A 144,179-nucleotide genomic window follows, 5' to 3' on the forward strand; every position below is an offset into this window, starting at 1 on the left:
ATATAACGCAGAAATCCTTATCACATTTATATCAATTCCATTTATAAGTTGGGCTTTGTGATATACGGTCTATACGGATAATTATATAAGCTGGACACTTCAAGCTCACGCCTAATGGCTTTGTTATTACTGAGTCACTTGGCATTGCAAAATAAGGGGAACATGATTATAGACTGGTAAAGATAATTTGCTTCTCTTTTTCGATATTTTGGTCTGAATAGCATATTCTTCTCTGCTATTACATATGATTAATTATTTGGACCTGTTAAATGATTTTCTGTTATAAAAATATATAACAAACCTCTTAACTTTTGTAGGCTTATGTTGAAATATTTGAATGTCATTGAAATTCTCAAACTTCTCTAAACAGCCAAAGTACTTATCACCATATTGGAATATTACTCTTGCAAAGATCTAGGATATCAACACGAATAAATAAATTATTAAATTTTTCTATTAAATACTGAGTTTAGGCAGCTTTTATTTTATGGTTAGATTTAAAAAATTGAAATACAGTAGGTTGTTTTAGTAAAAACAATAGTTAAAATTTAACAATACAATAATCGTATTTTTTTAGTATTGATTGAAAAAATAATCAAGTGGCAATGATATTCTTCAAAATTTAAATTCCCTATTTATGAGTTCTCAGTTATTATCTTATTGATTAATTTGGTTTTATTTCGGATATACAAATGCTATTTTGTTATTGTGATTATTGTCAGGTGAGTAGAAATTTCAAAATTCATCCAAGTATTACTTGTAGAAATATTATTGGTCTGTATTACAAACTACAAACCTACAAGGGTATAGTATGAAAATAAAATGTAATTCCCCCTTTATATAGTGCCAGGCCCAGTTTGCAAGTAGAAAATCTTACATTTTGAGTTAGATTCCTTGTAATCTTAGAGCAAATTACAAGTATGGGGTAGCGTTTTCCATACATATATGACGTCATCAAAATGGCATGCTTACTTCTGTCAAATTATAAAAGTTGAGAGCGACACACTTTTATAATACAGTACCTTGTCAAAAACACACGATTTTCATCACTATTAGTATCATTAGTGGTAGTACTCGTAAGGGTGTAAGAGTTATCAGACGTCGACGAACAGACAAATCCTAGAAAATAACTCAACTTGTTGCTAAACTTAATCTAAAATCCCATGCTTTATTTCTTATCTTATATAATTTACATCCCTTTTCTATTCTTTTTTAATATGACCTTTAGTTACACACGCTCTTTGTTAAAAATGAGTCCTTATCTCAAACTTCATAGTTTAGTGTTTTATTAAATATGAGTTGACCTAAAGACCTTCGATATTTCATTCATTTTTATGTAATATACCGTTGTTATACAACTCTCTAGACAGTCTTGTTTGAAACCCCGAGATCTCTTGCATTGTCCCACATGGACTTGAGGGAATTGGCATGGGTCATTTTCTTTAAGAGCGAACGGCGTAGACAATGGTCCTGGAGACGGCCAACTGCTTGGAGTGTGAGAATGAAAATTCTTCAATGACGTTCTAATGTCATTTTCTCGACTTGTACGTAAGCTATAGAGCTCAGGTTGTTTCATTTTGAAACTATTTTTTTAAGCCAAGTTTTGTACTTCATGCTTTAAATATTGAACTCTGAATTCATTTCAATCACTCAACCATCATTAATTATTGAAATAGTAATTGTTCAGATTTCAATGGAATATCTGGTAGAATAAGGAGTTCTTACTTAATTATTTTAAGTTTTCAGACTTGGAAATATGATCTAGTTTTTATGAACGTTTATTCTTATGAAGTTACATAAAGTATAAATTACTAATAGGTCAATTATTAAATAATGTATAAACTTATCTATATTAGCAAATAGTGTTGTATCAGTCCTTATTTATTCCAGTCTTAAGATCGGTTCAATCAGCTGTTCGATTTTCAACTTTTTGGAAGTTCGTTTACAGTTATTGTGGAAAAGTTGTCGTATTGTATGAAAATTAACTATGCAAAACTGCATTGTCCTACTAGGTCATCTTAAGGTCACACATCTCAATCAAATTTTGAAAAAAAGGGCAAAATCTCTTTGTAAAGTAAATATAGTTACTATAAAGACATTTTTAGCTATTTTGTATAAAATAATATTGATTGGCATTTTTTAACCTATAAAAAGTGTAAATAAGTTTTTTCCCTAAAATTGTTCTATGCAACAAAGAAAGACGAAAAAGTAAGGAAAATTTGATGATCTGCGTATAGTACGCATCCTCTTTTTACTTTTTCATAAAGGAAATGTCCAAATTATTTTATGTTATTCTCTCTTTTGATCCATAGCCCATTGGTTAGCTTTATAGGTTTGAATAATGTTTATCAAAATTAATAAATGCAAAATAATGATTTTTAATCCTTATTGGCGAAATAATTGTTATTTGTCTCCTTTCAATGTTTAATCGAGATGTTCAGCGATTTTTTTCCAAAAAATTCTCAAAACCAAGCCCCTCCCCTCCCCCTCCAAATATAATTCTACGGACGTCCCTGTCTTCAGTCCTAAATATCGACCGACACAACACAACACAAGTTGCAAATATCTTGTTTGTCTACATCGTTTTTATTCTTCTTAAATATTAAAAGATAATATTTGGTTTATAGACAGTACCTTACACCCACACGGTACTGTCTATAATATGTAACCTTTAAATGGATGATACAATTACGTCTTGTAGATAAGTCCAGTTATTCAATCAGTTTTTGAATATAATTGAATATATTTAGGAAAGGTTGTTCACTACTTAGGAATTAAATAATAATGACAACTGCTAAGGAAAAGAAAATTACTTCTTTATAATGCCGATTAAAAATTAACGGACCAGCTAAGAAACACAACAGATTCACATAATTTAGTATTATTGTATTGAGTAGTTTCGTGTGAGTGTGTATTTACTCTATAAATCCCTTAGAACTTTTCTGTAATCTGTAAAATTTCGCATACCCAAAGCCAGCTTGCATTTAGCATCTTTCCAGATAAGGCTAGTTTATTTATCCCGTCCCAGGTCCAAGATCCATACTATTTCTAATATCATACTCCTAATAGTAACAAGGAACTTAATTCAGGTGTACCATATATTTTGCTCTCGCCTTCTCCTTGTGCTCGTTTTTTCATTACAAAATACTCAACCCTGTTCATATAAAACTAAATTATCAAACTTTCAATTATTATTCATTCATTTTTTTAAAGGAGAGAACACGTTATATGAATTATTGAAAGCAGGCTTGTAAGCATTCCACTATTTTGTTGTACCATTCAGTGTTCTGTTCAATATATATTTTTTTCGTTCAGCGTTCAACAATCATTTCTGTTCCGTTCTTTGTTCCGATTATAATGTAGTACCATAAACATTGCAAGTTCCACTGTGATAGTGTCAGGGAGGCCTCATTTGAGAACTATGTTTCAAGATTTTTAAACACAATTATCCAGCGAATATTGGCATTCACATGAGCTACAACTGACTAGCATCCGTTCATTCATTGTCGAAATGGAAGGAAAAATATAGTGGATTTGATTGGCGCCCAGTACAGCAATAAGACAAGAAAAACTGGACCGTTGACTAGTCGATAAATTATACGAAACGACCACTACCTCGCCTGGCGGTCAATGAGGTTTCCCCAGTCAACCAGACTAAGTTCCCAGCCTCAGTAATGATGCTTGGAATCGTTGCAATGGCTCGACGAGAATTTTTCCGATTTCTGGCCTCTCTCCTTTGCTTTATCAGCCCTTTAAATTATATTTAAAAAAAAAAAATTATATAAACTTTAATTTTTTTAAACACTATTGGAAGGAAACACTGAAATTCAAGGTTGTGCCCTATACAGGAGCGGGGATCAAATTGTCGCCAAAATATTTTTCTACAAAAAACAACACAAAATATACATTTTTTAACTTTTTTATTGAAAATCAAAATTATGACGAGCATATAGGTATAGAGTAGCCATTCATTCGGTATAATCACCGTTGGCATCAATAACGGCCTCAATACGGCCTCTGAACCGGCCGCAGGCTCTTCTGACCATCTCATTGTCCATGTTGCCGAATACCTCCTTGATGTCCTTGGTGCCTATGGGGATGTCTGTTGGTATGTCTCTCGACATAGCCCCAGACAAAATAGTCCAAAGGATTAAGGTCGGGAGAGTTAGGAGGCCACAAATCCTTGGTTACGACGTCATAACAGTTCTCTGTTAACCACTGCATGGAGATTTTGGACACATGGCAGGGTGCTGAGTCCTGTTGCCACACCCAGGGCCTGTCTCCAGCCACCCCTTGGATCCAGGACAGAACCACCTTCTCCATAAAATCCAGGTAGACCTCTGTATTGACCTTTAGACCCGTTTCAAACATGTGGGGAGGCATAATATGACCTTCACTGCTGACCACCCCGAACACCATGACCATTGCAGGGAACTTGGTCTTCATTACCTTCCTCACATGGCTGGTGCAGGTGGCTATCCACCTGTTGTTCTGCTTGTTGACCTTCTGATCTTGACAGAAATTCTTTTCATCAGAGAAAAACCACAGCATCCCGGGCTGCTTTGGGCGTTTGAGCTTGTTGAGCAATTTTGTTGACTTCTTCAGCCTGTTGTCCTTTGCCTTCTGGGTCAAGATCTGGCCCACCTGCATCTTGTAGCTCCTGCACCTTAAATCCTAAGATACACAGTCCCTTATTGTTTTCTCATGGCAGCCCAGATCCCTCGCTATGGCCTTCATGGACCTGGTAGGGTCATCCTCAACCATCTTCTTCACCTTGTCGACAAAGTCGGTGTCCCTGACCTATCTGTCGGCACACTCCTCCTTGAGTACCCTCTTTATGGTGGCATCAACATCCCAGGTGTCCTCTAGCTTCTTATGGATACGCTGAAGAGTCCGTGAATTTACTCCTAAGGTTGAAGCAATCGTTGAATTGGAGATTTCACCTTCATTATTAACCAATGCCATGGCTACGGCTGACCTCGAAAGCTCCTCGTTCCACTTATAGCTCTTTATCTCCTCATATGATGACGGCATGATGCTAACTGAACTACGTATCGTCAGCTGACGAGAATAGCTTTCCTATTTGGTAACCGGTTTTTTATTTGATAATGTCGTTAAACTTTTATCAAGGTTTAAAGTAGGCGGCAATTTGATCCCCGCTCCCTGTAGTTCTACCATTTGAATCGGCTCCGGTTCTTGAACTGCTCGAATCGGAACCGACAACCGAAATCGCCTATATAGAATATATAATGAAATATAATTATATTATTAAAGATAAATTAGTTTTACTCAATAAGTCAATTTTCTGAGTTTTTTTTTTTGCAATTGTAGCATTTTCCAATGATTTTATTTACATGCCAGGGTAATACAGTTGTATCTGAGTTCCAAATAGCTAAGGGCCTCTTGTGGATCTAGGAAAGTGGTGTTAGGTACCAGACGGTGTAAATAACAGAGATTATGGAATCAAGTCCGTTACTTAGCTTGTCGGGGCCTGTAATATAATAACCATAATATTTCTTAAGCCAAGGTTTCCAAAACTTTACTATGCCAAAACCACCCTACACTAATACATTTTATACAAAAAATATGTACTATGTATATAGACTGAAAGCAATCCTCAATTCTGCATTTTCCTGCAGTCCCCCTAGCCTCCTTCACTCCCTACCATTGGAAAAACATTGTCTTAAGTAACCTTAGTTTTTGGGTCCTTGCTGGAACTTGGAACTCTGCGGGCCTGTTTGTATCTAATATAATTTCCTGGGCACAAATTTTCTAGGGACACCATTTGTTTTAAGTGCCTATTACCAAACAGAACCTGTATAAAGAAGAACCGATACCAATAAAGCTCAACACAGATCGGGACCGATAAAACTGCCGAACTTGAACAGGGTACAACTTTGATAAAATTTCATTTGAAGCGTTCATCATTAAAAAAAAAAAAATCTGCTCTATTCAGTACTCCATTCATTGAACGTACGTTCCCAAGCCTAGATAAAAGTATTCAGTAGTTACGCGCAAGGCCAGCCAGTCGCAAAAAAAGAGGGTGAGAAGGTGCATCTGGAAGTTTTGATACCAAATATTTTCCTTAAGGCTATTCAATATATTTTCTCCCTCACAGACTATTTGTCCTCAATCCCCACTTTACATAGAGTAATGGAAATTTCGAGCTTTCTGGAATACATGCAGATGAATAAAATAGCACGCCGGTTTCAAGACATGGCTTGTTTAAAAAAATGTTTATACACTGTTTTCAGTAGTGAAAGAGACTATACTTATAGCCTCAGGATTCCGATCGTGACTCTTAAGCTTAAGGCGATGGGATGGAAGTGCTGTGCTCCCAGATGCTGTCGAGGTTATGACGGCACCCCCAAGAATCCTAAGATCCTATACCATAGTTTTTCTGGTTTCAATGCGTCTCCAAATCTGGAACTTGAATCCAAATGGAACAGGCTGTTCCAAGATAGAAAGTGGATCTCAAAATAAATTAAAAAATTACTAAGAATTCAAGACTGCACAGCCATCATTTCACGAAATCGGATTATATTACCCATTCCGTTGGCCGAAGACAGAGCAGTGTTAGTCAACTTAATCGGCAACATGAACTAAGGTAGGGGTGTGATGGGCACAAGCACAAACACAGGTTCTAGCTTTGGGCAAAAGGTTAAAGGAGATTGAAAAAGGATGTTATTCCTTCAGTAAGGGTAAACCTTTCGCTCTACCTCTCTTCTCCTCCGACTCTTCATAAACCCACCCGAGCATCCACTAGTGGCCCACGACTCCACTTCGAAAATGAGTGTCAACAAGCCTTGCAGCTCAATATGTTTGGTGGAAGAATATACACTAACCGTTAACGAGCTTTATGATAAGTTGTTACTTGAAACATTACCGTCGGGAATTATACTAATTAAATCCCCCAAATTGGCCCTTGTTAAGCTGGACGCGACTGAAGGTAGGGGTCTTGATAATAAGGCTAGTCTCGAAATCCAAGAAAACCTTACATTTCGAATTTTTCATGGGGATGATACGTTAAGCAATAGTTCAGTTTCCCATGGCCTTGCCATAAAGGCTAATTTCATCAAATCAGTAACTGAATGAATCAACATTGCTGCGTATTTAGGATCAAAAGAGTTCTTGAATAATGAAGAGAATTATGAAATCATCATGACCTTATTGAACAAACTACTTGCATCCCCACACTTGGAGCCAATTCATCTTCAAAATTATCTTCCATCATAGAACAGATGACATTATTCTTCAAGAAACCCAACAATGGGGATTTTCACATTGTCTTCTCTCTGTTTGTCTTCTATGGCAAAATTTTAGTACGGCCTTCTATGATAAAATCTTCAAATCGAATTGCCTTACAGTACCATGTCCTAAGCATCTTACAACTATGTCCACTGCAGTTACCGTATAGATTGGACTACCGTCATCTATAGTTAAATATCTTGGAACGAGGGTCAAACACATTAACAACAGAGAGCTTATTGTCAATTTTATAATCGATTAGGTCTACCCCAAAGAAAGAGTAGATTTTTGTAGAAGTAAGTTCATGGGCTGCGAGAACAACCAAACAACTAAAACGGTCCTTACATGTATGATCAAATCCGTTGTTGGAAACTACATGAATGTGGTACCACTTTTACCGGTTCCCAAATTAAACAATGAATTCCTCTACAGCAAATATACACCAATTATGATAACCCTCTATCAAATTGGATTTATTGTTGTGGCCGTATTAGCTTATGACCAACCAGTCAATAGGAAGTTCTTCACTCATTTGTTTGTGGTGGTGAGTTCCAAACTTCAATTACTCTTCCTCACAACATCAATAGAGAAGTTCATCTCATCCCTGACTCTGTATACAATTTAAAAAAAATACATAATTGCTTCTAAAGGAAAGAACAATTCAGTCTTCCCTTGAACCGTCTAGGATTTAAATCATCACTACACTTTACCTTTTTTCATATCATAGAAATCCACCACAAAGAATCAAGAAAGAGCTCAGAAACTACAATCGAAGCAATAGTTGATACAGTGTGTGATCAAGGTCACAAATTTGCAAGCATTATTTGCAAAATTTCACAAATCCTCTTCAGCGTGATGGGCAAAAATTTGTATTTCAACAATTTATAGATTTTAGCTATTGAAAACCCGTATTAATATATATTTATTTAAAAAAATAAAATATTAGTGGACATCTTCTAAGCTGCGTTTTCTAGTCTGTTGTTCAAGTGCTCAAGACGTCCATGATAGAGTACATAAACAGACACACTGACAATATTAATACATAAATCATGGTGTAAACTAAAGACGAAAAGAGGGGGTGGGGTGAAGCAAGCCGTTGGAAACAAGAGTTGAAATAATAGCTTGAGATAAAGTAATTATTAGTTTACAGGACCTAGGGACATCTGGTTATTTGAGGGGAACCCCGAATCTTCCAAAGTCTTTACTTTGTCTATCTCCTGGGGCACAAGAATTTCTAGGCATGATGGAGTTTTTATTTCACAAACCTTCATTATATACAGACTTTTGTGATCAGTAACTCAATTTTAAAAGCTTCGTGATTCCTGAGGGATGTTGCAATAAGTCAGTCAGAGGGACTCAGGACCCCGTAATAAACGCTACAAAAATCAGACCCTCCACCATTCCAAAGAGGGGAATTATTTTGGGTCTGTAAAATAGAATATGGAAAGACGTCTCCAGCACTGATTTACACCAATAACATAAGCGCACCTCTACACTAACATTTGGTTTATTTGAATAAAAAGAGAGAATGTGGCAATTCAATACCGCAATCATTTTTGCTGTGAGTCACTGAACAGACTCCTTATAACTTTTAATGGGTCCAGTTGTACCAACTTCATATTGAGTCCAAGTCTTCTCTTTACGATTTGTCTTGGACACCTGTGATCAGGCCCTTCATCAAGACTACACGGATTGTCTTATTTCGTAAGCTCTCTAATGCTATGTACATTTGTCAGGTGTCATTTTGTTGCAAAGAATATCCTAGTGTCTCTTAACAGCAATATATGATTGATTTTTAATCTTTACTTCCCTCTGGATCTGAAATTAACCAACGGAGTTAATATTATATTCTTTGAGGAACTTTAGTTAATTAAAGTTGACTAATTCGTTGGTTCCTAGTACAGGTAGGACCATGTATAATGCCAAATCCCAAGACGAACCCGTTCCTTTCCAATAGTGTCTAGATTTTTTTTTTTAATAGTTCCAACGGACCCATGGCAATCCTCTCAGAAAACCCCCGTATCCTTCAAGAATCTGTTTTTAATATTCATCGGCTAAAAGTCTTTATTGGGAATTATTTTTTTAATCCAAGAGAAGTTCAAGGACTTGCACACTGATTTAATACTGAAGCTTCTACTCTGGGTCGTGAAGAATATGGTTTTGAGTTACCCCATACTAGAACATCTCTTATCTTGGTTATTTCATGGTCTATTTGACTGGAAAAGGGTGTATATCTTAGTAGATGGAAGATCCTTTGGAGTATATCTATATCCCATTCTTTCAAACGTTTCGTATAGAGGTAAAGGGTTGATACTATAAATTATAACACTTTTTTTTTAGTGAATCGATTATTTCAAATTTTATTTATTTTCGTAGCTTCCAAAGAATCTACAGAAACCCCAATGCAAAGTAGAGTAGCAGAGCGAGTGATGTTTAGTTCACCAAACGAAACCCTCAACTCACGATAACAATTCGAAAGAATTTGTGTCTTTTTAAGATTGATTGAGAGATCCTTTATATATCTTTTATTATTAAAGCAAAATGAGTCTTTGGCCCTGACAATTCCGGTTACTACCGCTAGTAATTAATAAAGAGTCCCTCAAGTGGAAAGAAGTACAATCAAAGTATAAAGGTGTTTTCATGTACGCAACAATTAATGGAACAGCGAAAGTTGTTATGTCTTTAAACTACGTGTTGCTTTTACGTTGTGTGATTTTTTTTGGGTAAATCCAATAACATAATAGTGAATTTTGTTACACAAAGTACAAATTACTAATAGGTTAAATGTTATGTAATGTAGGAACTTATCTATTTTTGCAAATAGTGTTGTATTAGTCCATGTTTATTCGGTTTATTTCAGTCTTCGGACCGGTCCAATCAGGGGTTCGATTTTCAACTTTTAAAAAAGGGTTTACAGCTATTGTAGAAAATTTTTCATATGGTATGAAATTTAACGATGCAAAATTCTATTGTCCTACTAGGTTATCTTAAGGTTGCACATCTCAATGAAATTTTGAAAAAGACAAAATCTCTTCGCTTAGTAAATATATATACTAAATAAACATTTTTATTTATTTTGTATGAAATAATACTGATTGGCATTTTGTTAACCTATAAAAAGTATAATTTTGTTTTTTCCCTGAAATTGTCCTATGCAACAGAAAAAGAAAAAAAAAGTAAGGAAAATTTGATGCTCCGCGTATAGCGCGCATCCCTTTTTTACATTTTCATAGTGTAAAGATCCAAATTATTTTATTTTATTCTCTCTTTTTGATCCATAAGGTAGCATTAGAAGGAAAAAACTTAACAAATGTTTTTATAAGTCAGAATAAAGTCTGTCAAAGTTAATAAATGCAAAATAATGCAGAATTTTAATCTTTATTAATTAAATAAATTACATTTGTATCCTTTGGATCGCTAATCGAGATGTGCAACCTAAAGATGACGTCATAGAACTACTCAATTTTGCATAAATTATTTTTTTACCATATGAAAACTTTTTCGAACTAGTTGGAATTGAAATTCGGAAAAAATAGAAAAACAAAACACGCTAATGTCGGTAGTACGTACTGTCTCATAAGAACGGATTAAAGAAATGGAGAAAATAAAGTTGCGTGACATCATCAAGGGCCAAACTTTATAAGTTTTAGGACTGATCTGCAGGAGTGAACGGGACCGGATCGAAACTTAACTACGCGGGAATCCAGTCTTCAGTTCTAAATTTTGACCGATGCAAAACAAGTTTCAAATATTCCGATTCTCTACGTCGTTTTTATTCTTCTTAAATTATGAAATATAATATTTGGTTCTTGACGTGTGTGTGTAATGATACTCTCAGTAATGTACGTCTTATAGATGGATGATATAATGACATCTTGTAGATAAGCCCAAATATAAATGTAGATTTCGCTAAGAGTTATTGAGAAGCATTTTAAATATTCAGTATTTGATCATTACATCATCAAAACGTTTATCAATGCGTCAAGTGGTTTATATATATATATTTATTGACACTGATTAAGATAATTTAATATCATGTGTTTATTTTTTTGCTACACGGACCCATTTCCTTCTCCTGGACGATTCAAATTAATACTCATCATGAATCGAGATGAATACTTTGATCGAACCACTAGTCCCGCAGAATGGGAGGATGGGATTCTTTGTGGTCGAGATACATTTTGTGAAATCCATGGAGGAGGAACTTGGTGCGGGATGAATAAGAAAGGACGAATTGGGATTTTGACGAATATTTTTGAAGGACAAGGGGCTAAACATCTCGCAAGTCGAGGGAGTCTCGTTACAGACTATTTGAAGGTGATAACTTTTTTTACTTCTTCCTTATATTTAATTTTCAGTTCCAGGGGTTTAAATCACCCATGGACTATATGAAAGATATTACCTCCAGTGGGACTCTCTACAAGCCGTACAATCTGATCCTCATGGAGCAAAATGCCAAAACCGGTTCCTATGAATTGTTTTATTGTGCACAAGGACTCAATGGTAAAAATATAGTTGATATTGTTATGCTTTTACAGAGATGGGGATTCGGACTCAAGACTTGCGATTCGACTTGAGTTCATATTTTGAAGACTTGTGAGTCGACAGTTTTTAAAAATTTGGTCATCAATACATTAAGTACTCTTTTTAACATATTTTTTTTTCTGTGGACTGGGACTAAAAGGTAGAAATAATCAGGATAAGCTTCTTTCGATATACATAATATCTGTTTTTAAATCTAGGATTAATTATTCAATAATGCTTTAAACTTTTTAAGATTAAGAAAATCCCTTGGACCCTTTTATTGTCTGGAAAATTTCGATTACCCGAAGCCGGTTCAGGTCTCAGATCTTTTTGGATATTAAATAATTTACTTACACTATACCTGGATCCAAGGCCCGTCCTTTCTCTACCTGGACTTGTGAGCAAAGACTTGAGACTGGACTTAAATTAGGTGGTCATACATTTATGAAGTCCGGAAAAAAGTACAATTTTTGACCCTTGTTCCCCCTTGTCTCTGTTTGTCCAAAACTTGATACCTCCAGCCCTCCACAAATTGGACGTCCTAAATTTTTACTCTAAGTGGTCAGTTCTCACTGTAGTGGACCCTGAAATATCACATGCAATCCAAAAAAATCTTTAAATTGCTACCCCCTGTCAACTGGACGTCATAATTGTATGACCCCTTGGAGGACTTTTCCCCATTTCTGTAATTTAAAATATATAATATGCAATGAACTAAATATCTACTTATTTAGTACAGATAGATTGCTAGCAACTAGAGACGGTCCTAGAAAGCTTACGAATAATCACTCTTGCCTCGGTAATCATTTTCTACGACGTCCTTTCCTAAAAACAATGGCCATGGATGAAGAAATAATGGAATTCATCGAGGAGCACAATACCGTACAGAACAAGGAGAATATTATAAGAAATTTATATGATATTTTCGGAACTAGATACTCATATTTTCCAGACCCTGAAATTGAGAAATTGAAATATAGCGATGACTTCCTCATGAAGAACGATAAATATATCGCGTGCCCCTATATTACTCATTCTAATTATAAGGGTAGAAGCTATGGAACTCGTTCTCAAACCATTATATTGATTGATTATTACGATGAAGTGAGCTATTATGAAACAACAAGACATTTTAATCCTCAAACAAAGGAAGAACATTATTCTAAAGTCATTGAAGAATTTAAACTATTGTAAATTAATTATAAAACCATTTATGATAAGAAATATATCCGTAGTTATTTGAGTGTTGACCACAAGACCATCATTTTTAAGGACAAATAGTATGGAAGATTGTGGGCAGTTGTAACACTTTTTTGTGTGGTGGAAGTCAAACATTAGTCGTACAAGTGTTATTGTATAACTTTGTTATGTAGGATATGTGTGACTGGTGATGAAAATCCCGTGGATTTTAAGCATGCTAAAAAAACAAAAACAATAATCAACAAGGTAACTCTAATAATTTAGATAATATTTTGAGGAAAACAACTTGGCTGTCATGACGTTTCATTAGATCAGCCACAAAAATTAATTTAAGGTAATATAATAACTATATTAATAAAGCAAAGTTTGTCGTTCGGTATCTATGAATGTATGAAAACGAGTTACCGGGATCATTGTATAAAGTGCTCCATGGTGTATATCATAAACATGGTTTGATCTAAGACATAATAATAGTCTTCAAGCGTACATTGTATAAGTTTACCCACAGTCTGCACTTCATACTTTCTCTGTCTATCTCGAAATCGGAGAATTCGACGGTGGATAGTTAACACCCTAGTATACGCTTTAATATTCATTCTAGAGTTTATTATTTTTCACATGTGAGAAGAAATGACGTCATCTTACAATCATACTAAATTCCTCCTAATTGTTGAACCTATTAGAAGATGGTATATATATATGGTTTTCTCTCTCGTCATTTTATTGCACTTGATAATGTATTAAATTGGTTGTGCAAATCCAGATTAAATAGTAATTATAAAATACAATGTAGAGAAATATGTGGTAATACGCATTAGTTACTAAACTGATAAATGTTTTGTAACATAATAAATATATCTCTTTGCCGAAATTTGTGACGCACAAAATAACGATGGGAGAGGATGAGATGCAGGTAACCTTTTTTTTTTAATGAAAATGGGTAGAAAACTACCAGTCATCTAAACAAGAAGACGTAAGCTCAATGGACGTCTCTGAAATTTCCAAATCCCCAATTTGTAGGAGGTGCAGCCAGAGTGTGCAAAATTTTGAATTTTTGCAATGATTTCAGGGGTGTCCTGAGGAGAAGGTGTAGGAATTTATTAATAATATTATCCCTTTAATGCACTATTACGTAATAAGCAGCTAAATAAAAACAATAAACCTATTTAGTTTCATTTATACTAATGCAAATTTGGTAGTCCATATCACCAAGAGCATGGGCCCTCATGGACTTCAGGGGATTGGCTAGGATTGTTTTGTTTCAATCTTCCAGGTCCAGTATGGCCTTTTTGACAGAGCCCTTCTTCCTCTCCAATGTTTCAGACTTGCTGACGGCATCTTGGAGACAACAACTGCTTGAATTGTGCGAAAGGAAATTTGTCAATCACGTTCAAGTGTCATTTTCTTGACTTGTACTTAAGCCAGAGAGCTCGGGTTATTTCGTTTTATAAATAATTGTTTATGTTCTAATTTACCGAAATATGAACTAATTTCAATCACTCAACAATTATTAATTATTGAATTAGTAAGTGTTCAGAGTTCAATGGACCACCTGGTACCGTACACGTTCAAATGATTGTCTATTCCTACGTGGAAACTTATTCCAGCAATTGTGATCGGTTGAGTCCAGATTTATCTCCTCTTAATCAAATAATATATTCTTTGCTTAGTAAAGTTATTTCCTTATTATTAAAGGGTTGCGATAATATAATTTCAACTATCACGTGTCCCTTTCTTGGCTTTCGAAAAAGTACAAGCTGCTGACAATCTTCTACAATGTATCCTTCTTCAGTTCTAAATAATGGCCGACACAACACTACGCTCGTTAGTACCTTCAAAGTAACATTACTTCAAAGGACCAAGGGATTTACATATATTTATAATTAATAGACTCTTTTACTTCTGAAACCGACTTAAGTTACTTACTTTTCATTTTTTTATATTTTAGGTAAGTTAAATGTAAGATACCACTTTTCCAAGCCAAAGCATTGGGCAAAACAGAGTGTTCTATCTAGTAAGGTAATAAAAAATAGATCAATAACTTCATAATACGTATTATCTCAACTTAGGAGTTGAAGGATGTGGAAGGGTGGAAAATAGGATCTACCATGGGGATCCAGTGGAGCGTAGAAATTTTTCCTGGATGGTGAACATACATACCAGAATATCCCAGTTGATCACATGTTCTGGATCCCTCATAACTTTAAATTGGGTCATAACATCAGGGCATTGTGTTTGCCATTCGAAGCCCAGTGCCATCTCAGGTGGGGTTAAAATTACAGAACTATTTCTATTTTAAGTATTGTGTGGACTCCAACAATTATCGACTCAGTTCGAAACGAGTTGTCTCCATGATTTTTCAACTCCACTCAAAGAGGGGTGACAGATTATAATTATTTATAACTAGAGAGGTTTAAAACATATCCAAGAAGGGGGAGTGGCTTTTTCTAGTGAGTAGTTTGAGCATAATTTTTTATTATTTTAGGCCCAAAATGCCCAAAGTACAAATGGAAAGTATTTCATTGAATATCCATAATAATAAAGCAAACTTGGGTTGTGTGTATTTTGGCGTCATTTTTGAGTGTGGGCTTAACATATGGAAATTTGTGACTACCAGAAAAATAACAATGTAGCAACGAGCGTGTGTAGCTCAGTACGTCACATAAAGAAATAAAATAAAAGGGGAGTACTATATTACGTTCAAAACTCAGACTGTAGACCGAAATTTAATTGCCTTCAAATCGTTGACATTTCCTAATTTATAAGTTGTACATATAGGCCTTATAAACCACATTTGACTCCATTTGGAGTTATTTTAGATCAATGTTCACAGTTTTCAAACACACTCTGGATCAACAATTACTCTATAGAATCCGTCTAGTCCGAATTTTAAATGAGGCTTATCCGGACTGATTTTTTTGTTAGACCAATTTTTTATTGAGGACCAATCTAGACTGAATTTTTCTATAAAACCGGTCCGGACCGAATAGTTCAATCTACTAAAAATCATAACTATCTAAGACTGGCTTATGTTTTTCAAACGGAAATCTAACAATAGTTTTTATTAAGGCAAGTTTGTCAGTATTTTTGTCTGTTTGTCGATGTTTAATAACTTCGAGCAATTGATACATCTTCAATATATATCATCAAACTGTTCTTATTAAGCCTTTGAGTGTGACGCATATTACACTTTAAGTACACACAATTGATCATCACAATAAAATAATGAGAAATTGATAAATTATATGTATTTGAAAGGAGCAATATAAGGCTCTTAAATCAAATTAAGCTTCTAAAATATATGATACCATTCTTTGGTATCTCATCATATCATAGAAATTTGAATACAAAGGATATACTTGACTCAAATATATCTATGAAATTTGAGCTGTAGGAAGAAAAAAGTATATTGGAATTTTCTTGTTATTTAATCAGATTTTTTTAATATGTTGACACACAAAGTAGGTATAAAAATTACTTTTTTTCTTTTTTAAAAAACAAAAAAAATAAAAACTCCATTATTATGCAAGAATTGATAAATTTTTAACAACTAACAGATTTTGGGCCTTCCCCCCTTTCTTTTCGGATGAGAGGTTTTGGAGATTCAATAAAAATAATGAACTATTTTTTACGTAACTCTAAGCTTATTTTGAATATCTATATTTCAATTTCAGTTTATGCATCAGACATTGACTTGTGTAAAGAAGATATCTTCGAGGATGTGAGTAGGTACAGGGTGAGGACCCAAAACTTGCAGTATCATGACTAAATTACAAAAAAAAACCAAAAAATCTTTTATGGAATCAAGAAAAGACAACTCAAAATCTATTTGTGATATGTTCAAACCCTACGGGGCAAACTTTTATTATTTACTTATATTTATTATGCAAATTTTAAGAGGTCCAGAGTCATTTTTTTACAATTTTCCTATGAGCCATGTTGTAGAACACATAATTTGCTGTCGATTGCTAAGAACTCAATCGACAGCTAGGAATATGCTCTACAACATCCCTCATATGCAAATTGTAAAAAAAAACATCACTCATAACCTCTCAAAATTTGCGTAATAGATATAAGTAAATTATAACTGTGTGCCGGCTTTTTGCCTGTATTTATTCTGCATATTCTCCTTCAAGAAGCAATAACAGCCTCACCAGATTGGCAGCTCTTGACGATGAAAGTCATGTCTATGGCGTACCACGCTGTCATTATAACAGCTCCAAATTTGGATGAGTAATGCGGCATACATTTTTCACCAAGAGAGCCTAAACTTCAAAGTCTAGGTGGTTTACAGATGCAGGTCAGAAATCCACCATATTGTTGCTGGACATGTTTGGGTTCTCATAAGCTTAATGGAGGTATAACGGTAACTTCTTGATGCTTTAGATAGTCTGGATGGAGATGCCAACGGTCTCTGCACCCTTTTTGGCATTGATATCGGACCCGTGAAGATCAGACACTCGTTGCCTTTTTTAGTTGATGCTTCGACATTTTTACACTTAGAGACATGGGATAAAAACAAAACATACTTATTTTTGATCCAGCTGTCGTTTTGTGGCGTAATGTTACCTTGTAATTATATGCTACTGCAAGATTTGGGTCCCCACTCTACATGTTAAAAATTATATTTGCAACCACAAATATAAAACTTATACATATAAACACAGAAGGATACCTCAATACAGGTCACTGATGTGCATTGCCACTACAACTTTAAGGAAGTACTTGACAAAGTCTTTAAGCATGATATTGCTCTTTTGAAATTGGAGCGAAGAGTGAACAGTAGGGCCAAATCCTCGTTGAATACAGGGCTCTCAAGTTTTGAAATCAATTTGCTGTCAGATTTTTTAATCTTACTTTGTGAAGGGATTCAGCCTGACTCTCATGTTCTTAAATAAGTTTTAAAAATACCAGAGATCTGAAATAATCACGTAGAAAATTTATGCCCACATGTGGGGAATATGAAAGGAGTACGGGACAGATTTTTTAATTTTGAAAAGTTTAATCGGCCGGCCAGAAATGGACTAAATGACCTCTTTAAAAGAAAAAATAATAATTTCGACCCCTTATCCCATTTACCACATTCTTGCAAAGTGATAATTTTCTGGTTAATAACAAAAAAAAATTTTGCCTGGAGGGGGGTACTCAAGTCCCTTCAGCCCACTGATTGGCAAGAGGAGAAATAAAGAAAAACAAACTTAATTTAATCTATGATCATTCCATAGGCTTAGAATTCTATGGTTCTGACATTATAATACTTATTATAATAAAATTAAAGGCTTAAGCGGGCCTGCTATAAATGGGTTGTAAGAACTGAGAAATTACTACAATGAGATAAAATAAGTTTATAAGCCCATTTTATCTACTATTTGTCATATTTTTATGAAAAAAAACCCCACAGTTATTATATTTAAATAGTCGAATGCATAACTTTCAATATAAAAGAGGACCATCATAGGCTTGATATTAGAATGACAGAATTAAAAAAAAAAATGTGATTTATGAATCTCATAGGGCTGATTTTTTATATAGGTATATGTTTGACTATTTAAATATAATGAATAGTTCTTTTTTTCATAAAAATATCACAAATTTGTTGACAATTTGTCATACTTTTTTGTTGAAAAGGTTGTTTTTTTTTGACAATTTTGACAAAAAAGTTTTTTTTTTCTAAATACCAAATTTGACAAATAATTATTTTTGAAAAAGACAAAAATTCCCTTAAATGTAAGAGTTTATTTATTTTAAAAGAAATTAAATATGAACGAATAACCCTTTTTTTAAGTAAAAGCATATTGATTTTTTTTCTGGGGAATGATGACATTTAAAATTTCACAGATAGGAGAATAATTCTGCAAAAATTTGGGGAGGAGCAATGCTTGACTTCACGCTAATTACATAAGACTTGAGAGCCTTGGACTAAATTTATACTAATTGGTTTTCCAATCTATTAGGCCCTGGAATTAAGCTTCCTTGTATAAGTAATGAGGTAAAGTTCCAAAATTATTGATCGATAAAATATGTATCTTAAACAGGGGTCTCCACAGAGGGTTGGTTAGGGGGCTGTAGCTCCCTCCCAAATTAAGGAATATTTGTTTATTATATTAATTTTTTTCTCAAAAAATGTAATATTTGAAATTTAATTTAATTTTTAAAATTTTTTTCACAAAAATTAATTTTGTGTGAATTATTATAGACTTTTGAATTTTTTTTGCAAAAAGTGGAATATTTGGAAAATATTTTTCCTAAAAATTGAAACTTTTTTCAAAATAATATTTAATTATTTTTTTTCCCAAATTATTTAATATTTGAAATTGAAAAAAAAGTAAAATCAGTTGATTTTTTTTACAAAAAATTCCAAAACCCAAAAACCTGCGGACGCCCCTGTTAAAACAACACGACTTTCTTTTCACCTGAAAATAAGATGATTCATAATGACCCATCCAGAAAAAGTAAGTTGATATATTAATTGTTACTTCATAAAAAATTATTACTACTTTTCATGAATAGTTGAAATTCTTGGATTTGGAATCACGGAGTCGGATGAATTCAGTATGTAATTATTATATTTAATTCTAATAAAAAAAGATTACTATCCATGTGTACAAGACCATGCCTTAACTGAGACCAAGACTGAGAGTTAGATCATGAACAAGTCGGAAAAAAGAACCTTTTTTCTTTTCTTTTTTTAAAGAAAAGGACAAATTTTAATCTTTAATTATTTCATTCCCAGTAAATTCATTCACTGTCCAGCTTTGTGGTTTTAGTTTTTTAGATTAAAATTACAAAATTCATAATTATTTACAGCAAATTAAATTTTTTGAAAAAAAAACTTTCAAAAATTAAATTTCAAATATTATATATTTTGGGAAAAAAAATTGTAAAAAATTCATAGTTATTCACAAAAAAATCAAAAACTAATTCTTAACAAAAATTACATTTTAGGTAAAAAAAAAATTATAATATAAACTGTTTGGGAAAAAAATTTAAACTTTTTGGAACTAAAATTCGCAAAATAAAATTTCAAATATTATATTTTTTTCCCTGCTGCATAATTTATTTGAATGAAATTTGTGGGGGGGCTAAAGACTCACCAACTGTCTTTTCATTCCTAGTAATTTCATTTTCTGTAAAATTCATCCTTGGACTTTTCATTCCCACTTTGAAGAGGGATATTTAGTGACGTCATACGGCTTATGTTTCTACACCCTCCATCTACACACCTACAGAAAAACTACTACTTAGTTTAGAAACATAAATCTATGACATTACTTAATATCCCTCTTCAAAGTGGGATTAAATGTCAGGGAACAATATTATTTAGTACCATTGTAGCCACAAATAGTGTTGTCGAAAAAGAGGGTAACCTACAATCTCTTAGTACTTTTTTAAGCAGACACAGTGTTGTCTCAACATTAGAAGGCTCTGACGTAATCAGAGGTGATGCTGCTCAGCATAGTTCTCTTACCATTTTTTGACATCAAAAACCCAACGAAAAGTATGCGATACTAAATAATATCTTTGTCTGGAGCTGGGATTAAAACAACAAATTAATATTAGTGTTGGATCCGTCCTACAACTGTGTTCTGATAAGTCAGTCATACAGTCCTAGTTATCTTTATAATTTCTTCACTCCTACTTAGGAATTAAGAAAATAAAAACGAATAAATTAATTAGGGATAGCTAGAACTTAGCCCTAGCTACAAAACCTCCTACTTTAGGCTAAAAAAATGTCTTTTTGAATCATAAGTTATGATTAAATAAGGGATCTGTGTTAAGAAAAAAATTAGTTTAGCGAATAGAAAAAGAAAAGAGATTGTTGCGTGTATTTTTCTTCTTGTTTGTTGATTTGTTAACTTTTCCCTCTGAAGTAAGCATTCACGTCTATCCTTGATGTAAAGGGTAAAATATAGATAGATGAATTTAAATATAATTATTATATTTTCGCTGCCCTAATGTTACTTTAAATGTAGAAGATTCCTATTTTTATAGCAGTTATTGATTTTCTTCATCAAAATCATCAAGAGACATCTTATAGTAATATGTTTCTAGATTCATTAATACCATATGCCTTGCTCCCGCCTTTTCATTACGCTCCTACAACAATCCAATCTCAAGTTATCATAGAACTCCAATAGCTGAAATGACGTTGTTAGTAACTACGTAATTTCAGTCGATGTAGTTATAATAAAAGACCTAGAAGGACTGTTCCTAGAACTGACAAAATTAATCAGGGCCAGACTGATAGGACTGAAGTATTTTCAGTTTTTTTAGACTGAAAAAAACAACAAAAAACTACTCAATACAGATGTACATACGTAAAATAAAAATAACAATTTCAGTTGGCAATCTGGATAACACTTTGAACATGACTTTTTTTTCTTTTATCGTTTCCTCATTTGTTGTAAATTGACCAATGATATGATAAGTAGGGCTCCGATAAATGTTGAGATAAAGTTGGCTTTAAGGAAATAAAGAAGAAGAACAGTGGTTGGTCTTTGTAATTTTAAACAGAAACAGGGGAACCAGATAGCAATTGTGTTCAACTCACCTAACCAGACTAACAACAGTAATGTACAAAAACAGCACAACCCTCAGGTTACTAAATGAAATTTTTATCATTATTTTACACACACTGTTATTCAGTTTGTTTCTAATACTATTCGAAATACCAGGTATGCGCCTATGAAATGAAACTTTTTTAATAGTTTTTGAACGTTTATTACGAAAAATGGTTAAAAATTTAATTTTCAAAGTATGCACCTTCGCTAGCCACACATTTTCCCATCTTTCTAGCAATTTAGGTATGTCTTTAAATTGAGTGCGGGATCCATCAATGCAAACAAGTAATAATCAGAAGGCACCAAGTCTGGTGAGTAAGCCGCATGATCAATAGGTTTCCACGATTCAACAAGCTGGTGGGTGGCTATAAAACGATGCGGTGGTGCGTTGTCATCAAGGAAAATTACCTTGTGTTATCTGGCTTCATATTTAGGGGTTTTTTGGCGTATAGCATGGTTCAAATCGGCCGATTGTTGTTGGTAGCGATCACCATGAACGGTTTGATTGGGTTGTAGAAGGTCAGACCATCTTCAAACTTTTTTGGTGGCTGGCCGCACTCTTCATTTCTCACGTCAAAATCACCACTTTGGAATTTTTCAAACCACCTGAAGCACTGTGCTCTGCTTAGAACATCTCCACGGTAACCTTCCACAAGTATTTTATGGGCTTGATATGCGTTTTTCTTCAATTGGTAACAGAAAATTAATGATGTCCACATATTGCGGTTTGTAGGTAGAAAACTGTTGACTGAAACTATACAAACAATGAATCTAATATTGTTGACACATGCCAAAATAAGCATTTAGATTTTTGTACCGGTTTATAATGTCTAACTGGCGACACCTGGGTACCAATTGCCGGAAGTCTCATTTCATAGGCGCATACCTAGTATATAAAAGTTTTGGAGGAATCGGGGCTTACTCGGAATATTTTTTTTTGCGACAACTGTAGACTGAGTACAATTATAGACGGCTAGTTCAGGATTTTGAAGAGTCTATATTCTTCTATGCTGTCTTTTACAAGAATATCCTTTCTTTTTCCAGATTGTAGATTGAATCGAGCAACGCTGAGTCATATTAAGAATGGAACAGAGTGCTTTAGTTCTATACAAGAGACAGTGAGTTTACAAATATGTAATATTTGTCTAAAGAGTATCGGTCCCAAAATTTAAAAAACAACCTTCCCAAATTCTAAGGATACATCTGCATGGGACGTTAAAGCAGCCCATAAAACAACCTTTGGGAAATGACGTAATCAGATATCATTATGACAAAGCTATTTAATTTACGTGTTTTAAAGATAGTCAAAGTTTTACTTTATTAAATTGATGTACTTTACTATAATATGAGTGTAGAGGGCGCTTCCAAGTTCTGGACGTTTTAAAGGCCTGATAACCCTAAGCGATTTTAAATATTCTTTTACATTTGTTTTTAGCCTCATCTGAACCATTATTCGATTCGTTAGAATCTTCCAAAAACCTTCACGACATCAACAAGTGTTCAGAGACAATTATTATCTGAGCACACACTTTGTTACCCAAATCGGGCAAGTGATCAAAATGAGTCACTCATCGTGCACTCGTTCATTTTTCAATGCCGGATTTCTACAATTTCATAGCCTCATTTATAAATAGTGATGGGATATATATATAATAATAGAAATCAGAGAATCGGGTATTTTTTTGGAGTCCGGATCACGAAAATAATATTAAATTTTCAATTTCAATTCTTATTTGTTACTGGTATCTAACTATTTATTGCTTTTCTATGTATTGAAAAATAAATGGCCCTTCCCTCCAAATTAAGCAGTTGTTTGGGTTGTTTTTTTTACTAGAAAATTGAATATGTGAATTGTTTTTTTTGAAATTGAATATTTGAAATTTTATTTAATTTTTCAATTTAATTTTTTCGCCAATTGTTTTTTTGATTTTTTGGGAATAACTATGTTTTTTGAAATTTTTGTCGAAAAAATTTAATATTTGAATTTTTTTTACAAAAAAACTTTATGTTAGAAATTTAATTTTTGAAATTCCCCACCCCCATTTTTTTTTGTAAAGACCTATGGATTTTTCATATTTTTCCACAAAAATTACATTTTTTTAAATATCCATGGGGTTTTCTAGAAAATTAGATAAAAGTTTTTCTTTACATTTGTAGATTTTTGAAGTTTTTTAAATATCGAATGGTATATTTGAGTTTTTTTAAAACATCATTCTGTATATTTGAAATTTCTTTTTTTAAATTCTATAAACCATGATAAATATTATCTTGTGGACGCCCTTAATAGCAAAATGTTATTTTTAATAATTTTTTAAAATATTAAGGAATCAGTATCAGGAATTTTTTTGAATTGTTCCATCACTAATTATAAACAAACTGGAATGACCACTAAGTAGACCACAAAACCTTCAGCCTCAATATAATTGATTTATGAATCTCAATATCTTCCAAAGTTATGGTCAATTATGCATTTATTTGCTTTTTTGTGTTACATTGAATTGCTCTCTCAAAATTTAATGACCGTTTACTGTGACCATATATAATACTCTTAAACTTCGTTGGGGGGGGGGAACATGCAAAATCTCTATAAAAAACTATTTAGCCATCAAATGACACAATTTTATTCAATTTACCATAACTTAATCAAAAGAAATGGAACAAATTCTATATAAAACACCACCAAAAAATTAAAAGTTTCTTGATTATGGATTTAGTATTAAGAAGTTTGGTTAGAATCTCGTATGAGAAATGTTCCCACATCTATAGTCTAAAAACATTCTGTCAAAAAAGTACTGGAAATTATTAATTTAAATTGCCCACGCTGAAGGGATTTATAAATATTTTTAAATCTACGTCGACAATACTGTTTTTCATTATGATGCCAAATTTGAGTGTGATCTGTACACCAATTTGCTTGAAAAAGTCGTCAGTCACTTGTGCTCCACGATTTTTTACAATGAACTAAATTATTGGACAAAAAATCGTCTTACCAGTTTAAGGGATTTATTACAATGCTTTCACATCTCTCACGAGCCATTTGACGGAAAATTTGGGTATGAGACGCGTCGTTCTACCAAAATAGTTACATTTTCTACAAAAACAGTACCATAAACAACACAACGTTTATTGAACGTCTCATAACTGGTGATGAGACGTGGGTCTATGAGTATGTCGTACAAACAAACCAACAATCATTAGAATGAAGGTAGAAAAAACTCCTTTTTAAAGTAACACACGGCGTAAAAATGCATAATCAACCATAAATTTGGAACAAATTGAGATGCATAACCCAATTTGATTTTAGGGGGAGTTTTTGCACTCTACTAATTGCCCTGTCTAGTTCACTCTGTTATCATTGCATCTGTGCTTTTTGAGCTAAAATAATAGAAAAATATTAAAATCAAAGTTTTAGTGACTTATTAACATGTCTTCTGATTGACTAAATTTAGGTATTATTTGGTTTTTTAAGTTCGTTATGTTGATATTATGAAGGGATCTTTTAAGTGTCTTTAAGTTAACAAAAATAGTTACTTGAGTAATTATGGGATAAATTTATTCAACAATAACAAGGACAAGGCCGGATGGGACTCGATCAATTTTAAGTACAGGGGCGGCTGCAGGGCTGTGGGCTTTTGGGGCTGTAGCTCCCTTCCAAATGAAGAAATTTTTTGATTTTCCTCGAAAATTTAATATTATAAATTTAATTTTATTTCTCAATTTTTTTCCCAAAAAATGTAATATTTGAAATATAACAAAAAATTTCAAATTTTTTTTCCAGAAAATTTGATTTAATTTTTCAATTTTTCCCAAAAGTTTAATATTTGAAATATAACAAAAATTTTCATATTTTTTTTCCATAAAATTTATATTTCTGTGAATAACTATGAATTTTTACTCCAAAAAATTTATTTTTGAAATTTTTGTTGCTCAAAAAATTTATGTTTCGTTGAAAAAGCTATGAATTTTTGAAATTTTTTCAAAAAATTTAATTTTTTGTAAACAGCTGTAGATTTTTGAATTTTTTTTAGAATAACTATGAATTTAAAAAAAAAGTTATATCTGAAAGTGAATTATTAAAAAAATTAGTTTGTGGATATCTCTTTTTAAATCATCCAAAAAACAAGCTCCACCATACCTAAAAAATATAATACGGTGGACGTCCTTGAAATCCCGTATTAGTCCCGATACAGTCCTAATATTTAGTATACACGTCCTTTAATTAATTTTTTTATAGGTTTTTAAGACCCTTGGTAACACAACCTACTGCTCAGTCTCAGCCTTTAATGAAGGATATCCATGTGTGGTGAGTATTTAGAATCCTTAGACTCCATATGATGTACCAATAAACATATTTTAAATGTAGGGGGATTCCGGAGGTGGACTTTTCGTGGATCAAAATCTCGTGGGTCTCATCAGCTTTGGGACATACCTGGAAACATACCCTCATTGTATGGGCAAGTTTCCAACTTTCTACACTAAAGTCTATTTGTATGCCCAATGGATCGACTCCATCCTTGCTTCAAACTCGGATTGAAGGAGCTGTTATACAATGAACAGGGATTAATCATTTAAATTATAAGAATTTTTTATTGCTAATATTTAAATTATATATTGTTCTAACAATGGCTTACCTGGCGTTGTTCGGGCGGGTGTAGAAGTATCCCTACATACGTTATAATATAGCACCTGTATATTATATGAAATAAATTATTATTAGATTAAAAAAAAAATTATACACTTTAAATAACATATGAAGATATATGGATGAGAAGTCCATTTATTAATTCTGTCAAAAAATTGTCAATTCGAAATTTGCGAATAAAGTTGCAAAAAAATGTTTTGCAAAAAAATATAGTATATATTGGCATTGTAAAAAGGAAGACAAAAATACCAAGATTTTTTTCGCACTTGCTAAAACAAACAAAAAATACGGAGAATAATCTACAACGAAAAAATAATCGTAGATATTTGCTTTATTTTTGCAGATATTACAAAAAAATTATTATAAAAAGATCTTGTAATTGGAAATACTTTTTTTGAAATGCTTAGGTTTTTAATTTTATATCCAAAATAACATCTTTTTAAGTCATTTTTCTTAAAATTGAAAATTGACGTTTGATGAAAAAATGAATGAAAATTTGAAAAATTATTCAGAAAATGACAGATATTTAATTTAAAAACAATTGGTATGTGTCAAATTTCTACAAACTTTATTTTATATACAAATCCAATTTTTAGCACATGAAAAAAATCGAAACTGTCATTTTCCCAAATTTCTTTCTTTTGCTCCTATATTTTTTTATTTTGACTACATTTAGCAACGTTTTTTTTTGTATAGTTGTCTTTTTGTGACCCAAGCCACTTTTTTGTTTATAACACACCCCATGATCTAGTCTTTTTGATCTCCAAAAAACAGTTTTTGTGGTGTCATAGGATAAGCTCATAATATACCCCTTGCCAGAAAATCGACATCCCATTTTAACCTTACCAGGTTGAAAAGAGGCACCCAAGCCAAGTTTCAGCCTCCTATGCCCAACAGTGTGGGCACCCTTTAAAGACACAAACTCTATTATGTATACAGGGTGAAACAGCAAAATGTGTACTCGAGAGTTGGCTATAAAAATCCGTTTATAATTTTTTTTAATATTATTTGTGGTCTCATACATGAGAACAATCCCAAATCCCCCTTCATGACCCTCCTGATGGTCCTAACAGCTACAAAGAAGTTGTTGGCGAGGCAATTTATCGATTTGGTGGGATCCTTCTTGATCTTCTTCTCCAAACTGGACAATAACTTCTGATCCCTCTTGAAATTGTGCCCTTCACTTTCTGCTCTCCTGTAGAAGTCTTCTACATCATTCTTCATCTTGGCCACCTATAAAATCAGGCTCCTGGAGCACTTAATAATGTCCATAATCCTCACCACCTCAACCTCTAAGAAATCTGAGATGCTCAGTATTTTGGCTTTTTCCTCACTCATGATGACGAAATGTTTATTATAGGATACTTGCTTATGCACAAAGGATGGCTGAACCAGAATGTCAAAAAATCATAAGTAAATCTTCCTTCATTAATAAGAAACGTAACAATTATTGGAAGTCCGTGTTTTGCTGCCCATGTCTGTATTTACCGAGGATTGTCTCCGAATTGTTTCTGGCTATTTTTTTATCCAATTTTTGAGATAGTTGATTAGTAGTACGCTGAAAAAGAGAATGCTCTCGGGTTCAAAATGGTATTGAATACGCAGTAATAATATGATCTGGGATTACTCATTTGAAATATAAAAAAATATTTTATTCGTTATATTTCAATTGCCTTTTTAATCATTGTCATCAAATCGTTGCTGAGTATATTTTACCACAACTTTAAATTGTTGATTATTAGAGTGGAAATGAAAAGGTTCCTTGGAACGTTGTCAACTAGAGGCTATGTTAAACGGGGATAATTAGGTCCAACACAAAATATAACGGCCTCAGACCAGTTTAAGATTTCAAGAGTGACAACCAACACTAGTAAAAATAATTGAAGTATGGTATATCCTGATAATTTGACGAATTTTTGGGAGTAAAGCAACTTTGTTGTGACGAATTATTAGATTAGACAGAAGCAGCTATTAGAGAATGAATAAAAGTAAAAATTCTACTCCGTATATAACAAGGCCATGGGTGGAACTGCATAGATTGATTTGGTATAGTGCCGAGCCCCAAAATCTGGCGTCCAAACCTCATTTTTCGAATACTGAAAAACCCATGTCCCGAACCTTCGAGCCCAAAATTTTATTTCATATGTTAAATAATCACTTTACAACTAATCCATGACGTCATTTTCGATTTGAGATATTTTTTTAATTCGGAAGACATTTGAAAAAAAAGCACCCCCAAAAAAAAAAAAAAAAATAAAATAAAATTATATATGATCCTGCGGACTCCTCCATTGAGTGATATTTGACTTAATCAATTAGCTATAACATGCTATTGTTTTAAGTATATGTAGCTCTCATAAGTGTATATATTGGAATACTTTCATTAAATTGATTCGTGTATTTTGGCCTGCTGGCTTCCCCAAAACCCGATACCTCCTTGCCCAATTTAGCACGAAGCACGATATTTTACATTCCGATCCGTTTTTACTCTGATGTCAATCCTCAATTCTACCTTTGAGCAGTGCAATTTTAACTTCCTATTCAAATAATATGAAGCACAATAGTAGTTCCCTTACAAACCCTCAAGCTTTTATTTTAAATATAATTGAATGTACTAGAAAATCCACTCGTCTGTTTGCCAAGTCCAAAACAACGGGCAAGCTAAAATATGCACCCAATTTTTATTAGTATTGCATAGTCCCCCGTAATAGCTAAGGCCAGTCTTTGGATTAGCTAAATTATCAGTTTTGTTTTTCGATCTTTTAAACCGTTGTGATTATTAGTAGACCGAACAAATTTTTGTTCTTTAAAGAAGTTTGGACTAGAACCATCTCAACAAAAATTTGTTGCTCTGAATCGGTCCCGAAAACAAATTAGGTTTAAATCCGTTTTATTTAAAATTGGGTCTAGAACCATACTATAGTTGAATGGTTCTTTGACGTGTCTTTCAAAATGGTGCACATTAAAATGACAATTAAAAAGAAACATAGACGAAATTATCGGAGCCTTTTGTAGTAAAATTCTAACTTCTGCGTAAAAGTGGTTTATTTATCGTAAATTATCTGGTACCTTGGAAGTTGGAAGTACATTTTATGAAGACAAGCGTGGAGAATGGCCTTTTTGCTGTTTAACGGAGACTACGTCAAGGTCAAGGAAAGAGAAAGACACAGGAGGAGTTTTAAAAATTATAAGACTGAAGACGAGTCTTTTAAAATATTTATAATATTTAGTATTTTTTCATATTGTTGTCATTATTATATAGGGTATAGAGTGTCTGTTTATTATTTATTTGTATGTTAAAATTTGTCTGTGTCTCTAATGTTTTAAAATCTGAAAATATATTAATGCTAAGTGAAGGCCAAGAGAGAGAGAAAAAAATGGTGCACATAGTTCTACAATAACGTATATGAAGTTAAATATGTTGCGTAAATCATATTTGTACAACTCATAAATCAGGAGTGGGGAAAAATCGGTCCATAGATTTCGACCACAAAAATCGGTACAGGATTTGAGCAGAGTTCGGGTAATTTTTTTAGTGTTAACCCAAAGAACTTGTAGTAAAATTAAGTGACCCCAAACTAGTGATGGGGCGTTGTTCTGAAACAATAAAATTTTTGAAAAAAATTTCAAAAATCCACAGCCGTTCTGAAAAAATTATTTTTTGTAGCAAAAAATTGTAAAAAATCCACAGCCGTCCTCTGAAACAATAAAATTTTTGAAAAAAATTTCAAAAATCCACAGCCGTTCTGAAAAAATTATTTTTTGTAGCAAAAAATTGTAAAAAATCCACAGCCGTTCTGAAAAAAATTATTTTTTTTTAGCAAAAACTTGTAAAAATTAAATATTATATTTTATAGAAAAAAATATCAAAAATTGAATTTTGTAGAAAAAGTTTAAATATTAAATTTCATAAAGGAAATTTTTTAGAAAAAAATTTCAAATATTATGTTTTTTAGAAAAAAATCTACAACTATTTACAGAAAAAAATTGAATTTTTACCACTAATTTTTCATCCTGACCAAAAAAACATAGTAAATAATAAAGATTCATTAATTTTTTTTTTTGGGGGGGGGTCTACAGCCCCTCCAGTTACCCCCTGCAGAAGCCCTGTATATTGTTTATTTTTTATTTCATTTAACACTAGGAAATAGTACTCCTATCACCCCAAAAATTTATAAATTACCACAAATGGGGAAATTTATCCCTGTTCTTGGACCACTGGTCTAGTGTCTATGTTTGCAGTCCGGATCGAAATATCTGTATAAATCGGCCTAGAAAAAATTACTTTAGACCGAACCCTAGAAAAAAATTGCAGTCTTGGAGCTATGTGTATAAAAACTATTGACTCTTATATTTACAAGTCTCATTAAGATACAAATAGGATTCACTCTCTTCACAAATTAAGGATCTTTATTAATCACTCCAAACAATTTCTTTGACACTTAAATTACAAATGATATTAATTATGATTTTTTTCTTTTTATGTAAGGAAACACCTGCTGTCTTTGAAGAGCCTCAGGATTTAATCACAGTCTTTTCTTTCTTTCTACGAGTTCATTTTTCCTTTGAATTATGTACAAATCTATACTTTTTAACCACAAATAAAAGGGTCTAATATATTATTTGACAGCTAACTCACTTTTCATTCATTGTATATTTATAGGTGGAGAAGAGGCTCGATTCAAGAAGGGCGTTTCAGGAATAGTTGACCTCCGTGTTCATGAGAGGAAGAAGGGATTTGATGTCAATACTTACAACTCGACTCGGACTGAGTGCATATTTTGAAAACGTGCTACTCGACTAGAGGACACGATCAAAAACTCGTGATTTGAGTTGGATTCAAAGCTAAGACTCACTGGATATGAGGTACTCTTTAAAGCAGTGGTTCCCAACCTGTTAGGGGAGGGAGTCGCCTAAGGCCTTGTTCTATTCTCCTGTTAATAATAAATAAATCCTTAAAAATATTTTTTCCTCGGTTATTTATTAAAATAGTTTCTTTCAAAACGGTCATTTTTCAAAAATTCTTTCATTCGTAAGGGGGGGTCTACGTCCCCTTCAACTCAACCCCTGCAGATGCCCCTGATTATCAAGTTATAATAATCCACTAATTTCAAATGTATTATATCAGTTTTAAGATTACCCATGATAAATTCGAGAGATACATAGGCGTCAGGAGGTGTTGGCAGGAGGTTTATTGAAATGAAGAAATTTTGGAGAAATTACCTCCCTGGAAGTAAAAAACAATAATTAGATAACAGGCCCATATTTTTTTTTTAATGATTTCTTTTCTAAAAGGAAAAGGTCATTTTATCAAATCATGCAGGAGGACAAAAATTCAAAAAAAAAACAGAGCAGGAAAGTCAAAAATCAGATTTTTTAAAAAATCTTGTGCAGAAATGAATCATTCAATGAATAATTAATATATGCGTCATAAGTCCTTGAACAATTTTCACTTTATTAGAAAGAAAGAGAAAACTAGGCATAATATTAATGATACAAAAAAAATATTAAGAAGGAGATATAGGATATTTTAATTTCTTTTATTTTTCAAAAATTCAGAGATCTACCGCAATACAAAGCTCCAGACGGGTTCGAAACTTACAAAATACTTTTCTGAGTGTGTCTACCAGAATGTTGGCAAATTCTTCTTCCAACTTGACCTTCATGACTTCCACGCTCCTGTGGTAATGGGCGTTGGCCTTCCACTCTCCAGTGCTGCACATGTAGTAGTCATGCATGTTCATGTTGGGGAGTTGGGCGCCCACATCTCCTTGGACCAAACTTGATCCATCCTTAATTTGTTTGTAAAATACATTTGGGTGATCTTTGAAGCGTGGCACAGTGCTCCATCCTGTGTCCATACCCAATTTTCAATGCCATAGGTTGCGTTGAAGGGGGAAACACCTTCCTAGCCAATATAATTTTACAACTCTCAGTATCCAAAAAAGTATATTAAGAAATCATAAAAAATGAAAAGTTACACGAACCTAATCCAACATTTACCAGACCGCTCATTTTTACATTCCGCACTCTGTAAACCATTGGGCAGGGATGAAAACCTTACCTTCAAAGTTGAAGGAGGAATTGAAAAACCCCAATTTGTCATTTGTACGGCATTTTGAAAATAAGTTAATTCGCGCCTATAAATTTTCAAATATTTAGAAGTTAAATTTTAAATATAGCCTAGTACTAGTAGGCTCCAAAAATGCAGAGAAGAAGGATTAACCAAAATAATTTTCTTTCCTTGGCGTCACTGCAACTTGTCAAATGTAATTAAGAGGTCACTGTACCAGGAAGGTTAGGAACCACTGCTTTAAAGTATTTTCTATTTTCTGAGGACTCGAATAGGAGCCGATGAAAATGTTCAAGGACTTGGACTTTGAGCAAAGACTGGCGACTCGACTTGGACTTGCAGTATATGCACTTTTTCCCGCCTTTGATCTAAATTTTTATATTTAAAAATTCGAAATAGATTTCATTTAATCATAAGACTTGCTTTTAAAGGCCACCAATTAGTTACTTACTCCAATCATCCCATTATTAAGTACTTTTTCCCTTCCATTATTTGCTTTACTATTTCAGATGATGACACCTTCAGACTATGGATGGATGAAAGATCCACCCAGCAAATTTCCTTTAACTGCGGAGTGTCAAAGAGCAATAAAAGAACAGCCAAAATATACCATGGAGAAGTTGCTTCTCCAGGACAGTTCCCATGGATGGTTGCATTGATCATTAAATTAGAAAAGAAAGGAAAACCGGTGAGTCATTTGTAATAGCTGATAGCTTCGTTTTTTAAGCTCCTCAATGTTTCTTTTCTATCCTGAAAAAGAATGTGTATTTCCTAAAATGCACCGGACAAATCATAGCTCCGAAATATGTTCTCACTGCTGCACATTGTCTCACCGGATATAAAGAAATTAAGGGTGAGTCTCTTTCTGATTCTTTGATTCATTGTTTATTTTTTTATAATTAGAGTTGAAGAAAGTATGACCTATAATATACGTGTGAGGTTATTTATAGTTGACAATCTGAGTACTGCTTTATATTTCCCAATTATGTTACCATTATTCTTTCAGTCTTGAAGAGAGAAAGTATAAGTATAAAGTAATCACTAGTTCGTGTGCTCATGTAAGACAGAGAGTAACTATGAGAGTTTGCTCTGGAGTTATAAGCCTTGATGCTCATCAGGAGGATATTTGGAATGTTAAAAAAACTGAAAATCAACTTGGTAACCCTGACAATTAGAAAAATGTTTTGGAAGAGCAGATTAATTGTGATGACGTTTAATTAGAGGAGCTAAAAACATCTGTGACGAAAATTGAGATGGAAATGATGAAAGACATGGAAGGATGTTGATCTAATGTTGATCCATAATAATACTCTTAAGTCCAACAAGGACTTACAATTATGACTCTGCAATAAATTTTCAGGGTTACTCTCCGTCTTATAATGAGCACACGCAAATGCTCAATCCCATTTCGTATACAGGGTATCCACGATAAATTTGAACTACTTTAAACTTCATCCAGATCCATAATGTGGATATTCGGGGTTAAATCATACTAATATAAAAGGTTGCATGAACAATACACTATAACTTCCACCACAATTGTTTTGACAACAAACAATAGTCATCCTGGAACAAGCAAGGAGAGACGCCATCCTCGAATTGGCCCGCGTGGGACACAACGCTATCTACAAGCTTCTTAACTACCCCAAGACCACGGTGTACCGGGTCTTCAATGCCTGGGAGGTTGAGGGGAAGGTCTGCCGCAAGGCCCAGACCATGAGAAGTGACCAAATCCGCACTTCCCGCTTCCTTGAAGGCCTACAGAACTCCATCAAGGCTTTGCCGGGGACTTCCATGTCTAGGTTGGCCAAGAACCGTGGAGTGAGCAAGCAGCTGGTCTCTAAGGCTGTGAATGAGGACCTCGGATACAGGTCATACCGAATGGCCAAACAACACATCCTCACGGCATCCATGAAGGGCACCAGGCTCACCAAAGTGTAAGTGTCTCCTCAATGACCTGAAGAGCCATGGAGGAAGAATCATCTTCTTCTCTGACGAGAAGAACTGGACTGTCGACAGAAGCTACAACGTCCAGAATGACAAGTGGCTTGCCAAGGAGAGAGAAGAGGTCCGTGCAGTCTTCACCACAAAGTTCCCGGGCTCCATTACGAGGGAGTGGAATGCTATCGATTCCGCAGAAGTCATCAGGGCATACAAATCATTTAGGGACAGGATGGAGAAGATGGTGGCTGCTGAGGGAGGACATGTTGAATAAGTTTATTGTTTAATATCTTGTCTAACTTTTTCATATTAACAAATACACTCCAAATTCCATTTTTATCAAGCAGGTTGAGTTTTAAGATAGTTTCAATTTATCGTGGACACCCTGTATATCAATGATAGCTTGTATTTATTAAAAGAGGAAGTTCACTCTTCAGGAAATAAAATATAATGAATATAGCATAGGAAAATAAAATTCACTCCACAGTTTGGCAACTCAAAAAAACGGCCGAGCTAAAAATACACCCGATTTTAATATCGTGTTAAATATGTAACACCTGTTTGAACTCGAAGAAAAATCACAACGGAGTAATTTATTTTTATGTCCTTGATAAATACGGGGTAGGATTTGTGTTGACTTCCTTCCTCTCATAATAAAACGCCATGACAGCTAACGTGCTCTTTTTCTAAACATTATTCAAATGGTCAGAGTTACAATGCCATTTTTCTGTTTTAATTATTTTAGCATACCGGTAAGTCACATTTTCTAGATCGTAACGTATAATCCTACCAGAGCTGGAAGGCTCATACTCACGACTTCAACTCCAGTTATATTAAACTCCGGTTTCAGACTCGACTCAGACTTGAAGTTAAAATATTCAGACATAGATTGTACTAACTACTCTTCAAAATGGAGTAACATTTTAGTCTTATTATGAAACTGCAAATCAAAGTACACAAAGTAAAAGACTTGGGACTCAATTTGGACACAAATCTTGACTTGGACTCGTAAAAAAAATTATACGTGACGTGCTCAAATCATTCATTTATTTTCATTTTTAGTTTTGGCTGGCTATTTTGATGCAAGAGAACGTATGGACCCTTCGAAACTCATTCCAGTCGATAAGATTATTGTTCACAAGGATTTCCGTGAGATTACAAAGGGACACTCCTCTCTTGCTGTGAATGATATAGCTTTAATGAAAGTGAAGTTCTCTTTCGACTTCTCTGATCCAGAGGTTGGCATGGCTTGTCTACCTGTTGTAAGATCTAAGCCAATAGATATTCAGTTTAGTACGTGAGAATCAGGGATAAAGTAATATATAGATCTGACTCTCCCAAAATTACAGCAGCATGGTGCAATTACCATACTCGTCCTTATTGATTATGCTGAGTAAGGAATTCAGTCTGCAGGGGGTGTACCAAACGTAGCTCGAGTAGGTTCTTTAAGTATGTGAAATCTCCTCACATCCCGGACCGCAAGATGTAGCTTTTTATAATACAAGAGATGACCTTCATAATTCATGGAGGTTGTGTAGTTAGTTGCAGTTAGAGTTGATATTTTTGTAAGGAAACAAATTAATCTTGGAAATTAGAATAGGAAAGAAGGTTGTTGCTCTCTCTTAATTTTGTTCATTATTTAATTAAATATATTAAAGAAATATTATTTCCCCTGCACTAATACTACCTAAAATTTTGTAGGTTCTCATAACAGTAATTCTTTTTCTCTCCCCCAACCATATAACAGCTGTTATAATAGGCGTATAATATTTACGATGTTCTTAATTCTAAAACACTGTATAACTCTTCTCGCCGCCTTCTCCTTTCGAGCTTACAAAAATCCCATCTCTTGCTGTAGGTAGTGCAATAAGATGTTCGTTTAGAAAGTATCTGCAAAGTCTGAGAGATGGCACTACCGGGGTATAACAAGGTTATGTTTAGGTAGTAGCATCTCTTGGAAAAACACATACCAACTTTCAGCCAGATCGGTCTATTTCCTTATGTTTGGCATTCGTTTTAATCGAGGAAACGGCCTTAAAGACTATGGCGACTGTCTCTCGGATTCGCAAAGAATATACTCATCGATTATCTGGTATAGGTGCAATTTATTCATCGTTATTGGACCGTTTGAAAACCGAGCTGCAAGAAATTTGCCCATGATTGGCCACCAAAAATTCCTATTCCATAACGACAATGCACCATCTCACACCTAAGCAGTTGTGGTCGCAAAATTAATTGAAATAGGGGTTTAATTCGAGATGCCCACTGCACTAGCAATATCAAGCACCTTCATTTTTCTATCATCCATCACCATATCATGGATTTTATTTATGATATCTGGAGTAGGTAGTAATCTCAAAAGGGTGTCCAGAACATTAAGTGTCACTTGTGCCCATATGGCCTCTCCGAAAATTTTGAAACCACTTATACACTGTTCGAATTGAAGGTGCAGAGGCCCAATAATGTTTATGAAGCTTCTTTTTAGTCTTATAAGGCGTTTTGCCTTTCATTAAGTAATGTTTAATCAACATAAGAAGTTCTTTTTCGTCAATTTTTTGAAAATCAATCCACTTCCTCGACTCAAACGAATGCCAAACAGACAGAAATACACCAAACTGGCAGAAAGTTGGTGTATGTTCTTCCAAGAGATCCAACTAACTAAATATAACTTCGAAACGCACCAGCAGTGCCATCTCTCGGACTTTTCAAACTACCCTCGTATGCAACGACTCTCAAGGCTAACTACTAACTGATTTTGGTTTTTTTTTTTTTTTTTTTGAAGAGAAGGTAGTGAGATACCTAATTGCATGCTCTCACGGACAAAAAGTGTCGTATAGACCACTTTTTTGAAAAATATTGATCAAGTAGTCTCCTATTTGCCACTTGGCTTATAGCATTTTTAATTTCTATTTTCAAAATGACCCTATTTTTATAAAGAATGACATTTTATGATTTTTTTTCAAATCATTACGGAAATATTTCAACATTTTGAAATGACATACCCTTTTTTCATACTTTAATAATCCATGGAGGTATGTCGCAAACCTCCCTTGGAAAAAGCCCTTCTGTTGGTGAAATAAAACATGGGCTGTAAAATCTTGAGCTTAAGAAAGGAAACAAAGTTTTATTCGTTCAAAATTGGTTTTTTATTTTAATTTTTTTTTAATTTCATTTTTTAAATTTATTTTATCATTGTTTTGGATCCCCAGATTAGATTGAACAGTAGTTTTGCCCATCAAAAAGTAGTGTCAAATGAAAAAACAAAAATTGTTTTTATCCATTGTTTTGGAAATAAGAATATTAGAGTCACACTTAGTGCAATAACTCACAAACTAATGAATAGATTGTCATGAAATTTTGACAGTTGTCTTTTGAAGGTTGATACTACCTGAAAATGAGGTGGATTAAAAAAAATAGTGTCAATTATGTGTGAAGCCCAGGACTTTTGAGACTATGTTTTATAGTGATGTAATCGTTTGTATTTTTTAGCTGGGTATTTTTTTGGAATTGGTAATCTAAAGAATGGATGTTCTTTTCCTCAGCTGTTGCTATTATTATTTAACTCTTGAGGAGATAACTTCCTGGAATTATATTCTAATCCCGATTGAACATTCGTGTGTGCTCATAAAAGACAGAGAGTTCCCTTGAGGATCTGTTGTAGAGTTATAATTCCAAGTCCTTGTTGGACTATGAGAAGAATTGAGGATCGATAGCGAAGTAATTCTAGCAAATATGGTTTTTTGTTGCTTTAATGAAACGTCATGAAAGCAAAGCTACTCTCTTCCAAAACACTCTTCCAATTGTCAGGGTTACCATGTTTGATTGTTTTTCTAACATGCCAAAATACACATAATTTTCAGGACTAGTGATATAACTAATAGAAGAGAGTTGAGAAAAAGTAAACACGATTTAAAAACCTTGAAATTGAATAATTTAGGTTTGGATATAATATTCTGACATTTGCTTTAGAAAAACTGTTATACTGCCATTTGTTGGTTCATTTTTTTTTCTTGTCATTCTAACAGTGCAGTTGTCCCTTGTCACTTATTTCATGGATGAGTCTCGGATTCTTATATTGTTTTATCTCTGGCGAGAATACTGGAGGTTTGTTCCATAAAGAAAATAAAAGTGCTGAATATGTCAATATATTTCAGAGCCTGGAGATCGAGTTACAATCATGGGATTTGGAGTGAAGGAGAATGGAAAACAATGTGAGTTTTTTCGTATTTATTAACTTATCCAAGGAATACTTTATATGTCATTGCGTTAACACAACGCTATATGTTACGGGCATTCTGGAAAATCGGACATTTTGCAAAAAGGATATTGAAAGGGGTCCTTGATGCTCAGGGAAGGGATGGGGTGGGTCCCATTGATCCCTTTTTGGGACCAGGGGTTCACCTGCACAACCAGTAAGCTGGGGTGTATTATAGGATAATAAAAGGGGTCCTTGATACTGAGGATAGCTGCCACAATAGGTTCTGATCCCCATTGTATGCAGTTCACTTGTATAACCCGTAGGAGGGGTATTATAGATACCAAAAAAGGGAACTTCACATTTTTACTTTTAAAAAAACACTTTTACACCAAATTCCCCATTCCTGATTCTGATTCTGATTAATCGTCCAATGAATATATATAACATATCATATCATTACGTCACATATCCAACAAAATTAAATTCAATACACACTTGTTTAAAACTCTTTCATTTTGTAACTACAGATTTACCGAGATAAATCCGGACCAAATTCAAAAGTGTCTTTCTAAAATTGTAGACTAGATAGAAATGTAAGCAATAAAACAACAATGATTTGTTTATGACTCCCCTCAGCCACAATTACCTTCTCGATCCTGGTCCTGAAGCTCTTGCAGGCATTCTCCCCATCTGCAGCCGAGATCCTCACCACCTCCTTCTTCATGGTTGCCTTCAGACTGTCCACGCTATTGTGGTACTTTGAGCAGACCTCAATCTCCAACTTTCCCTAGAAGAAGTAATCCAACAGAATGCAATCGGAAGAGTTGGAGGGCTAGGCCTTTGTGGGCCAGAAATTGTAAAAGTTGGTCCTCATGAACCTCAAATTGGCTGATCTTGGACGTGTGTCAGGGGGCAGAGTCCTGTTGCCACACGAAGGGCTCAGGAACGTTTGCCTGCACTCACGGAACCACAGTGGTGGACCTCAAGCATTCCAACTAAAACGGTAGAATTGAACTTTTCCCCTTCTTGAAGAAGAATGGTGGCATGACCTTCCCTGAGCTGGTGATGACACCCAAGCCCATGATGGAGCTGGAGTTATTGGACTTGTACACATAGGGGCATTGTGTCATTGTGATTTTTAGAGTTCCTTTTGCGTTTAATAGTGAACATTTTCTCATCTGAGAAAATGATAGTGTGCCCTGCATTGGACGGCCTGAGCCTAGAGAGTAGAGTCTTGCAGTGGGCCAACCCGCCCTCCTTCAGTTTCTCAGTCAACAGATAATATTATACACGAGACTGAAACCTCTTAATTGAGACACTCAGATGTAAACTCACCAATGTTATTATCAATTAAATTTTGTCCGGATTTATCTAGGAAACCCTGTATTTTACACTTAAAAAACAAAAGTGTATTTTCCATATATAGAGTATTCCTTGATCTTACTAAATTGAACTTTATCACAATTATAAGATATTTTTCTGCCCGTTTCATTCAGCATGTTGTCTAAGATATGCTGAGACAGTCAAAACCTTGAACTGGAGAGAATGCTTACTCAATATGAAGTCTACTCCTTACTCTGACAATGACGTAAGAACAAAAAATATTTTTCAAAATCCATTTGTGACCCTCTTTCTCCCACCTACTTAGATCATATACCTCTTCGGAAAAGCAATTAACAAAAGACAATTTGCACCATTGGAGATGATAAACAAATTGCTACTGCTTGCGTGGTAAGTCAATCTCAAAACTTTTAAAAATATATTCCACTCACTAACATTAGAGATAGGACGGGCTTTGGACCTGAATCCGAAGTACCCGGATACATTATAAGTAAACAAGTATTATCCGAAAAAAAATCAAATATCCCAACCGGCTTTGGGGTACCCAAACTTTTACGGGTCATAAAAAAGATCCGATGGATTCTCCAGATCTAAAAAATCAAATGTAAATATTGCTTAATACTCAAGTCAAGGCTAATAGAAAACAAGATTATACCATAACGCGTGTACGACTGATGTTTGACATACACCACACTTTTTTTATTGACGTCATAGTGTATGAGTGGTTGCGTGTTTTGTCCAAATCGGTTTTTTTTTGTCCAACAGTTGGTACGATACATCAAATTGAAAATTCTAGCAATAGTGATGTCATAGACTATGATTGCTTTTGTGTTTCGTCAAAATCTGCTGTTTTTGCCAGCAGTTGGTACGATTTACGATGATACAAATTGATAATTCTTACAAACCCAATAACACAATGGTGTAAATTTGTATTTCTATTAACCTTGACTTAATTTTATGAATTTTTTTTAAAATATCCATGTCGAACATACTCTCTATCGATTTTGATTTGTAATTGGAGCGATATCTACAAAAAAAATTGAATCACGTGAATATTCCACACAGCATTATCTCCCACTTCGTTACCTTTATTATACCGGTAGTTGCATAAATACGCGGACTATTTGTGGCAAAAAATTAAATGTGTAATAAAATTCGTATGACGTATTTTTTTTGAGAATTATATAATAGAGAATTTATTCTGGTATAAAATTTAATGTAATTACTGAATATAACCGCCATCAGCTGCTATGACACCCTCCAAGCGCCCACGGAAGGCCTTGCACACATTGATGATGTAATGGTCTTCCATGGCTACCCATTGCTCATTGACAAAGACCTTCAATGTGCCCAAATTGGGGTGGCGGATAGCACAGGCCTTCTTCTCAATTTGCCACCACACACTGTAGTCAAGGGTATTCAAATCAGGTGATTGAGGTGGGCAAATGTTGTTGTGAAGGCCTCCTTCACCTTATCAACATTGATTTTCTGTGATATGCCAGTCCGAACACCTCCTTCAGATCTTTTCCCTCCTTGACAAGCTTCTGGGCCTTGAACACAGTAGTCCTGGATAGTCCAGTGTCCTTGATTATCTCCTTGACAGACCTACCAGCGCGGAGGAGAGTGGCAACCATATGACGTTTGGCCTCGTCATTCATCGTAAACGACTTTGTTTGATGCGAGTAAGAAAAACAAAAACAAAGCCAAAAGATTTACCGAGTTAATTGTGCTGGAATTTTTTATTTCCAGTCACGGAACCTCGAGATATAAGCGTTTAAAAATTAGTCTGTGTATTTATGCAACTACCGGTATCATACAATTTTTCCCTCTAAAAATAACAACTGAAAAGGATAAAAAAATAAGTTGTTTTTTTAGCCAATTTTTCTCAAATATGGAACTATTGTTCGATAATTGTTTAGAAATGTACACTGTATTTCATTATTAGCTGTCGAAGTTTCTTTTTCTTTTCCTCAAATCAACGTTCTTAACATTGATTGATTGTTTGCATATTAGTTCTAATTAAGCTTTGAACAGTTATTCAGTTTTATTCAATAATCATTCTATAGGTGGAAGAATTGGCCAATTACCAACTGATGTTGACCTTTTTCTGTTTATTTTCAGATGAGAGGTTTTGAGATAGAATCAAGTTAATAATGTGTCCATAATTAATAGAAAAATAATTCTACTCAAAACTAAAAATTATGTTCCTAATATTAGTAACATTTGCTTATTTATTGTTTTGGTATAATTAGTGATGGGACGATAAAAAAAAAACAAACATGCCGATTCTGATGCAGATTCCAATTCTTTCTTTGATATATTAAATAATAGTTAAAAAATACCATTTTGCTATCAGGAGTGTCCACAGGATTATATTTGTATATTTGGGGGTGAGGGGGGTTGTTATTGGGGTTTTTTTTTTAAATATTTTCAAAATCCACAGCTGCTCACAATAAATAAAATTTTTGGGAAAAAAATTTCAAATGTTAAATTTTTTGAAGAAAAATTTCCACAACCCACAGCTATGCACAAAAAAATTAATTTTTTTGTAGAAAAATTTCCAAAGTCCACAACTGTTAAAAGATAAATTTTGTTGGAAAAAGTTTAAAATTAAAATTTTTGGGAAAACATTTTGAATTATTAATTTTTTTTGAAAAAAATTTTTAAGTCCACAGCTGCTAACAAAAATTAAAAATTTTATTAAATGTTTTGAGAAAAATATTTCAAATATTAAATTTTTTGGAAAAAATATTTCAAATATTAAATTTTTTGGAAAAGATATTTCAAATATTAAATTTTTTGGAAAAAATATTTCAAATATTAAATTTTCTAGTAAAAAGCAAAAATTCTTAAATTTTTTTTTGGGGGGGGGACTTTTGTTTTTATAACTTAGAAAAGTAATAAATATTTAAGTACCTGAAATAAATATGAATAGGAATCGCATATTAATCCTCATTTTCCAGATGACGATCCTGATTACAGAAGAAACAACTAATTTTCCGATTCCAATTAATCTTCCCATCACTCGTAATCAGTACAAATTTAACCTTATCCTGATTGTATATAATTTAAGTCTGACATTTGTGTAAAATGTTTATCAAGTTAGAAACAATTATCCTTCTAATTAAAGTTTCGCATCTGCATCCAAAAGTTCTGGTACCCAAAATGTAACGGAGTATTTACGAACCAACCCAGATCCGATAAAATTGTTCCGTCCTATCTTTAACTGGCATCACTTAAATCTATAAAACAAAATGACGAAACGATAGCTTGAAGAAATTTCCTTGGCTAAGGGAAAACTTTTTCCCTCGCTAGATGTCATCTTGAAAGCGTGTACAAACACTTTGACGAAAACTTTTTACCAAGAGCAACTTTTTCTAATAAAATCATAATTAACTTTGAATTTGATTCTTACAGAGTAACATTTATGTTGATCCTTCAATAAACCGATTAATTATTAAAGCCACGAATTACAATGATTCAGTGTTCATTAATGATCGTTTCTGACTCTATCTTTCTCAATATGGGTTTCCCATTGCACAAGAATCTTAAACAGCACAAGGATGTGCTCCTTGCAAAAAGCAATTCAAAAATATATTCATTCAAATATCGACAATGGACAACAAAATTTAAAATACATTTTTGTTTTTGCAGGGTAACACTGTAATTTATTGAGGGATTGACTTTATTTATGTTACAAAAGTTCGCATAGCGGTTCGAGCAACGGTAGAAGTATTCTCATTATGAAGTTACTCAATAGAATTATTAACAAATGAACATTGGAGCATGAATTATGATAAAGTATATTTATAATTTTTACAGCAGTCTTCTAGAACCCTTTTGAAATACTACATCAGATGATTTTACAGTATCATTTTTTCTCATGATGTATACACAATTTTCATAATATATAGTAGTACTTTAACTAAATTTAAAAACATAAACAACTTCTTGTACTCATCTAATTTTGTTAATTGCGGTACGTATGTTTGGGATCAACTTTATGTGAAGGACGATGCTCATGTTAAACATTATGCGTGTGTGTTAGTCAATTCAATACAATAATCCATCATGTCGAACTGTAATTAATTGAGAACACATAAGTAATTAGCACTTCTTCCATTCAAGTTGCTGTCGTGTTTGTTTAATATTTAATTTATTTTAATTACTACAATGTGAAACATTCCAAGCAGATCCTACAGTATTGTCTTTGTATAATAATCATTGATTAATATAGTTTAAAAAAATATTTTTCTGCAAAAGAACACTTATTAATTTACCTATATGATATATAAATCAAAATATCAAAATATACAATCATTTATATTATTACATAAAGTATCATTTTTCGGCCAAATGTTCCATATGGCCCTTCGGCGAAATATCAGTTCGGCAAATTGTCGTTCGTCGAAATGTCATTCAGTAAATTTTCCTTTCGGGGAAAATGTTTTCGCCAATGGATAATATTTAAGGTATCTACAAAGCCCCTAGCCGGGAAAAAAGTCTTACCATATCCAATTACATTTTACAAATAGATCACGTTGTCTTCGTTTCGCCACTTTGTTTTCACTTTCCTTCATATATTTTGTTACAGGGAGATAGTGGTGCCGGTTTATTTTACGAGGATCCGAGTAATGAATATCGAAATACCATAGTGGGAATCATTACTTTTAGACGAAGCCGTAAAGATTACTGCGACGAAATGAGCCCCGTGATTTACAATGATATTTTTCTATACCTTGAATGGATATTTGAAATCATAGATTATATATAATTTACATACATTATACCATGGGCGCATTTGAGATTCCAAAATATTCCCTTCTCCCAGATTGAATGCCCAAACTCCGCCCCCAATGTTATTAGACCTATTCAAATGTTATATAATATTTAAATGAAGAAAATGGCTGAAAATATACTCGAGAGTAAAAAGGTTTTCATTCAAAATTATTATTTTATAGGGAGACTCTGGAGGTGGACTCTATTATACGTCATCAAAATACGATGGGAAATATTTCATTCGGGGATTGACGTCCTTTGGATGGGATACACTAGGAAAATGTGACGCCAGGCGTCCTGTTATATATACAAGAATCCAGGATTATTTACAATGGATTCAATTAGAGATAGAAAAAGATATTTGAGCCCGGTTTTTGTACAGTAAACCCCTTCTTCTTTAGACAAACAAAACCCCCAGATACTTACAACTAGTTATTTTTGTTGAATTCAATAAATAAAATTGTACTTTAAAAATAAAAAATATCGTGTGTTAATTTTTCTATTAGAGCTTCGTCCTATGGACTATGATACTTGGCTTGACATAACATACTATGAACAAATCAAGGAGAGCTGCGGAGTGCCGTCGTTTTTGTATAAACTACCTGGATATTTCAAGGCAACATCACATTATAAACATCCATGGATGGTGTTAATCCTTATTCAATCCCCAGAGGGGATCACTCAATGCAGTGGTCAACTTATTTTCGCTTCATGGGTTGTCACTGCAGCACAGTGTATTAGTCGATACTCCATTGAGACAGGTAATTCATAATATGTAGAGCTGTAAATAAAAAGTGGTTACTGGTGCGCTTAAAATAGTAATAATATCATTTGATAGCCTGCATATTTTAGAGTACAGCTCGTCAATATTTTACACGCAAAGATCCATTCAGACCCATTTACCAAAAAAAGAAAAGGCTGAGAGACGCAAATACTTTTTGACATTTAAAATGAATCACAGTATATATTATTTTAAATATTCTTTTAATTTTAACTGCCAATCCCTGTTAAAGAGGAGTGCTTTTATGTTCCTATCTTATAAATACTAGAAATAAGATTTTTTGGGGAGATGAGGAGAACATTGGGACGAGACTTAAAGTATTACTAGAGATGTGACATTTGTGTAACACCTCGTGAGTTTAATAAAAAAGGAAAGTTTATGTACGTAACCTTGATAAAAGACATATCTGCTTACCAGGACGGCTGCAGGGAGTGGGCTGGAGGGCTGTACCCCCCTACAACAACAAAATTAATAATTTTTGGTTTTGTACTAGAAAATTTAATATTTCAATTTGTTTTCCAAAAAATTAAATTTTTGTGAACAGCTGCGGATTTTTGAAAGTTTTTTGCCAAAAAATTTTCTTTTCTTTATTAGCTGTGTATTTTTTTTTTACAAAAAGTTTAATAATTGAAATTTAATTTTTGCAATTTTTGTAATAACTGTATTTTATTTGTTTTAATTTTTTTAAGAATAGCTATGAATTTTTCAAATTTTTTCAAAAAATTTAACTTTAGCTGTGATTTTTTTAATTTTTTTTTCCAAACAATTTAATTTTTCCACTTTTTTCGAAAAAATTTAATTTTTCTAATTTTTTTTTTTTCAAAAAATTTAATTTTTCCATTTTTTTTAAAAAAATTCCAAACAACCAACACCCCATTTTTGTCTCTTTGTACACAAAGAGACATAAATATGTTTTAAAAAATTAATAATTATAAATGTATCCTTTGTAATAATTCATAATTAAAAATTGCATTGAAAGAAATTATTTTTTTGACAATAGAAAAAGAAGCAAAGACGGAGTTCTACCGATTGCTTCAAGATAAAATCGACAACTGTATTAGTCAAGAAACGTATGATAGGGCGTTAGATGCTTTGAAACTAGACAGGAGTGTTAAGTGTCCCGAGAGGGGATATTTTAAGTTTTGAGAGACTTCAAGGTAAAATTGCCATGTACAACAAAATGCCACCTTCTACTATTGATATTTGTAAGATCCAGTCTTGATACAATTTTTTAAATATATATAAGTACTGCTATATGATTTATTATGTCATGAATAAAATTATTTCTTTAAAATATATTGTTGGCTTTTTACCATAAAAGGGATGACTTGCCGTTATATTTTCGAAAACATGCAACCTCTTCAAATATTGAATGCTACCATCTCCCCAGTAAAATTGTAATAGTATTGTAATCTATACTAGCATAATTTTTGATTCCCCTAGTAGATATCATGATTGTAATCTGTCCTAGGACATTATAATGCAGTTTAATACCAATATTATATTGTTAATTAGTTATACAATTTATTCTATTTTATAAAGGAATAATTAAAAAAGGAAAATACTCATTGACGTCACGAGGGATAGATTTTACTTTCTTTAAGGACCGACAAATGGATTATATTGACAATTAGTTATACAATTTATTCTATTTTATAAATATAATTAAAAAAGCTGACACAAAACTGGACTAGTTTCGATCCTAAAAACTAATAAAGTTCAGTCCTTGATAACGATTTCTTTAACTACCAACAGCTATAAAATGATACAAACATTTGAAGTGATGGAGAGATACAGATTGCCAACAGATGTTATTAATAGAATTTTGTGCACACCCGTATACAGTTTTTATTTACAGTTCTAATTAACTCTGTTCGAATTTCCATTATGCGGAGGGGAGAAAGGGTTAAGAAAATAACTTATACAAAATTTCATTGTTTTATAATGCCATTTTTTGGTTGCACGATATAGAATGCAAGAATTGTTTATTTAGGGAATAAAGATTAAAATATTATATTTGGTTTTTTGTATAAAACACTTTTGATAGACATTTTTCTAACCTACAAAAAATATTTAAAATTTATTTTATAAAATCACGCGCACTGATGCAAAGAGTGTACAATAGCGTAAGGAAATGTTTATGATCCGTGTATAGCACGCATCTTTACATTTGTTTTTCTTCTTTTTCAAACTTTAACCGAGATTTGTGACACATAAATGACATTGTAGACGGAGACAATTTTGCATAGGTTATTATCCTCCCACAGTGACAAATTTTTCTATAGTAGCTGAAATCGAAATTCGAAAACAGGAGACGAACAAACTTCCTTAATTTACATTATACTTTAGTAGTGATCGGACGATTACCAAAAAATTCCCTGCGATTCTAGTAAAAATTACCAATGCCGATTACAATTCTTTAAAATTTAAAATAATAGTCAAAAAATACTATTTTGTTGTCCACAGGAGTATATTTTGTTTTTAAAGGGATTGGTTTTTGGATTTTTTTTTTTAAATCCAAAAATTATTTTTATTTTGAAAAATTAAATTTCAAATATTAAAGTGTCAAAAAAACTTCATACATATGGAATAAAAGTTGTTTCAAAAATTCATAATTATTCACAAACAAATAAATTTTTTGGAACAAAATTTCAAAAATCCACATATATTCAGGAAAAAATAAATTTTTTGTAACTAAATTTCAAGAATTCATAGCTATTCACAAAAAAAAAAATATTGGAAAACATTTCTAAAATTAAGTTTATAATATAAAATTTTTGAAAAAAAAATTTAAACATAACTTTTTTTGGGGAAAAAATTCCAAAACACATAATTATTCACGGAAAATTAAATTTTTTGGAAATAAAATTTCAAAAATTAAATAAAATTTCAAATATTAAATTTTTGGAAAAAAATTCTAATTTTGAATTGTCTTGTAAAAAGCAAAAATTCCTTAATTGGGGGAGCTTTTTTTCTTCATAACTTAGAAAAATTATTAATCAATAGTAAAATAACAGTAAAAATAAAAATCGAAATCCCAAATTAATGGCAATGACGGCAATCCCGATTTAAAAAAAAAACACCCTATTCTCCGACTCCGATTAATTGTCCTATCACTTTGATTTACCCAAAGACTTACTTATTAATCTCAAATCCTTTAAGTTAAAGTGATCTATGGTGACTATTCAAGTGTCAAAAATGAATCAGACATTAAATTTGTCTATGCTGAAAGTTTGTTTCTGCATACAAAATATTTGCCAATTGTCTTCAAGGATCGGAAATTTCATTTGAATGATCTTGGTCTTTTAAAGCTTGCACTTTCCATTAATTTAAGAGGTAAAAAAAAACACTTAATTCATCATGTGTGACGGATAAATATATTTCATTTTTCATTTAGCTCATGATGTAGGGATCGCTTGTCTCCCAGTTCCCAAGATATTTAATGATCGTAAGTGTAATGTTTTGTCTTATAACTATAGAATAGAATATGCAGGGTCGATTATATCAATATGAACAGTTTTAAACCTGCTTGAAAACTTAATATAAAGCAAGCAGTTGTATGTGTGACATAAGATGTTTGCGAATATATTTGTTTACTCATTTATATTGACAAAGTAAAGTTTGTCTGTTTGTATATTGTACAGTCATTTTTGAGTGTATGTTATGGCTGCGTAGATACTTGATCTGAGGAATAATAATACAATCGAGCGTGCGCGTCATATTATTATTGAAAAGGGAGTATTTTTGTATAAAGTTGTATAAAAACGATTTGTAAAAACCAATGAAATCTCGCAAGCGTTTACGTCAACTAATAGTTCATATAACTAATGATAGAAATCGTGGTTATTTTGGGCATGTGGAAAAAAAAAACCCCAAAATCAAACTGGTAATCCTAAATGTCTGTCTTTTATGAAGACTCACGAATGTTCAATCAGGTTTTGAATATAATTCAATCCAGTAGGAAAGGACGTTCACTACTCAGGAATTAAATAATAATGACAACAATTGAGGAATAGAAAATCCATTCTTCAGATTACCAATTCCACTTTGGACGAGTTAAAAAGTACACACTATATATATTTGATCTAAGAAATAACAATGCAATCGAGCATTATTGTCAAATAAAATAATAGAAAAGTGAGCATATGTGTATAGCTTGCTATAAAAACACTAAATAAAAATGAATGAAATCTGGCAGGCCTTTAGGTCATATGGTAGACAACTCTATACTGTATTGAGTTGTAGAAACTATGAGTTGAGGACTTAGTTTTAACAAGGACAAGGTTTTTGTAGGATAAGCTCATATTAAAAAAGAAAACAGAAGTAATTTATAAAAAATAATCAATTTGATTTACGATAAATTTTAGCATTGGATCTGTCACGCTCAGCGCCCCATATTAAAAAAAAAATAAAAATAATAATATATAATTCAGGTTGAAAAATCTTAAACTTTTTTTAAGCGAGCAAGTTTTTTTTATTTTGACAACTTGAGCAATGTTTTTATTTCTTTATTTTCTCAAGCTATTATCCTAATTATTTCATTCTTGAGGAGAGAACAAGTAAGTATTGAGTAATTACGTGTGTACGAGTAATTTCACAAATTGCACTTACAATAGCCTAAATGGATTGTCACAAATTGATATTTTTTTAGGCCTAAAAAAAACGTTATTTTTTTTGTTCAAAATTGGCTTTTTTTAAATTAATATTATTCTTTTTTTTATTTGCTTTATGGACAGAGTCCTCATAACACTTTTGAAGCAATTGCAGAAAATTGAATGATATTTTTTCCAATCAAGAAGCACATGTAAAATTAAAAGACGAAATCGTCTTTAAACATTGTTTTAGAAATAACAAAAGTACCGTCATATTTAACACAATATCTCTCAAACTGAACAACAGATTCTCATGACTATAGTCAATACTCATGGGTATCTTAAATCATTCCACAAATTTGTCTATGAAATATTGGGGATTTCCAGATTTTTGATTAAGATGTGTTTATTTAGAAAATATTGTTACTTTAAAAAAATTATACAATTTTATCTAGATGGTGCTTTTAATAAGTGTTTAATATTGTTCAGATTTATCTAACCGACCCTGTATTTCTTTTTCGCTTATCTAAATATGTATATATATATATTCAGCTTACGAACCCGTATTTGCATCAATGGGCCATGAATCTATAATGAAAGCTTCATTAACGAAAAAAAACTCTTCAGATTCAGATTCAAAAGATAACATCACCCTAAGCGATTATTGTAAGTATACTAAGTATGTCTTACGTAAGTTATTAATCTCGTGTGTTGTGGTAGTACTTATTCATTTGGTCGAGTCCAGTCTTAGGCCCCGTCCTTGTGACTGTCAGTCTTGAGGACTCCCCATACTAAAACTAGTTTAACAAAAGAAGAAAATAAGTTGAGAGGCGTTATCAGGGATCAAAAATTTTAGACTGATATACAAGTCTGAACAGAATCAAGACTGACTTAAGGGGTCACCAGGAGGTGGGATGGAGGGCATGTAGCTTCGTCCTTTTTATTAAAAAAAAATTTCGACATGCACCAGAACAAAAATTTGTAAATAGCTATAAACTTGAAAAAGAAATTATTATTTGAAATTTTTTTTACCAAAAATTTTTAATTAAAATTTTTCCCCAAAAATTGAATTTTTTGTGAATAGCTATGGATTTTTGATTTACTTTTATAATTTCTTTCACAAAAAAATTCCAAAAGTAAGCCCTCCATACCCCCCCCCCAAAAAAGGAGATCGGAAGCAAAACGTGGAGTGAATGACTGATTTTAGAAAAATGTTAATAATTTTATTTTTTGATAAATAATTTTCAAATTTTTTTATCAAAACTTTGAGACAATACCTTTGTTAACATGTTTACTCAATATGGCCACCCTCAGCAGCAATCACATCCTCCCACGGCGGCGGAAAGCCTTGCATGAGTTGATGATGAACTTCTCGGACAAGTTGTTCCACTCCTTCACAATATTGGCCTTCAGGGAGTTCACGTTCGGATGAGATGTCCGGTTAATCACCCTCTCCAAATTGTCCCACACAGCAAAGTCCCACGGGATCAAATCCGGCTAAGATGACGGCCATATGTCCTTTGGCCAAAAATCAGTCATATTTTCGACGTAGAACTTCTGGCATTGGACCTATGTGTGTGACGGTGATACATCTTGGGTGAGCACATACTTGTCCTCTGGATAGGTGGACTTGAGCCATGGCAGTATGGTGAGCCTTAACACCTTGTAGTAGGCCCCCTGGCCATTTTCTTTACATCCTTATAAAAGAAGGGAGGCATCTTCTTGCCGTTGGAAGCAACGATCCCTAAGACCATTGTTTTGGACCGATGTTTTGTAAAGAACACCCCCTTGACCTCCTCTGGTGATCGCCTACGTCAACAGTCGTCCCGACGGTTGTGGACCTGGTCCACGGTGAGAATCTTCTTGTCAGAGAAATTTTTACTGTCCATTTGGCTTGATCCACGCAAGAACTTTCTTGCACCTCTGAGTTCTCCTGACCTTCACATTGTCCGTCAACAGGTGACGTAGGGTCCTTGTGTAAGAGGACACGCCCAAGTCCTCCTTCACAGCCTCCTGATTGTCCCCTCGTCCACGTCAAACACGTTAGAGAGGCGATTCATGGATTTTGTAGGGTCCTCCCTGATCTTCTTCTTCAGGTCCCCCAAAACTCAGAATCCCTTTTCAAGTTGTGTCCCCCATTTCCTTCTTTCCTTGAAAGGTCTTTTCCATCCTTTTTCATCTTGGCCACCTCGAAAATGAGTTTCCTGGAGCACTTCACAATGTCCATAATCTCTGCCATTTCAATTTTGGCATCCAGAAGGTCTTAGATCCTCTGCCTTTTTGCTTCTTGCTCACTCATGATGAAAGATTTGAGAAATGCCTATTGTTTACTTATGCCGAAAGGATAGGAGATTCCATAGATATGCAGGAAAAATCTCGAAACTTCTCTTTTTCATAACATAATTAGCATTTATTAACAGTCCACGTTTTTCTTCCGAACCCTATATTTATATATATATAATCCTGGGGACGGCCTGGACTTTGACGTAACTGCAGTTTTTAGTCCTAAATAATGTTCGTTACAACACTATTCATCTTGACTTCACCCTTTAAATTATACTAAGGCTGTATCGGTATTTAATATGAGACATACGAGGGTGGTCTGAACAGCTTCCGACTATATCTTCAAGTTATAGTCGGAAGCTGCTATAGTCTGAACAGCTTCCGACTATAACTTGAAGATGGGAGTACTTGTAAATAAAAGCTAGTCACATCGATCTGGCATGTAACTCATTAAAGTTTCAACCATTTTGGATTTGCGGTTTTTATATAAAAGTCGTTTGAGTGTGTTGATGTAAGTGTTGTTTTGAAAATGGACAAAAATTGTTTTCTTCTTCTCTGAATTTCGGGACAGTCATTGATTTATTTTAACCTATTTTCTTCAAATAAAGAAAACCCATTATAGTAGCATAATACACATCATTACTTTACAAGTTTTTCGTCAAATAAAGAGGCAATCATATTCGTGAGCAATTATTTTGCAGAAAACAACGTCAAGTACTATTTGGACGGGTCACGGAGATTGGAGCATCTTTAGTAGAAGTGTGTAGAGTTAAAGGAAACTGTTGAATAGTCTATTAAAATCTGAACACTATGAATTTTAAATTTGAACAAGTTATAATATATTAATTAACAATAGAATTTCAACAAAATGAATCATATAAGTAAATGTGTGTCTGAGCTCTCTAAATCATTAATATTGCCATCCTTAGCAGCAGTGATGGCTTCCAGGCCGTGGTGGAAGGCCTGGTACCCGCTGCAGATGTATGCCTCTGTCATTACGTCTCAGTGCTGGCCGACAGTTGCATTGAGGGGCATGGTGTTTCGATGACGGACACTGCAGGCCTTTCACTCGACATGCACCCAAAATGTGTAATCGAGAGGGTTGGCATCAGGGATGTAGGGAGCCAAGAAGTGTCTTGCAACGGAGGAGATGTGTTCCTTTCATTGCTGGTGTCAAATGTGGCCTCTTACTCCCACAAGGCTCTTTTCATACACTTTTTTGATTGCTCTCTAGACAGTCTGGTGTGAAATCCCGATATCCTATGAATGGGCCCTTATAGAGTTAAGGGGAATGACCAATTCTATTTTCTTTAACTCGCCGGGGTCCAGTTTGGCCTTTTTGATAGAGCTCTTCTTCTTGCACAACGTTTCTGACTTTCTGACGGCGTAAACGGTGGCCCTGGAGACGCCCAGCGTCAAGTAGTACGCAAATGAAAATTCGTCGATCACATTCAAGTGTCATTTTCTCGACTTTTACGTAAGCTAAAGAGCTCAGATTTTTTTTTTTTTGTAACTAATTGTTTAGGCTTCAATATATCGAAATATAAATCCATTTCAATCACTCAACTTTCATTACTTATTGAATTAGTAAGTGTTCCGATTTCAATAGACCACATGGTATGTTGAAAAATAAAAATTCAGAAAATATATCTAATGTCTTTCTTAAGTCATACCACCCTTGTAAAATCAGTGTCATTCTTCTTTAAAATCTATATTTTCATTAATCCTTCGTTACTTCCTTGGAATGTTTATCCTCTCCCTATCAACTGAAATATCTTATTGGTATTATGTGATACTTTGGCTCCACTTTCTGTGCAAGTTATACAAATTTAATTTATACTTCATGTATCCAATTTTAAGTTAGATAGTTGGTACTGCAGTATTTCAAACAACGTTTTCTATGTATTTCTACTATTGATCCACGCCAACAAAGAATATGACGATTAAATATTTTTCATACACGAGAATAATTTGCAATTATTCTTAATTTAGAGCAAATTAGAGCATCCGGAATCCCTATAATATCAAAAAGTCAAATGGTTCCTTCCTCATATTATTCCACACGAACACAAAGGCTTTTTGAAAAATAGATTAGCTGAAGACATTCCACGTACAGTCCAAGATATGATCAATGAGATTAAACTTTTATAGGTTGTCTGATAGATTTTGAAAAAGCTTGTGACACTGTCTCAAGCTAATTCATTCTGCTTGTGTTGCTCGTGGTATCTTTTTAACACAACTTTGTAATAATTATAGCCACTATTCTCAAGAGTGTTCCTAGTATTCCTGGTATGCAAATGACCTCACTATAATCAACGCCGACCTTATCAAGCTCGATTAAAAAGGTGTTTTTTTTTTCACACTGGAGAGGTTTAATAAAAACTCTGGACTCGAAAAAATAGTGGTACTTACGTCAGAAGTGTTATCTCTTAAGGCAAAGTTTCCACATCATAAGTTCTTCACTTTGTCTTTGCTCCTGGGTGTCAAAATTGAAACATCACAGGAAAAATATATGATTCTTTAATTTTGTCAAAAACTAGAAAACTTAAAAAAACCTATATTCATCACTTCGCCTGAATCTTTTAAATATGATTAAGGCCTGGATACATAATTATCCGAAAAGTAACTCATCGTATGAGGTTCACTCAAAAAAAAAAAAGGAAAAAAAATGAGCAGGATTAGAAAGGACTTCTTATGGAATAAAAAGAGATCGTATATATCGCAAAGCCGGTTAGAGGCTCCCATTAGTGACTGGGGACTAGGTTGTCTAAATCCTGATGCAAGTTGGAAATCATTGAATCTCTCTTGGTTCAATGGGTTGATTCTTGATGAGGGCTTCTGGGCACTTAGAATTAAAAAATAATTCTACGAGTAGGTGGGCTACAAACTAAAAGAACGACTCCACAAAGATCCACAGGAGTTATTCAAAGTTACCAAATCAGTTGACAATTTCTGTCAGAGAATGAGCTACTCTCAGAACTCAATTCTCCCAATAGTTCTCTCATTACTTGGTACAAACGAGTCCCTAAATTACAACAATAGATAATTAAATCAAGACGAACTACTAAAGTCTAATGGACTTATGTCTTTTGGGCAACAACCCCAGAGAATTGATAAAGAAACGGCAACTTCATAGTTACTGTGCTCTTGACGACTCCATTTTGAATAATACAAAACGTCTCACCTCTTCGTGGGTTCCTAGTAGTAATTAGAGATACAGGACATGTTTGAGGAAAGGGTTAAGGAAGGATACTGAGTAAGAGTGAAGAAGATGGACTGGCTTTTCCTGATGTCTCCAGAAGCTGACGAAGACAGGAAGATAGAGACACTTACGGTGCTTTTTTTTAATGTTTATATAAATAAATGCAACGGAGTCCAGTTAAACAGTTCAATTATACCGGAATGGATTGAGGAAGAAATGCGTGTACTCGAACTGTGCGAGTAAGGTTATTGAATTTCCTCCTTCTCTTGATAATAAAAAAAACAAATACACACAAGCAAAGAATTTCCTTACTGCCTCACCTTTATATATAGTCATCTTGAATTATTCATTATTAATGCAGGGAATAATTAAGTACTCGAGTGTGAATTATATTTTATATACCCCAAAAAATCAAGAAAAAAAATTTCAACTATAACTTATATGGTGTATTTAAATTTTACTCTCAACTCAAAAATCATCCTCTATGTAGTGATTAGTAATAGTTATTATCAAAATAAAGTTTGATAACTAATCATTAAAAAAAAAAATAGTCAATTACACCCGCATACGGCCAAGAAAAAAAAAAAGATGTGCAGTAACAATATAGCGTACTTTTGGACAACCTTCATATGGCTCTCCTATAGCCCTGCCCACATACCCCCTAGACTTTACAGTTAGGGCAATCTTGAACAAAAATGTCCGCACACCTCTCATCCAAATTTGGTTTTGCTCCAAGCTGTCATTATGACAGCGTGGTACGCCAAGACACTGCCTTCATTCTTAAGAGCTCCTAATTTCTTCACTGTCGTGTCGAGGTTGTTATTGCTTGTGAGGTAGGACGTATTTAATAAAAAATATAGTTAAATATAAAATCTAAAAATACCCTAAATTAGTTTTGAGTTAGCCTTACTTGATTCCATCAAAATAAGGTTTTCGTAATTTAATTATGCTACCTCATGTTTTGGGTACCTACACTGTATTATTCTAATAAAAATATCTTTAAATTGATTGATTATTACGTCACTGGTAGCATCGATGATGAGGTCATTTAATAAATATTGTTTTAGGGAACGACTTTTAGTTCCGATTTTAAAACGTTCTTGATATCAATAACCGGGTGGGATTTCAAAATTTTGAAATAGCTACAACCATTGATTTTACTATTTTTTAAATCAATTATAATTCAAAAGATATCTTAATTATTAATTGTGTTTTATCCTTTGCTCTGGACAAGACTGCTGTCCGCATTTCAACGCTAAATTATGGAAAATTGGTTGGAAGGAATGTATTTATGAAATATTTGAGTTATTTCCAAAACGCCATATGGTAAGTCCCTCATCTCCTACAAGGATGATTCCCAACCTTCTCACCATTGCAGAGCCCTATTACATTTTTTGATATCCAACAATAGATAAAATATGCTAAAACAAATGCTTTATTTGTTATTATTGATGTAATTTTTCGTGAACCCCTTAATGAATTCAGATAAGTACATATAAACTTTCTACCTATGTATGTAAAATAATACTAAAAATTACAGTTGGCAATTTTGCTCCAAATCATTTATTGAATCGGCGTAAACTCTTATGAGAGATGAAGCGTGATAAATTCGATATCGAGCATGTATAATCAAATAAAAGAACCCGTCAGGAAAAGAGGGGGAGTTTTCATCCTCTATCCACAGCTACTTACTTCATTGAAACTCCTGAATCCATTTCTCCTAAATTTAATTTGGATAGAAGTGAGTAGATCCGTATTCTTTAGCTCGTCCGATTTTTTTTTTTTGAGTTGCCAAACAGTACAATAAATTTTCTTATCGTAAGCTGTTGTCATTCTTGTGGCCTTCCTGAGGAGCGAACTTCCTTTCTTCTACATCAAATTAAAAGCAAAACCAGATTGAACATTTGTGTCTGCTCATAAAAGACGCAGAGTAACCCTGAGGATTTGCTGCGGAGTTATAATTGTAAGTCCTTTTTGGTCTCCGAGTAGAATTGGGGATCAACATTGGAGTAATTCTAGCCCATGTCCTTCTATATTTCCACCTCCCTCTCCCCCCCCTCCTTTATCACAGCTGCACAGTCACTAATCTAATAACTGGTCATGACAACTAAGCTCCAAAGTATTTTTCAAATGGTCAGGGGTTACGTTATTGACTATCTGTTTCTTTTTTATGGTCAAAATGCTAACGATTAGCATCACTAAGTATAACAGAGAGGACTTAATAGCACTCCCTTTATAAGAAAATTATGTGTTGTGATTGGTTGTAAGTTGATCAATGAAAGGACAGGATATTTGAAAAAGTATATTATGTAAATTGTGTCTATTATTTAGCTGGCCCGTTATAAAAAAAATAGTAATCTAAGAATGAATTGTATTTCCCTTAGCAGTTGTCATTATTATTTAAATCCTGAATAGTGAACCTCCTCTACGAAATAGATTCAAAACCTGATTGAACATTCGTTTGTGTTCATTGAAAACCTTGTAACCTTGATAATTTGTTGGACTAGTAGTATAATTGAGGATCAACATTGGATTAATTCTTGTCAATGGCTTTGTTTATTTCCGTCTCCCCCTCCTCCTTCGTCACAGTTGATTGTAACTGATCTCCTTCAAAACATTCTTCAAATTGTAAGGTTAAACATGTTGATTTTCTGTGTTTTTTTTTAATATGCCAATATAATAATAATATTTCTCTAGATTATAGAATTAGCAGACTGCCAATCGATAAAATTATTTTACACTCACCGGTAAAAAGTAATTATGTACGTCTCTATTGATGATGCACAGAAGAGCACAAGGATCCCAAAAAGTCCCGGTTGGGAATCATTGTCCCATACAATAAAATCAATTCCCTTTTTTCCATTTCAGTTAAAAAAGATGATGTCAATCATTCTAACAACCAAAATGTCCTGCGTTCTCTACGATAAAAATGTTCACAATGATCAATGCTTTGTAATTAAACAAATTTTATATATTGCAGGGTTCTACCAGTCCTTAATATGGATCTTAAAATCAGTCCCGTCCACTGGCTAGTTTTGCTCTCAAGATTTATTATATGGATATGTACATTTTATAAACTAAGTATCAGAGTATTAGTCTACTCGAGAAATCCAGAGTGCGCTCCCACTCAGTCGCTAATTTTGTGAGAACGTTCAGGGTAGTACTTCGTTTTTTAAACAATAAGCGCGCTCCCGCTCAATTAAAAATGAGCGGCGTTCATTTTTTCACTCGTGTAGGAGTATTAGAATTTGACAACTCTTTAATGAGTGCAATTAATTTCCTAAAATTTATAAATATTATTTCTTCTAATTCATGAAGAGAAATAATGTGCTCTATTAAATAAAACTTAAAGATATAAAATTATATTTTTAATTAAAAAATCTATAAAATGATTAATCCAATATTTTAACTATAAAATATTTGACTCATTTACTAAAGTTTTTTTCTTTCTTCAAAGATTTAATTTTTTAACTTCTGGCATATATCCTTTTGTAATTGACCACCTTTCTAAAATACTCCCACAACGGTAGCTGAGGACAGTATTGTATAAATCAGAAGGTAACATTTGTGCTTGATTAGATCTTACGGCAAATTCTGCTAAATATTCAAATATCTTTGAATAACAATGATTAAATTGAATGAATTACCATTACTACAAGCAAATAAGATAATATGAAGTGCTAATGGGGAGTACAGTGTGTTTTGAAGCAAGTTACAGTATTCCGTACGATTTGTGACAAACCCAATTTTTTGATGAAATCTCCTAAGATTCAGAAACGGAAGAAGTAAAACAAATTTATATAAATGAATGAAAATTTGAGCGATTTAATCGCTCTTCTAAAATAGCAAGCGCACTCCTTCTCGTTATTCAAAACAATGAGTGCTCTCTCGCCTTTGCTCTAGAATTATGAGCGGCGCTCACTAATACTTTGCTTAGTATGTAAATTAATACAATTTGCCCCCTACTAAAATAAATTTGAAACTCTGCCTATGGTTCCGTCCCATTCTTGTTGCCAGCCCTTGCAAATTGTTCAAAATTTTAAACCACCCTCTGGGAGATAAAAAAGTATTCTCGTAACCGCTTAAGTTCAGACAAAAATTGATTATATGGTCATCGGTCTGCTACTTAGTTTTAGCTTTGATTTTGTAGTAAAATACATTTTTGCAGAACAAAACATTGAACAGTACTCATGTTCGGTACCATATATCCAAGTCTCAAGTGCGTCTTCAGGGGGTGGACAGAAGGGTCTGGAGTCCCTCCCCGAATTAAGTAATTTTTCTTTCTAACTAGAAATGTTTTGGGTCAGTATGAAAAAAATTTACCTACATTTTTTCTTTCATCCTGACCCAAAAAAATTCTAGTTAAATTCTGCCAAATTATGCAGCAATTTTAATTTTTAGTGAAGAAATTTTTAGTTTTCCAAAAAATTTAACTTTTGTGTATAGCTGGGATTTTTGAAATTATTATCCCCCCCGAAAAAAAAAAATCCTGCGTACACCTCCTAGCCTCAAATGATGACGTCATTTTTTCTATTTTTATGAGATAGTTTTTGTGTCTGTTAATATTTAGAACGGAATTGGAAGGGGCGTCACAATTTTGAGACCGATTCATCCCTAATAAATTGTATTATAACTAGGGATGCCATTTTTGTAAGAACTGGATGATAAGATAGGAGCAATACTTAAGGTATTTCCAAAGGAAAACTTGTTAATATCAACTAGGAGAAACTAAATTAGTGCAATAAACATTTAAAATAGTATTAGTGTTGGGAAAATATGGCATTTATACTTGCCCAGCATATTTATTGATTTCATAATGTATATTTAAAACAATTTAGAAAAAAAGATCAGGGAGAGTGCTTACTTCAGAGGGAAAAGTTAATACCACGACGCCCTATTAAATAATGAACAAAAAAAAAGAGAAAAAAAAAGAAAGAGCACACGCAACAGACGTTTTTCTTTTTCTAATTTTTGAACCTAGTTTTTACTTTACAAAAATGGCATCCTTCACGATAACCCACTTGACTCATTTATTCATGTTGTTATAGAATGATAAAGGCGCGGGAATGTATCTGCGAACAAGTAGAAGATATCTTCTTGTCGGAATACTTTCTTTTGGACCAAATGAGACCACCATTTGTACATCTCCATCACCTATTATATACTTCAATTTAGAGTACTATCTTTATTGGATCTATCTGATTAAGACCAACGACATTGACCGTATTCGGATACAATTTCCACAAGAGCGAAAGAAGGATCTTACAACGCCTCCTCCACAAAACACCACAACACAAAGCCCCATTCAAAATCAATATAACTTGACTTTATAGATATTATTTTATTTTCTATATATAAAAATATAATATGCGGAAAGACGAGTCATATAATTATTTAAAAGAATATTATAATTAATTATTTTAATTATGCATGGCAATGATCAATAAGTATAAAGGTTGAATAACACGCAAATAAACAAACAAGTAATGGAAAATGATATTAATCTCTGACAAATGAACTTATCCAAAATGCTCAAAATGATGTGAAAAGTAAGGGCGTTTTCGTTGTCGATTCACAACTTCACAAGCGGCGCTATTTGTTCTTGTGACACTTTGTGGTCCACAGCTAAAAACTCCAACTTCGCTCACCTATGTAGATAATGTATAAACATTTATTATGTAAAATTTAGTTATTAATAGCTAGAATTGTAAAAAAATATGAGCTGTCTGTGGTATTGTGTCGGTTCTGATATAGGATTGAAGACTACAGTCCCGTCCATTTTAGAATAGATTTGAGTATAGAAAAATATTCAATGTATAATTTAAAAGAAGATATATTCAATAAATATATCTCTCCAAAGATATATGTACCATTTTGAATATTTAAAGTGATCCCATTTTGAAATATTAAAATTATGTTCTCGTTGCTTTATTGTTTCGATCCTGGTATCTCATTCCCAAAGAAAGAGTACACTGTACTACCTTATGAGGTCTTGTAGTTTTCCTTGGATTAATTCCTCCATCGTCCTCGTGGAATTCAAAATTTGAATTCAAACATCTCTTGAGATAGATGATCAAGTTAGAAGTATCTTCCTTCGATTTCCTACACCTTCAATTTACGAGGCATTACGCCATGAAATTGGAAAAAATATGACGTTAATGTTAACTATTTACAAGTACACCCCCATAAAAAAATGGGATCACTACAAAATGGAACAAAAATTCATACAAATGCATATTTAAAAAAAAAAAAAATAAAATTATACATTGAATATTTTTCTCAATATAAGCTATGATATTCCTCATCATCAAGTATTAGGAATAAATTATAAGGGTCTAAAGAAGTGTGTCGTTTTTCATCATTTTTCAGCCTAATAATGGAACTATATTGAGTTCAGAACAAGATACATAATCAATAAAAATACTTTTTAGTCAAAAAAAAAAAAAAAAACACTTATCTATAAGTTTTATGAATCCAACTTTTAATTTGGGGATTGTTTTAAGGGTAAAAAATGACCTTGAACAATAATGGTCCCGAATTACTATCATCCCAGATATTTAGGAATTCAGATGACTGAGAGAAAAATTTTAAACTGTCAGTTTTGGATTCTGTGCTCATAGAAAATTGGGATCTGACATAATTTATTATATATAAACGATGGACGATTTAAAAGTGTATTTTTTTAATCATCGTTTATCGTTCTGGTAAAGACATAGATAATAACATTACTCCGATGTCGATCATCCTCAATTCTTCTCCAAGTCCAACAATGACTTACACTTTTAACTCTACAACAAATTTTCAAGGTTACTCTCCATCATTCATTCACTCGTTATCCTTCAATGTTCCTTCCTCAAGGGTTACAGAACAATAATAATTTATAACAGCTTTGAAAAATAAAAGAAACACTGTTCAAGTTGCAATTACAAAAAGTCTTGCACTTGTTTAAGGTCATATTTTTCACAACTCTATTGATAGCCAGTATGTAGATACTCACATAACTATGTTTCTTTTGAACAAATTTCAAAAAGGATACCATATCCGGTCTTCCAAAATGATTTGAGGCCTTTAAACTAGTGAAAAGACTTCGTTTTGAAAGCTTTTGGAAATGATTTTCACAAACGTACTACAAGAAAAAAAAAATATATTTAATTTTTTTTCATGAACCTTTCAGATTAAACCTCATTCAAAGGGGAATTCTCACATAATACACGTCCGCCACACGTCAGAACGAATCAATATTGTAATTGAAAATTTATTTCTAAGATGAATTATGCGTTTTATGATCTCTAAACCTAAACAGTTTTCCATACCAAAATCATAAGGTTTGGTTAAGACTGACAGACTCTTTAGAGAGGCGTCAGCAGAATTTTTTATTTATTTTTTATTTTTTTTTTTTTGGGGGATTGGTTTTGTAATTTTTTTGTGAAGAAAATCAAAAGTCTATAGCTATTCACTTAAAAATTCTAAAATTATATTCTTTGAAAACAAATTTCACCAATAAAATTTCAAATATAAAATCCATGACAAAAAAAAAAAAAATTCGAAAAATCTGTAGCTATTCCAAAAAAAATTTATTTTTCGGCAAAAATTTAATTCCGAATATTGAATTTTTTGGGGAGAAAAATAAATTTTTTTTGAAAAAAAAATTATAATTCTACAGCTATTGAGACAAAAATTAATTGTTTTGGGATTTTTTTTTGAAGAATTAAACTATTTGGTAATTTGGAGTACAGCCCCTCAAGCCCACTACCTGCGGACGCCCCCCCTACTTAACTCTTATACCACTAAACTTTATTTTCCCTCCTATAAACATGAAGTATTCACAGAAACTCTTCATATTGAAAAGGCTTGGTAGTTCGTCGAGTAATAAGAAATAAATTGACTCTGATCCGTTCACGTGTGACGTCCATGATAGTTAATGTAAAAAAACTACTTACCAGCATAGTAGTTCTCAGGTCATATTTGTGAAAAAATTGAGTAATAAAGATGTGCATTTCAAGCACATGGGTTACGTCCTTCCTTTCAACGTCCCTTAGAACATCAATGAACCACTCAAAACTTCGATGCGAAGGACAAATCCAAAGAAAATATACTTTTTTACACGCTACTCCCGAATAGCGATTCGTTGAGGTTTGAAATACAAGGTCATTAAGAATTGAGGCATATGGAGTTACGCCAATCCCAGCTCCAATCATAACAGCGACTTCAAACTTATACCAGTCTTGGTTACCTCCACCGAACGGCCCCATTAAACGAATCTTTGGATGATCTTCTTCCTCTTCTTGTATTTGATCTTCTTGAGAGGGATCGTTAAGCTCCTGATCAGCTGCGTATAAATAAATATCAATAAATCAAATTTCCGACATAATATTTCTAAATGTATCATACCACTCATTATTGTGTCTCGGTCGAAATAGTTCCGAAGTCTCCATGTCCAAGGACCCTTGGCTTTTACATGAATAGATAAAAAGTCTTCGTGTGGAGCAGATGTAAATGTAAGACTATGGTACTCGCGAGAGCCAATCGCGGAGCATTTAACACGAGCCCATTGTCCTGAACGATATACAAAGTTTGGTGGGCGGTAAAAATTGATTTTGATAACGTCATTAGGAAGGAGTTCCGTTTCAAGAATGTCCAACTCAATAAAGCTGCATCTGATACTTATAATCTAGAAATATTTAAATAATGAGTTTAAATTGGGTAATCATCCTTATTATTAATTATTTGTATCACCTTATCAAAGGCATACACAATGGCGGGCCCTACAAAAAAGATCCAGAATCTTGGAGCAGATGTTAGCCTCTGAAGGCCATGGAGAAGATTGAGAATGTAAAATAATATGTACAGTTTATGAACATTCCAAAAGAAGTTGTATGCTTGTCGTCTGACCATGGGCAAAGAGAAGACAAATATCAACGATGCCAATGAAAAGAGGGAGATACCAGTCAGGCCAGTAAGGGTTTTAAAGAACAGATAGGGAATATCTGGTCGTTTATCAGATGCCAAATATATTTCAGGACTGAGGCAAGCAATATGTTCTGCTGGTTGAGTTGCTACGTGATAAAAATTCACTAAATGTCCCACAGAATGAATAACTGAGAAGAAAAGTCCAGTACATGCACAAATCTGGCAGAAAAAAAATAAAAAAAATAGACGGATTAAACATCAAATTCAGATATAAGGTCGATTTTTGGCGGATCCTTATTGACCTATGGACCCTTCCCTATTGTCTGTATCGTTTTTGTGGGGTATGATTTCATAGTTCTACTCCATTAAAAATTGATCTAAAGACTCACCGACAAACGATACCCGCAATTGGGAACGGTCCATAAGACAATGAGGCATAGTGCTACACCAAAAATCCAGCCATAGTTTACTATCTAGGGCAATAAAAATCGTCAGAATTGTAAAAAGCATGTGTACAGAATGTAAATTTTATTATTACAACAAAGTTGCACCCCTGGGTATTTATCACAACATCAACTCCTGCTTCTTTCAACCTAAAAGGATGTTTCATTAAGGAAAATAGGGCATTCATTAGGTGACCATGAGATACAATTTGAGTATTTAGTGTTCTGATTCAATTTGAATTAATTGAGTTAACCACCTGTTTACTTGCAAAAAATCTTGCTAATTGTCGTGTAAAAGTGTATAGCAAGTAAAAATAATTTATGTATTTGTGAAAATATGAAAATACACCACCGGTGTAGATAGTGTTCCCTGATTCATATACTAAAAAACTATAAAGAAAAAAGGGAGTATAATATTCAGGGAGCACTGTATAAAATGACTGAAATTTTGCAGGTGTTTAGTTCAACTTATATTTAAAAAAAAAAAGAAAAAAAGGAAGAACTTTATATAAATTGAATGTGATTGAGGTTTAGTAATGTGCTAAAGTACACCCTGGCTCATATAATTGTATTTATTTTTTGATCAATCTGTCAATATTTTTTATTTGTTCATGAGGAGAGAGTGGCCAAGGATTGACAGAGTAGCTACATGTGAGTACTTTCATAAAAAATGGAGGCTTACAACAATAATTTGTTGGGGGAGTTATCTTCTATATTATTAAAGCAAATTTTGTATGTTCGTCGACGCTTAATAACTCCGGACAATGCCGGGTATTACAGCTAGTACAAAATATAGTAATTTTGAGAGACGACATATCTGCTAACATATATCACTATAAAATCTCATTCCTCCCAAATAAGCTTGAATTTTTAAAATAGAGAGGAATAATTAATAAGAGCACATATATGTTGTAACACTTTACGCTAACCGGGATTTTGACAATTTTAACATCCCTATTAATGTCTCACTTTGTGGAATTGTAGATGAGAGTCCAAAGGAATATATTGATGAATCGGACTGTCTTTTAACATTGTTAATAGATTTCTGCATACAGAGAGCAACATGATTGAGTAGCTGAAGGAGAGGGAAGTAGCAGCACCGCGGGTAATGGCAATACCCATACCCATGATGTGACGGAGATCCTTGTGCTCTGACATGAAGGAATAGTCTGAAAATTAAAGGGCATAATATTAGATATATACATATAATATAAAAGGGCTGACTTTAGGACACTGTAGTCGCCGTGAGCTGAACTCTTTAATGATCCCCCTTTCCTATAAAGGGTCATTCGACAAATATAAGGAAATATTTCATTGAAAAAGGCGGCTGAAAATATCTAAAAAAGAAAGGTTTCTATTTTATAAAAATCAAATTTTCAAAAAACCCTCAGTTATTAATTATTATCCTTGTCCTTACTCAAATTGAGATTTTGACCACACTAACCGTTTTACATAGGGCAACTATTCTTTTAATATCATAGTAGCGGAGGTACAGGGTGGTCTATTGAAATATGAACACTAAGAAATTTAATAATTAATGATTGAAATTAATTCATATTCCGATATATAAAAGTGAGTCCGAAACGTTGAAGAGGAAGAAGGGCTCTGTCAAAAAGACCAAACTGGACCTGGAGGAGTTAAAGAAAACATCACAGACCAATCCCTCCAACTCCATAAGGTCTCACGCAAGATATCTGGGAGTTTCACATCAGACTGTCCAAAGAGCTATAAAACAAGTAGTTCAAAAGAGCCTTGTGAGGGTGGAGAGACCACTTTTAACATCAGCAATGAAAGAAACCTATCTCGTCCGTTGCAAGGCTCTTTTGAATGTGTCCTTTGAGTTCTTCGAAACTCTTTTTCATCACTTTTGGCCCCCATATAGCCTTGATGCCAATCCCCTCGACAACACCTTTTGGGTGCAACACCGAGGCCCTCAAAGCCACTGTCAGCAGCATTGGGACGTCATGACAGAGGAATACACCCACAGTGGGTGCCCAACCTTCGGCCACCCCCTGTAAGCCATCATTACCACTAAAGGCGACTACATTAATGATGAAGAGAGCTCAGACACAGATCTATTTATAGTATTATTTTTGTTAATTCATAAATTATATCTTGTTGAGGTTTAAAATTCAAAGTGTTCAAATTTGAATGAACCACTCGTTACATAGTTTTTACTGTCCTTATGAGTGTGGTTGACTCATTATTATAATTTCTGCAATGTTTCGATTCTTCATTATTTCAGTTCAAATAAAGTTGAATTTCTTTAAAATATTTCGTACAACATAATATAAAACCACTTACACAAAAATCTCTCAAAGAATACATAGGCATTCGTTATAAAAAAGACTAAGAGGTAGAATATGTGTTGACGATTGCCCTCTAGAAAAGTAGTTAGACGATTCGTTCGTTTTTTCCAATTCAGAAAACAACACGAGCTGGAACTATCATCAACCATGGTTTCCATTCTAAATTAGATATAAAGAATAAGATATAATCAATCCCTTAAAAAAAAAAGTAAATTGAACACTCATGCCTAGCAATGTTCATCGAAGTATCCAGGAAATTCTGCTTGACACCCTTGCAATCCAAACCAACAGATAGAAAATTTTCCTTAAAGTCCTGCATCATACGATGAAAATCCTCCCAACTCAGCTCCTAGATCGATTTATTAAAAATATATAATTGATTCTTCATATTTCAACACACAGGGATCTCAAGAATCACGCAATTGGCACGAGATTCACACATATGCAATCAATATCATGCCACACATTGCCTTTCTCTCGCCTTTCTATCATCAACCAAAAAAGTTTATAATGACAGAAAAAGGGAAGCCACCCATTTTCGTTATAAATGCCTAAAAATAAGTCACTAGTGCTGTTTAATGTTTTATCTTAAGTCAGTAGTAATTAACCTTGATGGAGGTACTGAACCCCACAGGTTTAATATGAACATTAACCAACCCCTTGTTAAGTGGATTTTTGAAGACTCATCAAAAATCATGAGTGTGCTTTGACCTCTGCAGAAACCCTGGGGTTCGATCAAACCCACTATCTTAAACAGTGGCATCGCTAGCCCCTTAGGGCGGAGCTTGATCCCTCATAAGTTTCTGAAGCCCCTTCCCTCCTAAAAAAATATCATATCTTATATATATTTATAACTTTGCTTTTGGTGTGATCACATAAATGAAATCTAAAATCGTCCTACAAATTAGTCTGATATTTAGAAAGTATTCATATAAAATAATTTAGCATATTCCTATGATATTTCTTGGGGGCCTCTGAGGTCATTAAAAGCATGTTTTTTACCGAAATAAAACCTCCTTCTCTTCTCCCTCTATATCCTTCTGCATCCCTATCTCTCTCTTTTCTTCAACCTTCATTCTTTGTTCCTATTCCCTTCTATTCTGTCCTGCAACCCGGGTAATTTTATAATTGTGTTGATAATTTTTGGGGGTTGGGGAAATGATGAAAGCCAGCCATGCCCCTGGTCTGAAGTCGATAAATATTTTTCTTCGTATACATTAACTATGTTTTCTTCATTTATCAAAAATTATTTAAAAACTTGAGAGCACAATGGAATGACGTCACAGAAAGATTAAAAATCTACTATCAAACTGATTTCAAAAAACTTGAGAGCCCTGCATGTACGTCAGTAACTTACATCACGATGCTCACATCCAGCAGATTCAAACATGGACTCAATGACCACTTGTATGTCGTAATCGGATACCTTTTCTATTTTGGCTAGTTCCATGAGTGAGGTCAGAATCTCTCTCAGCTCCTCTTTTTCAATAAATCCATTGTTGCTTGTATCACACATGGCAAAAATAAGACCCAGTTTCTCATCCACACGTCCAGCTGAGGAAAAGAGAGTAACAGTATCAAGGAGTTCCTATGAGAAGAAGCAGAAATATGTTGGTTCATCCATTATATTGTATCCCTTGGATCTCAAACCTGAAATGATATCCTCCCATTTTTATCCTTATCTACAACTCGAAACATTTTATTAACAAAGAGATCATTTTCCTTCATTCCAAGAGCACTTGCAAATTCGGCTCTGTCAAGAGCAGTACGCATGACAGCCTCAACCTCACTCCGTGTTTCATGCAACTTCCTTTCTTCCCCGGGCTTGATGCCAAAAGCCAATGTATATGCTTCCTTAAAAAAATGTTCCAATTTCTTTGCTCTTCGTTCCTTGGTTTCAGCTTTTTGCATGAGTAACTGAGATGCGATTTGAGCTACTTTAAGCACTTTGCCATTATTAAACGCCATTCCCTTGATTCTATCAATGAATCGCTTTCTATAACTTGCCGACTCAAACTCAAGTACAAAATCTGGCTTGTCCTCACACTTGAGTAAAATCATGGGCCTGAAAGGAAACAGTTGAAAGATAGAGAGTAAAAAAATATAATAATTAACAAGTTACTTGGACTTATCATCATCCTGATGGGAAGATACTTGAAGTAATATCCGATCCAATGACTCTCCTTTTATGGATCGCAAAACTTGTCCCTTTCGACATTTAAATTTAATATCCACATTTTGATTGATTAAGATACACAAACGACAGGACTCCCCTTGGCGCATCCAACAGCGAGCTCTGTACCTTTCAGGACCAGTTTTTAAGTTATCCACATATTGAACGGCTCGATCATAGCAACCCGTGTTTTTGTAAGAGTAGGGCCTATTGTTCTTAGCCTTTCTCCTTTGTTTTCTCATGTAGCGTACGGATCCATAGGCGATCATGACACAGAATATAGGGAAGAAAAGGAAGAAAACTAATCCGTAGATATAAGCGATTTCGCTCCCTTGGAAAGCGTCATAGCCCTCATGAACATGACACGGAGATAATTTTGAGGGGCTTAATTGTTCTGGTTGAGGACACGGATCTTTATCTTTCCAGAAAAAAACATTCTTCTGGATTTGATCTGGGGTTATGGATGTAGCGTTCAGAATCACATCCGAGAGCTTGATCTGCCTAATTTCCTCAATTTCCTCAGTCGTGAAGAATCTTTTTAGAGAACAGGATGGAAATGAAATAAAAAATCCTGTCAGAGAAAATCCAGTGATTCTACCTACTTATTTTCTGTATTTTCAAACCAAAAGCGATCCGAATCCCTCAGTCTTTCAAATTGTTCCTTGATGATTGCTTTAAACAATGGACCAGGTCCATAACTTGACTCCAACATTCCTACAAGGGATACATGTGGTAAGATATAACTATTTACTTATGGCTTTGCAGATAAATGGGAATTTATTCTTGGCAAATTATAATATCTATAGCATGTCATTCATTGATCTAATCAAATGAAAATTTGTGAAGTTCTTGCCAGTTTTTTAATTCATTTGATGTGGCCTCCTCCGGTTTGATCAACCTTTGTGATTCTCGCCTGAATCGTGCTGCAGCTTTGATTACATAATCAGCAAGGACCATCTTGCAGTTCATGGTGATGTTAGTATTTAGCCCGGATATTCATGTACTTAGCTGTGTTGATTTTAAGTCCTGCCTCGATGAAATGTATTAGCATGATGGGAGCATCTCTTGTCACAGCTCAAAAAACTATCTCCTTGACCGACGGATTCTTGGGACTTCAAAACTCGTGGTACTTCAGTCGGATCCGAGAATATTAATATTGTATTTGTCGATTAATTTATGCGTCCACCACAAACTTTTTCTCCTCGACGTGTACAATGACTTTTGAAGCCCCCTTATGATTCAAGTAGTTCAAAAGCTTTGGAAAACGATCAACTCTTATAGCCTGGGCCTTCCTTATAAACGAAGTCTGATATGGAAGAGATAATTCAGTTAGTCAGAGCAAAGTAATTTTTAGCACGAAATTCAAAGTCGGGGGCGAGATATGGACATTTGAAAAAATCCCAATTTATCTGCAATGTCCTATATATCTTTTTATATTTCTTTGAGACTAACAAACCTCCGATGTACACATCAATATGATCCAAGCAGTCCTCTCCATAGAGACTCTCCAATCTTTCAAACAACTCAGGATCCTTTTTATATTTTTCCTCATTGATTTGAGACCAGTTAGAGACACGAGGAAGTCCAAAATAAGTCCTTACCTTTAATCAAAGTACATATTACATTTTTCAAAGTATGACTTTGCAATTACTTAATGCTCTACTCACGGTGTTATAATCTGGAAGTCCATTATCCCTTCCTCTCATGATATTAAGAGCTGCTAAATCCCTTCGTGAGAACTCCATTGGACCGAAAAGTTTATTTCGTACATCAGAACAAAGAATGTTATCCTCTTTTTCAGATATTTGAGAGGACAGACCACGAAGAATGTCTTCGACTGCAGTAGAGGCATCCCCAGTAGACTCCATTATACCCTATCATCAACAAAAAAAGCAGACATTGGTTTAAATGGCACATATTTAAAAATTACTCAAGCAAAGAAAATAATATTATAGAAATAAATACTTACTTGAGCATTCCACCATGTTGAACAGAGTCTTAATGCGGCTCCACCATTTTTATCTGGCTTAAAATGACACTTGTCGCCTCTTCTATAAATCCCTGGAGGTATTAGAGTATGACCATACCTTTAAAATAAAATGAAATGCAACATTTTTAGTCATGATTTGTCAATCCTTCGCAACAAGAGTCCCGACTCAAATCGTGTAAATTCAATTCTAACACACTTTTCAAATATTTTTATGAGGTATAATTAAAGTTGTAGAAAGTATGACTTGGAAAACGTATGAGATTTTATTCTCACCTGATCTCAACCCCTTCGATTACAACCCATTTGGGCATATTAGGGTGATCTGAAAAGTTTCTGACCTCAACGTAAAAATGGCACAACTTCTAAATAAAAGCTGGTCACATTTATATAGCCTTTGTTGATATTTACTCACCAAAGTTTCAGATATTTTAGACACAAAGTTGTGTGAGACATTTTCCACCATGTAACTCTGCACACTTCTCCGGGTTACAGAAAAATGAGCACCGCCTGGAGAAATGAGTCGAATCACAAGGAAACTATGTCGAAAAATATTTTTTTAAATTAAGAAAACTTTATACATGGTCCAGTGTGTGTCCCGTCATCACAAAAGCAAGCTAGAATATATTTTTTCCATATTGACTGTGGATTACAAATGTATTTTTCTACGAATAATCATTTATCTAGAAAAAATGGATCGTACTCATAAAAAAAAGTGAAATTGATAGATTTGATGAATCTAAAAGGGGTCATATCGGGCCTAATATAAGTCTCCAAAATCAAATAAAGGTTCTAAACTATAGCTGAAACTTTGGAATGTCTTATGTGATCCCACAAATTTGAGTACTAAGCCTATAATTGACTCAAATATGTCTATGAAATATTTGGGTGTATGTACATATATATATATGCCTGTAGATTATACAAGTTGCAACTTGTATAAGCAAATTGTACATGTTGCATTTCTTTCGTCTTAAAATGTATTATTCAATTATATCATTCGTCGTTCTAATTACCAACTATAGATTGATACTATGATTTTATTTAAATCTATTTAAAATCATAGGGTTATTATGTGTTTATGAGGTATATAACTGTTGGCATTTGAATTTTACAACGTCCCACAGAATACTTATATTTTAGTAATTTCCAAAGTTGTACCCTTATCGGTCTAGAGGGTTTGGTTCTTGAACTGCTAGAACCGTAACCGACAAATTCGAACCGAGACCACAAAATATTGCTTATCGGTCTCAGTTCTCGTGCTTTTGTTCGTATATGGAATATATTAATCTTTAATCAACAAGTCAATTTGATGAGTTTTTTGTGTGCAATTTCAAAGTTTTTCAATGCTTGTTTTATAGGTCACCAGGGTCATACAGTTGTATCTGAGTTCCAAATAGCTCAGGTTTCTTATGGATCTGGAAAAGGGGTTTTAGTTACCAAACGGTGTAAATAGAAGAGGAAAAGGGTGGGGTACATTATGGATCCAGGTAGCTACTATGTATGTATAGACTGAAAGCAATCCTCAATTATCCATCTTCCTGCAACCCCCCTAGCCTTCCCCCTCACAACCCCCACTTTGAAAACAATTGTTTTAATCAACCTTACTTTCCAGGCCCCTACTGGAACTTGGGGCACTATGCATTCTGCATATAAGGCACCTGCAGCCCTGTTTGTATTTTTGTTTCCTGGGCCAGAATTTTCTATCAACGCCCTTTGTTTTAAGTGCCTGTTACCAAACTGAGCCTCTAAAAAAGAACCAAGATCAATAAAGATGAAAAGAGACGTTGAAATAAATGATCTGAGAAGGGGCCGATAGAACCGCTGAAACTGAACTGGAAATAACCTTGGTAATTTGTATGAAAATAGTCAAAAATAAGACCATAAATTTATCAAAGATCCATGGAATATTTAATTATTGCAATACCCTCATCCCAAGTACTGTAAAGTACTCATTTTATTTTTTGATGTAAATTGTACAAAACATAGATACGAGGTAATACAATTTTGTTTAAGATTGGTTTTATGTTGACGTACAACATATAATTCAATAAGGTATTCCGTGTAACAAAAAAGAGTAAAGACTTACTTTAAAAAAACTTTAAATGTTTCTAAATGAAGCTTTTCGCATTTTGATTTCGCATGGACAGAATTAATATTGTTATTACAACTTAGACAAAAGGAGTCACATATGGAGATAAGAGTGATGTTGAATATTGAATGTCCATGGTAACGTGTAAACATGGAACAACACTAAAATAAACTTTTTAAATGTGAAGGCCAGGACCTTAACTCAATTCCCATTAAATATCTATATAAGCTATAAATATAAAATACAAAGAAGAAATAATGACGATGAGAGCAATTAATTCAATACTTAGAATTGAAATATAGACAATAATTGAGGAGCTGGAGGTAGTTTTACGAAAGTGACGTCATACATTGATGCCTATTATGACGCAATAATTAATTGTTCTGGTCTTTCAAATAGTGGACTGGCCAATGACACCTTCGCCTCCCTGTTCTCGGGCCCCATCACTCTTCAGATAGGATGTCATTTTTGAAAAAAAAAAAAAAAAATTAACTTCGTAAACAGTCCTTTACTGTTAGTCATTGATTTTTTTTTTTTTTGTAGATGGTTTATTCAACCTTGGAGCAATCAGAAATTCAGATATAACGATCAAAGCCATTTGCTATCAGCGATCCGATCAATTTAATTGCTATCATATTCAAATATACAACTTCTTTAAACCTATTACTAAACCTAAATATATATATGTATACCTTTTTAACATAAATAAACGATTTATACACCTTTTTCAAATGTATTTATTTTTGAATAATAAAAAAAATATATCTAGTAAATAACTAAAATATAGTCTGCCAGCGAATAATTAAATGTCTACATAAATCATTTCTATTCTAGCTCTTTATTTAACATTAACAGGAGCTGCTTCTCAAAATTGTCTTCTCTCAGCCTTTGTATAGTCCTCCTCAGGATCTGTATGGCATTGGAAACAAACCCACGCTACTGGCTGTTTGGCCTTGGGAACAAACTATCTGGGAAGCACGACATTGTATCTTTAAAATACCTTTTTTGACCCTTCAGTAGACCAAGATCATTTCCGGACCTTCATAGTCATCAGCCAGGTATCTTTCCACTTCCCACTTCCTACTTGGCCGTATCTATCTTTTTGGGACTTTTTTTTGAAGAAATAACTCTCATTCTGCACATCCTGAGACAGCCGGTTGCATGGCTGACCTTAAAATGAGATGGTCTCCTCAAGAAGGAACTGTTTTGCTTTTTTTTCTCTCTTCAGTAAGAAATGGAGATAAGCTGATATATAATTTTGTTCAAATTGATCGAATCGCAATTTTTTTTGCCTATTTCTGTTGCAATGTAGAGATATAAAGATCAGGACCGATTGGGATACTGCGATCAGCGATATAATATCACCATATCGCAATTGATCCCCGATCAGAAAAAACTTCGATCAACATACTTGGGTTTATTAAAACCAATAACATACATGAAATAGGTATTAATATCATAACAAATTAATCCGGTTTGTTGGCTAACTTATTTCGAATTTCGATTACGGCTATTTGGGAAAAATTGTCATATCGTAAGAAAATAACCTATGCAAAATTTCATTTTGCCACGATGGTACTATTTTTGCATTTTTTTACTATTTTTTACAAAAAGAAATAAAAATATCAAAATTATTTAATGCAAATTAACTAAAAATGTCTTCATTGTAAACTTGTTTGCTATGTAACGTATAGTAGTCATAATTGAAAAATGAAAAAAATACCGAACATAATCCATTTATATACCATAATCTATTATATAACAGATGTTATCATTAAAACCAGGAAAAACAACCAAAATAACGTCATGAGGATCAAGTTTGCCTTCCTTAAGAGCCAACAAGCGGGACTTGACTGGACGAGATCAGACTCTACCACGGTACTAAATTAGGACCGATACAAAACTAATAGTATTACTGAATTGAGAACCTTGTTAATATCAGCTGCTTGTTACATGATTTTGAGTGTAGAAAATAAATTACTGCAATACAGAGGAGAAGCTTCCAACTTTAAAATATAATTAGTGCAGGAAAAGTATTATAGTTATATATTTACACCAAAAATAGGCAATAATTCTTCTTAAAAAACCCGACTAATTAAGTAGTTAAGGAAAAAGAAGAAAGATCACCCACAACAACTGTTTTTCATTTTCTAATTTACAAACGTAGTTCTTTTGTTAAATAAGTGAACTCTACTGATGAGAGATTGTCTCATTTTGAAATGGAAAAACTACTATTATTCTTTAATCAGTCGACGTGGTGTTAGTGCTTCTCCATCTGAAGTAAGCATTCTCGTCTATCTTTGGTTTCAATAATTTAAACTATGGATTATAAAATAAGCTACGATACTATATAATTATAATTTTGCTATTTTAAATGGAGAAGATTCTACTCTTTATAACAGTCATTCATTTTCATAAGGAGGTACTATTTTTTTAAATGACCTAACAGGAAGCCAAGGAAACAAAGGTCTCAATCAGGGATGTCCAACCCATGGCCCTCAGGCCGCATTTCTAATATATATGTAAAGTATCTCAGAGCAATGATTGAATACAGTCAATGTCTTCTCTTGAATTCTGATTTAATAAGAAATTATTCAATTCAAATACGTAAAAATCAATATCCCTGATAATTAGTAATTTTTTTTTTTTTTTTTTTTAAATTCCCCATTATTCTCAAGGAGATATTTCTATCTCATCTCATAAAAATCTGATATTATTGGCTTAAAATAGAACTACTTTATGTTATCTTATTATGAAAGACATAAATTTAATAAAAATCCAGTTTAAAGGTATATTATAAAGACCGTTGAACTATTCAGTTCATTGTTGAAATGAAGGAAAACACACATGATGTTATTTAAACGACGTGCTTGGATATTCGATGCGTTTTTGCACGGGGTATTTGTGAAATTGCGCATGATAATTCTATAAGTAAATACGCATTTTATGCAGTAGTATTAAAATAATATACTACGGGACAAAATGCGTATTTACTTATATTTATGCGTATCCCTCCACAATACCCCTGGGGTTTTGTTAACTGGGATGTATTTTATTATTTTGTAGGAAATTATTTGTGATATACCGTGACATACATTAAAAACAAAACACTTTGAATTTTAAACTTCAACAAGATATAAATAGATGTGTGCCTGAGCTCTCTTAATCTTTAATGCAGGCGTTTCTATAGGCAATAATGGCTTCTAGGCGGCGGTGGAAGGCCTGGTATCCACTGCGGATGTAGTCCTCTGTCATGGTATCCCAGTGTTTGGCTAACAGTGGGTTTGACGGCCTCAGTATTTTGATGACTGAGAATGCAGGCCTTCCTTTTAACATGAACCCAAAAAGGTGTAATCGAGGGGGTTGGTATCAGGACCGTAGGGGGCCCAAAAAAGAGTCAAAAAGAGATTTAAACGGAGGAGATTGGTTTCTTTCATATCTAGAGTCAAAAATGGCCTCTCCACTCTCAACAGGCTCTTTCCTTCTACTTTTTTATAGTTCTCTGGACAGTGTAGTGTGAACCCCCGAGATCTTTTGCATGGGGCCTCATGGATTTAAGGAGATTGGCAAGTGCTGTTCTTTTTAACTTCTTCGAGTCCAGATTGACCCTTTTTGACAGAATTCCAATTTTCTCACTTGCTGACGTCGTAGAAAGTAGTTCTAGAGACGCCCAACTTCTCGGAGTGCGCGAATGGAAATTCGTAGATCACGTTCAAGTATCATTTTCTGGACTTGTACGTAAGCTAGAGAGCTCAGGCTTGATTAGTTTTGTAACTAATTGTTTATGTTTTAATACATAGGAATATGAATTAATTTCAATCACTCAGCCTTCACATTAATTATTGAATTAGTAAGTGCTCAGATTTCAATGGAGCACCGTGTAGTTGATATTTTTATTACATAAAATGAACACATTTATAATAAATCTTTATATAAATTCATCAAATGACTTTCAGAATATAAAAGACATGCATTAAATACTACTTTATAACAATGATAAATAGTGATATTTCAATTCAATCAAAGCAATATGTACTGAAAATCAATAAGATATGCTAGATTTGTAGTACTAATTTAGTTGATTTTTTGGAATTATTAGGGACGATGAAAGGATCAATTGTATTTAGTATTAATGGGAAGATGGTGTTTTATTAATATACAACTGGATCTTTTAGACCCACAAAATGACTGACATCAATAATGCTGACGTCCAATGAAATTAACATGGAAGTCTGTGCTACTCAATCAAGAGCTGTTGTACATATTAGTCATTTGGTTTTACTGTGAGACAACTGTATTACTTTCTCAAATTCCAAATGTAAAGCTCAATATGTAGGCCAAACGAGGAGAAGATTGACAGACAGAACATAATGTTTAATAACTTATTTTTAAAGAGATGAATAACTTTTTTGAACAATTTTAGAATTGCAATCTTTTCGAAGCCATAAAATTTGAAGGAATAACCTTTTATTTATTTTATAAAATGGTTAAAAATACCTTTACGTATTTTTATGAATCGGTTGTCAAAATTGTATTATCAATCGTATATGGTTCAAAGGAATACAAATGGAATAGTGGGCTATAATTGAGGTGGATCATTTTCATATTAATTTCACATTTAGTTTGTGCATTATTTCCTGGTGTTATTTATGTACGTGTAGTATACAGTTTTGAGCAGTAAAACGTGGACTGTTAATTAATGTTAATTTTCTCATTAATATATAAAGGTTTAGTGACTATTATTTGACATTCTGTTTTAGCCATCCTTTGTGCATAAACAAACTAAAATAAACATTTCGTCATCTCGTCATCACGAGTTAGCAAAAACACAAAAGGAATCGCGTCTCAGATCTCCAAGATGCTGAAGTTGTGGTGGTGAGGATTATGGACATTGTAAAGTGCTCCAGGAGCCTGGTTTTCAATGTGTGCAAGATGAAGAATGATGAAAAAGACGTCTCCAGAAAAGCAGAAAGTGAAGGGCACAATTTCAAGAAAGATCCGGAGTTCCAATAAAAGTTAAAGAAGAAGATCAGGGAGGACCCCACCTTCACAATAATGAATCGCATCGACAATTACATCAACCAGGCTATTAGGACCATTAGGGTGGTCGTGAAGGGTAACTCGGGATTGCCCTCATACACAAAGACCCCACACCCCCTTCGGACAGAGATAATGAAGGCTAGGAGGCTCGAGAGTCCTCGTTCTACTGGCCAAAAAAATGTTTTTTCTTAATGACAAATTGGAAAAAAATCTTGAAATAGTTATAATTTAATTTTTTTTGGACAAGAAACAATTTAGATCAAGTTATCAAAATTCTGCAAAAGTGTTGGGGGGCGGTCCCTTATGGTTTTGATGAACACTGATGACATAATTACCTTTATTGCATCACATAACCTTTCCTTCGGAAAGAAAAAGGCCCTAAATTAGTTGTAAGTCATCCCATTCTTCCCAGCCATTATTATATCTGTGTTTGGAATTGTTCACATCATAAAAAGTGCTTAATATAACTCAACCAATCAACGTACAGAAAACTGATAAAAAGAAAAAAACAGACATCAACAGTTGACCACAAAATACACTGAATATATTGGTGTTAGCGGAATAACATCGTGTAATAGCTTTGATAAAAGCTAACTAGAATTAATCAAATCAACCTTTAGAACAACGCATATAAACTGGCCAACTGTTTTAGGGCCTTTTTCCCCTTGTTTCTTTTCGGAGTAAAGATTAAAGGTAACAATGTGGAATAGAAGCAAAAAAATTGACAGTTGATAACAAAGTATATTGTAATTTTTTATGGTAGTGAGATAATGTTGTGTGCTAGTCTTAAAAGTAAAATATTCCATACTAGAATTCCAATGACAAATGGAGAAAAATAGAGATCCATCTCTTCGATGAATCTCTGGATCAATGACCCTTTAGCTTAGGCAATTATGACAAATATATTTTGTTCAATAACAGTATCTTCAATCAACATATTATTCTACATATGTACTCGCCTTCAATTTAACTTCTGTCTTGAGAGAAGGAGAATAATAATTTGTTGATTTTCTACCTGTGAATTTAAGTAAGTTGCTCATTGACTATTTTTATTTTTACAAATGAAACACTTGATTATTATAATATTATTTATAGTGGTAGGCCTTAAATCGAAGAAAGATAAAGACCTTGCCTGCAAGTTTCGTCAAGAGACAAGTGAAAAAACACAGTGATATTTCACAAGAAATTTGTCATCAAATCATTCATGCCGTCCTCTACAGAACTAAGCCGCAAAATGGTTCCGATACAGACTTGCAATTTACTCTAACAAATCTAACAAAAAAAAAACCATTCTCTGTTTCTTTGTAAGACCTCAGTCAAAACCTTATTCCATCCTCTCTACTAATGTCAAAAAATGAATCTGATTATAAAAATGGTTAATATTATCATCCCAGAAAGGTATTTAAAGTAACTATAGCCCACAGACTGACTCGTCAATTCCACTATAGAAGGAAAAGTCAAATACAAGAGTGGGGCAACACTTCTTAAAATTATTTGGCTGATTTACACCTCCAGATCAAAAGAAATCACCATTCCAGTTGGACTGAAGGAGATGATTGTGCGTTTCATGAACTTTAAGTATACAGAATGCAGTGGTTATTTACCAACAAACTTTAAGGGCCTGCGACAGCTGTACATACGCAGGTAGGGAGTTGTTTGTTGTTTTGGTGTCTAGCCAGAAGTGTTTGGCGTCAGTTTTAAAAAAAGGCATCGATTGTTGCGATCCACACGAAACGAAACAATGTTGGGATTGCAAACTTCTTAAACCTGGACAAGACGTTTGTCGAGAGAGTCAGGAAAGAACTGTAAGAGTCTCGTTTGCAAGGTCGAGTCGAGGGTGATTCTAAACACTTTGAGAGGTTTAATTATTTATTCATTAAAATCTTATTTTGTCAAACTTTTTTAATTGATTACTCAAATTCGATATTCTTAGAGGAGACAGTTGCAATACTTATTAAGTTGTATCAAAATGGCGTTGTTGGGGAAAGGATTGACTTTGAAAACTTTTCAATAGATTCAAACAATAGAAAATTAGGTGTCTCTAAGTCATCCAAGCTCTGTTAAATTGGACCACAAACAATCAGTGTTATAACTGTACCCCGTCCTCCCTACAATATATCATTACTAATTCAACACAAAGGTAATTTACAATCTGTTGCTACTACAGGGAGTTCTATGAAATACTAGGCCGACACTTATTCTTTTCTAATTATAGATAATCAAAATACTTTACTTCACTTTTTTTTTTAACATTAGGTTTTTCTAAGTATTATAGAGTGTTCCATTAATATCTGACACTTTAAATTTTAAACTTCAACAATATATAAATATTAATACAATAAATATGTATGTCTGAGCTCTCTTAATCATTAATGTAGCCACCGATAGCAAAATTAGACTTTCCACCCTCACAACGCTTTTTCCAACCACTTTTTTATAGCTCACTGGACAGTTTGGTGTGAAACTCCCAAATATCTTGCGTGAGACCTTATGGACTAGAAGGGATTGGCCTGGGCTGTTTTCTTTAACTCCTATGGGTTCAGTTTGGCCATTTTGACAGATCCCTTCTTCCTCTCTAACATTTCTGACTTACTGACGGCGTACACCGTAGTCCGGGAGATGTCCAACTGCTCTGAGTGCGCGATTGGGAATTCGTAGATCACGATCTAGTGTCCTTTTCTCGACTTGTACGTAAGGTAAAGAGCTCATATTTGTTTTTGTTTTTTTGTAATTAAATGCTTGTACTTTAATATATCAAAATATGAATTAATTTCAATCACTCAACCTTTATTAATGATTGAATTAGTAAATTTTCATATTTCAATTGACCACCCTGTGCCTCATCCATTAGCAAGGTTTTCAAAGAGAGTATAATGGACTGCTGATTCTCTTTGAGTCATCATGATTTAAAAAAAAGTTACTCTGTAGTTACTTAGATATTGTCTGATACATATCAATTATATAATATGTAACCTTTCAACATAAAGTCATGCTAGAATTATCTTCTCTTAAAGGAGATTTGTATTCTTAGACGTATTAATGTTAAATATTCCCATTATTCTTGGGAAATTGAATTAATAAATGTAGCAAGAATATATTGTCAAACGAAAAGAATACTATAAATTGATAGATTCTATTTAAAAGGACCAAATAAAGTCCCATAAATCAGATAAAGCCTCCAATCAATAGTTAATACTCTTCTTAGGTTGTTTAACTCCCCCCCCCCTCAGAAATGTGAATTCAAAGCCTATCACTAAGCAAAATATCGTCATGAAACATTGGGCTTTATAATTGGGTAATTGGAGCCGGACTAATCCGGAATAGCCCATATTTTGAAGACCTTTACAGGAATTGCAAATAACGAAATATCTAATCAACACCTACAAAATAAGATATGTTGCCCATTAAATTTTCCATCTTTTTGTACAAAATAACTATCCCTCTAAATCAGTGGTTCTTAACTTTGGGTTCGATCGAATCCCATGGGTTTGGTGATACACTTTCAGAGGTTCGGCAAGCCCCTACATCAACTGACGCAACTGTCGACTGCAGACGCCTGCTTTTAGTGCAAGTGTACCGCAACAGCGACGCATCGTTCAGAGGGTTGCAATACCAACATGAAAAAACAACAAAGTTGGACCCGCTGTGAGATTGAAAAAAAGATTATTCTCCGTGCTAGATTACAAACATTTAGTCGCTCAGTAAAAATGTATTACAAAAAATAAATACAGCCAGTTCGAGTTATTTGTGACGTTACACTCCGCTTGTCCATCAATGACAGCAGGTGATCTGGCCACATTGCTAAACTTTGATAGATGTACTGGAAGGAACTTGGTTCGCTCAGTAGTCAACTTGTGGCCATTTGTGAAGCCGCGGATTTCTGAGCTTGTGTTTGAAAGGCAACATCAAAAGACACACTGATTTGCAGCAAATACTTATGGAGTTATGTTTTTGTGTGAATTTCATGTTTTCTTGGTTCGATTATTTGTGGTTTATGATTCCAACTGATGCATGGTATATTTTGTGCACTAATAAAATATATACCTATGTTCTTATAAAATCATATTTTATTTTTCCAAACACGAAGGGGCTCAGTGAATGCACTCATGAAGCTTGTAGGGTTCAGTACCTCCAATAATCTTAAGAACCACTGCTCTAAATCCTCTCAATAAAAATTTATTAACAGAGAAACAAAAAAAAATTGATAAAAGTTACGTTGCCAAACATTGTATGTCTGGCAACATATATTTCATAGACATATATCCGTCAAATACACGTTTAGTATTCAAACTTCTTGGATAATTTGAGATACCTAAGAATATCGCTTATATGTACATGCTAATATTTCATACATATGTTTGAGTCAATTACAGGTTTATTTTCAAATTTGAGGGATGAATTAAGGTACCCAAGAATATTAACTATAGATATTTGATTTAATAGCAATTTGTAGTTTAGAAATTAACAATAATCTTTAGAAAAATACAAACGTTTTTTTCATAATTTAAAAAAAAATAAGTGTTTTTTATCTTACTTTTGTTTTGACGAGTCACATATATTTATATTTTTTTGCAAAAAAAAAATAATTTGAAAAATTAATTTTTTTGAAAAAAAAATTCAAAAATTTAATATTAAATGTTAAATTGTTGATTTTTTTTTTTCAACAATCCGCAGTTGTCATCTTATAATTTCAAAAATAAATTTTTTTTCGCCGTTAAAAAAAAAAATAAGCAAAAAAATTTTAAATATCTAAATTTATTCACAAAAAATTATATTTAGTGGAAAGAATTTCCAAAATCCACAGCTGTTCACAAAAAATAATTTTTTTTGAAAAAAATACCATAAATTCAAATATTCAATTTTTTAGCAAAAAATTAAATTTTTCGATTTATTTTACAAAAAATTTAATTTGTTGTAAATGCCATTGGATTTTTGAACTTTTTTTTTCAAGAATTGAACATTTGAAAGTATACTTCATATGTATATACTCGATTACTTGAGTCAATCATTCAAATTTCTGGGATGAGTCAAGATGCTCTCAACATTTTAGCTATTTTTTAAAATAAATATTTGATTTCAAATTTCAAATATATAATATTGATCAGTTTCTCATTATTTTATTGTAACGATCCATTTTGGCAAGTTGAAGGGTCATTTGCGACGATCCCAAAGAGTAAATAAGAATAATTGGTTCATAGAAATAGAAGGTAATTTATCAAACAATACAAAGTTAATCCACACTCAATTTTTTGAAAAATCATTCAACTTACTTTTGCCACATATTCAATCAACAAACATGACTCTTGAAAAGAATAAAAATGTTTTTTAAAATAGCAACACAAAAAGTATGTGCAAAGTTCCGGCTCATATGTATTTTTTGAGAGGCAACAAGAGAGAAAAAAACTTTCAAATGATTAGTTTCAAAACTTGGGTGCGGCATCCATCTTTGAGAGATTCCTCCGCCAAGACCTTCCCCACTATTCTCTACATAATTGTTGTTTCTGGCAAAAAATAAATAAAACAAAATATATAATAAGATAAAGCAATAATAATAAATGCTACAACTAAAGAAGAAGAGGAGGAGAGTACGACATCATACCATTGTTAAAGAATAGTGTTGTTTCAACTCGAAGAATTGCTGACTCGGTTCGACCCGACTACTTAAATGGTGATGACTGGATTTTCGGCTTTAGTAGTAAAAACCATTAATTTTCCTTGTGATTATTATGCGTTAACTGGAGCGAGATAATAGATATTTTATAATTCAGGGTGCGGATTTTCAATCTTTACAAATGAATGCAATAACCTCAACCAGTACCGGGTGGTCCATTGTAATCTGAATACTTAATTAATTCATATTTCAATATATTAAAGAGTTATCAATTAGTTACAGAAAAAAATAAACTTGAGCTCTCTAGCTCACGTACAAGTCGAGAAAATGACATTTGAACGTGATCAATGAACTTCCATTCGCGCACTCCGAGCTGTTGGGCGTCTCCAAGATCACTTTCTGCAGCGTCCGCAAGTCCGAAACATTGGAGAGGAAGAAAGGATATGTGAAAAAAGGCAATTTGAACACGGAGGAGTTAATGAAAATAGCCTTGGCAAATCCCCTCAAGTCAATGAGAGCCATTTCAAGAGATCTCTGGGTTTCACAACAGATGGTCCAGAGAGCTATTAAAAAAGTGCTTGAAAAGAACCTTTTGAGGGGGGAGGGGGGGTGAGAGGCTACTTTTGACACCTGCAATGAAAGATACCCATATCTTCCGTAGCAAGACTCTTTTGACACTTTTGTCCCGTCCCCTACAGCCCTTCGACTAGACGTTTTGGATACATGTTAAGGGGAAGATATCTTCCGTAGCAAGAATCCTTTGAATCTGGTCTTTTGAACTCTTTTTTGACACCTTTGTCCCGTCCCCTACAGCCCTTCGACTAGACGTTTTGGATACATGTTAAGGGGAAGACCTGGAGTGTTTTTCATCCAAACATCGAGGCCCTCAAAGCCACTGTTATCCATAAGTGTGATTTTCTCGAGTTCTTGTACGTTGGGTTTTCAACAGAAAAGTACAGACACAAGGCTATACATTTTGTATATCAGAACCATCTACAAAAATATTGGTTCGTGACATATTCTTTTTCTTTTTCAAAATTTATCAACTCAAGTCCATCCTCAACTAGACTCGGTTCGAGTCAAGTCCACATAACACTATTCAAGAATGCGTTTAATAATGAGAGAGAGAGAGGAGGATTGACATTTTGAAAATATTTATGTTATTATGAATGTATGTAGATACGCTGATCAATAATAATAAAATAATAACCAAAGACTCAGCAGCTGCTCAGATAAGTCTTCTCCCTAGAGCAAAAAGGTACCTACGCACATAAACACGAATCTACAGATGCCGCCCCCCCTCCTTTTATGTAGGTTGATAGGTAGGAGGGAAGACCAGGGGAGTTTTTACAATTCTTTGTTGTTGGTTCAATTACTTGGACAGTCCCGTCTAACTAAACTTATAATTAAAGTAGGGACTTCATTTGAGAAAATGAACAGTAACCAATAACTACCCTGTAGTGACTAGGTCTTGTAGTAGCATCTTGCATACTGTACTTAATTTTAATCTGAATGAGGTGAAATAAACATGGACTGGGTATATATCAATGAGATATTTATTCAATATATATGTACACAGGAACATTATGTGACAACGTGGCAGCCATTGGAGTAACTGACAGCGTGCTAGAAGGCTGAACACAAAAAAAAATTCAAAAATCCTTTGCTTTTTTTCAAATAATAATTATTTTTAGGGGAAAAAAATTCAAATAATTATTAATTTATCATTTTTTCACAAAAATTACAAATATTATATAGTTTGGGGGGAAATAAATTCAAAATTCACAGCTCTTCACAAGACATTAATTTATCAAAAAAAAAAATCCAAAAATTTACAGCTGTTCACAAAAAATTACAAATATTATATAGTTTGGAAAAAAACTTTCAAACATTAAATTTTTTGGAAACATAACTCTAATATCCACAGCTGTTAACTAAAAATTAAATTTATTTGAAAAAAATTTCAAAAATTAATTTAAATTATAAAATTTTTTATAACTAAATTTCGAATATTAAATTTTCCGGAGAAAAATTTAAAAACTATAGTTATTCACAGATAATTAAATTATTTGGAAAAAAAATTGAAAAATTAAATTAAATTTCAAATACTAAATTTTTTTTAAACAAAATTCCAAATATTAAATTTTCCGATAAAAAGTAAAAAATCCTTATATATATCTATTTTCAGACCACCCCTTACAGTATCCCCTGTTATTACTCTAGTTAAATTACGTTTAGCCTAAAAACTACGTCAGAGCGTATCTTATAAAAAATATGCTACCATTAAGAGACGACGCATCAAATGTTGTAGCCAAGAAAGTTAAACAATATCGAATTTGAGAAATGCATCATCAAAATTAAACGCAAAAATAATATTTCTAATGAATCAATCAGCAGCCCCCTGCCTGCGGGTCATATCGGCCTGCAAGTGAATTTTGACCGGGCCTCCATCTTATAATGGGCAATCATTTAAATATAGGCATACTAATCTAAAATGACAGTGGAGAGCCTTCAGAAATTTATTTCTTTGCACTTGGAGAGTGCAGATAAGATAAATAAAATAAGATAAATTAATTTGTCACAAAATTAGCAGAAACAAGTGTCTCATTAAATAATTGGTATTTGTCCCATTTTCTTTTCTTTTTTAAATAAAATATAGATTTTTCTTTTAGATTGTGCTAATATTCCATTTGTTTACAGTAATTCCTCTAGAAAAATATAAGACTATTGTTTCAATAAAATTATATTGAAGCTTTGTTTTCTTTAAATACCCAGATATTTATTATAAATACAATAACATGGTTTTCCAGCATGATTCTACATCGATAGCTCCCCCCCCATGACACTAGATAACTGTTTGGCCCCTACTCTTCAAAAGATTGCCGACCCCTGATCTACCTACATGGTGTTGAATGATAAACTTTCAGTAAATTACATTTAACGGATTGAGATATTAAATATTGTTATATTAAAGATTTACTCTCAAAACCAATTCAAGGCATTTTTAGCTAATTATTGGCGATTCCGCAAAAGTCTTACAAATGTTGGGGTTTCCTAAATCAATCCTGTTCCAATTACCTAATTTTGTTGTCCACTGTCGATTATTATTCTTTTTTTTCTCCTAATCATTGATCATTGATTGGTTTTGTTCAAATCAGCTCTTGTATAGCAGTGGACACTTCCCGGTAATTTTTGAATTGACGACTACCAACTGATTTTAGGTCTATGTCCCTCTGTTTTTTTTCTTCGATGAGAAGTTACGTGATATAACTTAGGTAGGGACGTATGAAGTGATACTATATCAAATAACATCTAAATAATGAATTTTGCAAAATTATTTGAACGCGAATAACTCCACATATAATGATACTAGAGAGCTAAAATTAAAACAATCCGATCCAATGTCATGCAATAATTCTAAATTAGTGTAATTTGCAAAAAAATAAGGCTATTGGAACAGAATTGATTTAGGAAAATACAACATTTGTAAGACCTTTGCGGATACGCCAATAACTAATTACCTAATCCATTAATCATCTACAACTATACAATACCATATGCTGTCAATCAAATTTTGCATCTTTTTGTATAAAATAACTATGCCTTTATACCTCTTATTTAATTTTTTTAAATAAAAATGAAAAAATCTCCTCTTAATAATATACCGAAGCTCGATTTATTCAGTTTATGGACAATGGAGGACGTTACTTATATTTTAAAACTAATCAAAACCAAACTTTAAATGCATACTATCATTATGAAATAAAAATAAAATTATTTTGACTCAAAAAACTTATTTCATTGGTTTTTGAAAAAAGGAAGTTATGATGCCGCACGCAGTATAAAATAATATCGAAGTAAAGAATAATTGTTGCAAATGTTCTCTTTGTTACAATATATTGAATTCCTCCTTAATGAGTGAATTTGATGTAATTAAATCAACTGATAGTAAAATGATCATTAATTGAAGTGATGTAAGCTACAGCAAAGGCAATGAAAAACTAACGGCATCATTGGAGGAGTATTACTCCTCCCAAAAATAACGGTTAGCCCTCAAAACCAGTTTTATTCCATTATTTCAACGAATAATAGATTAAAATGATTGAATTTTTTGGACAATAATTTCCATTATATTTCACAATTGTGACGTAAATTTTGCATCTCTTTCGATCTACGCTAAATTGGGGATTGTAGCAAACTTTATCTGTCTTCCCTACAATATGATATGTTTGTAGCAAAGGAATAACATATTATTATACAGTTTATCCATAACCATAGTCACACACGGGGTAATATAATCCAACCTGGCTTTACAACACTCTCATGGATGCGAATAATAATAATAATAATATCATATTCTATTACATAATCATAAATTCTTTCTTAGCGCTATACATATTGATACTATGTGGCCTATCAATATAAAAACAAGCTAGAATGATTTTTTTATAAAATGGGGCGTGGATTACGTTTGTATTCATATAAGGTCAAATATAATCAATTTCTATCAACCAATTATTCCTATTTGCTCTTTGGGAGCGTCGCAAATGACCCTTAAAGTCGTCAAAATGGATCGTAACAATAAAACAATGAGAAATTGATGGATTTTATGTATTTGAAAGGGTCCATCATTGGTTGTATAAGTGTTGTAAATCAAATAATGGTTTTACACTTTAATTTACATGTGAGAGCATCTTAACTCATACAAGAAATTTGATTAATTGACTCAAGTAATCGAGTATACATGAAATGACAAATATTAATCCAAAAACGGCACAGTTATACCTTTTTGTTAATTAGCATTAGAACAAGCTAGAATAATGTTGTTGTTTTTTTTACAAAATGGAGGGGTGGTTACATTTTTATTCATATACAGGGGCGGCCATTGGGTTATATTTTTTAAATTTAGCTATTCAAAAAAACAATTAAAGAATTTTATTTTTTTGGGAAAAATTTCAAAAATAAAATTTCAAATATTAAATCTTTAGGAAAAATTTTTCAAAAATTCATAGCTATTTATAGGAAATTATATTTTTTTGGAGAAAAAAGTTAGAAAATTCATAGCCATAAACATAAATTTTTTTTTTTTTTTGAAAAAAAATCGAAAAATTAAATTTTTTACAATAAAACTTCAAAAATTAAATACTTCATGTTAATTTTTTTTTCTAAAAACTAATATTATTCACTTAAAAAATAATTTTTATCGAAAAATCCAAAAATAAAATTTCAAATTTTCAATTCTTATGAAAAAAATTTCAAAAATCCATAATTCTTTGAAAGAAAATTTCAAAAATTAAATTTGTAATATTAAATTTTTGAAAAAAAAAATCAAAAATCTACATGACCACAAAAAAATTCAAAAATTATATCTTTTCCCTATTTTAGCCCAAAAAAATTTCAAAAATTAAACCTTTTCCCTATTTTAGCCCAAAAAAATTTCATCCTCGCCAAAAAATAATTCCAGTAAAAAGAAAAAATTCCTTCATTTTGGGTGGGGCTACAGCCCCTCCAGCCCATCACCAAGGAACAAATTATCATAAATTTCTATTAACAAATTATTCGGTTATCCCCTTGGGAGCGTCGCAAATTCCCTTAAAGTTGCCAAAATGACAATAAAATAATGATATTAGATTTATTTATTTGAATGGAGTCTTATCGAAATTTAAAATCAAAAAGGTTCTTAACTATAGTCAATATTCTTGGGTAACGTAACTCATCCCACAAATTTGAATAACAACCCTATAATTGACTTAAATATATCAATTAAATATTGGGCTGTATTTATCCAAGGTGACTACTATATATAGTGCTCATACAAGACAGAGCGTAACCCTGATGATTTGTTACTGTGTTATAGTTGTAAGTCCTTTTTTGGACTCCGAGTAGAATTGGGGATCGACATCAGAATCGTTCTAGCAAATATCCTTGTATATATCCTTTTGTCCTTCCTTTCTTGTCACAGAAGATTGTAACTGATCTAATGAAACGCCATGATCATTATTCTTTCTCTCCTCCAAAACATTCTTCAAATTGTCAGGGTTACCATGTTGATTTTTTTTTTTTTTAACATGCTCATTCTACACTGAAATTTCATCTTTGATCTTAATTCATGTGTATTTTCTGTATAGGTTATGATTGAATTAAATATAAACGCGGTTATGTTAAAATGAATTTTGTTTGTTTTTATTATTGAGCACTCTAAAAACTACTCTACTCATGAGTCATATCCTCAACAAGTCAAGTATTGAGTAGTTACGTGTGAGTGGACTCTAGAAAAACAGAGAGTAAATTTGAGTATTTCTTGGGGAGTTATGTTGCATATTATTAAAGCAAAATTTAGCTTTTACCCTACGCCTAGTTACTCTTGGTAATTATCACTAGTATAATCTATGATTGTATTATACTTTATAGTAGTTTGTTTACAAAATGGACAAGAATAGTGGCACCGTCTAGCGGTCAAGAGATGAAACATAAAACATAACATCAGTTATTTTTGTTACTTTTTTTTAATGTATTTTATATTTTTTACTGATTTGTTTATTACTGTAGCTTAGTATAGTAGAGCCATTATATGAGCAACTATTTTCTTTGGTTTGTTCGAACTCCATTAGAGTTATCTAAATATCTAGAGAAGTAAAAATGCGCGCATTTTGAAGCGTGCAAGGAAGCACTAATACAATTTACTTGTAGAAGTTGTAGTTATTGTAGAATAGAAAAAAAATGTTTTGAATTCCTCAAAAATAATCAGAGATTCAAATAAGTTTGAAACGTCGGTATATTAAAAATAAAAGAAAGCGTTAACTAACATGGTAAGCCTGACAATTTGATGAATGTTTGAGAGGAGAGAAGCTTAGCTGTCATGACGTTTCATTAAATTAAATGGGATCAGCCATGAGATGAAGAAACAAACCAAAACCCCACGCAGTATCGAGCAATGATATAGGCTGGAATTACAGCGAAGTCTTTATTTTATTGTTAGGAGCAGGATCCAAGATGAGCATTCTCAGAACCGCCATTTTGGACTAAGTTGGGGCCTATGCCAAGGAGTTAAACTGAAGTCATTGAAAAATGACTTATTTTAGAGCTGAAATTTCGAACAAGGTCTTACAACTCCACAATAAAATCCTAAGAATTACTCTACGTCTTTCACACACTAGTGATTATTTTATACTTATTGTTCTCTCTATAGTGGTAAATAAAAACCTCTTCAGATTGCAATCATAAATAGAGTGAGCTCTTAAAATTCAATATTTTATTAAATACCTGGATATGCAAATAATATTAAACTAAATATCCTACCTGAAAGCTGCGCTTTGGAAAACGTTGGATATTCCAGGATGAAGGTAGACCTTGTATCCGGAATATTCGGGTAGTGAATCCCCAATGAATGCCGGTAAATATTCGTAGGCGATGATGTTCTATGTGCAAATAATGAAATATGCAAAAATAATAAGTTGAAGCTTAGTGGTTATATTTTTGTCGAGAATTAAGTACTTGGTAAATAAACACAATGATTAAAATCTAAAAAGGTGATTAAATTATGTACTACATGGTTTCATATTAAGTCGACAAAGATGTTTCAAGGACAAAGTTAAATACTTGACAAAAAAAATGAAGAAGAGAGGAGAAACATATTTTATTTTTTTACCTGCAAAATACCAATGTTCCATCTTCTTGCAGCCTGAAATATATCCTCATCAGACCATTTGGGATGTTTCTCCAATATCCGGTTCGCTAGCACATTGTGCATTCGGTAAAAGAGTATGCCAAATGCCAAAAATGCTGGATTTTGATTCGTTCGAGGATCTCCAAGGACTGCAAAAAAATTAAGTAAAATGATTAACTAAGAAATGAAGGTCCCTTCCTGACCTTCATCGAGTACTAATACACATCCTATATTTTGCAATAAGTGTACAATAACAATGCATGTTTGCAGTAACTTACCAAACATCCGCTCTGGACTCAGACTCCGTAATATATGGGGACTAGGCTGATTGAAGAGAGGGACGCGCTCAAGATTATAAGGAGGGTAATTTGAAGACGTATTCATGGTCTTGAATGATCCATTCACAAAGGATCTCATGACACTCACCCATGCCTCTTGTGAACTGTAAATGAAGCTTCCATCAATCCAACTCGTCATCTTATTCAGCTGTTCACGAGGACGGTTTGGACTTTGTCCAGTGGATGTATCATAGCTGGCTCGATAAAAAGGCATGAAGCGTCGCCCCTTACACTTTTGATCGTACATTTCATCACATTTATCAATGGGGATTTTATGTACCTCCAAAGGACATCCAACCTGACTTGCCATGAGGATTTCAGAAGATACAACTTGTCCAAAAAATGCGAGGAGTGCTGTACGATTCATTACAGACCCTCGAGCCTGGGGCTCTATATCCGCTGAGTACTTCATAAATGCCTCACTCAGACTTCGTGGACTTGGAACATTGGTTTCAGGCATCATGTAGACTCCGTCATCATAGTACGGAGGGGTTTTCCGAATGAGTGGACTATCTATGGTTAGAATTAGGAGATTAATTCTTCCTTAAATAAGACTTAATATGTTATTTACCCACTGATCCCCAATTAGGATGTGCCATATTGTTATACCATCCATCATAGCGCTGTTTTTCAATTTTAAACTTTGGTACATTCTTGTCCTCACCTATTATGGAAGAAGATCAAAATCAGTTTAAAAATGAAATCGTCTATTATTTGAACTAAATAACTAGAGGGTGATTAACCATAAATATTTTATTAAAAATTATATAGAAAAAAAAATTCAAAGAAAGTTAATTTGATAGACACGAAATATGATCCATGGAGTAGAATATAGGGAAACTAGTGCCAAAAACGTATACTCTATAACATATTTCGAGTAGCACGATTTTTATCAAATGAAGTATAGTATATAATTAATGATTTATCATAACATTGAAGTCATAATGAAGTACTCATTTATACACGAAGGCTTTACGGCAAGGCACATTATGTGACACCTTTCTCATTAGAGTAAAATCACAAATAATAACGGCCTTTACTTTTCCATGAAAGTACTATTATGTAGTATATCAATAATGTTAGCTGTAAATATACTTCAAGATGAACCCGGATTCTAGATTACATAAGGTATAAAATGTATAGCTTCCTTACCTTTAACAAAGATTCCAAAGCATATAATCCACCCCAGAGAGTATAAACACTTATAATTCATGATCATAAAAACCATCACATATTGTGTACCAGCCCCTAGATCCTGGAGTTATTGCACAACTGAAGGTAGAGTACACTCATACAAGTACAACAACATACAACCATAACAAAGTTTAATACATTTCGCACACACGCTCTGGCGCGCCCGCTCCTTCACAAGAGAAGTATATGTGTCTGTCCTAGATGCAGCAATTTCTTGACTTCATACCTTTACGTACATATTTATAGGGGAAAGTATGCGACACAGGCACGCACAAAAGAATGGCGGCTCAGTCATCATCGAGCTGAGACATCGTGAAAGAGCGTAGGACAAAGACATATTAGATTTGTATAATGTCAAATTTGTGTGACATCCTTACGTCATGGTTGGCTCATATCATTAGTGATATGATAATTTCCATTATCAATTCACCCTCTTGATCACGAGTTGTTATTGTATATCTGTTAAAGAACTTATCAAAGTACAGGTGAGAAAAAGGAGTAGGCGGAGGATGAGGTACATTTGGGATGCGAGAGATTCGTAGGAAAGAATCCCCCCGCAGATATTTTGAGTTTCTTTTGAAAAGAAAAGATCCCCTGTATTGTTGGACACCCATGATTCATCTTTCCAATATCTTTGCAAAAGATTTCATCATCATTTTTCTACTAGGTCCAAGGTCAAAGGAAATTCGTAATTAACCTTCAAATTGCGTACAAATCAGGGGCGTCCGTAGAAATATATATTATTTTTATTTATTTATTATTAATATTTTTTTTTTTTTTTTTTTTGGGGGTTGATTTTTGTTGATGGAAAAAAAAATCAAAAAATCCATTGTTAATCACAAAAAAATCAAAAAATCTAGAGCTAAGCTGTTCTTCAAATTTACATTTTTTTACAAAAAAAATTCAATATCGAATTTTCTCAAAAAAAAATTTCAAAAATTGAATTTCAAATATTATTTTTTATAAAAGAAAAGTTACAAATATTGAATTTTTGTTGAAAAAAAATTCAAATATTAAATTTTTAGGAAAAAAAATTTAAAATCCACACACTTATTCGCCAAATATTATTTTTTTTGGAAAAAAATTTAAAATGTTACATTTTTTCCTCTATTGCATAATTTTTTCATTCTGAATAAAAAACTTCCAGTAAAAAAATAGAAATTTCTTAATTTGGGGGTGTATAGGCCCTCCATCCTACCTTCTACGGACATCCCTGCATATAAGTTGTTCTCACTGACGTCATAAGTTGTATCATAATTGAAATAGACGTCATTTTGCGCCCAAAGTTGATATATTTGCTACAGAAAATGTACTAAGTTCCATTAAATCTTGATGAAATTACATCAGATGTTTTTAAGAATACGAAAATATTTAACACATGCATTGAATACAACTTAATGCCAAGGATAAACAGTAAAATTTGACTATAATCAAAATAATAGCAGGGGCGTCCGCAGGAGGGGGGATGAAGGGACTATAGGCCTCCCAAATATCCAAATTTCAAAGAAATTAAATTCTTCAAATCTTTTTCCAAAAAATTTAATTTTTTGTTAATAGCTGTAATTTTATGAAATTTTTTTCAGAAAAAATTTAATATTTGAAATTTTTGTTACAAAAATGTATTATATGAAATTTAATTTTCGAAATTTTTTACAAAATCTTTTCTAAATAGTAATGATGTCAAAAATTTCCAGAAAATGTAATATTTGAAATTAAATTTTTGAATTTTTTTTCCCCAAAAAATAATTTTTTTAATGATTGTTGAATTTGGAAATTTAATTTTTAGTGAATAGCTGTAAATTTTTGAAGTGTATTTCCAAAAAAAATTAGGATTTTTGTAAATAGCTATGGACTTTAAAAAAAAAAATTTTTTGAATTTAACTTAATTCAAAAAATTCCAAATACCAAGCTCCCCCCCCTCAAAAAAAAAAAAATATATATATATATAATATTGAGGACATCCCTGAATAGGTACTGAAAATGGCTAGATTTTTACAATCATTATTATTTATTTTTTGATCGATTAGGTACTAGAAAAGTAGAATAATCAATTAGATAAAAATATCTTATTCTTTCCATTTTAATAGTTAATTTGTATCTACAATATGGAAATAAGATTGTATAATGATGTTATTACATATTTTTAATACATATTAGGGTCAGATTTATAATAAAACTAGGTATTAGTGGAATATCTTTTTGATAGACGTTCAGGTTTAAGTACTTGTACTCGTTGGTCCCATTTTGGCATCAAATATTTCACTATGTTTCTTAATATCAATTAAAAAAAGAGTTTTATTGATATAAATCTTGGATGTTTAGGTTCCCAAAATGGCTGACATCAACAATGATGACGTCACGTGAAAAAGCTCTATCATTTACTATCGAAGTGCAGAATATTGAATTAAATCAAGGTTAATAGAAATACAAGGTTAACCCATAACGCGTGTACGACTAATGTTTAACTTCCACCATGCTTTTAATATTGCCGTCATAGTAAATGAGTGGTTGCGTCAAAATCTGTTTTTCTTGTCCAACAGTCGGTACGATACATTAAATTGAACATTCTAGCAATAGTGACGTCATGGACTATGAGTGGTTGTGTGTTTTCCCAAAATTCGCCTGTCTTGCTCAGTAGTCGGTATAATGCATCTTATCTTGATTATTAACCTTGAAAATTCTATTAATTATTAGTTAAAGTATTGATACCTGATTACATGATGGTTTATTAAGGCAAATATGATATATGACTTATGATTATTCCACATATTTTCTAAAAAAATTAATTTCTATCATCATTATAAGAAAAAATAATTAAAGTTGATGTATCACCGACTGCAAAGAAAGACTACTCATACACAAAGACGTCAATATTAAAAAGTGTGGTGGTAGTCAAACATTGGTCTTACAAGTGTTATGGTATAACCTTGTATTTCTATTAACCTTGTGAATCTTAGAATCTCCTTTTTTAAAAATGTGTGCAAGGATATATTCCAACATACAGCGAAAATAATTTTTAAAATTTTACGTTCTTTATTTTTCTATATATATGAAATAGTAGTCGGGTAGTCAAAAGTTTACCAGAACTATTTTTTGTGCTTTAAAAACCTACAGGAAAATTTGAGGAAAATCCATTCATTGGGTTGGATGTGATTCTTGGACAACACACCCACACATATAAAGACTTTTTGCATTTAATATGGTAAATATGTACAATACATTGTAATCCAAACATATTTTATTTTGTCTTTATTTAATTACATAACGGAATAATAATTTTAAAAACCTCTAGAGGGGATTGATTTTACCTTCTTTAAGGAACGACAAGTGAGGCTGGACTGGATGGGATCGAACTGGACTGCAGTCTTAATTAAGGACCGACACAACACTAACCTCGATCTAAAACTTTTTCCATAACTCCAGCTAACGGGCATTCATATTTGAATTTCATAGAGGCGTTTCTCCATTTTCTTCGTTTCTGCAGCCGTTGCAATGATTTTTTGCGCCATTCCTTCCAAAAATAATCTCGAACACGGCTCAGGTATTAATAACAAACCTTCAAGTCCCCAACATTGTCCCGAAAATCCTCAAGAATTCCCAAAGATCGAGATAAATATAAATGTGATGGGTTCCAAATCACGGGGATTTATAGATAATTTGATATAAGTAAGGACATTGCATGTCTTGTCATATGACAAGAGAGCTTTTACAAGATTAACTTTGAGTGACCTCTTAATAGATGCAATGAAACGCTCATCTAATTCTCCAATAATGGACTCCTTGAAGTAAGAAAATCCCAAATAACAGAATAGGAAAAGCAAAAAAAAAAAAAGATGTTGGATTGAAGTGAAGGCAGGATTTTTGATACCTTTTTTATCCCCTTTTTAATTCCTTTATGTTTTACCTCCAAAATAAAAACTGCCACGCCACCTTGCAGATAATATATTTATATTTCTTTAGTTTACTCAACCTCCATTGAAGACTTTAATTCATTGTCATATACCGAGTGGTCCATTAAAACCTGAATACAGATATAATGTATTAATTAACGATAGAATTTCAACAAAATTTATACTATAAATTAATGTGTATCTGAGCTATTTTAATCATTAATGTAGCTGCCCTTAGCGGCAATGATGACTTCCAGGAGCCTAGCACCCACTGCATATGGAGAACTCTATCATGGCGTTCCAATTCTGGCCGACAGTAGCTTTAATGTCCTCGGTGTCTGGATGACAGACACTGCAGGCCTTCCCCTCGACATACACCCAAAAGGTGTTGTGAAGGATGTTGGGATCAGGGCTGAAGGTGGGAAAAAAGTGTCAAAAAAGGGTTCAAAAGAACTCAAAAGTTTAGCAACAGAAGATGGGTCTCTTTTACTGATGCTGTCAAAAGTGGCCTCTCCGCTCTCAGAAAGCAATTTAATCCCCCTTTTTGATAACTCTCTGGACAGTCTCTGGTGAATCCCGAGATGTCTTGCATGGGCTCTCATGGACTTGAAAAGATTGGCCTAGGTTGTTTCCTTTCACTCCTCTGGGTCCAGTTTGACCTTTTTGACAGAGCCCTTATTTGTTTCGTTACGGACTAGCTGGCAGTGTAGACGATGGTCTTGGAGACGCCCAACTGGTGGTAGTGCAGGAATGGACATTCGTCGATCACTTCCAAGCGTCATTTTCTCGACTTGTACGTAAGCTAAAAAACTCAAGTTTGTTTGTTTTGTAACTAATTGTTTATACATTAATATATCGAGATATGAATTAATTTCAATCTCCGTACCTTCTTTAATTATTGAATTAGTAAGTGTTCAGATTCAATGGACCACTCGGTATATGCATATTTATTTTTGTTTGCTCATCCCCCATTGAAGACTCTTAATTCCTTGTTAATGCTTTACACATTTTTATTAATTTTACGAATTGAAACTAATGAAAATGGATTTGTAAAGCGGAAATTTTCAAATATAAACTACATAGAAATGCAAGAAGCATTCAATTAATAACACAAAAAGATTTTTAAAAAAATATGTTAAAATCTTTTCAAATATTTGTTTAGTTATATAGGTATATACGCATTTATTCAAAATCATTGTCTATTGATCCGATAAAGGCCATTAAGTAATCATTTAAACGTAAAACAATACAAAAGTATCATGACTAATGCAAGAATAACACTCATATGTTATTTATTTATAGATTTCCATATTATTGTATTGGTATAGAACATTTTCACACAGGTCATAATCTTGGAGGTTTCATAGTTAATATGTTTACTACATGAAATGCACAAATTTGCAATTATTTTTCAAGAAACTTCATCAAATGGCTTTAAGAATAAATGAAAACTCGAAACATGAATTGAATACCACTTGATGCCAATAATGAACAGTGATATTTGAATAAACTTCTTAAAATAAGAGAAGGCGCTTTTTGGGACCCGCAGACTTGGCACTCTAACTCCCCTATATGAATAACATAGATTACTTCTTTTATGGGGTGTTAGAGAGGAAGGTTTCAGACAATTCACAGAACAGCATTGACTCCTTTAAGGCCTCCTTCATCCAGTACTGGGACAAAGTATCCCCTGCTGACATGTTCAAGGCCTGCAAAACCTTGAGCACTCGTATCGAGTGAATGATTGGAGAAGATGGCGGAACCATTGTAGGATTTTTTTTTTATGTATTAAAAGAACTTGTAAATAAAATTTCAAACATCTACGTGTTTCCCTTATTGGTCAGGATACAGTTAAAAGTGGTCCGTATTTATCTGAATGACCCTGCATATCCAAAGTAATAGGCGCTAAAACTGGTTATGTTTGTACAAACTATGTTTTTAAAGATCGTTTAAAGACTAAAGAAGTGTGTTTTTTAGCTGGCCCGTTAGTTTGTAATTGGTAGTATAAAGAAATAATTTTCTTTTCCTTAGCAGTTGTCATTATTATTTAATTCCTGAGTAAAATCAAAATCCAATTTCCTGTTTGAATAGATTCAAAAAGACGGAACGTTATATTATAAAATCTGTTTGAAAAGCAAATGTCCTTGTTTATATCCTTTTCTCCTTCCTCCCTTGTTACTTGTTTGTTTCTGTCCTCCAAAGAGTTCTTGAAATTATCAGGGTAACCATCTTGATTTTCATTTTGTTTCTGCTTTTTTTTAACATGCCCATTCCACACTGGATTATCATCATTGCTTATATAAATCACAATTTATATGCGTTTATGTTAAGATTTGAATTTTATATACAGGCTGGTATATTAAAATGATTTTTGTTTTGATTAGTGAGCGCTCGAAAGACTAAAATACTCATCCGTCATTCCAAAATATTCAATGATTTTTCTCAAAATCTTACCATTATTCTTTCATTCTTGAGGACCGAAGCCATATGAATTAATGTAAGTATTGATTAGTTAAAAGTGATTGTGCCCATCAAAAACGGACCACTCAGGATTCCTTGGGTATTTATTTTTGATATTATTACAGCAAAATGTGTATTTTAACCGATGACTAATTCTATGGGTCAATGTTGGTACCACCGCCAGCATATAATAAGACTAGGCAATAGAAGGTTACTTGTTTGATATAGTAAGGTCTATTTCTATTTATTTGTTGATTCAGTTTTGATATCCAATAGTTGTGGTCTCGTCTCGTATCGACAAATCAAAGTCTTGGTCTGACACTTGGTCTGGTATCGAACTAAAAATACTGGTATTGGACTTTACTTTCGTTTTGAACTTTATATCCTCGGTTTTGACATAGTCTCGATCCTTATGTATGTCGTGGGAACTGATTTCGGCCGATATTTATAAATAAAAAAATTTGGGACTGGAAATATTGAAGAGTAATTTATTCACCAAACGTCACAAAAAAATGTATATGTCCAAGCAGAAAGTATAAAGGTACCTGACTGATGATACTGAAAGTTTAGAAATGATTTCGGCCTACCAGAAGGTCAAAAATGTATTTCAAAGAATTGTACAAATTTACCATCTCTCAATAAATGGCCCAATTCCTAATATAATTTACTCTCAATTTCTTATTAATAACATGACAGCTTCATGACTCAATACATGTGACATTGTTCATTGACCCTTAGGAAAGGAATACTAAGATAATTTTAACTCATTCCATGAAATTACTTTAAAAAGTACTAAATATCGGGGTTTTCCATAATAATGCTATAGACAGATATGGATTAGCAAGAAATGGGACCTTACTCATTTTTCTGAGATTTTTTTTTTTTTTTTACACCAAATTAAATCAAAAGGGTTATGTAAATTATGCATCCACAGGGACAGACAAACCTTATAGATACTTATTTCCAGACTTTTTGAGTTCCACCCTTAAAATATGTGTCTAGACACTTAAAATATATGACTGAACAATTTGCAATCCCTACAATTATCATTGAGAGATGAATATATAATTTGGAGTGCATTTTAGTAAATACATACCTTAAACGCTGGTACTAGGAAAACTGGCCTGGGGAAGATTGCCCTGGAGGAAAATTGCCAGTTAGGAAAACTGCCCGTATTTTGTTTACACTTTATGATAAATAATAACCCAATATAAATTCGCTTAATCTTATTTATGACAAATATCTCAACATATTTGTTTGATCAACCCACAAGGGAGTACCTTCAAATGTGAGTAATATTATTGCAATATAGAAGGTATGGTGGAATAAATAGCTTAGGTCCTCTTAAAATAAAACTAAACTTAGTTTAGAAAAAATTGCAAGGAAATTGTATTGCAATAATATTACTCACACTTGAAGGATGGAAAAAACAAAATATGTTAAGATATTTCCATGGTGAAGATCATGTTCCACAGGGGCAACTATGTGTTTACCAAAGACGGCACCCTGGTACACACATCTAAGAAGGTGTAGCATTTATGCAGGGAGAAAATAGTTGCCTTCAGCAAGGTAGACTTCTGGTCTTCGTACTCACCTAACGTGAACCCCCCTGGACTTTGCTATTTGCTGCGACTTAGAGGGTAAAAAGAGAAAGACTTATCATCCGCATGTCGACCCCCTGAAGGCCTTGATCACAAAAGAGTTGAACAACTTGTCCTCGGACTTCATCAAGGCCAGCTGTGTTTCTGTACATCCCCGTTTGGAAGTCATCATTAAGAATGGAGGCGGATATTTGAATAAAAAGTGTAGAAAATTGTTAAATTACTAACTTTTGCATCAAAAGTTTGCCAAAAAAATTGGCAGAAAATGAAAATATGTAGAAGTGAAAAAGGGTTTTAAAATTTTCTAATTTTTGAGTCTCACACTGGACATCTCATTTAGGCATGTCACGAAATTAGACAAAAAGCAAACTTTGTTTTCATAATTCTAATAATAAATTAATATCCTGCGTATTTATGCATAAATATGAAAAACGTTTAATATGGCGATCTCTTCATTATTCACCAATAAATCATTGAAAGAGTAAAAGATGAAAAAAATGTTCTTTCTATGGGTTGGATAAAGATGAGACGGATCCATATTTTTTCGGATCTGGGGCGGTTTAGATCTTTAGGCTTAAATACCAGGGTAAACTTCGGGTACCCGAACTTTTGGATCCAGATCAGAAGTTCAGTCTTAAATAAAATAGGATGAGAATTAAGGTTACATTTTTACTGATTACTGATACCGAAACAATAAATTACCGAATGTTATTACTATGAGGAACATACTTTTTAGTTTTTAGTAGAATTATTTTTCTAATACTATTTTAAAAATCATTAACTTTATTTTATCTTAAAGCCTCTCATCTGAAAAGAAGCAAAAAAGGCCCAAAATCAGTTGGTAGTTTGCCGATTCTTCCAACTATACAATGATTATTGAATAAAACCTAATAACGGTTCACAGCTTCACATACTAAATTTGTATTCAACCAATCAATGTAAATAACATTGTTCAGAGGAATAGAAGAAGAAACTATAAGTTGCAATGTACATTATAGTGTTTTTGTGCATGGCGTTACCTCACAAACACAAAAATATACAGTGTACTTTTTTTTCATTTTGTTTTCTGCTTCATTCCATCTAATCAGTGTTCTGAACGTAGATTGGTTGTATTATAATAAGCTCCTTTTAAACTGTGAGCAATTCTAAACAATCATTGAACAATATAACCATGGTTGAGAAAAATAGGCTAAACTTATTTGATACACTTTTTTCCTTTTCGTTTCGGGGGAAAAGTTGTGTGATTCAATAAAGGTAATCACTAATCAAGATAAATAGAGTATATGTTCGATTTAGATAAAATCATTTTTTTATAAGTATGGTTGAGTATTAAGAAATACTTGTACATGCTTTTACAATCTGGATAATCCCACAAGACTTTTTTCATAAAAGTTCAGGTACCAGAAGCCAGTTCGGATCTTGGATCTTTTCGGATAACACAAATTTACTCATCCCGTGCCCGGGTAATTCGGATCTGGATCCAAGACCATGGGCGTCCGCAGGATTATAATTGGAGGCGGAGCTTGGTTTTGGATTTTTTTTAAATTCAAAAACATAAAATTTTTTTTTAAATGTTAAAATTAACTTTTTTGGGGAAAAAAATCGAAAAATTTCAAAATATTAAACTTGTTTTATATAAATTTCAAAAATTAACAGCCATTCAAAAATAGTTGAATTTTTAGTAAAATACTTAAAAATATTAATTTTTTTAGGAAAATAATTAAAAATATTAAATTTTTAAAAATATTAAAAATATTTTTTTAGGAAAATAATTAAAAATATTAAATTTTTTTCAAAAAAATTTCAAAAATTCACAGCTATTCAAAAATTGTCAAATTTTTAGGAAGAAAAATTGTATTAAAAGATTTTCACAAAAATTAATTGTTTTGGAAAATAATTAAAATTTTCAAATTTTTTGAAAAAAAAATTAAAAATCTACAGCTACTCACAAAAAATAAAATTTTTGGGAAAAAATTTCTAATTTTAAATTTTTTCAGAAAAATTTCTAATTTTAATTTTTTTCAGAAAAATTTCAAAAAACCATAAGTATTCACAGAAAATTAAATTGAGTATCCTGTATAAGTTGGCCCACACGTCATACTTTCTCTTTCTATCTCGAAATTGGGGACAACGACAGAGGACAGTTGAATTTAACTCAGACAACCTTTTAATAATAAGGAAATAAATTTGTTAGGCAAAGTAAAGGGATGAATATAATTGGCTGAGGAAGAGAATACGCAAAGTGAAGCGGAAGGATCTCGACTTTTCCGAGTTGTTCGGTTAATTAGCACTTCAAAGGGCCAAGAAAGTAGATGGAAGGTTTCATTGTGTGGAAGAAGTTGTGAATTTGGCTCTTATGGAGTATTTGGAGGGCAGTGGGGTGAGTTCTCTCGGAGTCCATCCGTTGACTGAGAGAGGAGGCCGGAGGAGATCATATCTAATTATGTCAGACATTACAACTTTGTCTTATGTCTACCACTATCACGACAGTAGAATTAATGTCAGGAATACTTTGCACGGGAGTCGTAGTAGGCGTTGTAGAGGCGTTTTCCTGCATGGACATCGATGAACTCGGATAGGATTGAATTCAAAGCATAATTGACGTCCCTACGCCTGACGTACCAAATTTATTTCGTTATTATTAAAAGGTTGCGAGAGATGAATATCAACTATCCTCTGTAGCTGTCTCCAATTTGGGGATAGAAAAAAATTAGTAAAAGGAAGAAAATCCTTAATTTAGCAGGAGGGGCAACAGTTCCTCTGCCCACCCCTACAGACACCACTGAAGACCGATCACCATTTCTAGGCTTAGAAAAGTAAACCTTTTTTCATTTGTTTTACGAATGTCCAAAAGTAAGCCACGTGGCCACTTGGAGACTTCGTTTCAATCATTTATCTCCAATCCAAACACTCTTGCTATTATAAGTCCAATATGAAAAACTTAATGGCCTCTTGCTGTGATCATATATAATCTTCATACCAAGTTTGATCAAAATCGATACGTAACTTTTGCCGTAATCCTGGTGACAAAAAAAAAAACCAAATATGTTAGAACCAAAAACATAACCAATGTTCAAATTAATTTAACAAAAAACAAAAAAAGAGCACAAGTACCAACCATTTTTCCTTTTTTAATCTGTAAACAGTGGTTTTCTCCACAAATATACCATCCTTAATCAGGGGATATAAATGTGGTCCTTGCACATTGAAAGCCCCATATTTTTTACTTCTTTAGTTATATTATCAAAAGGGATTTATTTGATACAATATATGGATGATTTTTTTGGAAAAATGAGTTTGAATACTTATTCTAATTGATTACTCAATCGAAAATAAATTTCCTTCCGTGTTAGTAACCTTCATTTTTTGAGCATAAATATTATACATGCCTAAATGCCCTTTCCCATCCTTTCTCATGCAAATTATTATTCAGTATATAATACGTAGACTATGTATTTGACATAAAAAATATTAAATAAAAAATAAATATTGTTTATTAAAACCTAATTTATAACCCATAATGTAAATAAATCTCAAGTGAATTTCATTTGGCAGTCTTTGTTTTTTGATACTCCAAAAAAGGGCTCTGTATGGCTTAGTAGTTTGCCATTCCTTCCCAAATGTAGGCCTGTTCATCATTTAATACTAACATAAAAAATTGTGGAAATCTTAACAATCATTGATTTAAACAATCTATCTTCAGAGCAACCATCCTGTTATATTAACTTTCCTCCAAAAATAAAAAGATATTAATGCGTTGTTATTAATAAAGTCAATAATTGATGGCACTTGTTCACGGCTTGACACGAGGTAATTCGAATTATGGAGAACATAGATAAGTGGAAAACGCACTTGAAATAAATTATTCTCATGATATCAATGTTACTGAGTTGAATGCTTTATAACAGGGGTCTCCAAACAACGGCTCTGGGTCAGATCCGACCCTCGACGTCAGTTCATCTGGCCCACCGACGCTACTTGAATATGCTTTATGAAACGAATGGAACGCGAAACTTTATAATAAAATTTAAATTTGAATAAGGTGTTGGGAAAACTAGAAGATATTGATTGTGTGCCTTACATTTACTATTGTTCAAGTGTATTTTATGCTTCTCATCTTTTAATTAACTATTGAGTATCCTTGTCTTGTTCTATACATTTCAAGAAATATATATTCAGTCCACATGTAAGACGAGAAAGAGCTACATTCATTTTCTTCATCTCCGTTTGCGTATCCCACAATTAAGTACCTTTCCTGTTCCTCCCTTTTGGATCCCCTTTCGTTCACTCTTCATTATGGCTATTAAAAAAGAGAAGTGGGCACGGAGTGTCGCGTTTTCAAAGAAAAGTAGAGAGTAGAGTATTTTTTTGTAGAAACAAAGGACCAGAAAGCTAGTTGCGTAATATGTAGTAAAAGTATTGCAGTAATGAAAGAGTATCTACTTCGTCGTCACAATGAAGGAAAACATTTACCCAAAGTTTTCCGGAACGCTGAACTCAGAAACTTATAAGTCCGTGAAATGTGGTTCAGAAACAAAAAGAAACTTCTTCTCAAAAAAGTTTGCTGAAAATGAATCTGTCACTGTTACAAATTACAAAGCAGAATGAATATGCGGCCTGCACTCGTCATTCTTTCATTTATCAGGCCCGCAGTAAAATTAAGTTTAGGGACCCCTGCTTTATAAGAAGTGTTACAATCATCCAAATTAATCCAAGTATGCCCCGTTCTGTTCGATAACTTGTTGTCAACGACAATCCAATTTCATTATCTCGACATTGGCGAAAAACTTGGACAACCAATTTTCCAGATCACTATTGAGGCCAATTTTTATCCCAATCCTAGTGGGCATTCACAGGAACAGGTGGTAGTCACTTTGGGATAGGTCTGGACGGTAGGGTGGATGCATAATAACTTCACATCTGAGCTTCTGGGGCATCAACAATGATGTGTCAGACCAGGAGGTGTCTTGGTGATGTTTTACTGTATCCTATTCACCAATACTGGACACTTCTGGTCGATGGCTATATTCAAATAGTCGAGTTGTTCACAATTTGAACGTTTGGGCATAGGGGAGAAGCTTGTAGTGCCAATCCAACCTAACACACAGCAACACCTTCCTGGGAGTCAATACTAGCTTGGCCACAGTTTGACCCGCTTCCTGGGCTTTTGTCCACAATCTCTGTCGCTTGATCTTAAGTGATCCATTTTTAATCCGTTTCAAAAATAACGTGTTTTTCTCTTTCAGGTAATAAAATGTAAAATATGGCGAATTTCTTTCTACCTCCATATTCGACCCATAATAATAGTGTAAAAATATGTTTTTACTATACACTCATACTTTAACAGGACCGTATCGTATAATCCGATGTGACCAATAATAAACAAGATATACTTAGTTTCAAAAAAAGCGGAAAATACGAAATTACTTTTTTCCTAATATTATGAGTATGTATAATGATACAAAACTGGTTTTTTTTTTTTGTTTTTTTGATTTGGCAATCTAAAGGGGGAATTTTCTTCTTCTTAATTGTTATCATAATTATTTAATTCCTGAGGAGTAAAAATTATTTTCAAATACAAACCATCTATCATTGAACATTTGCGTGTGCTCATAAAAGATGAAGAGTAACCCTGGGAATTTGTAAGGACTCCTGTAAGCAGGACCGGGCACGCCAAACATGAATTCAAATACGCGTGCAACATGGGTCTATGAAGAAAAAAAAATTGAAGAAGACAGATTAGGCACCATCCAAAAGTACAAACCTGTGCTTCCTGCATTTCAACGACTCTAATTTCATTTATGGTCTAAAAGAAGTCGGATCTTTGGCAAGGCTCTAAAAATGAGGTAAGGTAGCTGCTCAAATTTAATACACTCTGTACGGATTGCCGTTTTCGCGATTGATAATTTGTAAAAATGTTAAGAAGATAGTATGCTTATAACTGTACTTCTTTTACAGATACCTCAAACCAGATGTAGTACCATCCATATGGCCAAATAATCCCAACTACCTCTCAACTCCTAAAACTTCCTCAAGGCCAACTCAAGCTGCTACCACGTGACGTAGGGCTCAAAAGTTCAATGACCTACAACAGCATCCAGAATATGAACTTTTGATTGAGGAGTCAGTCCTCTCTGTGGAAGAATCTGGTTACAAATTGTCCAAGAAGACACTCACATCAGACTTCATTCTCATCAAAAAACCAAGTATTGCCCTTTTGAAGGTATCGCATAAAGAGAAATTGGGCCCCCAAGAAGTAGCCAGGATCCAGTTTGAGACAGATATGTCATTCAAAATGTACCACTCTGGCGTGTTGATTGACGAAAAGACAGGGTCACACATCACCTCAGAAGGCAAGGTCAATACTGTGATTCAAGCCATCAATTTGGCTTTTTTTTTTTCTGGGAGCAAAAAAATAATTGAATCAAACAGAGGCCTCAGAAGAGTTAGTGAAGTTTCTCAACTCCTCAGAGATTGAATCTATACAAGCGTCTAAGCTCTCTTTCATTCGTGAGCAAATAGCTCTCTGGTTCACCAAACCAACAGCTAGAAAATATTCACCTTGTCTTCTTTCAACCATACTCATGTGGGAGAATGTGAGTTTAGGACTTTCTCTGCAGATCTGCTCATCTAATTTAGTGACCCTGCCAACCCCAAAACACCTGAAAAGAGTTGCTGCACCAGTCAGTGTTGAGTCTTGTCTACCGTCATCCTCAATCACTTATCTTAAAGCCAGAATCAAAGGCCTCAGCAGAAGAGAGAGGAATGTCACCCTGATGATAGATGAAGTGTACGCAGCTCAGAGAATAGAATTCGTCAAGGAGAAGTTCATGGGGTGTGAGAACAATCAAGCCACCAAAACAGTTATTACCTTCATGATTAAGTCAGGTGGAGGTAAGTACATGGATGTTGTTGCGCTGGTACCTGTGTCCAATTTGACAGCTGAGTTTATCCATGCCCAGTATGAAGTTGTCATGAAATCACTCTGGAAAGACTTCTCCTATGTACTCCTCGTCATGTTCCAGTTTGATCCCATCGAAAGAAGGTTCGGCTGGTACAGACAACTAAGTGGAGGTATCTACTACATCAGCGTGAGACAGTTCCTGGAAGCAGAGAAAAAAAATCGTATTCTGAGTCTTGTCAAATTCTCAGGGAAATAAGATATTTGTTAATAGAAAGCTTCTTTATTTAGGTATTACTTATTTTTACAATATAATAATATAATTAGAATATTTTACTTTTTTAAATTTGAGGTATGACTACTTCAAAAAATTAAAGCTCTGCTGGATGAAGACCTAGTAAAAGTTGAGCTTATTTTGACTAACTGCCAACCAGATGACCTCCAGGAACTAGCTTCCAAGGGAGAGAGTAATGCTCTCTACTTTGTTGCAGGGTATATTGGTTTTTCTTTAAAAAAGAAAATCAGTTGTATATAATGCCAAGAGTTAATGGTCATCAGAGACACACCTCCGGATTCAATGACCTTCGATATCCCAACCAATCAGTATGTAGACCTGAAAGAGTTCATCGACATAATGAACAGAGGGGGTTTGTCGACTCCATCGGACCTTCTCTACCTCCCTTTTTTATGCTCACTCCATATTCTCTTACATCACAGCTACTCCTGGTGAGAAAGACAGTTTACTTGGCACCCCAATTACTAGATCTTCATTTGTTGCCACATTCATTGACAGGGTGCAGGTCAGTTTAAACTCTGACATTATTGGCATTTTGGGAGTAAAGTGCGAGGAAGGACACTCCTGGTAAGTTTTTCTTCTAAGAATTTCATTCGCTTTGTTTAATGTCATGGTTAAAAATTTAAGTGCTTAACTGAATGATGATATCCGATTTTAACAAAAAGAGAATGACAGCTAAGAATTCAGAAGCTAATAGAAAAAAAGCTAAATTTTAATCAAAATCTTCTGACTTGTAGACTCGGACTAACTTTGTACTTTTGGATAGTGCCTTTTCTTTTTTATATGTCTTTAATCTTTATTTTGATTAAAGTACTAATAAAATACCACTTCTATTAGAAATGTATAGCCTCATTTTTATTATTTTGATGACTTTTCCTAGCAAAATACTTTTAAAAGCTCTTTATTTTGTAGCAAAACACTTTACGAGAGACATTCCATATAGAATAAACAAATACCCATATTGGAAACAATAAGTAAAATGAAACATTCTTTAAACCAAAAATACACTTCTTTTCTAATAAAGAGCAAATTAACACTTTATATATTTTTTTCACTACGCAGTGACCTGTCCTGCTTACAGGAGTCCTTGGAATTTGTTAGCGAGTTATAATTTCAAGTCATTGTTGAACTAAGAGTAGAATTGAGGATCATAATCGGGTAATTTTTCGCTTTGTATTTATTCATTCCTTCACTCTGGGAACTTAGTCCGGTTGACCAGTGGAACCTCATCGACCGTGTAGGTGAGGTAGCGGTCGTTCCTATAGTTTCTCGACTAGCCAATGGTCCAGTTTTTCTCGTCCTGTTACTGTGTTGGGTGCGAATCAAATCGGCTATACTTGGGCTTTTGGCCTTCATTTTGAAAATAAATGAACCAAATTTAGTCAGTTATAGCTCATTTGAACCTTTATATTCATCTGAATATTATATAAAAAAATCTAGAAAAATAGTTCTTAAATCAGGACTCCCTGATAATATCAAAGTTTTGCTGTCGTATAGTGTACTACCTTATGATTGGAACAAGGAACGGAACTAAAAAATTGCTGAACACTGAATGCAAAACGAAAAAAAAAAAAATGAAAACGCAAAAATAGGAGAACACTTACAGGCCTTCCTAATTTGATTATATCATTATCACTGCTGTCATAAATTACATCATAATTGGAGGAGCCACTATCTTGGGGGCTCAAAGTTTATAATTTGACAACAAACCTATAATACACCTTGATAAAATTCCATCAAATAGCTTTGTGAATAAAAATAGACAATAATTGCTTTAATACTATTTAATGCCAATGATCAACAGTGATATTTGAATTTAATCAAAGTAATATATACTAAAAATTGGCTAGACTTGTACATTTTTTTTTTTAATTCACTTAGGAACGAGAAAATTACAATAATTTGAAAAAAACATTTTATTCATTCCATTCTAATAATTAATTCTTATTCAAAATATGGGAATAAGATTATATACCGATGAAATAACATATTTTTAATACATTTTAGGGTCAGATAATTTAATTAAACTAGGTATTAGGAGAAAACTTTTTTGATAGACAGTAAGTTTTAAGTCCTTTTATTCCTTGGTCCCATTTTGACATCAAATATCTCATTATTTTCCTTAATATTAATCAAAAAAAGAGTTTTTATCGATATAAATCTTGGATGTTTAGGGTCCCAAAATGGCCGACATCAACAATGATGATGTCACAAGAAAACACTTTATTATCTACAATCGATAGGCAGAATATGATTTAATTTATTAATTCAGAGGCGGAAAAAAATAGTGATACGGCAAGTGCAGGAGGACGAAAAGTATTTGCTCACAAGTTCAAACCCTTAAATATTTTCATCGAGTTCACTTCAAGTACACAAAAAATAAATTACACTGCACTTAAAAGAGTACTTTATATCCAGTTAAAAAATTGTGCAATTCAAGTCACAAGTTTTAGCTATCAATTCCATGTCAAGTGGCTAGTTTTTGATAGTGTGATAAAGTTGCAATTATTGAATAATGACACAAAATGAAGGTTTTGGAACGCCTGCAGACTGAAACCCACACTTATTATGGTTATTTAAGCCGTAAAAAACGAATATGCCCATTAAACTTTCTATCTATGAAGGTTTGGCCTTAAAAGCCTTTTTTTTTTAAAATCAAGTTTTCGTTTTAACTTTTTTTATCTCCTTACATATAAATTATGTAATTATACAGACTCTTATGTAATTCATTTTTTGTACATTTTTTTAGTAAATATTATAAACTTAATTGAACATAAATCAATCAAAATCGACCTTTTTTAATGGCAATTTTTTTTAATTGAAATATAAGGTCTATTCTATAAGTTCAGTTATGGTATAAATCATTTGAATAAAAAATAAAAAAGATATACCATCTAAGTAAAGTCCTTCATTTTACTCGATTTTTTGGTAGTTATATACATTTTTTCTTAAATATAATCAAGATAACGTAATAAATTTTAAATACATTTTTTAAATACTGAAAGGTTTTTATCAATTTATTATGTACTTTGATTTTCATATATATTTTTTACCCTAAAAACTTGATTTTTTTAAAAAACGCTTTAAAAACCAGACCTTCATGACTAAAAAGTTTTAATGGTCAAATTCGTGTTCTAGGCTTAAATAACAATAATATATGTGGGGTTCAGCCTGAAGAAAAAAATGTTGTAGCATTGTGTAATTCATATTTTCTTAAATCTTAATGAAAAAAGGGATTTTCATTGTTATAAAATTTCATTGTTTAGGTTTCCAAAACGTACGAAATCAAAATGTTGTCGTCATGTGAAAACATTTTAATTAAACAAGTCAACGTTCAGTACATAGACTAAAAAATAATGTGTACTTTTTTGTGTTTGCGGAATAGGCTTAAAGTTGTATTCAATGTATGAGTCAAGTCTTTTTTTTTTTGTTTACTTTGTACTTTTAACAGCCATTTGATGATAATTATTAGAGATTTTTTAAGGAAATGTGTCCCTTTCCGTTTTGATGCAATCTATGACATTGGCTTGATATTTTTTCATATCATGTTTTCTTTGTCAGTCATGCAAATTTACTTAGATTAATATCTTTAGTTCAGCACTTTTAATTAAGTATTTATGATCTTAATTACAATAAATTACATATTAAGTATATTTATATTAATAAAACATATTTTGTCTGTATTTATTTCACAGGTACACTGCAGTGTTAACATCGTCAGATATTTTCAGTTTCGTCTTGTCTTCGTCTTATCTCGTCTCGTCTTCGTCATCTAATAGTATTCATCAGTTATTAGTCATCGTCATCATTTCATCAGCTTTTGCCTTCGTCATTGTTTCGTCATAGTTATTTTTCGTCATTTCGTCATCGTCAGATTTTTGTTAGATTTTGTCTTTTGACTCAGTCTTTGTCAGTTTCTTCTGCATTGGAAACAATTCCTCAAGATTTGATTTAAATTTTCTTAGTAATAAATAATGTTTGAAAAATAGGTTTTAAAGTACAAAAAAATATGTCAAAGTGGCCCCGAGTAGGTTCATAACTCACAACCAAATTATTGTAATTGGAAAAGAAAACCCTTATTTGAAACTTTATTTACTTCTTCTGGCCACAAGTTGGACTCATAACCCAACGCCAATTCACTGTTTTTTTATATGACTTCTAGAGTATAACCAAATTTTTTAATTATATGATACATTCGACTTCCTACTGCGGTTACAAAAGCGGTCACAGGTGCGTCCGCAAGGGGTGGGCTGGAGGGTCGGTAGCCCTCCCCAAATTAAATATTTTTTGTCTTTTATTACAAATTTGTTTTCGTTATTCTGGTAAATTATGAAGCAGAACAAAAAATTTAATATTTACAATTTTTTTTAATATTTACCACAAAAAATTTAATATTTACAATTTTTTTTCCACAAAAATTTAATATTTACAATTTTTTTTCCACAAAAATTTAATATTTACAATTTTTTTTCCACAAAAATTAATATTTGAAATTCCACTTTATAAATTTTCTTTCTAAAAATTAAATTTTATGTGAACAGCTATGGGTTTTTGAAATTTTTTTCCAAAAAATTTAATATTGGAATTTTTTTTCAAAATATTCCAAAAACCAAGCCCCCTTCAAAATATAATCCTGAAGACACCCCTGGGGCATCATCAAGAATGGAAGCTCCGGTCTAGAAACGTTTAAAGGCCAAATAACATTTGTTGAAGTTAAAAAGTAAAATATTCAAAATCCGTTAAATTTTAGTCTTGGCTGTGAATCATTCATGAATCTGTGAGAAAAAAATATATTTTTTACAGACATTCGCATTCTTTGTGGGCAGTGTTCCTCTTTATTTGTATTCGTAGTCGTAATAGGTGAATATTTTCGTATTTAAAAAAAAAATTGCGTATTTGCTGTTGTAAGCCCTTGGCATGGAAGATAATGATAAGTTATATTGATATATTTTAAAACGGAATGTTAAAAAAAAATTCTTAAACCATTTTTAAAATGTCTGTATCCTACTTATAACTCGAGTTATCATTGTTTAAAGTGGAAAATATGTTTTTTTATTCAAAGGCTCATAGTTTCAAGACGAACCGATTCAAAAAGTTTAAAAGTCTCTCATTGAATAGCTGAAAGTATGAACATTAATTTTTAAAAAGGAGCCTCCCCAAAACGCTCTATATCGTTGTCAATTTGAGACAAGGTCACGACAATATTTCAAGGATAAACCTCATTTTTGAATTGATCTCAAAATAAAAGTCCATATTTATTGGTATGTCACAAAAAGAAGAAATGAGATAGAAACAAAGAGAGGGAAAAAGAAAAAATACATTACCCAATTTGTTATAATCAAAGTTGATAATCCTGTAGAGAAAAAGGCGTGCAAGGAGAAGGGGGGAGGGGGGGTTAGAAAGACTTATGGTATAATTGCCCAGTGACTAAAATAATAAACATCTTTATCTATCAAGAACGTTATCCGTTACCAGCTTTATTATTAAATATTAGATACTGATAGTCGATAGAGAACGGAATAAAATGCCTAAAATAACGTCTCCTTCTGTCTGGATTTCTGGAAATTGAGGCCCAGGAATTTGAAAATAGTTAAAGACGAGAATCAGATGGCTTGTCGGATTTGTCGATATAAATGTGCCTTTAGTCCCCTGTCTAGAATTAAACGCCTCTCATTATCCTCATCTCATATCAAGAGCATGGATATTTATCTATAAAATCAAGTTAATGATGAATACATCAAGTGAGACTTTAACTTTGATCTCACAAAGATGATTATTGCATATTATATGCCTTTATCCATTACTAATCATCTACGTTCAAAAAATTTATTTCCCGAGGAACCATCATTAAATTAATGGAGAATGTTGGTAATGATGTCATTTATAGAAATACCCCCATTGTAAATTGTGATGCTGAGATAATTTTCAGCAGGTTTTGAGTCATCCATACCAAATTACGATCAAAGTTGTCAGTAAAAAGTATAAAATATTTACTAATTTCGAAATGGAACTCTGAATTTTGTACCATCTAATAGTAAGTATTCATTTTTTTTTTTAAATCTAACCATAAAATATGATTTTATTTTAGCTAAACAAGAATTATGAAACACAACTCATTAAATGGAAAAAAAAACTGCTTAAATGGTCACAACAATGGGGGTAGTAGCTTTGGGTGGTTTGCAACTACTTTGTCTGACCCTGGTTTCTTCACTTAAAGACTTGGGTATGATCATTATGTTTTCCAATATTACATAGTCAAAAAATATTGCTTTTTTGTCACTTAAGGATTAGCTTTGGTTGATAAGAAAGAAATGGTTTTCAGAAAACTCATAAAAAGCAAAAACAATTGCTTAAACGGTCACAACAACGGGGGTATTTGCATTGGGTGTAACATTGTAATTAGCAATTGTGTGTATCCTTCATGATAATAGTATGTGTTATATAAGCATAAATAACGGGGAAAAAATATTTTTTGATGCTCTAAATAAGGAGTAGTATCCCCGGACATTACTACATAATTAGCTTTTGCTTTAAATCTTTACGATGGATTTAATTTTAACATTTTTTTATTAGTATATTTATGGTCTAATTTTATGATTTTGAAATTTACTTTATTATTAATAATTATTTAGATTTCATAGGTAGAGATATATCTATCCTGTGCACAATTGTATATAGCAACTTCCACATGAAGAAAAGGGGGGTGATTCTCTTTTTGATTAAACTCCAAGTCCGGCTTGTGTTTTCCAACCTAAAATTATGCCATATTTAACTGAATTCCAATGTCAGAACAAGAAAATATTATTTGGATCAATCTATTATTTCAATATTCTGTATTTATAATTTATTGTCATTATTAGTTATATGATTACAATTGTTTGATTTTGTATATTTAACATAAAGGTATGATGGTTTATTTTTTAGTATGTAAATTATATTTAATTTAAGCCTTCTTTTTAAACTTGGAACTTCAAATATATTTCGAAATACTCTACTTTGTCGTTTCATTAGTTATTATTCTGAGAATATGCTTCATAATGAATTACAATTTCATGGAGTGTGACGTTTTCAAATCTACTGTGACGGATAAAAAACGTCTAAGTCAATTATACGTAGTATATCTCCATTAAACATTTTGCTAATAAATTGTTTCGTTATACTCTCAAAAATCATATTAAATCAGGCAGCTGATAATCACATCAGTATTTTAAACAATGATACCATAAGTCTTTCTCCCTCCCTTCTCCTTACACGCGTTTTCCTCTACAGGATTAGGATTATCAACTATAGTAAAAAATTTGATTTACTCACTAGATAATATTTGGTAGTTATGTATTATGTATCTATCATTTAAGTAAATAGGCACTAAATACTTCTTCAATGTTTTTCTTATTTTGAAATGGGGGATCTGGTTACAATAATAAATTACAATTTTTCTGTACGTATTTTTTTTTTAAATTTTAAAGTTATATGTCTCAACCCGTATAAATAAATTTTTTCAAGCTCCATGGACACAAAATGACTCGTTGCAGCCAGTGAGGAATTCCAAAAGACGTATATTTAAGGGAGTCCTCGGATCAAATCATTTTTCTTTTTCGCTCTCATTGTTTCTATCTGTTGTAGCTGGAGCCTTATCCTAAATTGACAACGATATAGAGCGTTTTTGGGAAGAAAAAATCTTTTTTTCAAATTGAATTTCAGACTTTCAAATATCAAATGAGATACTTTTAAACTTTTTGAGTCTATTCGTCTTGAAGCTATGAGCCTCTGAATAAAAAGAACCTATACAAACATAGTTATAAATATTATGCAAACATTTTAAAAATGTTATTAGAATTTTGTAACATTCAGTTTTAAAATATATTAACATAACTCATCCCTATGAACCTTAAAATTAGCCAAAAATAACAAAAAAAAAAGTCTATGGCCACTTTATGAAGGCTACGAGGCTATGAGAGAAAAATAAGGCCATATTTAGAATGAGGGGATCAAACTGAACTAAGTTAAGCATATGCTGTCCTACCGTATAAAAAAGTGGGATATTGTTGCATAGTGTTATTTAAAATTAAGTACACCATCTTTTGAGACGTAATGATTTTACAAAAAAGCGTTCAAACCATAAAATTATCGGTGACAGTGATTGGAAAAACTCTGTAAGAAATATTAATTTCATTTTTCACCTAAAGCTAATTATGAATTTATATATAGTTGAAATTTAAAATCATTACATACAAATGAATTGATTTTCAGTTCACCACCATCAAGTTTGAATCCATTATATGTCTAACTTTAAAAAAAAAATACGTACAGAAAAATTGTAATTTATTATTGTAACCAGATCCCCCCCTTTCAAAATAAGAAAAACATTGAAGAAGTATTTAGTGCCTATTTACTTAAATGATAGATACATGATGCAGACTCACTTTTTTTTAAATATTAGCTAGTGAGTAAATCAAAATTTTATGAGCCCACAAAAACAATTTTGCAAAACACCTGGGCCATCAATGAATTAATTCAAATGAATTAAATACGTAAATATTCGCGTATTACGAATACGATTACAAAGAAAAGAGAATACTGGCACTAAAGAATGCGAATGTCTGTAAGAAAGAAATTATTATTTCCAACAGATTCATGAAGGATTTTACTTTAAAAAATATAACAAATGCTATTTTGCAATTTATAGTTATGGCTCTTAAACTATAAGCCTGTGCCTCCCATTCTTGATGCTGACCGCCTTTGCAAACACAGTAGGAAGTGAAATGAATCATATAAGTAAAATTTTTAGTTAAACTCTGGAGGTCATATCAAAATACAGTGAATTAGCGTTGGGTTATGAGCCCACTACGTGCTCCGCTGGAAAAAGTAAATAAAGTCTTGCATAATGGGCTCATTCGCTAATTATAATAATTTGGCGGTAGGTTATGAATCCACTCCAGCCCATACTGATATATAGCACAACTTGTGGGCTGATGAAGTACATATGTTACGGGCAATTTGGAAAATTGGGCATCTGGTAAAATGCCCGTTAGAGTGGCTTGTGCAAAATGCACGGGGAATTTATAAAATTTCCAATAGTGTGGTCATTTTACGTTCATTAACATTGTCAGGTAAAATGATTGTGGGTAATTTGACTATTAAACAATTCATTGCAAACAATTTGATCATTAAAGATTTTATTAAGGTACAATTTCTTTATCATTGCAATTTAATAATCCAGTGCAGAGATGCCCAACCTGTAGATTACAGGTTGCCTAGTATTTAGTTGTAGCCCACTACTCATTTTCCCTTCAGGTAGAATTTTTTAGCAAAATTGTCGCAATATCATTAAAACGCGTAGGACACTCATAATGAAACATTGAAAATATATATCTTATATTTTCTGGGATTCCAACAGAATTGCCAGATTAGCTTTTTTTTAAGCAGTTTGTGCTTGAATAATTAGATTTGGCCTTTTTTTACATTTGGTCTCAAATTGAAATAAAATTGTATTTACTAGCTTTTTGGTTTCTTTAAAGACATTTTTCAAGAAATTTAACTTAATATGTTCTGATACCCATATAAATATTTTTGGTGGTAATACGGCGCATTATATTAAAATGTTAGACATCTCTGATCTGTTGCATTTTCATTGAAATTTATACTGGATTCAGACAATCAAATTATAGTATGATAAGAAATTATCACAATTATCACTTGCACAACCGGGTTGTTCTATAATATATTAGAAGGACTTCTTGATACTAAGGATAGTGGTAGAGATAGGCTTTAATCCCTCATAGGGACCAGCTGTCCACCTGCAAAACATGTTGGCCTAGGTATATTTTTCAAAATAGTCTCTCTTGACAATTTCTTATTACCCAATAGTTTGATTATGTGAACACTATATCGATTTCAATGGAAATATACCAGAGTATCAAATTGATAGTAACAAATAATAAATCATAATCAAATCCTTGACGATCAAAATTGCTTAGCATTGAATTGTTTAATAATCAAATTACCCACAATCACAAACACACTTGACAATGTAAATATATATATAAACATATTTGTTTGTTCCATCCCACAAGGCAGTACCTTCAAGTGTGAGTAATATTATTGCAATACAATTTCCTTTCTTTTTTTTAAATTCAATCTTCTAAGAAATGGACCGAGAAGATTGGTAAGGAGGAAGGGGGGATAAATAGCTGAGGGGCTCTTACAATATGTTTGAATAATTTTCGCCCTGGAATTGCACAGGGGTAGTGTGAGATTGCTGAAAACCAGCGCTTATTCATATAATACATCCAAGGAACCCTCTAATACCAAAAAATAGTTCAAAACCTTTGGGTTGCGTGGGGTACTTGGGGGTATCCTTTGATCCTCAAAAACCACCACCCATACATCGAAGGATCCCCTAAAGTACCAAAAAATAGTACAAAACCTTGGGTTGCAATGGGGTACTTCCTACTTCATTCAATTATATTCGGAGCCTTGGACTTTTTTAGAGCCCAAACACCCCTGATGGGGCTTTTTCATCTTTTTGGCCATGTCAGCAATTGAGGAATTTGGTTTTTTCTTGAAGGCCGACTTCAGGCGGACACAGAGGGTTCCTGCCTGCTTCTGAAGAGAGTGTATGAGGTTCTGCTCGACCACAACTGTATAGATGCATTGTAAATCGTCTTCCTCGAGGCTCCAGTCTGTTCCCAGATGGCTCTCTATGACAATCCTGTGCGGAGAAGCCAAGTGATGTTTTTCTTCGTAATCGATAGCTAATTATGTGTTCTACAAAATTGCACGGAGCACTTTGAAAAAAGACTCTTAATCTCTCAAAATTTGTATAATAAAGATGAGTAAATAATAACAGTTGGCCCTGTCATATAATAACTTATTTTTAATACATATTAAGATCTAATATGAATAAAACTAGGTATCAGAGGGATATATTTCGTTGTTTAGGCACCCCAAAATGGTTGACATCAACAACCCTGACGTCACACAAAAATCCTGCATAATAAGAACCATTGCCATTTCTCTTTGTATATAAATGATTATGTGCGACACAGAAATTTCTGTAAAACCAATAACAACAAAAATACATTTTAATATATTTTGTTTGGAAAATCCAAAATGGTTTCAATCTGACTTAAAAATCTATAAATTCGTTATAAAAAAGTTACAAAGTTGTTGTTTTAGAGCTAAAATTGAGCTGGGGATTAGCTACTTCATAATTTTCAATACCTGTAATCCCTCAGAAAAGATCGAAAGCCTTCATGGATATACTCCCTGAAAATGGCCGGTTTAACCTTAACAAAAATATGAATAAAATCAAGGCATGTCCATGGTTGAGTTTCCCTGAATAAAATTCAATAGTTACTTGTGTACTTTGGACATGTTACAAAAAAAGAAACTGAAAATCAAAATGGTAACCCTGACAATTTGAAGAATTTTTTGGAGGAGATCAGCTACAATCAGCTGTTACAATAATGCATCCTACCACCGTATCAAAGCTGCCAGGAATTAGTCCTTGAGATATTTAAAGAACGTGAACGGTAATTATTTGGGATGTAAATTGTGTGTATTTTTTTGGCATGCCCGTTTTTTTGGAATTGGTAATCTAAAGAATGGGTTTTCCTTACCTCAGCTATTGTCATTATTATTTAACTCATGTAGAGTGAACTGACTTTCCTACTTCATTCAATTATATTCGAAACCTGATTGAACATTTGTGTGTGCTCAAAAAAGACGAGAGTAATGCTGATGATTTGTTGCAGAGTTATAATTGTAAGAACTTGTAACTCTGAGTAGAATTGGCGATCGACATCGGAGTAATCCGTAACAATGTCCTTGCTTATTTCCTTCTCTCTCTGGAACTAAACGCCTCCCTGGTCACAGGAAGATTATAGCTTATCTTAATAAAACGCCATGACAGGTAAGCACCTTTGCTCCAAAACCTCTTCAAATTGTATTTTACCATCATTGAAATAATTTTGCACTTTTACATCCAAAATGAATTCTATTCAGTTTCATAAGGAAGGGTGTTTATTTCTTCTCGGATGAGAAGAATTCGATATTGATCATATCATGAATCAGTAAAATAATGCTAAAAGAGTGTACCTGTACCTTTGAAAATATTTGTTTTGTTACGTTTTGCATCTTATTTTAGCCTTTGACAATTTTTTTTTTTTTTTGAATAAAAAATATTTGAGTTCTAAAGTACTGATTTATCAATTTGTTCCAGGTTTATTCATATTAGTAAGATGACTGTTTAAAAAAACAAAGGGATTTTTATGAAAGACAACCATGACAAGCCTTGGTAAGGAATAAATCTTATCGTGGTATTCTTTACCTATTTTAACGACCAGGGAAGTAAACTTTGTTTTAAAGAAGTATATCATTTAAAACAAATGCATTTTTTCATTGCCCTTAGCGTTCGAACTTTATCTATGAACTACTATTAAACTTTCCCTGGCTACAAAAATATAAAAAAAAATCAATTCTCTTTTTATCTGATTGGATCATTAAAGAGGGGATGTGTGTAAAGAAAAAACTAAGTATATCGATTAGATAAAGAAAAACGGTTGATGCATGTGCTCTTTCTTCTTTTTTGCCAACTATTTAATAAGTCGTCGTAGTGTAAACTTCTCCATCTGAAGTAAGCATTCTCGTCTATCCTTGGTTTAAATAATTTTATCTATGTATAATAAAATAAACATATATAAACTTAATTATAATTATAATATTTCCCCACCACTAATGCTTTTTTAAAGTAGAGGGTCTTTATAGCAGTAATTCATTTTATACCCCCAAAACCATATAACAGGCAGTTGATATGAATAAGAGTCTTATTTCAGGTGTACCATATGTCTCGCTCCCGCCTTCTCATCCATTTTTGAGAACAAATATTTAAATACAGCTGGATGTCCAGCGAAGTTACAACGTTGAGTAGTAAAAAACAGAACCAAAACGGTCAAGAATAAAGAGTTAAAGAAGAGCAAGTATGATGTTCAAAAAAAAAAAAAAATAAGGGGATTATCGAAACCGGTTCTCCAGTAGACTTGCACGTGAACAATATCTAAAGGAGTATTCTGTAACCATATCACGCTTTTCCTCAACAATAACTGAGGCTGAGATGCTTGATGACATTCCTTTTTAAGTTGTTTTTGTCTAAGGATGCTAAAGCTATGTAGAACAGAGTACAGGGACACATATCTTGCTTTTTGGGGGATTCTTACGCATACTATTTAATTTGGCAGCTTGCATGACCTGATGTGGAATATCATTTTTGAATGAACTTATCTGACCGAGAGATGTTAAGCCTGAGAATTGAAGCAAGTCTTCATGACTGTGGATACAGATGTTGAAGTTGAGTTGCTCGATATTATTGAAAAGAGATATAATCTCTTGAGTAATATTATACTTCAAGAATTTGTCATTCCTCTCCAAAAAGCTTTGGTCGATCGTTGATAGAAGTTCGAGGGGCCCATCGCAGTTATGTCCACAAGGCTGGTGTCTAGTTTTTATATATAATCTTTGTGTCATACTTTCGGTTCATAACTCTTCATTTTATCTAAATCTTAGTCATCCATGATAGGTTAATAATTTTCAGAGTGCTTATTTTAATCAAGTCTAAATCCCACACCGATGTGATCAAGGATGGAAGGAAAATAATCGTACATTCTGGTTTAAATCACGTGTGCCAGAATGTTTTTGAAAGTGGAGAGCCAAAGTATTTAATGATAACGTTTTTGATAAAATGTATTTTATGAAAATTTGAGACAAAAAACTTATTTGACATAGAAAGAATATTTATGTAGGAATCATCGTTTATGGACTTATTGTGTAGGGGGCAGTTGAGCAACACAACCACAGCTCCTTCTGCAACACAAAATCTGAGCCGATGTTCAAGATCTCTTATAAATTCTGGAATCTGCGAAGGGAGACTGTCATCCAAACCGGCTTCTGAGGTCGAGTCGATGGCGTTATTGAAGCAAAAGGCGATTATTTTGAATTATAATAATAATAAAATATTCCGCTTTCATCATTTGGTATTGGATTTTATTAAAATTGTATGATTAATTTAAGAAAAAATCAATTTAAAAAAGATGGACGTCGCAAGCTGTGTTTCTCAGATATTTTATTTGGCTTGATAAATTATTATTAAATTTTTATGAAAATTTCGAAGAAACGACAGTTAGGGGCATTTCCAAAGGACTGACAGTACATTGTACACATCTAAGTATATATATGTTACAGGCAATGTGCAAAATCGGGCATTTTGCAAAATACCCCTTAGAGCAGGCAATGTCCAAAACGCTGCATGACAGGCATTTACCACTATCAAAGTTTCACATACCTTTAAAGAGCTCCAAAAAAAGTTCAAGCCCTTGAGTTGTGTGAATAATGAGGGTCCTTGATGCTCAGGGAATCAGTAGCGGTGGGTAATGCTCCATGTTTTAGACCAGTAGTTCACTTGTACAGCCCATGGGTACTTAGGGTAGTGGTAGAGATAGATTTGTATCCCCCCAGGGATGAGCTGTCCATCAGCACAACTTGTTGGCCAAGGTATATTTTGCAAAATAGAATTGAGTCTCTCGTGACAATTTCTTATCAAACAATTTTTTAATTACCTGAATACAATATATATATATAATTTCCTATTTTGTTATGGAGACGAAATCGATTAAAGGTTACTAATCCTCAAAACATCTATGCTTTTTTTGTGTGTGTTGGTTGAGTCAAGTCCGTCTTCTTGACAATCTAAATTTCAATGAAAATCTACTAGATTATGAAATTGCTTGCAATGAGATTGTATTATAATCAAATCCTAAATAATCAAATTGCGCTTGTAACATATATATATATACATCTAAACTATATTGGGAGAAGATTTTTCTCTGACAAATATATCATTTATATACATATATGTCAATATATAAACATAGACGTGTAGAATGTACATATGCACCAAAGATGTGCTAACCCGCCTAATTCATTATTAATTGAGAGAAAACAGCTGAAGTATATCACTGTTATAGGATTGATGGAATTAAATAAAAACAGTATTGAAAACTTTAAGATCATAAGAATGCTTCCACCTACATATATTGATAGTTTTCACGATGTGGAATCTGTGAAAAAAATGACATATCGAAGATTAGGGAAAACAGATTTGATTGTGTCCAAGTTTGGGTATGGAGCAGCAGCCCTTGGAAATATGTACAATGAAACGATAACAAATGAGTCCAGAGAAGCTTTACTTTTCGGATTGAAGTCTGGAATAAATTATATTGATACAGCTCCATGGTATGGAGAAGGACTATCAGAGAAAAGATTAGGGGAAATATTACAAAACGTTCCTCGATCCTCGTACTATTTAGCAACAAAGGTTTATATATTTAAAATTTATAAATGTGTAATAGGTTGTTTAATCATTGTTAACCATCATGTTGAAGGTTGGACGATATGGAGCAGACCCAAACATAATTCTTGATTTTTCTGCTGAAAAAACCAAGTCCTCAATTGAGAAAAGTCTTGAATTACTTGGAATCGCTTATATTGATTTAATCCAAGTAAATAGACAGTAAATATGTTATAATCTATAAATTAAAACGGTTTTCCTCTCAGATCCATGACGTTGAGTTTTCAAACTCCCTCAATCAAATATTAAATGAAACCATTCCAACCCTGCTAGATTTGAAGGCTCAAGGAAAGGTCAAATATCTCGGAATCACGGGATATAATTTAAATGTCCTTAAAAAAGTGGTTCGTCTCTCCAAACCTAATGCTTTGGATACAGCCCTTTCTTATGCTAAACTGACCATTTTAAATCAAGAGTTATTAGATGAAATTGAATTCTTTGAATCAAGAAATATTGGAGTTATTAATGCTGCTCCTACAGGAATGGGTCTCCTAACAGAATTTGGAATCCCCAATTGGCACCCTGCCTTACCAAATATGAAAAATGTATGTGTAAAAGCTGCTATTTATTGCAAAGAGCGAGGATTTGACTTGGGTAAATATTCAAAAAAATAATCTGTTGGTTTTTTTTTAAATCCATATTTTCTATATATTTATTTGATAACCTAGCTCAATTAGCGGTGGCATGGACGTTTCATCGTCCAGAAGTATCAACAACTCTAATATCAAGTCCAAATATGAAAATTATGAAGATGAATTTGTCCCTTTGTTTTCAGAGAGACTTATCTACACAAGAAGTAGAAATGATTCAAGAATTAAAATTCAAGTTTTTTGATGATCTTCCCATTGAAAATTGGGATTTGATTGAAATATGTAAACTATTGAAAAACATGTGAAAGTTATACATATTATTATCACTTTTACTCTAAGAAACTAACCTTCTAGGTCATGAAAGTTAAATCCTAGGATTTACATAAAACTAAAACCTTAAATAAAGTTAAGTATTATGAATTCACTAGTTTTGTATGTTAATAGGCTAGGATATATTCATATTTAAGACAGTTGATTAAAAAAAACAACGGATAAATTTTATTTATAAATGATAAGTATCAATTGATTTCAAAATTAGTATCTACATATATTCACAAATAATTATTACTACGGAACTTTTCTTTAATATTCCTCAACCTTTATTTTAAAATTACTGATGGAATTCATGTGTCCTGTGCAGGGCTTCAGAGTTTGGTGGAGTTTTGAGTCAGGAGTTGGAAAATTTGTACCGACTACGGCTACAAAAATTATTATAAATTTATATAAATAAAACTTATTTATATTTTAAGGCCTACATTAAGTGTTCATAAAGTTTTTTCCAAAATGGTTATCAATTATAGTTATTAAGTACTTTTCATATATGAAACTTGGAAGAGTTAACTCATTAATAAGTTTACTCGACAAATTTCAGACGTACTTTATAGTCTATACAATAAATAAATATAAATCACTATGTTGGATAGAGCGTAAATCCCTAGGCACGCTAATTCATTACTTATTCTTGTGAATAGTCAATGACTATTCAATGTGAATAGTCATTAGATTCAGGATTAAGCTTAACTATAGTCTATAACTCAACTTAGTTATCAATACTTTTTATAGCTAGTACGTATATATACAGGGTGCGCAAGCTATTTATGCCATCAATTTGGGCGCTGTCCTGGACAAACGCGGTTCATAAACAGCTAATTTTATTGTTAGATTGCTTGTTTGATCAACCCTGTACCAGTTGGAAAAAAAGGGAATCAATTGACAAATTTGCTCAAAAAATCCTGACACACTCCAGCTCGTTCATAAAAAGAAGGAGTTCCAAATGATTGGTTGAATTAAAATAGGGTTGTCAATAAATTTTATTTGTCTTTTGATCTGCCATGAGCACAAAAATTATTGTCTTAGGAGACATGTATTTACAAGGTTCAGTGCACTATCATCCATTTAAGCCTGATAATACATCATGGGAAAAAAAAGATTGTAATTTATCTTGGGAAATAACTTCAACCGTCTATTCTTTCGATCTATAAAATCATTCATTATATTCTTACAAAAAAAATTGTTCTTACCTCATAAAACTGAGGTAGAAACAGAGATGTAACACAAACTATGGGCGAAAATTCGAGCGATTTTATCGCTCTTTTAAAATGATGAACGCGCGCTCTCTCTCAATAATTTTGAGTGACACTCAATTGAGGGTCACTTACTAATGCTTCGCAATTGCACAAACTCTTGGAGACTTTGGTTTGCAAGATTAGGAGGTAATTTCAGACATCTGAAGGTAATTTAGAGGCAACAGTAATGCGGCTTGAGGTCAAAGTGGACAATTTTGATGATCTGAATCCGATAGATTTTGTTTATGTGAGGCGCGATCGAACGACAAACTAACCAAACCAAACCCCCTGCCATACCAAAGAGGAACTTATCAGTCAGATCAAGAATGAGTTCCAGGATTAGCTAAGGGATAAAGTGGCGAAGGCCTGCTCCCAATTTCGGCCTCGTATAGATCGTGTAGTAGAGGCTAGAGGTGATTTTATTCAATAAAGTAAACTGGAGTCCATCAATCATTCAGAATCTCGTTTTACTATTTTATTTTAATAACTGGTTAGAGAGAAAAAGTCTCTTGAAAAAATCCTTTTTGTGGCACAGGTAGCTTGCGCACCCCGTATATATTTATTCATCATAATTAATTAATGATATAATTACATTTAGGTACAAGTAAAGAGTTGATACATTTAAAATAAATATATTATTAAGAAATGTTGTAAATCGAATGAATACAAAAATAATATGATCAATGAATTACTTCACAAGAGTGGGAAAGAGGAGAGTTTCATTGTTGTGGTAGGAGAGATGGAGATAAATAAGGTGGTTGGGGGGTCTGGTTATCAATATAATTACTTCATAATTTATTAATTATTAGACACATCAATTATAGAATCAAATTATTTTATTTTTATGTTTCATAAACATCACACCTCTACGCTGTTGCTCTTAGGATAGTAAATTCAAACGTCAAAGCAAATACGAGGAACTAACAGTTACACGACAAAATAGGTAATAAGATTTATGTACTGTATACTATAGGTTAAATAGTAATGGGGTTCCGTCAGGAAATCATTGACCAGTCTGAGATTGTTATAATTTTAACTAATTCGGTGTTCAAATAGGGTCTGGACCGGCCCCACATTATTTTTTAGAAATGAAAACTTGTTTTTTGCAATAAGAAGGCCACCAAGCAGGTTAATAATCCCCACCCACAACTTTACAAAGCATTTAGGCCCTTTCAAAATAAACTTCGAGCCCATGCGTTGATTAAGACTATGGCAACTCCGTCAAGTAGGTTAAAACCTCCCACCAACACTTCACAAAGCATTTAGGGAGCTCCAAGTACTTCAAATTGAACCCTAGGTACATGGTTTCTAACCTGCTTCGCGCCTTTGCTGTAAGCTTAATCGACTTATGGATCCGGGTTCATTTTGAAGTATTCGGAAGCTTTGTGAAGTGGTGGCGCTGGTTTTTAACTTTCTTAGAGGCTCTGCCATTGCACAAAACAAGTTATGGGGCCATATATTCTGATTTTGTTCGAAAATGATGGGGAAATTTCCCAATGGTAATTTTCCGTGTACGGAAAAATATTTTTGCCTTCACTCTTAAGTTTTTCAAAAATATCCACGGTCAGTTTGATAAATTTTTGTTAATTTTGGTATGAGGTTACATTAACAAACGGATTTTGAATATGTGATTAGCAAAACACTAATAAACAGTCAACAAAACAAATCGACCATTCACAGATTATTATCCCAAATTCTATCATACACTTTGAAAAAGTCTCAAGAAAGAAGGATTTTGAATACATTTGAATGGAATTACGTATATTAGTTTGTTTACAAAGCGAGAGAATGTGGCACCATCTTGCGGCAAAATAATACTTCTCCCTAAATGATATAATTTAATCTAGGCGTATTTTATTCGTATTTGATTATAATTCTTCTCAATTTGTGCCATTTTTTTAAAACGCAAGGTACAGACTGTGACACCACCTTCTGGCCAATGTATATTTTTTAGTTCGCTCATTCTCATCTTCACTGACGTCATGAATTGCATCATAATTGAAAGGAAACGACATTTTGGGGGCTCAAAGTAGATATTTTTGCTACATAAAATGTACAAATTTCCAATACATCTTGATAAAACTCCAACAAATAGCTTTATGAACAAAATGAAAGACTCAACAATTGTACTTCATAAGAATGATAAACAGTATTATTTGAATTGAATCTATTTGTATCAAGAATAGGTAAATAAGACTTTTTAACGATGTAATAACATATTTTTAATACATTTTAGTATTAAGATATATCTAGGCCATAAAGATATAGATTTTTGATAAACAGTAAGGTTTCAGTCCTACTATTTGTTGATCACAATTGGAAATTCAATAGTTGGCTATTTTCCTTAATATGAAGGAAAAAAGGTTTTCATTCTGGTTAAAACTTAGTAGTTTAGGCCACCAAAATGAACAAACTCAACATTGTTACGTCACATGAAAACGCTCAATTGAAACAAAACTATTAACTTTCAAAAAAATCACTGATTATTTGGCCATTACTGTACCATTTGAAAATGACTAAATTGTTTTCAATCATCAATTTGATAGTCGAATCATCTCACCTTGTACGAAAATTAGCTCAAAATCTTTAAAATGACCGTAACAAGTTTTAAAAAGACTTAAGAGTGAAATTTATCTATTTTTATAATCCTGGAAAATTCCACTTTCATATTATTTCATTTCAAAAATAGCAGGGCGTCCACAGGGGTGGGCTGGAGGCACTGTGCCCCCCCCGACAAAAAAATTAGTTTGCTTTTTACCAAAAAAATAATTTTTAAAACTTTATTGAAAAAATTTAATATCTGATTTTTTTTTTTTCAAAAATTTATTTCTTGTGAATTTTTTTAAATTTTTTGAGAATACCTATGGATTATTTAAACATTAATCCAAAAAAATAATTTTTTATGAATAGCCGTTGATTTTTGAAATTTTTTGAGAATAGCTATGGATTTTAGAATTTCTTTTACAAACATTTTTAATTTTTGAGGTTTTTTTCTAATATAAAAAATCCAAAAACCAAGCTCCTCCCAAAATATATTCCTGCGGACGCCTCTGAATAGTGTTCACTCTACGACACAATTTATAAATACGTACAAAAGAAACTCTACAAATGAATTGATGTCATTTTTTAAATCCAATATTAACAATAATTGTTTTATTTAAAAAAAAAAAATACGTGTTATTCATCAGTCTTGGTTTTTTTTTACATGTTATATTAAACATAACATAATCACCGTCAGACTTACAAACATTACAAAATATTCTCCAAGTGTTTTACAAATGTCTTCTCTTCCTTCTTTAAAAAAAGAAAGAAGAATATATATATATTTTAATCATCAAAGAAAATCAAAGAAGCAAATGATAACTTTGTCATCATTTAACGAATATTTTGCTTTTCAAAACTCATAAGCATTTTCTTCTTTGAAAAAAAAAAAATTATAATAATTGAGGTAGATACTAAGAGTAGGGAAGCATCATCATTAATGCATACATAATATGATAATTACACATAAACTAACAATAATTAATAATAAGAGAAGCATAATAATTAAGTGGCGGAAAAAATGGAAAAAAAAAATGAGATTCATGTCGAGAAAGTGCTTTTTTGACTAAAATGATAAGAATGGGTGGACGACTCAATGATCCATAAATGGATTTATATACATACATAAATATATAATTAATTCATTAATAGTTGAACATAATAAAAAAAGAAATAGCAAGTTTTAGAGGGTTTTTAAGGGTAAAGTTTAGCCTCTAATAATTAATTAAATACATTTATACAAGGAGTACTCTATTCATGGAAAATGAATAATTTTCCATTCTTCTACTTTCACCTATAGTTGGGCAATGTAGGTGGAAAGGCATGTTAAAAGAAAAATATTATAGAAAAAAGTTGTGCACAAGCAGGGGCGTCCGCAAGTGGTGGGCTGCAGGTGATGTAGCCCTAGCCAAATTAAGGAATGTTTGCTTTTTACTAGAAAATTTAATTTTTGAAATTTTTTTTCAAGATATGGTAATTTGTACACAACATATACATATATTTCAACCCTAAACAGGATTTTAAGGGCTAGTCCAATGGTATTTCAGTATGCGTTATAAGGCTATTTTTTAGAGTAAGTAGTTATGAAATGAGAGATTGGGAATTATGTCAAAATGTCGTGAGTTCAAATATTTTTAATTTATATAAAAAAGTAATTTTAATTCCCTAAATGAGGGTTTTTAATTCAATTCATCAAATGTCTACTAAAATAGAAAAATAGCCTTAAGTTGGTCAAAAAGTGACCCACCCAGCTTTCATGTATAGAGTATACCTTGATTTATATAACAACTAATTACTACCCTTTTAAAGTTATAACTGATAATGTGTTGTAGTTGATAATTAAAGGAAACAGAAGAACAAGGGTACAAACATAAAATTGTAAATGGACACAAATTAATTATTAAGAAGAAGAACAAGAAAGAAATCGTACGACTTCATTAAATAAGTAAATGATAAGTGTCAGTCTTATTATTACATAATTAATCCAATAGAGGGGGTGATTTGTAACACATAATATTATTAAAATAATTAAATGATTTTCTTTCTTACGAAATTGTGTGTATGCAGAAAAGGAAAAAAAGAGCGAGTGCTTTGAGTAGTAGTAATTAAATATATTAAGAAGAATTCACATTCATTGATGTGTCTCCCTCTTAGGGATATAATAATGCGTACTACGACCATCATCCCACCCATTCAGATAATCAATTAATTATTCATAATTCAGGTCCAAGAATGACTCCTTTTTTTTAAAGATAAAAAAACTAAACATACAAATAATACATAGATCGAAAGGAAAGCTAATGAAGGATATTTGTGGGAGGAGTGTGGAGTGAACACAAAAACAATATTGGGGAAATAAAAAAAAAGTGAATTATATTCAATATTTAGTTGAGATAAATAATAGCCCAAGAAGAATGTTAAATATAGTTTTGATTTATAAGTCCCTTTCAAACATCAATTTCTATTTTTTTTAAATTATTGTGACAATGAATTTAAAAGTCCAATTTGCTGTGGCGTCTCTAAAAAATATTACAAGTTAATAGAAAAGAACGATAATTATTCGTCAAAGAGTATAATCATGGAATTCTAGACCCATGGAATAATCCGCATGGAGCTTAGCTTGTTTTTCTTTATTTCCCCTCTTGAAGAAATGGAGTGAAAGATGAAGTGGACTAATTTTTTCCTCAACCAATGACTATTTCAGGTCTTTAGAATTCCATGGTATAATCCAGACTATTGCTGTCACGATACCAACATTAGTAGAGGTATTTCGGTACTTTTCGACACTACTTTATCAAAAATATCGCATAAAATTTTTATTAAAAGCAATTCTCAGCCCTTAACACGCACGTTTTGTATAGGTGGGACTTAGTTACGAAATTTGAGGACTTTATGAAGATCAATTTTCATTATTACTTTTTGTATAAAGGACAGTTCTGTTAGGAGGAAGGGAGAGGCTCAGAAATTTGAGGGGTATAATTAATGGCGGATCAATTCCTTTATGATGTAGAAGTGAAGTTAGTATGGGTACCAATTAAGTCAGGTACGACAGTACCGGTATACCAAACAACACTAGTACATACTTTCCTCATTGGGAGCCCCAAAATTAATCAACACTGTTATATAATTATTTATATAAATATGTTTATTTAATATATATATAGATTCAAAAAATTTAAAGGGGACTCAATTTTGATAAAAAATCATTCTACATAGCTTGTTTTTGTGTTGAGAGACCACAATATAGAAGAAAGAATACAATAATAAATAAGGGAGTGAATGTGTTGTGTACTTTGGGAGAATGATAGGTTAAAAAAGATAGGTATTGTGTGTGTGAGTCAGTCACTTGGCGAAAAAGGAGAGTGTAAAAATAAGGTTATATAAATATTTATAAGGTTATTATCAATCATTATCACTTTTCTCAAGTAAGTTAAATCTTTTAACTTACCAACTTACTACTCTAAAGTCATAGAGGACAGACAAGACAAAAAATAAAATAAACTTATAAGTAATTGAGCATTTCAAATGATGATGATAATAATTAATGACGTACTTACATACATAATGATGTATGTAATGAATAAAAATAATAAAATGCATAATATGTATGTAATTAAGAGTAATTTCATATAACTAGAGGAGATGCATGTTGTTGTAGATGACTAAGATGTTTATAATGAATTAGTTTATTATAATTGGCCTGTAATGAATGGTATCGCGTCTTTCGTTTCATTCAAACGAAAGGGTGCAGAAGGGGTTTTTCTATGTATGCAATATACACACTATACATATACCTTGACTACGTTGATATTTGAGAAGGAATCATGGATTGAAGCTCTGCGTGTTGATCCACACAATCAGCTCGTACGTTCACATGTCGTAGTTCGTGCATACTTCTCCTGCTTTCCTGCAATAATAATGATGAACAATGAATGACTATATGAGCAATTATGATTTATGAATATTGATCAGGGCTCGGTTTTAGTAGTAGCACAAATTGCATTTTTTTGACAAAATATATATTGTTGATTTCAAAATTGTGAAAAAAACCTGGTATTTTCGACAACAATTTAGTCAGAAGTAGGGGAGGGATAACATAACAAGTGATTAAAATCGAGTGTATTTTCGGGATTTAAAAAAAAAGACAGTGAAAATCAACATGGTAACCCTGACAATTTGATTAATGTTTGGAAGATGGCAGTTTAGCTGGGACGAGGAAGGAGGCGTATAAGCCATCAAAGTACGAACTTTAAAAGTTTAAGGAATATACTGTACCGGACAAAGACTGAAATGCAGTCTTCAGTCCTAAATAAGGACCATATATTTATCAAAGAGTATTTTATTTTATTGTTAGACTAAAATCTTCTCTGAAAAAAAGGTCAGGCCTTCTAATGGATTTATTAATTTAATAGGGCCATATTTTATTTAATGCAGTTTTCTATTTTTTTAAATGACATTTTCGTTAAGAAAAGGCTACTCCTTAAAAGAAAAGGTCATTTTTTTATATTTTTGAATGACTTTTTTTTTGTGTATAGATATATTTTAATTTTTTTGCGAGGCCTGGGCCTCCTCCCCCACTAAAAGCGGCTCTGATGTTAATGTTAGAGTTTCACTTTAATGAGACGAATATGTGCGGAGAAATAAATCGAGACGAGACGGACATGTGACGAATTGAAAAATTGCTCACGTTATTAAAAATGATCCAGCTATGTCAGTATTTTCAAAGGTTAAGTAATTTAATAACATTTGATATCGATTTGTTTCACTAAAACTCATGGTTTATTTTTGGAGGAAAAATATATCAAGATAATATTCGGTAACCTTACTTGGCCTATTACCTATAATTATATAACTGAACGATTTAATGGGATTAAGGGTATGTTAGTCAAATTCTAGTCAATACCGGTTTTAGCTTTCACCAAAGGTAAATATGCTGGGCACTTATCTTAATTTCTTTTTTTTTAATTTGATTACTGTCAAAATATTTTCACTTTTTTAAAAAATAAAATACAGAGCCCTTTTTTTACAATTTTTTTTCTTTTGGTAGAAAAAGAAGAAAATTGTTTATTTTATATTTTTAGAAGGACCTTTTCTAGGAAAAGGTCCACCCTTTGTTGGTCTTTTTGAATAATTTATGTCAATTTAGACGTTTTTCCGAAAGATCTTAATATAAAATTTTCTTCATAATGTAAATATTTACAGATTATATCCATCGATGTTGCCCAAATCAAGGGCAGGATCTGGACAAGTGCCCACCTAAGACTAAAACTCTAGGGAAAGCGCGATCAAGGGAAAAATAAACAATTTAATCTAAAAATAAGGAAGACTATCTCCCTAACACCGACCTATAATATCGTGTTATTGTTGTGACATAGTCGCCCTTATCGCTATCACTTTATCTTTTCACTAGGGGGGAGACGGCATGTTCAAACTGACTGCGTGTCTGGAGGAACATGTAGCAACTACTAATTTTAAGCTAATCAGAATTGAGTACAACTAAATCCTACATTCCTTGCCTTGAGTATCCACTCTTTGCCTAGAGTCCTTTAATTTAAACCGGGCCTGGCTTTAATTATATATATTTTGATCAAAGTTAGTTTTGTAGATACCACTTACCTTAGGAATTTTTTTTCTGTGATGAAGACAACATAGAATCCCAGTTAGAGATGCTCCGATCACAAATGATGCTATTGAAATTGCTACAGCAACTTCAGTAGGAACTCCTACCATGATGACATGAGAGGATCTTAGTCCAGAATTAGGAACACCACTATCTTCCTCATCACTCTTATCAGGAGATCCATCACCTCTCTTGTTTTTATCACTCGGAGGCCAGATGTGGTTATTAAAGTCTGTAGTAGTAAATAAATCCTCTTCTTCCACGTGTAGAAGAGCTTCAGGTTTATCCTCCTTTCCTATCATGTAAAAGGGGCCCCTCCGACTCAGTTGTTGAGCCGTTGGACCAACATGAAGTGAGTCATTTTCTTTACATGAAAGAGTTGGATCTGTGCACTGAAATAGGTAAGCAGCCAAATAGTAATAGTGATTTAAAAAAAAAAAAAAAAAAACGAGTGGCTTACTTTTTTGAGATTTCCGTTGTTTGTTGCGAGTGGAGAGCAAAGCCCCAAAACACAGAAAATGTAAAACTTTCGCATCTTAGCAATTTCTTTACTTACTGTGAAAGCAAAAGAAGGATTACGTCCACCCAGAGTGCTGAAGACTGTAATATTTTCATGGGAGGGACAACCCTCCCAAATCAACCAAAGGTCTTCCTCTAGTAAAAGTTCACTATCTGGAGAGGAATGATCCGCTAACCAACAGCGCTCTAGGGCTAAATTAAGTAAAGCTCGTGTTTCAAAACTAGTTTGAACTTTGATGGTATCTCCAATTTGAAGCTGAGCCGTTTGGCCAAATTCCTTAACCAATGGCTCTGGGCGTTTCTTGTTAATGCGAGACACATGGAGTTCGTACATTTCTTCATCACCATAGTCATCTTCGTCATAGTAGTCCTTTTCATCGTCGTCATCAAGATCATCTTCTTCACTTGCATCCTGATTCTCACTAGAAGAGGAAGGAAAGCCCGGAAATCCATTTTGGAAACGACAATTGAAAGGAATACGGATTTGGAGCTTTGTGTCTCCTTCGATATAGAGTCTAACATTATTTTTCAACATAGGGTGTTTACCAGAAAAGTAATTAAGAGAACCACAAGACGTTCCTACGGATTTGAGAATAACGTAGGATCCATTGATTGATGCTGTACAACTGGGATCGTTTAAAGTCATTTTAGTTATATTAAACTCCTCAATAATGGATCGAGGAAACATGACGGAAGTTTCCTTTTGATTACAGTCTTTTTTCATTGAGGTCCATAAATGAAACTTTAATTGTTCATACTCTTTACCTATAATATTAATTAATTAATCATTTATAGGTATTATCATGGTGGGTGGTCCATTGAAATCTGAACACTTACTAATTCTATAATTAATGAAGATTAAGCGATTTAAATTAATTCATATTCATATATATAAGCAATTAGTTACAAAACAAAACAAACTTGAGCTCTCCAGCTTATGTACATTTCAAGATACTTGAACGTGATCGACGAATTTCCATTCGTGCAGTCCAAGCAGTTGATCATCGCTAGGACCACCATCAGCAAGTCCAAAACTTTTGAGAGGAAGAAGGGCTCTGTCAAAAAGTACAAACTGGACACGGATGAGTTTAAGATAACAGCAAGGGCTTATTCCCTTAAGTCTATGAGTGCCCATGCAAGAGATCTCGGGTTTCACACCAGACTGTTCAGAGAGCTATCAAAAAAAGTGGATGGAAATACCCTTGTGAGGGCGGAGAGGCCATATTTGACACCAACAATGAAAGAACCCCATCTCCTTCGTTGAAAGAATCTTTTGAATGAGTGTTGGATGGGGCTTTTGAGTTCTTTTGAACTCTTTTTTGGAACTTTTAGTCCCCCTACAGCCCTGATGCTAACCCCTTCAACTACACCTTTTGGTTGAATATCGAGAGGAAGGCCTGGAGTGTCCCTCATCCAAACACCGAGGGCCTCAAAGCCACTGCCAGCCAGCACTTAGACGCCATGACAGAGGACTACATCTGCTAGGCCTTCCACCGGCTAGAAGCGATCATTGCCGCTAAGGGTGGCTACATTAATTATTAAGAGAGCTCAGACACACATCTGTTTATATTATTAATTTTGTTGAAATTAATTAATATTTATATCTTGTTGAAGTTTAAAATTCAAGATGTTCAGATTTTAATGTAACACACGGTTTATACAGAGTCACATTTTGGTGTTCAACGATTAATCTTACTTATATTTATGTTTTGAGTCCTTCCCGCTTTTTCAGGGATAATAATGGATCGATCATTTCCAAGAAGCATATTTGTTTTGGGGTGATTTCGACTTAACTCGGATGATCCGCGAAACTCTCGGTGACCATAGACAGACACTAAGCCTAGAAGTAACAAAAGTAATAAATACATAGTATGTAGTGGGTCCCAAAATACGATCAAATTGAGATTCTTACCACTTTTAGATCGTGGAGGTATTATGAGAGTTAAAACATTTGCTAGCTCCACTTTAATATAGGATACAACAGAAGAGCTTCCAACATCTGTTAATACAGAGCTGCGCAAGGAATTTAATGAGTTAGGAAGTTGTTGTTTAATAATTTTCAGTCTTTGTGACGAGGCCAGTGAGAAGTCCTCAACATTTTCTCCATTGGATATTACAGTCAAATTCCCAGCCAAGTCAGTACTCTAAAAAGATTAATGAGAAATAATGAATTAACTAAAATATTGTGATTATTAAAGTTGGATTCGATTATAGCTCGAACTTGAAAAAAAAACCAAAAAAACTTTACTATAAAAAGCCGATTATTGTATGAAAATTACTCAAATTCACCTGGATTTAACTTGAACTCGAATAATCGAAACATTTGAGTAATGATTAGTACAGTGAAAAACTAGAGACGCTACTACAACTCCTTTCTTATTAAAAGAATAGGACTTGATATTGTATTAAAAAGGAGAAACAACATTAGGTATCGTGGGCTGAGAGCCAAATTGTCGTAACTCAAATATTTACTTTACACAATGGAACACTGTTTAAACAATATAAGTTTTTTTTTTTTTTCATGTTTACAGATGGAAACTCCTTTTTTTTCATTATGAACTAGAATGAGCATTCGATAGAGCACAAACCTCCGTTTTGGTAATTTTATCTAAATTGAATTTTATGCTATATGAAGCATCTTTATTAAAGCTACATTAGGACACTAGTTTGAGCTCTGTACCTCATTATGTTCCAAAAGATATGGTCGATCATGTATTTTAAATATTTTGTGCTACCTTGAACTCTCAAAATTTAATGACTTCTTACTCTTTTTTTTGGAATTGCTGATCTGAAGAAAGAGATTTCTTTTCTTTACGGTTGTCATTATTATTTAACTATCGAGTAGTGAACTTTCTTACCTACTACATTCAATTAAATTCAAAACCAGACCTCAATGCGTGTGTGCTCATAAAAGACGGAGAGTAACCTTGCTGATTTGTTGCAGAGTTATAACGTTAAGTCTTTTTTGGACACATAGTAGAATTGAGGATCGACATCGGAGTAATTATTGCCTATGTCCTTATTTATTTCCTTCTCTCCCTCGTCATAGCTCATTATATCTAATCTTAAAAAACCCGTCATAACAGCGAAGCTGCACTCCTCCTCTAATACATTCTTCAAATTACCAGGGTTACCATGTTGATTTTCAGATTTTTTTAATATACCCAAAATACACACGATTTTCATCAATAATAATCTTCGCACCAAGTTAGATCAAAATCGATCTGTAACTTTTGCCATTCTCCTTGTGACAAACAGACAGACAAACAAACTAAAAAAAAAAAAAAAACACACACACAGAGGCAAAAACATAAACTCCGTTCAACTTCGTTATTTTGTTATTTGTTTAAGACAAATATTTGTAATTTTTGAGTCACAATAATTTGGCTCTCAACCTTCGATATTATGTGGATATTCACAAAGTGGACTTTACGTAGAACACGAAAATTTAGACACTTCTAGTTATCATAATTATATCCCTTCTCCTACCTGTAAAAGCCATCTGACAGGCTGAGATGATTTCAATACAAGAATAAGATCCCTGTTAAGGGCTGCACCATGAGTAAGCTTAATATCTGGATTTAAAGAAAGATATACTGAGGCATTATTAGGTTGATGCAAAGATGAGTTATCTGCGGCCTCCAAATCGATGAGATACACATCAAACTCTGAAGTACCGGCCATTTCTTCATGATAACATCCGGTTGCCTCCTTCTTTTCTATAAAATATGAGTAGACTCCTTCACTAGGAGAGGATGTTTCTAGATCACAAACTTCTGGTAGACTATCTAAAGGGTCATAATTGAAAAGTTACATGGAAAAATTATGTATATGTTAAATTTATAATTTCTTACCAGATGGAGGTAAAGCTATTTTAATTCTAAGAGCAACCCCGATTTGCGAAAAAGTTGTTATTGCTCCCCATTGGTTGTTCACATAACTTTTTATAGCTGAACTCGAGAGGCTTGAGGGTGAGTCTCGAACTTGCTGTAAGTTGTGAATTCGGAAATTTTTTTCGACTATATTAGAGTCTGCTGAAAGAATCACTGTGTGTTTGCCTTTTAAAAGATTTAAGTCATTAGTAATTAAAGAAATGCGCCAGTTAACGGGATAATTGGATATGAGAATTAACACCATTCCATTTCCGTTTGAATATTCTCCATGATCTATAAATAATAAATGAAGAGAAGAAAAACAATTAAAGCATTTTAAGTCTTTCAAAATTGATGCAGAAATGTATAAAACGAATTTTACGATGTCTGATTTAAAAACAAAACACTCAAATTCCGAATTCTATTCTCAATTTTTTTTGTTGGAACCATTTCCACAATGTTTGTATTGTTCGTTAATTTTTGACAGATATTTCAAAAAATCCTATCTTATTTTTACGTGACATAACAATTTGAGGGGTATAAACAACCAAGTTTTAAAACAAAGACAACTCGTTTTTCATTAAAAGCCAAAAAATTCCCAGTAATAATCGAATCGATTTTTCCAGGGAATAAAACCTAGTTATTACATCGTAGTAATCGTATTTCAGTGCTGTATTAAGGGAAGACTAAGATAATTTTTTATAAAAATAAAACTATTTTTTTATTATTAATATTAAAGAAAATGATGAACTATTAGATGTCAAAATGAACATGTACTTGAACCATACTATTTATAAAAAAATTAACACTTAATTGCCTTGTTATATTATATATCCGACCCTAAAATTGTTTAAAATATGTTATTACATTGTTATACAATTTTATTTCCACAGTGTAGATAAAAATTAACTATTAATAGGGAAATAATAAAATATTTTTCCGTAATTATCCTACCTTAAGCGTTCATAATCGATCAGCAAGAAAAATAATAACAAATATATCCATTTTTAAGGATTTTCAGCACTACGATTATATACAAATATCACTGTTTGTCATTGACATAAAGAAGTATTCAATATCTTTTTTATTCACAAAAGCCATTTGATGGAGTTTTATCAAGGTTCATTGGAAATTTGTCCATTTTATGTAATAAAAATATCAACTTTTAGTACCCAAGATAGCGCCTCCTTCAATTATGATGGAATTGATGACGTAAGTGAAAACGCTCTATAATGACAGTTGTTGTCGTCGTCAAAAATTGCGCAATAAATGATGAAATTAATTAACAGACAATTGAATATAGGGACAATTTTAATATCCAACATTACATCAGACGTAATACAGGTGTCACATATAAAGATTTAAAAATGTATATTCATATTTAAATAGTTGAGAAGTGGCTTTGTGTATGTAGCAAGCAACATAACAAAAAATAAACACGTAATTTTCCAAAATGAAACATTAAGGATTAAAAAGGTAATGGGATGACAAGCAATATGTGTAGTCCATGTACCTTAAGCAACAGCATTCGACTAAATAAGGAGTTGTATTCAAACTAGAATCATCAAGGTAACAATATTTTTGTAAAGGTTCTAAGGTGTTAGCATCGGTATTTTGATACTTATTGGACTAAAATTATGAAGCAAAAATATCATTAAAGGGGACCAAAGCAATGTTATTATATAAGCTTAGTCAGCAACGATCTTCAGTTCTCACTAGTGTTGGATCAGTAGTAGGATTTCCTTATCAGTCTCCCCCCCTCCTTTTTTTTTTCTTCAGTGTTTTCTTTTATTGCTCCGATATTTTTTACCATTCAACGGTTTTAAGGATCTATACATCGGTCTTTATTAGGATCGGACTGATAGGGCAGCAATCTTTTTACAAGGATCCAACGCTAGTTTTTACTAAAAATTTACTAGCATAACGGATGATACTATTGGGACCCCCAAATACAGGATCATGTATTGCTCTGTAGTTATATTCCTAAGAGTATAACTATGGAGCATTTTCACTGATGTCATAAATTTAAACATAATTCTTGGAGACGCCATCTTGGGTAATCAAAGTTGATATTTTTACTACATGTAGTAAAAAAGGACTGAAATCTACATTGAATATTACTTGATCGTTACATCTACTGAAAATTCATAAAAATGGCTAGATTTGTAACATTTTTTTTTATAGAATTAGGATTCAAAGTAGAATAATATCTTATTATTTCGATTGTAATAGTTAATTTTTGTCTAAAATATAGAAATAAGATTGTATAACGAGGTAATAACATATTTTAAACACATTTTAGGATCTGATAAAATATAACAAGACAATTTAGCGATAAAATTTTTATGTGGCTTACTTAACATCTGGATAAAATATTCATTTTTTAAATCGTACAGCCTCAATTATAGGCATTACTTTTTGATTCAATGAATTATTTTATTTTATCGTTTAGGTGAAACATAAGACTACTTAATTAATTAATATAAAATTATCTATAGACAAAAAACTACATAGGACTATATAATAACTATGTCTTGGATTCTCCCTAAAAGATAATGTTAAGTAATCTATGGTATGCTAGGGGCATCTGCAAGGGATGGGCTGGAAGGAATGTAGACCCGCCCTAAATTAAGGAATTTTTTTTTAACTAGAAAATTGAATATTTCAAAAAATTTGAAATTTAATTAAATTTTTTCTTCATAAATTAAATTTTTTTTAAATATGTATTGATTTTAGAAATTTTTCTGGAAAAAATTCAATATTAGAAGTTAAAATTTAATTTTTTTTGAGAAAAGCTATGGATTTTTGTTAACTATTTCCCAATATTTAATTTTGATTTTTGAAATTTTATTTTATGCCAATAGCTGTGGATTTTTGAAATTTTTTCTCGTAAATAAAATATTAGAATTTCTTTTTTATATATATATTTAACTCGTTGAAAAAAAATTCCGAAATATATGATATTTGAAATTTTTTCAAAAAATATTCGATTTTCGGATTTTTTTTTCCCAAAAAAAATATTCAAAAAACCTAGTCCCCCCAAAAAAAAAAAAAAAATATATATATACATATATAAATAATCCTGCGAATAACCCTGTATGTCCTACGATTTCCTTGCTGCTTAACCTTGTTCTAATAACATTGGTCCAGAGTGTTTTTGTCTCGTGTAGAAGGAGGGAACAATCCCAGAAATTTAAAAACGTTATAAAAGAGAATTTTCATACTCTAAAATGTCATACTACAATGTTCTGACTCAGAAATTGGGGGGTGTTTCAAAAACGTTAGTACTCCGGTATTACTACCGTATTGGTAACCAAACAACATTATTTAAAACACAAATAAAAAAATACAATTCAGTGCTTACCGTTTACAGTTAATAATATGATGTCTTTGACGTAGCTATTTGAATTATTAAGCTTAACTACATGAACAGCAGGAGAGTCTGAGGACACTTTGGATACACATCCTATCGTAGTCCGCGAGGACTCATAAAAAGGAATGAAATACTTTGTGCTGAGCGGCGAGGACTCGTCACAATAATGTTCAATCTCCTCTAATGATGTTGTTAAATTAGATGCAAAACTTGATGAGCAAAGAAAGAGTTGTAGTAGTATTGAAAGGAAACGTCCTGAAGAAGGGATTCGAAGGACCTTACGACGGCGGATATTCATTTTTATTTTTTTATAACTTTTAAAGTATTTTATCTCTCTTCATCCATTCCCTGAGGACAGATCGATCAAAATAAAAATCTGCATTTTAGCAAAAATATCTGTAAAAAAAAAAAAAAGTTAGTATGTACTATAAAATTAGAGAAATATGAACAGAATAGAGTACAAAGACAGAGTGGATATGCAAAAATGCCCATCCTGATAGCTTAAACTTTAAAGACTAATAAATTTTTATTCAATAAGAGTATCACAATGGAATTAACATATTTTAAACCAAAATATCTCCTCCACCAGCCTTGATTAAAGCCTCGACTCAGGGTTTAAATCCTACACAAGCTTCAATGATAGCATCCTCAAAAAATTAGTGGAATTTATCCTGACTGGGGATACCACTCCTCGGGATTAATCCCAAGATCTTGACGTTACGTTAGAGACTATTACTGGTATTTAACTATTTATTACTTTTCTAAGTGATGAAAAAAAAAAATAGCCCCGCTCCCTAAAATTAAGGAATTTTCTGGATTTTATACTAGAAAATTTAATATTTGAATTTGTATTTAAAAAAATTATTTTTTGAGAACAGCTGGGAATTTCTGAAATAATTTTTCCAAAAAAATTACTTTTTTTGAGAATAATTGTAGATTTTTTTGAAAATTTCTATATCAAATTGTATATATAAAATTTTTTATCAAAAAATTGAATTAATTTAATTTAATTTTTCAATTTTTTTCTCAAAAAATTTTCTTTTTATTAAATTCAAAAAAAATAAATATATATATAGTTCTATGGTCGCCCCTGATAGTAAAATGATATTTTTTAACTATTATTTAAAATATTAAAGAATCGTAATCGGCTTCGGAATTTATTTTGGAATTGTCCCATCACTAATCTTTGTTCATGATGTTCACTCATTGTCACTCGTCATATTTTGGTCAAACTTTCACTAACAAAGCTTTATTCTTTGTTAATAAATTATATACCAGATATTTTACTATTTTTGCAGTCAAATATGAAATAATTAAACTGGACATTTTTTCGTACGCACTTTTTACACAACTAATATTAAATATTGATAAGATTATCAATATTTCTTTGTTCAAATAATGATACAATTAAATTAATTAAAAAAAAAAAAATTGGGAAAGGAAGTAAGGATAAAATAATAATCATTATTAGAGATATTGCTTTAATAATACTAATAGATAATTGGATACAATTTGTAATAAATTATTATACATTATTTACATATATCATAAAATAGTTTACAAAGAGTGACTCAATAGTCAGAAAAATAAAGGTACAGATTTGATTTACACTAGGAAAAGTTGAACAACGGAAAATTTTCAAGTAGATAAAATGTGATCCTTCCATTTAGAGGTACACATAACACTATGCAAGAATAATGAAGGTCTTGGAACGCCGTAGAACATGAATATGACCCTTAAAATTTTCAATTCATGAAAGTTTGGCCTTTAAAGCCTTTTTTTTTAAATCAGGTTTTGAGGGTATAACTAAGATTCAGTGCCATATTTCGACATGAAAAAACGATGTATATGAAAATCAAAATAAATAATAAATTGATAAAAACATTTCAGCATTTAAAAAAGGAATTATTTATTACGTTATCTTTTTAAAAATTTTCTTTTTAAATATATATAACCACAAAAAATCGAGTAAAATGAAGGACCTTACTTAGACTTTTTTATTTTTTCTTCAAATGCTTTACATCATAGCTGAACTTATAGAATAGACCTTATATTTCAATAAAAAAGAAAACTTGCCTTTAAAAATGTCGATTTTGATTTATTTATGGTCAATTAAGTCTATAATATTTATTAAAAAATTGCAATATAATTAGCTGGTTAGGTTGCGTGAATAGATATTACGATAATTCCGATGAAAAAAAATTAATTACTTATGAGTCTATATAAATACATACTTTATATATAAGGGAATTAAAACAAGTTAATTGATAGTTATACATATAAATTAAAGGTCAAACTTTCATGAATTGAAAGTTTTAATAGTCATACATAATAAATGTGGGTTTCAGCCAGCGGGCAAAAATGTTGTTGCATTTTGTCATTAATCGATGTCATATAGACTAATGTATATAGATAACATTT

At 32.7% G+C, this 144,179-nt stretch overlaps 6 protein-coding genes and 1 long non-coding RNA gene across 15 annotated transcripts in view; 5 read left to right on the top strand and 2 right to left on the bottom strand.

The window, feature by feature from the left end:
* Positions 1-11,043: 11,043 nt before the first annotated feature.
* LOC121132078 (transport and Golgi organization 2 homolog) lies at positions 11,044-13,022 on the top strand. 3 transcript variants are annotated; one of them, XM_040727524.2, is made up of 3 exons: positions 11,044-11,565; positions 11,613-11,751; positions 12,512-13,022. In XM_040727524.2, exons 1-3 carry the CDS (start codon positions 11,284-11,286, stop codon positions 12,964-12,966), a joined length of 876 nt encoding a protein of 291 aa, XP_040583458.1. In that variant the 5' UTR covers positions 11,044-11,283; the 3' UTR covers positions 12,967-13,022. The 3 variants fall into 3 exon arrangements, with proteins under 3 accessions (XP_040583458.1, XP_040583459.1, XP_040583457.1); XM_040727525.2 differs by having other exon boundaries at positions 11,067-11,565; positions 11,607-11,751; positions 12,507-13,022; XM_040727523.2 differs by having other exon boundaries at positions 11,135-11,565; positions 11,607-11,751.
* On the top strand, positions 11,719-26,263 carry LOC121132079 (chymotrypsin-like elastase family member 1). The gene is made up of 11 exons (XM_040727526.2): positions 11,719-11,844; positions 14,921-14,986; positions 15,042-15,236; positions 16,647-16,693; positions 17,640-17,754; positions 18,927-18,961; positions 19,397-19,424; positions 19,483-19,524; positions 22,578-22,651; positions 25,768-25,836; positions 25,897-26,263. Exons 3-11 carry the CDS (start codon positions 15,116-15,118, stop codon positions 26,065-26,067), a joined length of 702 nt encoding a protein of 233 aa, XP_040583460.1. The 5' UTR covers positions 11,719-11,844; positions 14,921-14,986; positions 15,042-15,115; the 3' UTR covers positions 26,068-26,263.
* Positions 26,264-30,755: 4,492 nt separating this feature from the next.
* LOC121132082 (putative serine protease 46) lies at positions 30,756-60,698 on the top strand. Of its 5 annotated transcripts, XM_071894113.1 has the most exons (10): positions 32,890-32,936; positions 33,008-33,101; positions 38,344-38,400; positions 44,690-45,268; positions 48,451-48,624; positions 48,686-48,736; positions 50,433-50,546; positions 56,600-56,691; positions 58,234-58,317; positions 60,414-60,698. In XM_071894113.1, exons 4-10 carry the CDS (start codon positions 45,025-45,027, stop codon positions 60,696-60,698), a joined length of 1,044 nt encoding a protein of 347 aa, XP_071750214.1. In that variant the 5' UTR covers positions 32,890-32,936; positions 33,008-33,101; positions 38,344-38,400; positions 44,690-45,024. The 5 variants fall into 5 exon arrangements, with proteins under 5 accessions (XP_071750217.1, XP_071750218.1, XP_071750214.1 ...); XM_071894115.1 differs by lacking the exon at positions 58,234-58,317; XM_071894114.1 differs by lacking the exons at positions 32,890-32,936; positions 33,008-33,101 and adding an exon at positions 35,401-35,482.
* On the bottom strand, positions 60,687-93,342 carry LOC121132081 (dual oxidase). The gene is made up of 20 exons (XM_040727528.2): positions 93,087-93,342; positions 92,506-92,598; positions 91,875-92,447; positions 91,579-91,745; positions 91,230-91,348; positions 71,170-71,287; positions 70,868-71,074; positions 70,657-70,801; positions 69,803-69,914; positions 69,150-69,734; positions 68,678-69,092; positions 68,385-68,615; positions 67,255-67,376; positions 67,023-67,186; positions 65,688-65,887; positions 64,102-64,494; positions 63,757-64,036; positions 63,306-63,694; positions 62,363-62,491; positions 60,687-61,013 (listed from the first exon to the last, which is right to left on the bottom strand). The coding sequence occupies exons 1-20, from the start codon at positions 93,160-93,162 to the stop codon at positions 60,885-60,887; spliced, it is 4,647 nt and encodes a 1,548-aa protein (XP_040583462.1). The 5' UTR covers positions 93,163-93,342; the 3' UTR covers positions 60,687-60,884.
* A 13,242-nt stretch (positions 93,343-106,584) lies between these two features.
* LOC139907634 (uncharacterized) lies at positions 106,585-109,115 on the top strand. Its single transcript, XR_011784357.1, has 3 exons — positions 106,585-106,925; positions 107,038-108,271; positions 108,333-109,115. It is a non-coding gene; the product is annotated as an uncharacterized lncRNA (long non-coding RNA).
* Positions 109,116-123,261: 14,146 nt separating this feature from the next.
* Positions 123,262-124,688, top strand: LOC121132083 (uncharacterized). The gene is made up of 4 exons (XM_040727530.2): positions 123,262-123,645; positions 123,713-123,829; positions 123,885-124,272; positions 124,347-124,688. Exons 1-4 carry the CDS (start codon positions 123,301-123,303, stop codon positions 124,571-124,573), a joined length of 1,077 nt encoding a protein of 358 aa, XP_040583464.1. The 5' UTR covers positions 123,262-123,300; the 3' UTR covers positions 124,574-124,688.
* Positions 124,689-131,504: 6,816 nt separating this feature from the next.
* Positions 131,505-144,179, bottom strand: part of LOC121132084 (transforming growth factor beta receptor type 3) — a 15,053-nt gene continuing 2,378 nt past the window's right edge. Inside the window, exons 2-10 of one of the 3 annotated variants that reach the window (XR_011784359.1) lie at positions 141,750-142,154; positions 138,368-138,679; positions 138,003-138,301; positions 136,426-136,657; positions 136,210-136,353; positions 134,455-135,278; positions 133,991-134,386; positions 131,936-132,281; positions 131,505-131,719 (exon numbers count right to left, since the gene is read on the bottom strand). Coding sequence is in view for 1 of the 3 variants with exons in the window: in XM_071894118.1 (XP_071750219.1) it covers positions 132,174-132,281; positions 133,991-134,386; positions 134,455-135,278; positions 136,210-136,353; positions 136,426-136,657; positions 138,003-138,301; positions 138,368-138,679; positions 141,750-142,056 (2,622 nt within the window). In the remaining 2 variants the exon portion in view is untranslated. Of the gene's footprint in view, positions 132,282-133,990; positions 134,387-134,454; positions 135,279-136,209; positions 136,354-136,425; positions 136,658-138,002; positions 138,302-138,367; positions 138,680-141,749; positions 142,155-144,179 lie in introns of all 3 variants that reach the window. The other 2 variants (XR_011784358.1, XM_071894118.1) reach the window with 2 other exon arrangements.

The sequence above is a fragment of the Lepeophtheirus salmonis genome, chromosome 1, assembly GCF_016086655.4.
Source record: "Lepeophtheirus salmonis chromosome 1, UVic_Lsal_1.4, whole genome shotgun sequence".
Taxonomy (NCBI): domain Eukaryota; kingdom Metazoa; phylum Arthropoda; class Copepoda; order Siphonostomatoida; family Caligidae; genus Lepeophtheirus; species Lepeophtheirus salmonis.

Coding starts and splice junctions, on each gene's coding strand:
- LOC121132078 (XM_040727523.2), top strand. CDS start 11,284: ATGTGTTTATTTTTTTGCTACACGGACCCATTTCCTTCTCCTGGACGA. Junction 11,566..11,606: donor TCGTTACAGACTATTTGAAG/GTGATAACTTTT, acceptor TTTAATTTTCAG/TTCCAGGGGTTTAAATCACC. Junction 11,752..12,511: donor TTGTGCACAAGGACTCAATG/GTAAAAATATAG, acceptor TATTTAGTACAG/ATAGATTGCTAGCAACTAGA.
- LOC121132079 (XM_040727526.2), top strand. CDS start 15,116: ATGGTGAACATACATACCAGAATATCCCAGTTGATCACATGTTCTGGA. Junction 15,237..16,646: donor GAAGCCCAGTGCCATCTCAG/GTGGGGTTAAAA, acceptor TTTCAATTTCAG/TTTATGCATCAGACATTGAC. Junction 16,694..17,639: donor AAGAAGATATCTTCGAGGAT/GTGAGTAGGTAC, acceptor ATATAAACACAG/AAGGATACCTCAATACAGGT.
- LOC121132082 (XM_071894113.1), top strand. CDS start 45,025: ATGGACTATGATACTTGGCTTGACATAACATACTATGAACAAATCAAG. Junction 45,269..48,450: donor TCGATACTCCATTGAGACAG/GTAATTCATAAT, acceptor AAATCCTTTAAG/TTAAAGTGATCTATGGTGAC. Junction 48,625..48,685: donor ACTTTCCATTAATTTAAGAG/GTAAAAAAAAAC, acceptor TTTTTCATTTAG/CTCATGATGTAGGGATCGCT.
- LOC121132081 (XM_040727528.2), bottom strand. CDS start 93,162: ATGGTTTTTATGATCATGAATTATAAGTGTTTATACTCTCTGGGGTGG. Junction 91,349..91,578: donor GGAACATTGGTATTTTGCAG/GTAAAAAAATAA, acceptor ATTTGCACATAG/AACATCATCGCCTACGAATA. Junction 61,014..62,362: donor TTCAAAAGAAACATAGTTAT/GTGAGTATCTAC, acceptor TTATCTACATAG/GTGAGCGAAGTTGGAGTTTT.
- LOC121132083 (XM_040727530.2), top strand. CDS start 123,301: ATGGAATTAAATAAAAACAGTATTGAAAACTTTAAGATCATAAGAATG. Junction 123,646..123,712: donor CGTACTATTTAGCAACAAAG/GTTTATATATTT, acceptor ATCATGTTGAAG/GTTGGACGATATGGAGCAGA. Junction 124,273..124,346: donor AGAGCGAGGATTTGACTTGG/GTAAATATTCAA, acceptor TTGATAACCTAG/CTCAATTAGCGGTGGCATGG.